General features: G+C 32.4%; 12 protein-coding genes and 1 long non-coding RNA gene across 25 annotated transcripts; 8 read left to right on the top strand and 5 right to left on the bottom strand.

Annotated features, from left to right (window-relative positions):
* Window positions 1-9022: 9022 nt before the first annotated feature.
* Window positions 9023-10659, bottom strand: LOC133692860 (E3 ubiquitin-protein ligase PUB22-like). Its single transcript, XM_062114022.1, has one exon. The coding sequence runs from the start codon at window positions 10429-10431 to the stop codon at window positions 9166-9168; it is 1266 nt and encodes a 421-aa protein (XP_061970006.1). The 5' UTR covers window positions 10432-10659; the 3' UTR covers window positions 9023-9165.
* A 6877-nt stretch (window positions 10660-17536) lies between these two features.
* LOC133691440 (uncharacterized) lies at window positions 17537-21156 on the top strand. Its single transcript, XM_062111947.1, has 3 exons — window positions 17537-17789; window positions 19471-19619; window positions 20682-21156. The coding sequence occupies exons 1-3, from the start codon at window positions 17604-17606 to the stop codon at window positions 20818-20820; spliced, it is 474 nt and encodes a 157-aa protein (XP_061967931.1). The 5' UTR covers window positions 17537-17603; the 3' UTR covers window positions 20821-21156.
* A 13378-nt stretch (window positions 21157-34534) lies between these two features.
* On the bottom strand, window positions 34535-36845 carry LOC133693017 (dof zinc finger protein DOF3.7-like). 5 transcript variants are annotated; one of them, XM_062114208.1, is made up of 3 exons: window positions 36422-36845; window positions 35374-35791; window positions 34535-35277 (listed from the first exon to the last, which is right to left on the bottom strand). In XM_062114208.1, the coding sequence occupies exons 1-3, from the start codon at window positions 36443-36445 to the stop codon at window positions 34970-34972; spliced, it is 750 nt and encodes a 249-aa protein (XP_061970192.1). In that variant the 5' UTR covers window positions 36446-36845; the 3' UTR covers window positions 34535-34969. The 5 variants fall into 5 exon arrangements, with proteins under 5 accessions (XP_061970192.1, XP_061970194.1, XP_061970193.1 ...); XM_062114210.1 differs by having other exon boundaries at window positions 35374-35879; window positions 36422-36843; XM_062114209.1 differs by having other exon boundaries at window positions 35374-35782; window positions 36422-36843.
* A 13372-nt stretch (window positions 36846-50217) lies between these two features.
* On the top strand, window positions 50218-55229 carry LOC133692641 (uncharacterized). Of its 5 annotated transcripts, none has more exons than XM_062113730.1 (8): window positions 50218-50446; window positions 50850-52051; window positions 52133-52223; window positions 52368-52525; window positions 52604-52655; window positions 53440-53519; window positions 53623-53716; window positions 53819-55229. In XM_062113730.1, exons 2-8 carry the CDS (start codon window positions 50915-50917, stop codon window positions 54415-54417), a joined length of 2211 nt encoding a protein of 736 aa, XP_061969714.1. In that variant the 5' UTR covers window positions 50218-50446; window positions 50850-50914; the 3' UTR covers window positions 54418-55229. The 5 variants fall into 5 exon arrangements, 3 of the variants coding, with proteins under 3 accessions (XP_061969714.1, XP_061969713.1, XP_061969712.1); XR_009841966.1 differs by lacking the exon at window positions 50218-50446 and having other exon boundaries at window positions 50474-52051; window positions 53819-54625; window positions 54729-55229; XR_009841967.1 differs by lacking the exon at window positions 50218-50446 and having other exon boundaries at window positions 50474-52051; window positions 53819-54625; window positions 54726-55229.
* A 5757-nt stretch (window positions 55230-60986) lies between these two features.
* Window positions 60987-62876, top strand: LOC133693011 (myb-related protein 308-like). Its single transcript, XM_062114199.1, has 2 exons — window positions 60987-61247; window positions 61862-62876. The coding sequence occupies exons 1-2, from the start codon at window positions 61115-61117 to the stop codon at window positions 62584-62586; spliced, it is 858 nt and encodes a 285-aa protein (XP_061970183.1). The 5' UTR covers window positions 60987-61114; the 3' UTR covers window positions 62587-62876.
* An 11752-nt stretch (window positions 62877-74628) lies between these two features.
* LOC133692829 (pyridoxine/pyridoxamine 5'-phosphate oxidase 2) lies at window positions 74629-77013 on the top strand. The gene is made up of 7 exons (XM_062113977.1): window positions 74629-74781; window positions 74861-74910; window positions 75035-75092; window positions 75193-75225; window positions 75382-75477; window positions 76431-76598; window positions 76680-77013. The coding sequence occupies exons 1-7, from the start codon at window positions 74689-74691 to the stop codon at window positions 76779-76781; spliced, it is 600 nt and encodes a 199-aa protein (XP_061969961.1). The 5' UTR covers window positions 74629-74688; the 3' UTR covers window positions 76782-77013.
* A 400-nt stretch (window positions 77014-77413) lies between these two features.
* On the bottom strand, window positions 77414-79779 carry LOC133692831 (uncharacterized). The gene is made up of 2 exons (XR_009841996.1): window positions 77727-79779; window positions 77414-77638 (listed from the first exon to the last, which is right to left on the bottom strand). It is a non-coding gene; the product is annotated as an uncharacterized LOC133692831 (long non-coding RNA).
* A 5838-nt stretch (window positions 79780-85617) lies between these two features.
* Window positions 85618-89771, bottom strand: LOC133690850 (probable alkaline/neutral invertase F). The gene is made up of 4 exons (XM_062111117.1): window positions 88899-89771; window positions 87076-87513; window positions 86070-86628; window positions 85618-85916 (listed from the first exon to the last, which is right to left on the bottom strand). Exons 1-4 carry the CDS (start codon window positions 89769-89771, stop codon window positions 85618-85620), a joined length of 2169 nt encoding a protein of 722 aa, XP_061967101.1.
* An 8565-nt stretch (window positions 89772-98336) lies between these two features.
* LOC133691258 (protein KINESIN LIGHT CHAIN-RELATED 1-like) lies at window positions 98337-104534 on the top strand. Of its 3 annotated transcripts, XR_009841625.1 has the most exons (4): window positions 98337-99348; window positions 102521-103441; window positions 103688-103943; window positions 104048-104188. XR_009841625.1 is itself a non-coding variant. In XM_062111687.1 (3 exons), the coding sequence occupies exons 1-3, from the start codon at window positions 98732-98734 to the stop codon at window positions 104226-104228; spliced, it is 1719 nt and encodes a 572-aa protein (XP_061967671.1). In that variant the 5' UTR covers window positions 98343-98731; the 3' UTR covers window positions 104229-104534. The 3 variants fall into 3 exon arrangements, 2 of the variants coding, with proteins under 2 accessions (XP_061967673.1, XP_061967671.1); XM_062111687.1 differs by lacking the exon at window positions 103688-103943 and having other exon boundaries at window positions 98343-99348; window positions 104048-104534; XM_062111689.1 differs by lacking the exons at window positions 103688-103943; window positions 104048-104188 and having other exon boundaries at window positions 98340-99348; window positions 102533-103445.
* Window positions 104535-105989: 1455 nt separating this feature from the next.
* On the top strand, window positions 105990-121887 carry LOC133691257 (uncharacterized). Of its 2 annotated transcripts, none has more exons than XM_062111685.1 (16): window positions 105990-106477; window positions 106915-109620; window positions 109848-110286; window positions 110857-111085; window positions 111876-112040; window positions 112482-112754; window positions 112883-113128; window positions 114616-115008; window positions 115122-116528; window positions 116672-116728; window positions 117690-118118; window positions 119326-119549; window positions 119936-120069; window positions 120450-120701; window positions 120791-120969; window positions 121078-121887. In XM_062111685.1, the coding sequence occupies exons 1-16, from the start codon at window positions 106090-106092 to the stop codon at window positions 121195-121197; spliced, it is 7641 nt and encodes a 2546-aa protein (XP_061967669.1). In that variant the 5' UTR covers window positions 105990-106089; the 3' UTR covers window positions 121198-121887. The 2 variants fall into 2 exon arrangements, with proteins under 2 accessions (XP_061967669.1, XP_061967670.1); XM_062111686.1 differs by having other exon boundaries at window positions 106307-106477; window positions 106935-109620.
* An 8875-nt stretch (window positions 121888-130762) lies between these two features.
* On the top strand, window positions 130763-134291 carry LOC133692404 (uncharacterized). 2 transcript variants are annotated; one of them, XM_062113308.1, is made up of 4 exons: window positions 130763-130923; window positions 131465-131607; window positions 131764-132781; window positions 133577-134291. In XM_062113308.1, exons 3-4 carry the CDS (start codon window positions 131973-131975, stop codon window positions 134055-134057), a joined length of 1290 nt encoding a protein of 429 aa, XP_061969292.1. In that variant the 5' UTR covers window positions 130763-130923; window positions 131465-131607; window positions 131764-131972; the 3' UTR covers window positions 134058-134291. The 2 variants fall into 2 exon arrangements, with proteins under 2 accessions (XP_061969292.1, XP_061969291.1); XM_062113307.1 differs by having other exon boundaries at window positions 131465-131661.
* Window positions 134292-135318: 1027 nt separating this feature from the next.
* On the top strand, window positions 135319-138437 carry LOC133691110 (uncharacterized). Its single transcript, XM_062111449.1, has 3 exons — window positions 135319-135530; window positions 136010-136098; window positions 138063-138437. Exons 1-3 carry the CDS (start codon window positions 135452-135454, stop codon window positions 138096-138098), a joined length of 204 nt encoding a protein of 67 aa, XP_061967433.1. The 5' UTR covers window positions 135319-135451; the 3' UTR covers window positions 138099-138437.
* Window positions 138438-139139: 702 nt separating this feature from the next.
* On the bottom strand, window positions 139140-140798 carry LOC133691109 (uncharacterized protein At4g00950). The gene is made up of 2 exons (XM_062111448.1): window positions 139874-140798; window positions 139140-139347 (listed from the first exon to the last, which is right to left on the bottom strand). Exons 1-2 carry the CDS (start codon window positions 140528-140530, stop codon window positions 139267-139269), a joined length of 738 nt encoding a protein of 245 aa, XP_061967432.1. The 5' UTR covers window positions 140531-140798; the 3' UTR covers window positions 139140-139266.
* Between the last annotated feature and the right edge of the window lie 2371 nt (window positions 140799-143169).

Here is a 143169-nt window from a genome sequence, read left to right as displayed (position 1 = left end):
GGCCCATATGCAAAACATGTTTTGTGAATTTGTATATGCATGATGCAATTTTTGATTTTGATCCAAGAGATTGTGAAGTAACAAAATAAACAAATAAATTTATACTAGAAGATAGTTACTAAAATAAAAGATGATAATACATTGAAGATGGAGCCACCTCTATATTGGTATGTGATGAAGTCGTGAAAAGGATTGGGTTTCCTATGGTTGGTCCTTAGGCTGATGGAGTGAATGGGCTTAAAAACTGGTTGATGAAGTGACAAGATGACTTCCATGAGATCTCTTACAAAAACAAGTTCTTTATCGGAATAAAAGACCCTTTGATACTCAAGTTAATAAATATATGAGGAAATAGGTATGTTGAAAAAAAAAATACTATGTGGAGCAAAAGAAAAATACGTTGAAATGGGAGCAGGAGTAGGGGAAAACAATGTGGCTTTATAGCCTTGTATGGTATGCTCAACTATTCATAATGGATTTCTATATTGTTGAATGAACTTGTCATGTTTTTCATTTACTTGGTGACTAAAGTGTTTATAAACATGTCCTTACCTTGGAGAGAGTGGTCTAATAATGAAGAATTATTTCTTTTCCTCGCTAATGTGTTGGTTGTTATGTTTTGTTATGTCATTGGTAAAAAGATCAGCGCTCATGAGTGATTGGCAAGAGAGATAGGTGCTCCTTGAGAGACATGTTGGTAAAAAGTAGAAAAACAAGTCTTTTTTTCCTGCATTTTGGTTTTGTATATTTTTATAGAAGGTAGTTTGTTCAATATGTTTGCTTCTTGCCTTCCATTGTGAGACTCTTTTTTTTATTTTCACTTTGACAAACTTGTTTATCTTTGCGCGTCTCGGTAAGGCTTATCTTCAAACAAAACTAAAAACAGAATAGACTCCTAAGAAAACAAAGACCTAGAATGGATTCGTCGAAAGCTCTCTTATCATTATCCCTCTCAGGAAATTATCTATATTCATATTATCCTATTGAAAATCAGTCAATAAAAGTAGAAAATGTAATAAAAATGCGTGTGTTAACTAATAAAAGTGTGGCATTGTATTGACTTTCTTGGAACTTGTTGCTTTACATTGTGGCAGGGTTTCAAGAAACCCCACCACCCCTTTCTCCCTTCCTCCTGTCGCACCCTCGCGAGCGGAGGGCAGCGTCGTGGCGATCCTTGATTGATTTCGGGGTCTTTTGTTTTATTGTGAACAAGGGAGTCACCACTTAGTATTATGGTCACTTGGAAACCAAACTGGTTTTTTAGAGATTCTAAGGTAAGGTATTGGTTACGTAAAGGGAAGGTGTTAGCACCCCTAGACGCCCTACCTAAGGGAAGCTTCTTGGTGTTTGGTTTGTCTTATAATTGCTATGGTATTGGTGTTTTCTAATCCCATCAATTTTTCTCGGTTTAATGCTAACTAAATTTATTAAGATAGAAATCCAAGGAGATTCCATGTGCTTTACAAGCTCATCTTTCCCTTGGTATTTCAAGAGTTTGCAGCTTGTAAATCGCAAGGAGGAGGGACAAAAAATTTAGAAATCTAGGGTGCTTTAAAAAACCTATTTTTTTGTCTTAGTGTTTTATACTCTCACGGCTCATAAACCGTGGAGTAAAAAATTGAAATGTCATCGATTATAATCAAGGCTTCTTTCAAGGATGTGTGCAGATTTATTATTCCTAGAAAATTATTTTGGATATTTACCACTCCAGGTTTCTTTATCCAAATATTAACAGTGAATAATAACAAATTATTCCCAATAATATTTTGGATATTCGTCCTTTAAGGATTTCTTTATCCAAACATTAGCGGTGAATAATAGATGAACTCCCCCCAAAATAAGATTTTTATATTTTTTGGAATATTAGCCAATACCCTTTGGAGTTTAACAAACATGTTGTAAAATCCAGAAATGCAAGAAAATAATTTTTGTGTTTAAGAAATCCATACGAAAACACATTTTCAAAACTTCAAGTATTTTTTTTTAAAAGGAAATTCAAAAGGATGTTAAGGTATTGGCCGTATGCAACACACAAGAAAACAAATTTTGATATATATGTATATTTGCCGCAGTTGCGTCGAAAACCGGGTATTCTAAATACAAGATTGGTATATATTGTTTTTACAAAATAAAAAAAATTCAGACTTTAAAATAAATATTCCAAAAAATAAATCTCTTTCTCTTTCTTTTATTTTATTTTAAAAAAAAAGAATTAGGTTCGGCCGGGTCACTTGCCTCAACAGGGACCCGGCAGGACACAAAATTTAGACAAACTGTTCAAGTGAATTATAATTCACTTGAACAGTAACCACAAAAGATTGCACAATAACATATAATTAAAATGCAAAGCAAAGAGAATGCATGGACTTACCTGGCGCTGAAACAGGTGAAGGAGATGGCACTACAGTTGCAGCACCTGGTCGCTGGCTACTGGTTCTGGCGAAAAAAAAAACAATGGCCACGCTGGTTTTGGCCTCTTTTCCTTGCTTCTTCCTGTTTTCTTCTCTTCTCTTTCCCTTCTTCTCTGTTCTGCTTTCTTTTTCCTTTTTTCTCTTTTCACAATAACGAACAGAAACTCTTGTTCTCTGCGTTTTATCTGCACGTCTTTGGCTGTTTTTTTTTCTGTTCTTTTCTCTCTGTTTTTATCTTCTGTTTATGCTCTTTTGTTCTGCGTTTTTCCACCTTTTTCCTCCTCTCTTTTTGCCTCTGTCTCCTCTTTTTTTCTTTCTCTCCTCCTCCTCTTTTTTAGGTCAGCAGAGGCAGTGTATATATAGTTTATACATAGCCCTTATTAGGAAAGATTCAATGCAATAATCTAGAATGCAAATCCTAGCTGATTTGCAGTCAAATAATTAAAATGAGGAAACTACAATATTGTCATTGATTATGTGCTGATTCTAGTGATTTCTTTCCAACATTAACACATCATCCCAGCCATCTATGTTAGGGATAAAATCCCAGCCATTAGATGATGGTGAGGTTCTTCTCTTTATGGCATTTTCCAGCTGTCAAAAGCTACTGTTTCTTATGAATTATAGCTGCACAAAAACGTGATTTTCCTTACTCGGTGTGGCAGAAATCCTGTCATTTATGATGATCTAACCCCCCTCTCCAGCTTTCAATATCCTTCTTCAATTCAATCCCTTATTTTAGCACCTTTCGATTCAGTCCTTTGTCCAAAAAAAAAACCCTTCGAATCAGTACCGCGAACTTGGGCAAAAAATCCTTCTTGCGGCAGGAATCCTTGCTTTCACACTAGATATTCAAATGAGAATATCTTGAGCTTCTAATATCGAAATCAAGTGATTCAAAAGCCCAAATTTATCTAGGCGTCTAGAACTACAACTTTGATGAAGGAGTCGAAGTGAGATAAAATCTTTTTACAGAATAGAAACTGGCAGTAATCTAGTTGGTCAAAAGGGATCTCCGGGTCTAACTCAAAAACTGATGAATACTGAGAATCCTGATATGTCTGAGAGTATGAACTAAGAACAAAAATCACAAAAACTAGGCCAAAAATAGAGTTTTTTTAGTGCAGACTCGGGTCAATATCCTTCTCGCGGCAGAATTCTCTACCTTTACGTTAGATATTCAAACAGGACTATCTTAAGCTTCTGATATCGAAATCGAGCGATTCAAAATCCCAAAATCATCTACGCGTCTAGGACTACAACTTTGATGGAGGAGTCAAAGTGAGATAAAATCATTTTAGAGAACAGAATCTGGCAGTAATCTAGCTGGTTAAAAAGGTTATTCATCTGACAATGCTGAGCATCCAAATCTGACTGAGAAGCTGCTCTAAGAACAATGATCCCTAGGACTTAATAAAGGTGTATGTCAATTTTTCAACATGTCATGAGTGACAAAATATACCTAGGATGGTCAGATATCGTACAAAACCGAGTCAGAATCAGAGCCTAAGCTGGAACAAAAAATTGCGACAACAGCAGAACCATTTTTTTAGTGCAAATTCTGAGGGGTTTATTCAACCTTAAAGGCTAGATAAAAAGGAACGAATTTAGCATTATAAAGACTCCTGATCAACCTAAGAAAACCTGATGATTTTGGTAGCAAAGGGGAAGGATAAAAAAGAGCAGAAAACAGCTCAAACAGGGTTAATATATATATATTTCCTCTGCTTTTGTCAATCTTCTGGCGAACATGAGCTAAACTCCTACACTCCTGTTCAAAATGGGTATACACCATCTCCAACACGTAGGATCCAAAATTGAGTAACAACACCTCATACCCTTTCCAACCAAATAACTTTATTTTTAGGCCATTTACCTATAGTTACCTAACATGTTGATTTCCCACTTTCAAGTTTTTCTAGTTTAACTACCAACTTTTTATACATAATTTGTTTCTTTTTTCTCTGCACTTTTTTGTTTACTCCTATTTACTTTTTGTTTTTCTAGCTTCTTTTATCTTTTCACTTTTAACATGTTTATTTTTCCTAGCCTTGTTATCCCTTTCCCCTTCCCCTTTCTTTTAATTAACTTTTTTTTTCTAGTTTTGCAATTTGTTTTTTCATGCTTACATTTAGTTTAATGTTTTTTTCTTGCCAAGAATTGGATATTTTTTTTCTGGTGCAAGCATGTCTAGTACGCACAATTGTAATATTTGCTCTTTAATATTTTATGTCCTAAAATTATTGTTTATTAATCTAATAATATTTGTCAAACTACTCATTCCTTTTAGACACTAAATTGTTCTCTTCTATGAATTCTAAACTATTGTATTTACAAACTTTAAAGTTGTATTTTACTATTAGGCTGATGTAGGGTTAGGTTTGGAGTTAGTTAAAAAAAAAAAATTGGCATGCTTTTAGTGTTTGATCAGTTTATTTTTATTGTCAATTTATAAACTAATTGTATAAACTTGATGCTTTCTTTCTATGTTATTTCTGATATCTCTTCTTATCTTCCCATGTCTTTGTTATTTGTTCATGATTGAAGCATGCTCTCTCTTTTTTGTACGTTTTCATTTAAAGAATGGCTAATTTTTGGCATGTCTTCTCCAATCACTACATATTTTTTATGCTTTAAGGATTGGCTATTTGAAACTTTTTTGTACTTTTATTTATGTGTTTTCATTTTTCCATCTTACAATTGTTTTTAGGAAAGTGTGTTGTCTTTCTTTATTTCATGATTTCTTCCTCTTCAACCATTAAGCTAGATTAATCAATTTTTGGTATCTGTTTTTTCCACTTACTTTTCCATCTTATTAGTTGTCTATTCAGATGTATTCTTTTTCTATTTTTTGCTCTTTTATTTTTACCAATTTATGTTGAGAATGCTCTTTGCTCAATCATTACTAACGATTGTTGTTCTATGGCCTTCATGTTAGGATTTAATTGTAGTTGCTTATGTTTTATTGTTTCCTTTTTATTTTTTTTTTCTCTATCGTCCTTTTGTTTATAACTACATTTATTGTTATTGCTTTGAATGTATTTTTTAATCTTTTTTTATTGTGCTCTTTATTATGTTCTTCTTTCATCAAGGTTGTCAATATTTTTTTGTATGATTTTAGAGGAAAAGAAATATAAATAGTTGCCAAAAAAATTATATAACAATAGGATGAGTGTTTCAAGTTCTTAAAATTTTATATTTAAATGTTCTCACAGTAGTATAAAGAGTTAATGAGTATGATATTTTTATCGACCTGATTTTCTAAGTAGTTACATACAAGTAAGTGGTTGTATCTAGCATGATGTCATGATGCTTTTGGATCATTTAAAATGGGCTAATGGTTTATGATGGGAATTGACTAAAAGTTAAACTAAAGAGATTTTTAGTTCCATTTATAAAAAGATGTAATGTAATTGACATGTATTGTAAGATTTATAAGACATGCTAAGTGGAGCCACCTAAAAGATTTTCTTACAAGTATTCTCTTCCCAATTTTTGCTACTTCTTTTCTTAACTTTGTTTTCCTATTTTTACTTAGAACACCCTTTGTTTAGTGTTTACAGCCAGGTTTTTATCTTTAGTTCTCTAGCCTAGAAGTTCACTATCACAACTTGTTTTTGTTATTGTTATCCATTTCCTTTATTTTCTTTTCCTTTTGTTTTCAACGAGCATTATTATTACTATTTGGTATTTTTTATGGCTCTTTTATAGTTGTTTTTGCATTCCTTTAATTTGGTCATTGATCTTTATTTATTTTTTAATTTGATACTCAAATTTATAATTTTTTGGTCCTATATTTTCCCATTCCCTTCGAGTTGTATGATATCATGTGTAGGGGTGTCATGAATTGTTTCAAAGGTTAAATGAAATGTCAATTTTATATTTAAGAATTTATAGTGGTTGTAGAAAATCAAGATGAAGGAAAAAATTGATATTAAAAAAATAACAACCTTTTTTTCATTTTAAAAGGCACATAAATCTAGACTTTAATCCTTTTATTTATTTATTTTACATTTGATTCTTTTATTTTTAGATTTTTTGTTTAGGTCTCAAACTTTCTTTATTTTATGTTCTAGTCATTAGATCTTGAGAGAAAAGAGAAAATGTTGTTAGAAAATCTTAAACAGAGATAAAGCTCTCGGGTGGCCTGATTTTGATCCTCCATAACTCATTAAAGGTGATGTTAGAAAAGGTAATTTAAGGCTCATGAAGTTTTTTTAATTTGATTTTGAGTTTTCAAACCGATTAAAATGTGTTTTGTTGTAAGAAATGAGGTTATAGAGGTTTATGAGATTTTTTTCATGTTTTTAGATGAAAAAAGTGTTGGGATCTAGGTTTTGGGGTCTAAAAACTTGGAATTCAATATTTTGATCACTAGAGCAACCTTCAATTACCATTTATGGTAGATGGATGACTCCTTGTCCACCTAATAACAAAAAGAGTTAGAGCAAACTCACGTCGTCCTTCCTCTAAGGTAAAAAATAAAAAGGCTCAAACACTCTTAGGTTTTTATATGGACTAGGCGCATTGATCCAACTCATGCGTGCTTGGCCTTTTTTATTTTTTTTTAAATATCTTTTCATATATATTTTATAAGTAGATTATTTTTATATTTATTTAAATGGTGTTTATGTAGTAGATTATTTTTAAATGAATTTATTTGAATGATGTTTAATAATTATCTAATTATGTCATTATTTTTCAAATAATATTTTCATTTCTTATGGTAATATTATTAATTGCTTTTTAAATAATTATATATGAACCTGATATGCATACTTTTCTAAATGCATATTTGCATTTGTTTTATTCTTTTTTTTTATTAAAACTTGCCTTTAAGATTGTGTTAAGTTTATGTTTAAAAAACATAACTTATGGTAAAAAAACATTTAAGTAAAAAAAAAATAAGGAATGTAATAATAAGAGAAAGAGATTTTAATTAAAGAGATATATTTTTTATATTTATTTCAAATAGTTAAAAGTTTTTTGGATATTGGTTTTAATTGCTTACAATTTCTTTGTAATAAACAACATAGCTAAAAAAAGATATATTTTTTGTATTAAAAAAAATATTGATAACAAAAGAAGAATTTATGCTAACAATTATATTTATTCTACATAATTTAAATTATTACATTTGTGATGAAAATCCTTTTTTTTTTTACCATATAATTGAATATAAAAAATTCAAAGAGCACAACGTACTTTCATGTGCATCTATCTTTTAGCTTCCCGTTTTAATTTTTGGTTAACATTGACATTTTTTTAAGATTTATTTGTTTATATAATTTTCACTTAAATATTTTATTAAATATATGCTTCAACTTTCTAATTCTCAATTAAAATATTTTCATGGTGTTAGAAAATACGTTCACATTATCTACTCCTTCTTTTTAATTTTATGTTAAAATTTAACTTGGAATCGTACTTAATTGACCAAGCCAAATATCATAATCTTCCTGCAAACATCGATTCATCAAGGATCGAACCGATAGGTGCAAGCCCAAGTTTTATATGTCGAGGGTGGACGAAATGGTTAATTTGAATGTGCCTGCTAAAATTGACTGCAGATCATGAATCAAATTGAGGTTCCTTTTAAGAAAATAAAACTAAAGAAAAAGGTTGGCACTCCTTTTAGACGTATGCATATTGATTTACTTGCAGATATATACCTGCTAGCATCCTGCTCTGTTATGTATTCGTTATGCATGGCAGCAAAGCAAGGACCCTTTCAGTGACAGCAGCATGCATATGTCAATTACGGGCCGCTAATTGATATCCAAATTAATTCATGTCTCGTACTTAGCTACGTCAGAAAACGTCTTACAGCTGCTATTATCGTCAGATGTTTGGCGTTTCCAAATCCAAAAGAGAGCAGTTGATACAATTTATCAAAAAAGATTTGTTCGCATGATTGCGTTCGTCTGCAATATGGGTTATTAGTCTGGATATACTACTCTATATATGTTGACAGGCTTGCAGAAAGAATTATTCATGTGTGCCTCCCATGTCTTAAGAATTATTGGTTGCATTTCTCAGCATCCCTTTCCTTAATTGGTAATTAAGTCTTCGTAATTTATATAAAAAGAAGGATTTCAGTTTAAAATTTTAAGTTATTAAATAAAATTTTAGAATATAATTTATATTATTCTTTAACACATCCCCATAAATATTAAAAGTTTTTTGGACTTAAAACACATACAATACAAGTTCATACTATATATACTTAATTTTTATCGGATAAATAAAAATAATAAAATTCAAATTCATGATCACTTCGTCATTAAGATTTTAATACCATATCAAAAACCAATTCAATTCAAAAACTTAAGTTGTTAGATAAAATTTTAAGATATAATTTATATTATTCTCTAATATTTTATAATTATAAATTAACCCTAGGATCAAATTATCCCAAATTAACGAAGATATTTCAAGCTTTTAAAGTACCAAAATCCGGAATATGATGAAGCAAAAAGTTGTTTCAATATCCATGTATATGTGTGGCAGAATCAATTTTCATGTAATCAAGTACAGTAGCAGCATAAATATTAGAGTATAGGAGATCTCCGACAGAAAACAAAAGAACATATATTGTATTGTAACAGGAATTGAAAGAAAGAAAGAAATATTCCATTTTCTTTAAAATTACCAGGACAAAAAACAATACACTTAAGCATAGGTTATGCAAGAAATGATTCTCAAAAAAAAAAAAAAAAAAAAAGAGGTCTGTACTGTGGATTAAAGTAATTAATCAAGCTTTAAATAAAGAGGGGAAACAAGGAGTCTTGTTCCATGTTTTAAGATGAAACCCTAAGATTTCCCTGGCTTTTTCCTTGGTCTTTAAATTGCATCCACTTTCTATCACCAAGCAAATCTTTGTCACTCCACCCACCTCCATAAATTCTTGTGCAACCTCACCTCTACATCTTAAAACGGATGACAACAAACTTATTGATTTATCATCTCCAACATAGGAAACCTTCAAAATCTTCGATGATACAACTGCTATGCCTGCTGGATGTGCCAGAAAGGCAGCCCGCCCTTCTGCTTTCTGGCACAGTTTTTCTAGCACGGCCAACATCATCTCGCACACATGCCTCTCATTGTCCTCAGCTAGCAATTCTATCAGGATCGGAATGAGTCCTCCCTCAATAGCTTTCTCTTTATTCTTCCCATATGACAAAACCTCCATCAAAATAGCCAACACTGTCAGGCTTCCATGTTTTGAAATTTGGTCCTTCAATATCTCCGTGATGCTCTCAAAGAACTCAACTCTAAGACCTTCCTTGTAAATTCCATCAACCACTTCAAATATGGACTTCAGAAGAAGAGCAGCTTGAATTCTAATCTGTAGATTGCTCAAATACTGTGTTATAATTAAACAAAGTGATTCGATTAACAGGCCATTTTCATTTTGTGAAACCATCTTTAATGTCTCATCGGATGGCCTTAAAAGACACAGAGAAGACACAGCTTCATTGATAATTTCTGGCGTGTCATTACCAGTAATCTGTGGAACCCCTGGTAACTCAGTTTTGACTACCAGAGATACTACTAGAGAAAATAAGCTATCATCTCTAATGCAAGTAATCCTGCTACTATCACCACGATTCTCCTGGATTAATGACTTGATCTTTCTAAGAGATTTTACCTGCAAATGGGGTTGCTTAATCTCTTCAACAAGGACTTTCATCAAGGCATCATGATTATTAGGCTCCGGCTCCACAAACTTTGTTGTTGATGATGATGCGTGCTGCAAGTGCCATGATTGGATCAAGCGAAGAAGATTAGAATTTGGAGTGAGACGGAAATCAGAAAGGGGTTGTTTTGTAACAGGACAAATGACTTTCTTATAAGAGAAAAGCCATTTCTGAATGCTCTCTCGGTCAAAGGTCATGCCTGTGGATATAGTAACGGGATCTTTCATGACCTGAAGAGATATTGGGCAGATAAAAAATGATGGCGCTTGATGCTCAAAACCATCCATTCTTTGAATTTCTTGTTCCTCTCTTTGCATACTAAGCTAGCTAAGATCAAGATTGAAGAACAAGGAGAGTATGTGCCACAAATGATAGTAAATAGCGAGGAAGAGAGAGGGAGAGATGATTGATCAGTAAGTGGTCTGTTCACATCGTTGACATTTGAACAGTCAAAAGAAGGCGCTGCATACAGGTAGAGTGGAAAACATAAATTAAGGAAAAGGAGGACTGAGAGATTCCACAGAGACAAGATCACACAGCTCTCGTGTGCGTTCAATGGATCTCTATTGATCACAGGATCTATATCCCTTTTGATCATGAGGAGCATTGACTATCTTCATATACCATATAAGCTCGGGCTTCATTCTTGTCGTTGACTTTTGATTTTTTAAGCAAAATGCTTTTAATTACATGCATATAACTTGCAGAATTACTTAACCCAAATGGAGACTATTGAATTCGTCTCCACATAAATGTTATCTTAACACAAGATGATGTCGACCAACACTAGGATTATTTAAATTATTTTTTTATTTAAGAAACATTTGCGAAATTCATTATTTTCTTGAAAACAGTTGATGTTTCTTTTTATTATTTCTTAACATTTAAAAAATAATATTTGATACTTATCTTCCAATCTAGTCTAATTGGATTTAGTTGACTAAAATACAAAAGTCCCTATAAGGGTTCTAGGGGATTTTTTTTAATCAAAATAAAATATTTTTAATTGCTTCGCCACTTTTGGATCTAAAAACGGGGTGTTTCACGGCAAACGCTAATAAATGGAGCCTCAAACTTGGTTATCAAATCCATAGAATATTTCAAATTCATGGTAAATTTGCGAAGCAATTAATATTCTAAGAAAATAATTAATTTTTTTTAATCTTGAACTCTAAACTATAAATAATCTATACATTTCTTCTTCTTCTTTTTTACCAAGCCAAAGAATTGTAAAAGTTTTTTATTATTTTGCTTTCAAGATTGGAACAATAAAAAGAGCACGCCATTCCATATAAATATAGGTGTCTTGTAAGTGATCAATATGACCTCTCTCGTTAAGAAATTAATAAATTCAAAAACATATATAGAAAACATCTCTTGTCACGTGTCGGTATGATTTGTCATGATATAATCTAGCTAGCAAAGGACGTGTTCGCAGTCCATTTATGATCTATTCAGGAAAGACTGACAATGTTTTACATTTATTTTACTATTGTATATTGATTTATTTTATTTTAATTTCTATATATTGGATGCATATAATCCTTTTAATTATATGTGTTTTGGGTGCTCTTTTGTGACCATTAAATCTACTTTGTATTTATTTTTTATTGATGAAATTCTCCTTCCATGCTACCTAGGGAATAAAGGATGCTCATGTGTATATTCTTGGCAAGCCTCTTTTTAGTCTCTCAACCATATATAATTTCTCACCACAATCAGATTCATTTATTAAAATAATTTAAAACAATGTTAAACATTACACCCGCTAGCCTGATAAACATAAAAAAGGATTATATTTAAATATTTAATATTTGAAATTTAGAATAACACCGTTTAAAAATAACAATCGTTAAATTTTTTTAATGAAATTGAAAGGATACTTTTTGTATCACGTTATCATATATAATTGTTAAATACTAGTGCAATACTCAATCAAAAAAAATTGTATAAATTTTATAAATTCTTTCAATGTGATTTAATATTTTTGAATTTTGATATATATTATTAAAAAATAGTCTAGAGAATACTATATTTTTTTAGGTTGCACGTGCAATGTCCACCGAACCTCTAGAGATGCCCTTTCTTTATGTAGCTGGAATAGCCTAAGAGGGGGGGCTTTTTCAACGGTGGCACATGTTAGTAATGAAGCTCTGGTTTGGCTTCGACAAACCATTCATTTTTTTTATTTGTCATTATTTTTTTCTTTCATCCATTTACACACCTAACATTTCTAAAATACCAAAGTGAGATATTAAATGCGGTCTTGATTCCTGTGGTTAATATTTTTAGCAATAATTTTTTTAAAAAAATTACTTTTTATTATTGGATTGATGAAAAATAAGCTTCATATTTTTATTTTTATTGCATTCTATAGAATAATTTTGATCTTATTATTTGGATTACGAATTTAGATAATTTATCCAGGTTGACTTGAGGTTTTTTAAAATTATTTTTTTTTTAATTTTATCCTTTAAATATTGGGTTAGTTAAGAATTGAGATTCTTATTTATTTTTATTTTCTTTGTATATGGTTATTCTAGTCTTATGACCGATTGTGGATTTGACAAATTAACTCAAGTTGACTCAGGTTTTTTTTGTTGATTTTTTTAATTGATATTTTTCTATTTCATCCTCCTGTATTTTGTTGGATTTGGGCTCTGTAATTTTTTTCTAGTTTCTACGAGGTATCTCATTCTCATAATTTTATGTTGTGGGTTTGATGAGTTAACTTGGGTTAAATCAAGCTTTTTTTTGTTTTTTTAAATTGATTTTTTTTCATCCTTTAATATTGAGTTAGTTATGAATTAAGTTTCATAATTTTTTTTAATTCGTTTTTTATGGGGGTTATTCCGTTCTCATGATCAATGTTGCAAGTTCTATATGTTTAACTAGGTTGACTTGAGTTATTTTTTTAAATTGATATTTTTTTAATTTTGTCATTTTAATATTCTTTTAAAAAATATATTATCCAATATTTCATTATCTTAATATTTTTTAAAAAATATATCATCTGATGTGCATTATATTTTTAATTTATAATTAAATTGTTTTTTTATGCTGGAAAAAATTGTTAACAATGCCTTTTTAAAAAAAAATCATCTGATTTTATGGTACATGCGGGCCAAGAACATCATATTTCTAAAATTGAAGAAAATAACACCTTTGGCCTTTTAGACAAAGTCGTTTAAAAAAAAAAATTAACACCATCAGTGTTTTACTATAAGGCTAAACTAACTGTGATGTAGCAAGACTCATTACTCCATGAGTTGTTACAACACAGTGATGTCTTTGTCCGTTTATTTTTTAATAAAATGATCTTTTCTATGGAATTTATTTGTCATTATAAAATAAATTGAGGTTATAATAATATGTTAATATTTTTTTGCACAGGTAAATGACATAAATACTTTTAAAAAGCCAAGAAAAGTAAAAGGTTAAAAGGGCTTTTGTGTTATTTTCTTTTAAAAAATAGTAAAGACACTTCATTGCTCTTCAAGTTAAAAAATTTAAAGGAGGCGTCAAGAGATGTTTTAGCCATTTCATAATGGTTTTTTTATTATTATTTAAATTAGAAGCAAATCAATATTTTAATAAATAAATATAAAAAAAAACCCAACCAATAATAAAATCATTTTGTTGTCCTTCAAACAGCGTATGTGACCGCCAAAATGCCCCAACTCCCATGTTGTTTGAAGCATCCAGTGGAGAGGCAGCTAATGGGGCGACAAGTGTAGTAAAATTCATGGCAGTTCGATAATGATGGAGTTTTTTTTTCCTGTCCTTTTTTTTCCCTTCTTTCCTTGAAATCCATTATTAGTCAGGCAAAATTTAGATTTGTCTTGCCATTTATTTTTATTTTTTTTCAATTATGGTTCAACTTTTTTTTATTGGTCTTTATTTGTTTTGAATTTTTTTTTTATTTTATCCCTTTCTATTTGATTGTATTTAATTTTTATATTAAACATAGTATTCATTCTTTTGATTGTTGTTTTTTATCATTTCTTGATTTGTTTTCTTTTCAATTTTATCTTTCAACATTTTATTTCATTTATTTTTTATTCAATTTTTTCACTTATTCTTTTAATTGCTCTTTTTTATCATTTTCTTATTTTGTTTTTTCAATTTCATCCCTTAATATTTTATTTCATTTATTTTTTTCAATTTTGGTCATCATTCTTTTAATTACTCTTTTTTATTATTTTATTTTATTTTTCAATTTAGTTCATCATTATTTTCTTTCATTAGTTTTTATAGCATATTTGGTCCTCATTTTTTTATTGTTATTTTTTAATAATACAAATCATTCACTCATAATATAAAAATAAAAAAACTATAAGGAATTTTATTTGAAATATTATTTGGAATGATTTGATAGCTAAAAATTCAAAGTCTATCTTTAAAAAAGCTTTAATGATAATTGAGGACATTTCATCATTCTAAATCAAGTCCTTAACCTAGAAAACTATGGTTTGTTCATTATAGCAAACACACCATAGTAGACTAATAGAAACATCATCAGATCATAACAAACAAAGAGAAAAAAAAAACAATGCATCTTACATCAGGTAAGACGTGCTGGGGGTGTTAATATATTTCCTTTACGCAACCAATTTCTTGCCTAAAATCTTTAATAGACTAATTAGAGTTCCTAGTAACTATAAAATAAGGTGGTGACTCTATTATCAAACCAAAGACCATCCATATAACATCGTTTGAGAAGTGTTATCGCGGCGTCGCACCCTCACGAGGAGGGTACAACACTAATACTTTATAAATTTTATAAGAAAATACAAATAACTAAATTACATGCTTCATTAATTCTAATTTTTATTTACATGCTAGTATTAATCCCAAAATTATATTACAAAAATAAGTTAACACTTCATTGTTATATCATTGACATTCCCTAAACCAAAGATATATTAAACTAGCTATTGCTACATGTAAGGTTGTGATGTACCTGAAATTAGTAAAATATATAATATAAATGAAACTATAAAATTTAATCATGCAATTCAAATAAATAAATCATTTTTTATTCAATAATCAACTTTAAGTAATTTAACACAAATTTATATTTTTTTTTCTATTAAAACCTTTTTTTTCCTTTCTAAACTCTATCAAAAGGTTCATCAATAGGTTATCAAATTAATTTCACTCATGCCACAAAAGCCATCAAAGTAATTGATCAAATCATATATCTCGACCATTAGTCCCACTAATGCTACTAGCACAATCTAGGGTAACTAGTTATTAAAAACTCGGTCGTTAGACAAATTAACATCACTAGTCCACTCAGAATAACTAGTCAAATACTTTCTTGATTAACAAATAAATTGACGCCACTAACCCATCTAGAATGACTAGTCAAATACGTTTTATGATTGTTAAATAAACTAATGTCACTATCACCTTTATGTAATCTAATCATTTTCACAACTTTTACAATGCTTATATCATAATTAATATTTTCATGAAAAACACATTTTAAAAAAATTACAGTTATATATCATTAGGAATTTGTATATAACAAATGGTAAAGGTGGATGGATCCATTTCCTTTCTTATATCAACATGAGCATCTCATTTTATATATATGATTCAATTCATGTGGGAATCTCATTTGAAATTTTCATTTTAAATTCAAATCTCAATTCAGTGGTAGGAAAAATCTCAAGTTTTCCATACATAAATATTTTTCTGTTCATTAATTTTCCCATCTATTTACTTTTTCACTTCATGAATGGGGCATTACACATTTTCTATACAATTCAAATCCTTTCTTCTCCATTTATAAAAATTAGTCAAACTTTCCTTGTTAAAAAAACATGCATTCTCTTTCTAATGAGATACCTTGCCCTTATCTAAACTCATCAATTTGCATATTTTAACAAGGTTTTCATATCAATTTAGTCAATCTAAAACATCTTTTTCTTTAACCTATTTTTGGCTAGAAAGATCCATCCAAGGAAACACATTTTCATTAGTTAATTTCATTTCAATTCATCAATCCATAAAATCTATATCTCACAAATCAATTATATAACCATAATCATGTATCTCATTATCTCACTAGATTCAAATTCAAAGTTCATTGGAAATTTAATCACAATTAAGTAGAATAATTAAATCCATTTTAAATCATCATAAGCTACTCAATACATACTAAACATTCATAAATAAGCAAACATTTGCTTTGGTTCCACCAAATTCCCTTTTTTTTTTTTCCTATGCTTCACATAGACACAATTCAATAGAATTATTATGGTATTTGAGTCGACCAATTTATTAAAACTTTGTTCAAACACGAGAGAGTAGTGTATTTTACCTCTTAATAACACTAATTCAAGGTAAACTTTCCAAGGAAAAACTCATTTTCTCTTCACTCTTCACTCTCTCTCCCTAGCTCCAAAACTCTACTGAAACTTGGAACCCTTTGTTTTAATCCTCCTAAACCTTCTTTGGTACCCATAATCCTAACTTTTTAATTGTTTTTTGACGAGGATTTTAGGTGACAATAGAAGAAAAGAAAAATCCTCCCCCTCTCTTTGCTTAATGGCCGGCCAACATTGCAAAACACTTTTATATCTCCATGTTAAACTTATTTACAGCATTACCCTTGTGTTTAGTTCAAATATTTTCTGTTTAAATTGAGTGCCCTATCTCCGCTTGCTTTTAAATTATCGATTTTTTTTTCTTTTAATTATTTGTCACTATACCATTTTATTTTTTTATATATTTTATTTATTTACTTATTTATTATTATTATTATTATTGAACCGGTATATCTTATGTTTTGGGTGATATGTTAATAAAATAACTCAAGGTTTTTTCTTCAATATGTTTTTAAATTAATTTTCTTTTAATTTTATATTTTAAAATTAAATTATTAATCCATGAATTTTCTAAGTTTTTTCCGCTTTTCATTCCACGGATATCCCGATCTGGAGCATGAAAATCTAGTTTTCTACTATAAGCAGTCGTGAAACGACATCGAATAATGATCGGCGGCATCGGTATTATCAGTTAAAGAATACTATATTTTTTATAAATCAAAATAATAGTAGAAGCGAATTAATTTTCTGGTTGATGATTAACCAAGCAGCCAAGAACGGGAGAGGATTCCTTTTGTTTTTCTTGTGATTCTTAAAAATTATCACTGCCATCCATCCCTATTTACATGCTTCTCTGCCACAATCTAATAACCATAACCATCAAAAACATTTTTTTATTATTATTAATCAAATAAAAATATTTTTGTATTTTAAAAAAAATCATTTTTATTTTAAATTAATTCATTTTAGTATTTATAAATTATTGTTGTGCTATTATTAAAATAAAATTTAAAAAATAAAAAATATTATTTTTAATATATTAAAAAATAATTTAAAATACAATCACTGTGTTGCCAAACTGGTTGTAAATCATAAAAGTACTTGATATAGAAACGAAAAGAAAAGACATTGAAAGAGACAGCGAGAGCGAAATGGCGAATTTGTATGTGACGGCGGTGCCAACGGCGGATCTGAACAGGAACACGGAGTGGTTCATGTATCCAGGGGTTTGGACTACTTACATATTAATATTGTTCTTTTTTTGGCTCATTGTTCTTTCTATCTTTGGTTGCTCTCCTGGCATGGCCTGGACCATCGTCAATCTCTCTCACTTCGCTGTAAGTTTTCTTCACTTTTTTCTATAAAAAAAAAATTGATCGGGTAGGTTGGAATTTCTTGATTAGGGTTTGAAGAAAGAAAGCCTGCTGTTATTCTTATTTTAGGAGTTTCAAGGATTGCATGCATGTTTGGTTTTGGGGTTTAGTTTAGCTTGCTCAATTTATCAAATTTCCTTAGCTGCATCGTAGCTTGATTAAGTGAAATTATTAGATTATGTTTATCATCAAATGACTAGCCTTAGAATTAGTGTTTTCGGTTTCAAATGCTAAAGTGGGCACCTTTTTTCTTCACTTTTTTGTTACAAGCAGATACCTGGGCGAACTTGGTCTCTCTGTTTCGTTCCTTACAATGAACAGAAGAGTTTCACTGCCAATACACTCACTGATTTGGTTGAAAGTTTGGAATGGATAACTTTGTATGAAGTTTTCATGGAGTTGTTTTTTGAAGGATTTTGGTCTTAAAAGATGACCACAAGCTAACATCATGAAAGAATGCTAAAAACCTAAATAAATAAGTTGTCCAGGTAAATAGAGGATTGATCGGAGTGTCTCACTAAACTTGGAAGGATATGGTAGAATGGCTGTGGACTCTTCACAGACATTTTACCCTCCTCCTCCCTTGAACCTGCATCCACCCTGCGTACAAGTAGAATTTGGTTCTAGGTCCTTTAGTACGAGTAGTATGAATCAATTACAAAGTGACCTCAAGAAACTTCATCAGCTATGCTAACAAGACATGAGCATTAGGGTACGTGGAATAATCAGACATTCTTAAAACCTGTGAGGCTATATGTTTTGAACTGTTAGCCTTTTCTGGTTTTCTTCTAAGCTGAGTTACTAAATGATGTAGGAAACACACGTGTTAATTATGACATTAATAGGTTGTGGATATGCAATGGATTTACCACCTATGATGGGCTTTTTACCTTGGTGTAACCACAAGAGAACAGCTTCATTTTTTCCTTCAGAACCAGTTTCTCACGATGATTATATATTAAATGGAAAGTCTGCAAACAAGTAGTATAAGTTTTTAGATTATTTTTCTTGATTCCTTGCATTTCACATCAAGGTACAGGAGAAGATTATGATCTATTGAACTAAGTTTGTGAGCTCTGTCATGTGGGGATTAGATTGATTTGTAACTATGCTGATATTTTGATCCTCTGCACGCTATCTGTTGAATCCTTATCATATGACCCTGTTTAGTTGTTAGGTAACTTGTGTTAATATTTAATGCTGCCTCATTTAGAAGGAAATTTTTGTATATCCTTTTTTTTTGTGGAGTGTTACTATTTTCCCTCATTACGAACTGTTTGGTATAGGGTGTGTTCACTGCAGATTTGAAAATAAAAAAAAAATGTCATTGGGGTATGCGTGTATTGTTTGAATAGAAACAGTAGGTTAATAGTGTATAACTGAGTTGAATGAATGCTTTTGTGGCTGTTAGCAATAGCAGAGGAGGAACTTTTTAACGAGTATCATTTTTCTTTTTCTTTGGATTACAAATGGCTTAACGCTGGCCTGTTTTCTACCACCTGTACAACTGTTGCATGAATCATCATTCACTATTATGACAAGTTCTATGTTCATTTCAGTGCTCAATCTGTCTTCATTTCCAGTCGCAGCTTAGTTGCTCCATTTTTTGTTGAACAATTATTGATTAGAATGCTTCGCTCTTCAGATCACTTATCACTTTTTCCACTGGAAGAAAGGAACCCCATTTGCTGAAGACCAGGGGATCTATAATCGGCTGACCTGGTGGGAACAGATAGATAAAGGGAAGCAGCTTACACGCAACAGAAAGTTTCTAACTGTTGTACCTGTGGTGCTGTAAGTTTTCTGAAAGAAATTTTGTATTTATAAGTATGCATGTGTGCACGCATACTGACATGCTCCCTATTTCCTCACCTAAAAAAATTTGTTGGTTGATTGGTTCATAGCTATATGCATGTTAAGCAAAATTTTCTTGCTTGCTTTATGCTCCTCGTCAATCTTGTTGTTTATAATATTTGCACAGAATGATTGAATTGTATATATATATGTGGAACTCATTGTCATGAAGCTTGGAAACCTCTCTCATTTGTGTTTGGATGCGGTGTTCGTAGCTGTCCTTTTCTGGGCCTTCTGCTTCTTCTTTTTTTGGATTACAGTGAATACTTTTGCCCCTGTTTTTCACTGTCCATGAGATGTAATTATGTTTTTGGGAAGACATGAGCAAATTAAGCTCGCATTAATTACCTTTCCATGATAGACTATGCACTTTGAATCCTGTCAAAGCTTGAACTTTTTGATGCCTAATGTTGATAGCAGTGGAGTACAATTTGAGTTAAGTTGGAAGCAATCACTGAATGCGAATAATCTAATATTGTAAGAATTCATTGTGCTCTTTAGTGAGATGCCGGTCTTTCCTGGGTTACATACTTAAATTGATTTGGAGAAGCATGATGCATCTCACATGGGTTAGCATATTGGTTACTGGAGTTGCGCAGCTTCCATGGGCCAATTAAAATCTGCTTGAATTGGTGGGCTCCTAGGTTCAGGCTAGATTTTTATAATTCTAGTTCCATAGAGAAATGCGATGTTTCTGTCTTCAAGTTGCCTAAATGATGGGAAAAATTCTAGTTGTGTGTGTCTAAACCAGAGCACCAGGTAGCTGTTTAACCTTTCCATGCACATTAGCTGTGTTCTAGACAGTAGTGACTCAGCACTAAGTTTTCCCTTGCATGTATTTGTAATAGAACACACTTGCGTTGGCAAGCCCTTTGTGTTTCATTTCATGCATTGGTTGGCCATTCAAGCTACGCATTCTTTTACACTCATCTTAAATTTACTTTGATGTTGTTTTCCCATGCTTGAAATTGAGATTATACTTCCATTTGCTGTCTCTGGCAGGTACTTGATAGCCTCACACACCACTGACTATCAACATCCAATGCTCATTTTCAACACTCTTGCTGTGATGGTGCTTGTTGTTGCCAAGTTCCCGAATATGCACAAGGTTCGGATCTTTGGAATAAATGCAGACAAGTAAGTTGGGCATGTGTTAAAAGAGTGGTCGTTTTTCGTGTTTAAAAGCCTCCAATCCTTCTGCAGTTCTGCATAAAGGTTATCATATCTTTTGTATAGAAGTCGGAACTTGAAGGATATTTGAATATGTGTAACGTTCTTGCACTGACTACTGTTTACAACCTGTTCCTCAAGTGAAGGATAAAGGAATCGAGTTAGAAAAGGATGTCTGTCGAGCTAATCTCTGTACAGTTGAGAAATGTCGTGTATCTTTGGTGTATCACACAGCTGTTATCAGCGTATGGCGCATTCACAGCACTGTAACTTTGGTTAAATTAAATTAAATTACTTTTACTTCTAATTTTTAACCTGAATTATTATTATTATTATTATTATTATTTAACACAAACTTAACGTTGTGCGTGTTTAGTATGCAAAAAAACTTTGTGCAAAATGAAACTGAATCTCCAGTCACTGCCATTTCAAATTCGTGACTTTTTTCACACAGGAAGACTAAAAAACAGTTGTCTGAAAGTTTCAAATTCATACCCACAACGGAGAGTGGTCAACGAAACTAGTTAAAAAAACTAAATCTTTTGGGTGTTTCGCTATAGCTATAGCTATGTGCATACTTAAACATTTCATTATTGATTTTAATAGTGGATTATTGTTTTGTTTTGGTTACTGAACTTTTGTTTATTCGATTGCATCCTTACATTTCTGTTTGTGGTGTTTTGGGGATGATTTTTGTAGTATAAAGAAGATTAAGAGAAAAAAAGACCTGTGAACTAGAAAAAAAAAAATAACGACGTTTATTTTAAATGTGTGAAAAAATAACGACCTTTGATTCAAAATTTTATTTTATTCACGTTTTAATTTTTAAGTTAAAATAAAAACAAAGTTGTTGGAAAATAAAAAAAAAAAGAAAATAGTCAATTAGTTACATTTTGATAAAAATAAATAAATAAATCTTGATGTAGTGTTGTTGAAATATATTTTATAATTCATATAGTCAGAAGAAAAAGTATGTCAAAACATTCAATTTTTTAATTAATTTGGGTTATTTTTGTGTTTTTTTTTCTACAAATTAAAAGATGGTTTAAGATTAGAAATTGATTTCTTAAGTTTTTCTATGGTGTTTCTTAATTGTTTTCATGTTAAAAAAGGGGTAAAAATAGATTTGTTGGGTCAAACAAGTCGGAACTTAACTTTTCGACTACGTTAAGTGGCAGGAATATGCATTGGCAAACAATGCATCATTTGCTTTACTTGCAGACCATGCAGGCTTGATTTGCAAGCCCGGCGCGTGCCTCATCTTTTTTTCTTTTTTTTTTTTTGCCACTCATGCTGGCCCTCCAAGTTACAGGCGATTAAGCATTTTTTAAACGACCTTTTTATTTTTTTCTTAATTTTTAACAAAGTAATTAAAATTATATTTAGGATGTTATTTCATTAAATACCATTTAATTCTAATTGTTTTTTTCTTCAAATAAGGTTATAGCATTTGTTTTTCACTTTTTTTGTCATCCTTCATGGTTATTCTTTTTCCTTAAAGTTAGTCAAAACTCATTAAAAAAAAATATTATATTTCGGATTTTATTCCATTAAATACTATTAAATTTGATTTTTTTTTCATATGAGATTATAATAATTTTTTTTAATATATTAGCAATTATTTTATTGATTGTTATATATGAACCTATTGTCACACCCGACATCGCGGCGGCCCACAAAATAAACTCAGATATGGAAAAAGAACAGATTTCTGGCATCTTGTTCTTTTAGGGGAAAAATGTTTTCTTTGAGGAGTCGCCACCTAGTACTATGGTCACTAGGAACCCTAACTGGTCAACAGAGATTCTATGGTTCGGGATTGGTTACATAAAATGGAAGATATTATCACCTCTTAAACGTTCTGCCTAAGGCAAACTGCATTGCTATTTTTTTGTCTTAAAATGCTAAATTTTTTATTGGTTTACGTTCTGATGATTTATTCACAATATTCCTGACTCTGGCGTTAATGAATATTCGACTACGGATAATTCTAACTCTGACGTTAGTAACTATTACGTAGCCATAAAAATACATTTAGATTAATATTTTTTTATTCCTGACTCTAACGCTAGTGAATAAACAAATAAACTAAATTCATTTTATTATGCATTCACATATTTTTCTATTTCTTATGTAAATGAAAAAAAAATTAAATCAGTGTTTTTTATTCATGACTCAGGCGTCAGTTAATAAATAAATAAATTTATTTTTCATACATGCACATATATTTTTTTCTTGCTAAATAAAATAAAATATAACGAATAAAAATAATATAAACTTAAACCAGTATTTTACTCCCAACTCTGGCGTTGGTGAATAAATCGGTAAATTTATATTATTTTTATTCATTCTTAAACATATTTTTTTCTATTTTTCTATTTCTCTTTTTTTAATTTTTTTAATTTTTTAATTTTTTTATTATTTTTGGGGTTGGGCCCAGCTCAGCCCATATGGGCTGGACTAAGCCCAGCCGGCCCAGCCCCGTCACTGGCCCAAGCCAGTGACCCGGCTGGGCCACAACATGCATGAACTAGCTTCATGTGTGCATGGCGTTGTGCCAAGGTAATTAATTACCTTGGCACGGTGCCTAATGCACTGAACTTCCAAAAAGAAAAAAAACGATGAAAACAGAGGAAGCCTACCTTATTGCAGGTTGCTTCGCCGGAGTGCTAGCGTGTCTGGCGACGATCGGTGGTGGCGTCCGTCAATAATAAGCTAGAATTCCTCCTTCAACCTCTGCCTTCTTGCCCTCTGTTTCCTCTGCCTTCGTATGAAAAATTATCCCCGTGCTCTGTTTTTCAAGTTCTCCCAACTCTCTTTCGGTTTGTTTTCGTTTTCGTAGTTTTAGGCCGGTGTTGGTGAGGGGAAGCTCGTTTTCGGTATGGGGTCCTAAAAATACTAAAAAATGCAGCTGGTGTCTTTGTGTTTCGGGTTTCTTTTTTTCTCCCCCTCTCTCTCTCCCTCTAACCCGCCTCCTCTTCGATGCTACTTGGTTTGTATAGGGCTCGACGAGTTGATAACGGGCGATAGGCTAACGGTCGGCCACCATTAAGGTGCTCATAACTGAAGCCAACGGACGACGATTACTGCTGCAACGTTCCTCCCTCCATTACTGCAGAAACGGTCATTGGCTTAAAGGAGAAGAAGATGAACAGCGTCCCTTTCAAAACGACGCTGTTTGGAGATAAAAGTTGGTCATTATACGTTTTGACCCCTACTGTTTCAAAAGTCTTGTAATTAAGCCCCTATTTTAAACAGTAATTTTCCTTGCATTTCAGCGCGTTTTACAAGTTAGTCCTTGGACTTTAATCTGCTGTAATCGTGTCCCCAATTAACCCCAAACTTTGTTATTTCTTCAATTAAGTCTCTGATTTCATTAATTTAATTAAATTCAAAGTCCAATTAAGTCTAAAACTTATCAATTCTCCAATTAAGCCCCTGATTGGATTAATTAAATTAATTCCAAGCTTAATTAAGTCTCAAAACTTATCCATTCTCCAATTAAACCTTTGATTGGATGAATTAAATTAATTTCAAGCTTAATTAAGTCTAAAAATTTATCAATTCTCCAATTAAACCCTTAATTGGATTAATTAAATTAATTCAAAGCTTAATTAGATTAATTTCAAAGTTTAATTAAACCCCAAAACTTCCAATCATTTTGCCCTTTAACCCAAATTTTAATTCATTCTTCATTTATTTCATTTTACCTGTTTTTCCATCATTATTTTTTTCATCATCATTTTTTTTTATTCTTTTCAGTAAATAAAATAATAATAATAATTAAAATAAAATGGTTAAAAATTGGGTTATGACACCTACCATACATGTTTTTTTAAGTTTGTGATCATGAATACTCAATGAAATGAAGTTTATATATTTTTATTATAAATTCTTAAAATAATTTTCTCAAATTAATCATTTTTTCCCTTGATTATATACAAAATAGTGAGACATATTTTTTTTATTAAAATTTTTTTAATATCATTCCAAGTTTTTTTATTTAAAAAATGATAAAAAAATATTTTCATTAAAACAATACATATATATTTTATTTTATTTTATTAAATCCATGTATCAACTTTTCAATTCACAATTAGATTTTTATATGATGCTAAAAAATGTGTTATCAACACCTGGCTTGTTACTACCTTGAGTGCTTATATTTTGATTTTTGGAGCTTAAATGTTTACAAACTTGTTATAAGAAGCTCTAAAACTCTTGGTGCTTTTACTATAGTAATCAATAATTATTTTTTTACAATTTAGTTCTTGAACTTTATCTCTTCAGTTGCATCCTTTTTATGCTCAAATCATGACTAATTTATCAAGAATTGTTAAGGAGGGATAAAATTGAAAGAAAAAAAACAAGACCACAGTGTAAAAAAATGAGAAAAGGGTGGCATTTTAAAAAATAGAGGGAAAACTCATTTTAGTCCACTTTTTAAATTATAAATTTTTGGTCCCTTATTATTAATTTCAAATTTTCAATTGTGAAACATTATTTTATTTTTCTTATTTTTCAATCTATAGCTTGAGAGATAAAAGAGAAAATCACTAGATTCTGGTGTAAAGAGTTTCGATTGACATCAATTTAGTTCATGAAAAAGGTCAATATTGCTATCAATGAGTTCCATTTGTGTTGGAAAAAAATAACCTGACCAACGATGAAGTGAGTTTAATAGACATGTTAATATTTTTTTCATTTATTTGCACAAATGTTTCTTGATTTATTTAATTAAATGACTGTATAAGCTTTTCAATTTATGATTAGGATTTGTTTTTTTATTTTTATCAAAAAAACATGTTGGAAAAGCCTTCATATTCATTATTGTTTTTTGCAAAAAAAAGGTTATTCGACTTGTGGAGAAACGCTAGTCAAATAGCTAGTTGCTAACTATATTATGTTAATAAGGTAGATTTGGGTTATTGTCCTATGACAATAAAGAAGAATACAATGGAAATAGAAACGAGCTCGTTTGAAAATATAGAAACATAAAAATAAATATGTCTCTAGACAATATTGGAGTAAATTTTTATATTTTCAAAACAGGAGACATAGAGGGGTCATGTTTCAAGAGACAATATCTATTATTTTCTATTCCTAAGATATCCTTGTTAAAAAATATTAATACCAAAATTGTTGAACTAAGACATGTAAGGATAAATGTAGTTATTATCATAGTTTAAAAACTCAACTGAAAGCAAGACCTGAGTCATGGGTAGAGAGAGTCAATTTGGGTTGATCTGAGTCAACTCAAGTTGACTCAATATATATATATATATGATAAAAAAAATATTGTTTTAACCCAAAATATTTTTTAAAAAAAATTCAATTGGTTTTTTATCTGGGTTTACCACAGGTCAACCGAATCATGGGTTGATCCAGGTTTTTTTATCATATCATGCTAAATTAAATCTTTTTTTTATTTTTTCTTAAACCCGAATCGGTGAAAGCCTTTGACGCTAGTCTTGGTTTTATATCTAAAGTTATTGTATAATTATTAATTTTAACATTTGATATAAATTAAAGTTAAAAAATTAAATATATAAGTTTAAAGTAATTAAAAATAAAATAATTTTTTATATATTTTTTTTTATGTTTTATTTACTATCAATTAAATTAGATATAAAACTAATTACTATATCTTCAACACCACGAACAAATACATTTATGTCATCATCTTGTATAATGTCTTGTATCGTTTAACCTCACCGTTTCTCTATATCATGTATTTGAGGAAAGTAAACAAATGTTACCTCAGAGAACTCTTATGTTAAGTTAGGGTTCTACATGCAGATTAGATCATTGAAACAAATTAATGAGAGTGCTGTTGGCCATTATCTGTCCGCATCCTATGGTGCAGCTAGGAAAGTGCTTCGTTTGGTGGTTCCTTGAGCTTTTCTATTCGGTATATGTGATGTGGGGCTTGGTTTCCAGACCTTTCACTCCCACATGCGCATCCTCTCCAAAGTATATGATAATTAGATGAGAAAGCTGGCTGCCTAACTTTGTGGTCGCTTTAGCAGTCGCGGGGAATCTTTAAATATGTAAATTGAGGGCGACTGGAAACAAAGCTAGATTGGCCCCTCTAAATTTCTTGGGTTTCTTTTTCCATGAATCAATTCATTAGCCAATATACTGTAACATTGGCGTCAATCGTTTTCCCTTTGCTGGAACTACCCAGCCCAGGTCCTCTAGCAACCGATTTCCATTCCTTTTCACAGCCCAAACGACGACAAATCAAATCGTTTTCGAAACGTAGCTGAGGGACCAACAGACGTGGTTGACGGGGACATAAGGCAGTTCGATGGCTTTCGCAAGTCACAACTGTGGTCAGAACCGAGTGCTGTGCTCTTGTTACGTGATCCATTAATTGTAGACGCTACTGGCTGCTTATAGTGGTAGCATACATAAAGGTTGAAGTGGATGGCTAAGACGTTAGGGAGGCATGTTTCTTTCTTGAGCCTCCAAATTTTATGTAGGAGAGGCTATGGAATGGAAGGATTTCTGTTGTATTGGTGATTATAAAGAGACTGGAAATTAGGCTAGTTTGTCTCTCTCTGTGCTTTTACGGCCTTCGGCCCTTTTTTGTTACCTTAGAAAGCAAAAAAAAAAAAAAAAAAAAGGCGGATCTCAGCTTTTCTGCAAGGCCTAAAAAAGCTAGAGCCCTCGTGATGATTTTGGCGTTTGCCGAGCCCTGCATCATTTCAGGGGTCTAGTTCGACACCAATGTAGTGTATTGCATTTACAAAAAAGAAAACGAGATATAAAAATATCATGGGTTTCCACTAGGGGTGTGCAAAAAAACTAGAAAACCGAATAAACCGAGAAAACCGAGAAAAAATTAACCGAAAAAACCGAACCGAAAAAAAAACCGATTAAACCGATTAGAATAGTTAGAAAAAATCCCGGTTCGGTTCGGTTTTCGGTTTTGTAATGCAGGAACCGGTTAACCCGGACCGAACCGAACCGGTTCAAATAGAAATAAAAAAGCCGGTACTATAAATACCTTCCTAACCCATTTCAGTCTCTTCTTCTAACCTAGTCGCCGCCCGCCCCCCTCTGACTCTCTCTTTGATTAAATCTTCATCTCTTCTCTATTCTCTCCCATCAACACTTCTACTTCTACATTTCAGTCTCTTCTTCTAACCTAGCCGCCGCCCCCCCTCACTCCCTCTTGATCAAATCTTCATCTCTATTCTCTCCCATCTACAGATCTGCTTTGTAGTTTCTTCTTCTAACCCTAGCAAATCTAGCCGCCGCACCCCTCCCTCTTATTCAATCTCTCGATCAAATCTTCATCTCTCCCATATACAGATCTACTTGTTAGTTTCTTCTTCCAACCCTAGCAAACTCAGCCGTCGCCCCCCCTCCCTCTTGTTCAATCTCTCAATCAAATCTTCATCTCTCAATCTTTTTGTCTCTAAATCAAAACTAACAGTCGCTCCTTCAAGTTCTTTGTCTCTCCAAGTTGGATCTGTCTATTCTCTTTTCTATATTGTTTTTTCTTTTTCTTTTTTTTTTAATTTTTATCAATTTATATTAACCTATTTTGTTAAACTTTTCAGGTGAACTATTCAAGAGAACCAAATGAACTTTTAATGTTCATGCTTGCGCGCCTCAATAGTTGGTTTTTTTCTTTGCAGTTTCTTCTCACTTGGTTTATGAGAAAATACAAGCAATAAAATGTTGAAGGCATATGGTTTACTTAACAATAATATTAAAATAGCAGCATCTTTCCTTTTGTTTTGTTTTTATGAGTGCTGGGAGAGAGACTGTTGATGCGTTTTATTTCAATTTCAAGGACTCCTGCAGATTGTATTTCTTTAGTTTTATCAGATGCATTATTTTCTTGATTTAAGTGTTATTTGTTGTATAATTTTATTTTGCATTTTGATTAGAGTTGATTGGTTTGAGAAAACTAGGGTGTAAATTAAAAGATATTTCTCTTGTAATTTGAGATAAATTCTGGTAAAGAAAAGTTAAACAATGAATATAGGTTTTTTTATATCGATTACAAATTTTCAAGCCTTTTAAATGACCCCATCAAAAGTCATAAAAAAGCCAAAAAAAAAATAAACTGGTTTTTCCGGTTTTTCTCTTCAATTAACCGAACCAAACCGAACCGAAACTGGTCGGTTTGAACCGGTTTTGGTTCGGTTTCGGTTTTTTTTTTTAAAAAAAAAAACCGGTTTAGTTATTTTTTTAGATGAAAATCGGACCGAACCGAAAATGCTCACCCCTAGTTTCCACATGTTGCAGCTGGTGTGCGTCCCAATATATACTATTCGTTGACGCAGGAGATTCCTTTCATGGGCGGGAAGACAAGAGGAAGCGAACTGCAAATTTAGTACTAACGGTGGATTGATTTTTTATTCAAGTATCCAACCTGCAATTCATCTATTTGAGTTGAGTTGCTTGTTTTTATTTTTTATTATTTTTTTTTCTCATCTGTCTTCGTAACCTGTTTGGCAACATGTTGCACTACAGGTGAAACATGTGTTTCAGATATATATATATATATATATATATATAAAACATAAAAGAGTAAAAATATTTTTTTATGCAAAATACAGGTTACATATAGAGCAGGTGTACTACGTACAGGGCCTAAGTTACATAGCAAACAAATGTGGATTCATATTGAAAAATGTGAAAATGAATGTAATCAAGAAAAAAATAGATTAATATCTTAACTACATTTAACCTTTTTACAGAAAAGGTAAATTCAATGTATCATCATCAAGAAGAAGAAGCCAAGTCGTCTTCCCTAATCTCATTTTATTATCATTTGTGTATATTAATTAAATCTCATATTTTTGGATGAACATAATTATCTTCTTTTCTAGGGCTTTAGAGGTTTTTTTTTTTTTTAATTCTAGTGCTTCCACGTAGTATAGTATTTTATTTTTTTTATTTGATATTTTTATTTTATTAGAATTCTTAACTATTTTGAGACAATTATTGAGTTTTTAAAATGATTTAATTTGGTGCCACCACATATGATGATGGCATGTCATTTTTAATTCTTATTATGTATTTTGTGGTCTTTTTTTTTCTCTAATTTATATATAGGATTAATTTCTATTGAAATCTTTAAGAATTATAATACATCATGATGAGTAATCATCGGATAGTTGTTTTAACACGTCTCAACATCATGGATGAACATTTTAGAGCACCACCAACATGAATTAAACACCATTACCGTGGTTGTGAGTTTCAATCGGTGTTGATTTGGCTTTTAAAGGGGTACTAAAATGGTCTTTTATATCCAATGTAAATTCTTATGTTACCAACATTTTATTTTGTTTTCAATTTTTTTTTACAATGTTAATTAAATACTCATTTTCTCATATATTTTTTTCAATCTCAACTCCCATGTCATCACTTTTCTAACGTCAGGCATGAAGAATACTGCATTGAAAAATAAAAGTTGAGGTACTCAAATAAATAAAAGATTGGGTACTAAATAATTCGTTTTCTCTTTTTCCAATTCATGTCAATATTTTTGGCATGGAAAGAGATAATGGCCATGTCACCAATGTATTCGATCGTGGAACTAACTAACCATGGGTATAACATTAGGAAAATTAAAGTGAGCAACTTGAATAGGTTGATTGGAGATTAGGTACTTAAAATAGAACATTAATCAAAGATAGTATACCAAATTTGCATCAAAGTAGATTAATTGATGTGTAATAGAATTAGGGTGCATGTTTCTGTTTTTAATTTGAATGTGTTTATGTCATCAATGAAGCAAGAGTACCAAAGAGCGATATTGACCGATAGAAAAAAATATGGTGGAACAAATTTCACAATTAGAAAATTAGAAAATATTTAATGTTTTTTACCGATGAAAATGACATAAAAAATTTTAAAAAAAACTAAAATATAAATAGAAAATATTTGTTTACCAATGAAAATCATCAACATTGCTTACATATCTAAGTATATTATATAATTACCAATGAAAATTTCATTGATGATTTTAAAATTCGACAGTTTCTCTCCTCTTCCTATTTATTCTTTATTTTATCTTAGGGATCTTTATTTTTTGATATCCCCTCCTTGTAAAGTTGGTGCTGACAAAACCTTTCATCTTCCCATCTCTGATTTGATTTCTTGTTCAATAACCTTAGGTTTGATTTTAGTAGTATCAGTTTATGTAAATGTTAATTTTACGGGATTTCAGTTTCTGAAAAAAATTGTACCTTATTCTTTATTTCTTAACAATTATGAATTTGGGTTTGGTCCTACTGTTTAATTCATGCATCATGTCTTTATATTGAAGTGAATTCAGTGGTGGTCAAAGGTTACTTGACCCCCTCTATAGGACTCCATGAACGAGACCCAACTACCTCCCATGTCTTTTTCTAATTTGTGCGCTATTTTTGTCTTCTATAATGGGGGAGCAAAGCATATAAAAGAGATAAATAACCATTATCGGTTTTTTAAAGGTGATAGTTCTTCTCATTGACAAATATTTTAGGAATTTAGGGCTATTGTTTTTTCAAGAAGAATATCAACATGGTTTATGGTTCCAGAAGAAATGCTTGGTTTTGTTAATTAGTCTTGCCGACAAAACTTTATAGTAATAAGCTAATGTTGGGTCATCTTGTATAAATTATAATTTGTGTTAAAGCAAGAATTTGCATGATTTCTCTATGCTTTATAATTTGGTTTATCTTTGAATTGTGTTTATTGTTTTCTTTTAGGTACCATGTATACAAGAAGAAACAAGTCCAAGTCTAACAAAAACATTACCGCTTCATCAAGTAGTAGTGTCAGTAATTGTGTCGTAAATCTTGGTGATGATAATGAAGAGATCTAATGTAAAAGTTACAAACCAATGCTCAACCATTAAGAACAATAGAGCATGCATCCTTTTTTTGATAGAACCCATTTCAAGCGAAAATATAGTAGCATGAAATGGCGACTTGTTTATATAATTAATGTTTTGTGTCATTATATTATTTATTTGTTTTGAGTTATTTTAAGTTTTATAATAACACGAAAATGACTTGTTTAAATTGATTTTCATATGTACCAATATTAAAGTTACTCATTCCATAACATCTATAATGAAGTGGTCATTTAAAGAACCATTGTTTCAATGGAGTTAACTTCATCACCATCCTAAATGAATATATATGATAGATACTTGGTGAAGAAAGTTTAAGGTTGGATAAATAATCTCTAATTCGAGTTACTAGTCTTTTAAAATTTTAAAAACTAATTAATGTATGAAATCAATTAAGAAAATATTTTGATAGGACGAGAGCAACGAGGCTCTTCTCAGGAGAGGGTAAGAAATTCACCATGCAACTAAGTAAATTTAAATCAATTAATGTGATTTTTGATAAAAATGCCCACAAACAAGCATTTAGAAGGGTTGACTCAAATGACATAGAGAAATGCAAAAGCTATAAACCAAGGTGTTGTCATAAAGAGTAATTGGGAAATGTATCAAAAATTTATGGCTTCATAAAGTTTTACAAACACTCACGATCCTGTACATAAAATAAAAATAAAAAAACACATGGTTCGATGACTAAGCACACCGAATAAGTGATTCCGTTTGTCAACCATGTAAAGCTCCTAGTAAGAGCTTGTTGTTATATGCTCTTCTTTTTTTTCTTTGAAGTTCTAATTATGTGTTTATTTATGATACTTTTAAAAACTATTTAATTTGCAAGAAAAACAACTTGGGTGAGAATAGACTATAATGAAGTTATATGAGGAAACTTATATAAAGAAGGGGGATGTCGATATAAGAGCGGAAGTAGTGTTCATTGTAAGTTTTTCTTATATAATTACTATTGGTTTAATATTATTTATTTGCATCATTAATCTAAAATATCCTTACCTAATATAGGAATTTGGCTTTTTTTTTTTAAGTTTTGTATAAGACATATAACACTAACATGGTTGTGAAATTTAGCGAAGATACTTTCACCCATTCTCCTTATAATCCTCGAGTGTGGTTAGAGGCTGCTGCAAGTGATGAACCCTATAAAAATTAAATTTATGGTTTGTCTATGGTATTAGCCCGAGAACTTAGGACGGACGACACTATTTTAACTATAATCACACCATATTCCAACCCAAGTTATACATTGGAGGACTTTGATGAGACTGTTCATAAAAGGACTGAGGAACAACTCTCTATTAAGATGTTGAATATGAGAGCAAAAATGAGAGCTAAACTCCAACAAGAAAATAGAATTTTTAGGCTTGAATAAATGTAGTTATGGGTATACATTTTCCCTCTTTGTCCTAGATCTTATGGTTCATGATCTTTTTCTTCACTTTCATCTCTAACTTTTTAAGAATTTGAATGTTGTTTATATCTGTTTAAAAATATTTGTGTATGGATGAAATTTTGTTTATCTCATTGTTGTGCTCTATTTAAATGAATTATGAAATTTATATATATAATTTTTCAGAGACGTGTTTTTGTTATGATTATGGTTTAATTATTATAAACTATCTAATTGTTGTAGTTAGGGATCATAAGGAAAAAAAACATTATCAAAAATGCTGATGGAATTGTATTGGAGTTTTTGTTGGTATTTTCATATAAAATTTCATACACATTCTGAAATTTTTTACAAACCTTTACATAATGGATAGCAATTTACTGGCAGAATAACAGATAAAAAAATTTATTAGGAATATAAACGGTGATGAAATTGCCAACATATTCTATCAGTAATTTTGTTGAAATTGAAAAAAGAGGATTGAATGGCCGATAGAATTGAAAGCCCGATGAGATACTTTTCGACAATGGTGTTCCGTTATCGATTCCTTCAACATTTCTCAATGCTGACAAAATTTTCACTATACAAGGATGAAATACTCTGTCATATTTTTAAATTTTGTGGTAGTGATTACTTAGGATAATCCTATTTATGGTCCTAGTACTAAGCAGTCAGTACTCTAATCAATGGAGGAGTATGATTAGGCACTTCGATAAAAGAGAGGCGTCTAGCTAGCACCTAGCATGGGGTCTGTGATCGGGAAGAAACAGACCGGTAAGACTTTATTTCCTCCAAAATGACATTCAAGTGATATGCACAACAGCATAAAAAAAGAGCAAAATGGAGAAGAAACTTGGATGGATGGATTCACTAGCTAGGTGGAGGGGATTATTTCTTAGCACGCTTGCCCAGAGGAATGTTTTGAGGGTCCCTCTCAAGACCAAATTGAGAGGTGAGCTTGTTATATTTTCCAAGTCTGTGAATATTAAAACAACAAATAACATGCAGTAATGATCGTTTAATGGATTTGGGGCCAGCCGCTATATCGAGTGGGTGACTGAAAATTATATTAGGTAAGCTTTTAGTTGGGGCAGGTAAATTAATTTGTTTCAAAGTACAATTTGTTTAGATGCCATGTTTAATTTATTACGATTGCACTTTCAAAAGAGATTTAGACAGTAAGAAGCTAATCCTAAAGGTGGGGACATGTCAAGTAGTTCTTTGGCTTCTGTGTTAGCTAGCTTGTTCCATGAAGTGCATTTCATGGTTGGAAGAATCCCGTCGACTCCAATGGATAACAAGTCAGACCTGACATACAAGACTGGTTTTGACATAGAAAGAGATGGGAAAAAGTTGGAGACAGTTGGGGTCACACAGAAGCACTAACCAGCCTAGCTCGCAACCAAGTTGATATGTATCTGATAGAATATTTTTTTCCTTGAAACTTCTTCCAAATCTCAGTCTCATTGCATACATTGAAAGCTTAACTGAACCAACTCTGGACACTCAATACAATAATACTGCAGGTGCAAATCCTGATAGAAGACTTTATGAATACAAGTCTTACTGCCATGAGAAAACCCAGACTCATATTCAAATCTTCTTCTATCTTGAAAACATTATACGAGTAAGAACCCTTTTTGAAGCCAAAAACCAAATGAGCTTCAAAATTTTTACACTGCTCAAAAGAGTGAAGAGCAGAATACAAAGCAAAGCAAAAAAAGAAACCATATGTGTCCTATATATGTTAGTCATGAACAGCTTTCAACATGTGACCCAATACCATGTGAAAAGGAGTGAAAAGAAAGAATGATATAGTTGTTTCTTGGGCTCCTTGTCTCTTTCTTCTCTCTTTTACCATGATCCTCCACCAAACATTCCGTTCCAGTATCCAGTACTTGAAGTCCCTTGTCCCTTGTTTTGATCAACTTCATTTGTGCTTGAAAGCTGTTTCAGTTCACCAAAAGGAAATAAAAGCCTTCCATTATGTTCTTGAACTCCATATCTACTTCCAAGCCCATCAAGAGAAAAACTCAGAGTTGGTTTCAATTCTTGCAAAGGGAATCCACCCGAAGAATAAAGTGTATTTGAATCCGGCATCGGTGTTGGGATAAAAGAATTCAAACCCCTAGAAGCAATTCCACTCCTTAGTAGCTCCAGAGCTGAAATAGGAGATGAAGAATAGGGAGAATAATAAGAGTTATGTTGATTGTGGTTGTTGTTTTCAGTTTTGGCCACTTCAGTATAATGAGATATACCTTGACTATCCTGCATAGCTGGGAATGCCAGATTAAGGTCTTGACCTTCATGGGCACTCTTAGGATTCTGAGAAGAGAAGTGTGAGAGGTTTGGTGGGTTGAGATCGGGGAGCTTTGACGGAGCTGCAGATGCTGCTGATGATGATGATGTAGATCTCTTGTTCTTTCTTGAACCTCCTCCAACAGGAACGTTTCTAAGAGATCCTCCTTCAGTCCAGTACCTTCTGCAAGTCTTGCAAAAATATCTTGGTTGTGTGAGACTGTAGTTGTTATAGTAACAAAACTTGGTATTGGTTGAGTTACATCTTGGACAGTTCAACTGCTCTTGAGGCCTTGCTTTTCTCTCTAACACAGGCCTTCCGCATGTATTTGATGTCATCTCTTCCATGGGTCTTGCCAGTTTAATATCCTGCAAACCCTAGAGTACTGAGATGATGAAGGAGATCCATAGCGATATTGAACGAAGTAATCAAACCATGCAATCTTGAAACCTTATTAAGAGATGGCTGAAGGGATAACAATTAGTAGATCAAACAAAATAAAAACGCATAAGGTTTCTTTGTCTGAAGAATTACATGAAAGAGGAAATTAATTAACTCCATGAAGGAAAAGCAGAAATGAAATTAATTAACTCCATGAAGGAAAAGCAGAAATGAAATTAAAGAGGGGAAAAAAAACCCTAAAAGAACAAATGATAATAGCAAATCATGCCTTTTCCCTTTCCTTTATAAGTTATCACATGAGCAAAAAAGTGAAGAAAGAAAAAGTTGAATGCTTTCATGCATGGTTCAAAGAAGAAATTAAACTTTACCTTTCCATAAAGAAAATTCAAATAGAAGGGACCTGCACTGTGCATGAAGATGATCTCAAGGACAAACAAAAAGAGAAAACAGACAAACAACAAATAATATTCGATCTTTCAAAACAAACTACTGGAACATGGTCGATCATATATAACCTTAAAATCCCTAAACCAGAGAAACTCATAATTGTACAAAGAAGATTTTATATAATACTTGGCAAAACAAATATATATCTATATACCCACCCGTGGCCATGAAGCAGCATCCATAAATTCAGAAGAAAAGGGGAAAGAAAAGCAACTGATGACTTCAGAGAGAGAGGGGGGGAAAGGGAAAGAAGGATCGTGTTCACCTCCTTTGTCTGCAGCTGTTCTTAGTGCAAGAAAGAATGTTTTAGATTGTTTGTATGCTGGCTTTATGTGCGAGTTCACTTTATGAAGATGGAAAGAGGGTGAAAAAAAACACAAAGCAAGAGAGAGGGGCGTTAATTTGTTTTGACTACACCACACGCATAACAGGAAGGGGAAGGGAGTAGTATTAATCGCATTTTTTAGGTTGGCAGCGCTGGTTCAATCTTATGTGAGAATTCTTTGTCAGATCTTCGTTCAACAGTGGATTGTCCATTTGTTTATTCATCGTGGGTGGAATTATGAGTGTATGTACTGTGGGTGGGTTCAACTTTTTGACCTTATAATGTACAAGTCCTTTGATTCTTATTCAATCTCTTGTTACCCTCCCCTGTTGTTTTCCTTTTAGTGCATGTTTTCTTTTGGACCACTCATGAACAAAGGTTGGGTTCTGTTTGGTTTATCAAAAAGATAGGATTGTCGATTACTTTAACATCCTCTCCTGCATTTTGTCAAAAGATCCTTTCTCACAGATTGGCAACTTTTTCATGCTTTCGGAGGCAACTTCCTATTCACCCTATATAGATATATATATTCTTTGCTTGCAGATTAATTAAGCTAAGCTCACACCAGTCCATCTGGTATATGTTGCAAACTTATTTTCTAAATTTTCATTTTTATTTATTTATTTTCAACCTCCATAAAGCAATATAATGAACCGGCCTTAGTTGTGGCACAATTCGTCCCATCTTCACATCCATTATTGATCAGAACTCAATCTTCATTTACATTAAGCTCCTTTTAAATAGGTATAATAACGGCACAGCAGTCCCAGTATTAATGTTGATTAATCTTGTTGCGAGCGCTTAAGCTCAATCCTTTCAGAAACAGAACCCATTAAAATCAGATTGGATTCAAGCCTGTTTTGAACAGAATGTGGAGGTTCGTCATGTGGTCTCAATTTGAAAATTGACAGTACAATTTCTGAGAGAAGATATTTTAAGACGGCTCAGGTATTACGCGTCGCGGAGTCAAAATCTTCAAACCTTGTACTGAATTAAGGATCTATTGTTTACTTACCAGCTTCGCCTGTATTTCTTTGTTAGTGTAATAAATTAGTTTATATTAAGGGGCCGGATTGTAAGGAAAGCTCTACATTCAGAAATGAAAATGGAAGGTTCATGGAGAGAGAGGGGAGCCGACAAAAGCAAGATGGTGGGGGCCCAAATAATGCGCGGTAGAATGGAAGGGAAATTCCTTTGTTGGATGTCTTTATAGGGATGCTGACAGCTATGGCTTCGAATTCTTCGAAGTAGCCAAGGAACCGAATCTTACTCGCAGTTTCAGTTGGATTATTGATTGCTTTGTTCTCCTACGCTGCTGCCTTCTCTGATTTAAGAAGCTGCGTGCATAGCCTGATTGATATCACCATACCATGATATTAATATATTTTCCACCAAACACAAAATGGTGGCGAAAGATGCTTAATGTTACCATAAAATGCGTTGATCAATGAACGTCATCATCATCATATCTAAGATTTGGCAAAATTACATGCAGTGTGAGACCTCTCCAAATTTTGCGAACATCGATCTTATGCTTGTTCGATCATCTGTTGGGCTGGAGTTCGTGGGCTATGGACCCAAAACGCACTTGTGGCCCACTGTAGATGGCACGGCGGAGCCTAATTTCAAGCTAATTTTGGAATCCCTGATCGTGTCTGGAGGTTGAGTTTAGAAGCTCTTACTATAGAAAAAAAATTGATTGCGGGAACGGTAGGGTTCCCCCCCCCCCCCCAGGTGTTGCACGGGAGAGAGAAATGTAGAAAAAACTAATTGCCAAAGAAGAATTACTGTACATCCTACTATGAACAGGAACAATAGTTATTTTTCATCGGTGTTGCTCACAAATTAATGGAGAGAAAGAAAAGGGAGATAACGAAAAAATGGCAGCCGGAGCCAAGTCATTGACTCACTGATAACACGCGCTGTACTAGGAGAGAAAACTTGTTATAATAATTCTAAAATCATCCAAGAAAACCTTGAATAGAACTCAGTGAAGCCCCATGCGGTTAGGCTATCTCATATGCTGGCGTATGCAATGATAAATTCTTTGATAATTTCTTTATTATAGTCCAGATTCTTTTGATAATTCTTCAAATTATTGCTGAAAATCTTATCTCTATGAGTCCAACAAAAGCCTAATTAGATAGAAAAGAACGGAAAAATAAGTAAGTGAGATTATCCTACCTTATCATACCATGTTAGTTCATTTTGGTTATACCATTACCGCAAATAATTATCATTTAACAAGTTAACTGGGTTAATTAAGATTAATCTAATATTTTATTGTTTTTTTATTTTAATTCCTAAATTTTATTATTATTATTATTCTTTAGTGTTTCATCTGATCATATTAGCCAAGGTTTGAAACAACAGCACTAGATTTATTCAGGGAACTAAAAGAGGTTTCCGAACGGACAGCCAGGCACGTTTGCCGTGACCCCTAAAACTTCCGGCAACACATGTATAATAAATATATATATATATATATATATATATATATATATATATATATATTGAACTTCAAGGTTGGTCTCAATGTCCCTGTTAAACAGGAAAAAGACTCCTTTGTTTTGGACAAAAACGTCTCATCGCGTATTAATCCTACTTAGGTGTTACAAGGTCTATAATACTCTCGTGCAAACACCATTCAGCTCATGCCACCTTGGATCCAATTTAAGTCAAATTTAACGTTTATGTGCGTTGAAATTGCTTTACTTTTCACTTTCAGTAGTGTCCTTTGTTTTCAATAGATTTTGGGACGTAGTGATGAGCGAAAGTTCTTCACATGTTCCTTCCTAATCCCGATTCTTTTGAAAAGAAGTATATATTTTCTTTGACAGTTTATTAAAGCACAATTTAACATCATCATTTTACATGAATAAAAGGGAGAATCGAGAGGGGTAATTAATGCCTATATATATAAATCTCAAAACGACGGCACTGCATCAATGAAGCATGAATCATATATGATGGTCAACATCTCTTTCTCTTCTTTTTTTCAAAAATGAAATGATTGCTACAGCGGAACTTGTTATGGACAAGAATGACCGAAGCAAATCATGTGCTAGATCCCATTCTTGCTTTGCTTTAACAGGAACCAAATCATGAAAATCCGATTTTAGCCCATCACAAATTGACTTGCCGCAAGGCACACGAAGGACTTCTTGTTCGACGACAAAAGACCAAGACCTCTTCTGATAACGGGAAAAACTTGGGGCTGGTGGATTACTCGTCAATTTCCTCCCGCTTGGTGCAAGCAAGCCTGCATCTTGTTCTTCTTCTGTTGCAATCACACCCGCAGACTTACCAATAAAGGACAAAAATGATGAGGTGATCGGGTAGAAAGTGCGGCAGGGTTCATCGGTCTCGGAATCCGGCCCGGTTCTCATTAGGCAGGCCTGGGTGAGAGATTCCAGCCCACTAAATCAAATGCTAACTTCACATGTTTATGGGCCAGCATTTGATGTATATCCCCAGTTCATGCCAGTGGCCCAACGAACGAAAGGTTGCTTCCTCTTGCAAGGCCCGAAAATAGCCCAATAAAAAAACCTCCTTTTCTAAGAGCTGGATCGAATTGAAACCTATGCTAGGTGGATAGAGTAGATAAGGGTTTATGGGATTGACATTTAACTTTCTTGCATATTATTTATTTATTATATTTAAATTTAATATTAGTTAAAGCATTATGAGTCTCATCATTATAAATATTTTTCTATACATCTATAAAACATGTTTATACTTTATACTTCAACCATTCTTTTATATCCTTATCCTTAATCACTTAACACTTCATCTATTAACATTTAACCTTTATTTTCTAATTCAGAAGGAAATATCTTCGTCTTCTTTTAAAAAATATTTTCTGTTAAAACTGTTCACTTCGTATCCAGATAAATACCAACCTTAATTACTATAAATATGAGAGTTAAAAGAGAATTAATAGTTCTAATTACATTTAAATATGAATATTAACTTTATCTCACTCAAATAAATAGATATTTTTATAGTAATTACATTATCTAATGAGTAATGAATAGGGTATAGATATTGTTAAACCCGACTTAAAACTCGCTTGAATTTAACTTTAAAATATATATTTATATTTTATAAATATATTTATAGAACATTTAGATTTTTTTAATGTAATTAATATGATATATACATATTTTAATTTTAACCTAAAACACACAAAAATATATATATATATATATATATATATATATATATATATATATATATATATATATACTGTTTTGTTTTTTATTGAATAATAGATAATAATTAGATAATGAATACCCACATGAATATTTATAAATATTTAAATTTTTTATCTAATAAGTAAGTAATGGATAGGGTTTGAATATTACTAAATGAATTTTTTTTTTATTGACACACTTATAAAAAGGTTTTAGATGAAAGACGTAATTTAAATATTTTTTTTTAGAAAAATAGCATAGTTTAACCTGACCACCATTCGAAATCGTGTTTTTAAAAACTGCTATTCTGAATGAAGGTTTTAATATAACTCCTCATTTGCGCCGAGAATTATCAGCTGCAGATACTTTACGATCTGGTGCAAATGGCCATGGCTCCTCTTCTGTCCAAAATATAGGCCAACCTTATTATAGTTATATATGCTGCTGCTCTAGGTGCCTCCTTGTCTAGGAGCACTAGTACTCCTGATCCTCAACACGTTGCCAGGGCCCTTAGTCCATGTCCTACAGTACCCATTGGACAAGGGAGAGTTAGCACATCTGAAAAGAGAGGCACTGCTAGTTCAAACTCATTCATTGGTGTCTCATCTGATACTATCAGGGAGCCCTCAGAGTTGGTACGTAGCTGCGTTTTCTGGCATGAACTTGGCAGCAAATGGCGGAGCAGAAGAAGAAAGCCATTTTCCATCACAGGCTGAACAGGATGTTGACAGCCATCAGAATTATCTCTTTGGTCTCCAAGGCGGTCGGAATCATCTGAAGCAAAAGACATACATGAAGAACTCTGAATCTGGGCATTTCATGTCTTCTGTTCCTCCATCTGCGATTTTATCAGTTAAGGGAAAATATACTATTTTTCCAATATTTTTCTATCATATGTTTTATACTCAAATCTCTCGTCAAAATGTGCTTGTATAGTAATAATAATAATAAAAAAAAAAGCTTAAGAAAACTGATACACGTGTAACCATAATCATCCCCAGCAACATTCTGTTGATTTTTTTAAAAAAAGAAATGAGAAAATCGAGACGCTTTTAATTTAGTAAACTGAAGGTGTAAGTTCCATAGCCGACATCAGACGGTAGATTAGGATTCTTTGGAGGTTATTTAGGCCCTACTAATAGAAGATAGCTTTAAATCTTAACCCACTTTCTGCAACATAATAATGCTTATCAAAGCGAGTGACTTCGATATCATCACATGATGGTCTTTTAATTATCATGGACCAAATACTTTAGATTTTTTTTAATCCATTGTCAACATCCCAATCATCACAGCCCATCTCGGAGGGCACGAGTTTCTGCTTAGGCTCGCCTTTATTTATTTAAATATCTGATTTACTTAAATACGATCCCAAAGCTTGTATCCTCCAATCTAATCTAATCTAATCTAATCTAATGAATCTCCATGTCTAAATTTATATATAAATAATTAATCTTTTTATATCTACACTTTTTACTATATATCTTAAGAGATAATAGGATTAGCTTGATTAGGTTTATTTGAGAAATATTCTATTTTTTCATGATTTACGTTACTAGGATTAGCTTGATTATCTCTAATTTGAATGGAGAAGGATATATTTAGAGGTTAGAGGGTCTTTATAAAAATATATAAAACTGAAGGAAACATCCTCATTTTCATCCCTAAAACATAAGTGACCAATCACAAGTCATGGATATCATATTGCAGTCTCTATTTCCTAGCTCAGATATATAATAATTGGAGCGGTCCACTTATTAAAATACCAAGTTATTTGCTTATTATTGTTCCAATAGAACTTGAAATCAAACTTAAAGGTTGCCGTACTCGATTTTTTTGGAAAAAAATTAGCATCTTGGTTAAAATATTTAATTTTTAGAAAAATATCACAATTGATTAAGATTGTACATGTCTCATATGCGTAACCAAATTCGAAAACCACACTTGAGAAGTACGTTCTTTTTGTCACAAGTAAGTCTTTCAAACTACAAGACAAGAAAAAACTTTTTTCAACAAACTGCACTTCTTTGCGTGTTTCCATGAACTACGTTATTCTTACAAATAAGTTAGAACTGGGAGGAAGGGCGATTAAGGAAGAGGAGGAAGGCTCACCGGAAGAGGAGGAAAAAAAACAGGGAGGAAGGGGTTGGAAAAAAAAATAGAGAGAGAGAGAGAGAGAGAGAGGTACAAGTGTGTGTATTAATGTTGTCTACAATATAAAAGATCATTATAAACTGGCAATTATAATAGAACAATAATATGCATACTAGGAGAATACTAAATCATGCATAAGAGATTAAAATTAACTCGGCATACATACTAAAGCATATATTGAAATATATTTAAACTTAAAGCATATAAACTACTTGTTAAAGCTTTTAGAAAAATTATCAAACTGAAAGTTTTGTTGTTGTCAAGGATAAACATTTTATTTTTAAGGCATAATAATTTATTTCAATAAGTCTCTCAAAATTCTAATTACGCATTCTTATCTAGAAGCTTTATTTAGGTGCACTGCTAAACAAAGTTCAATGAGCTTAAAAGAATTATTACTCAGTAATCTCTCTACAAGGACTGAACTAATATTCTAGATTAGGAGGAAAGGAGAGAGCAAAATCAAAGCTAAAAACTGAAAGTAATATAATAAAAAAATAGGGTAAAAAAAAGTCACAAATTCTTATGATAGTGAGATTAGTTTCTCTCTCTTGTCTTGGAGTTTCTTTAGCCATGAAAAGAATATTTTGTGGAAGGTGTGAATTAGGAATTAATTAGCTTTTCGTTCAATGCTACGTAAATAAGGCTACTAATGAAGTCGTGAAAAAACTTTACACATAAATTAGGTTTCTCATGGGCTATGATCTAGAGCCTAGGCTTGAAATATAGGTTTTGTACCTAAAAATTGGACTTGGATGGCAGCTAGAAGATCTCTTAAAAAAACAAGCCCTCTTGAAACAAGGGACCATTTAATGTTTAAGTCAATAAATATATGAGTGAAAAAAATATATATATATATACATATGTAAGAGTGAATTATTGTAGAATATAAAAGTGTTGAGTCTAAGAACCTCTCTCATTTACCTAATAACCTAAGGTATTCATAGATTTTCATCATGTTAACTCACTCCAGGATGTGGTGAGTTACACGATAATTAATTGGTGAAAATGTTATGCCTATCATTAATGGTAGTGTCTGTCCTTTGGTGGATAGGCTGGTAATTATCAGTGACATGTTGACTGAAAATAATCATTAGCATGAAAGAAGACGATTGTTTTGCATAAAATATGGTGCATGTTTGTGCTATGATAATTGTTGAAAATAGGTGCCAACCTTACATAAAAATGTGTACTTGTATAGAATTTGTTGGCAGAGCATAAAAAACTTCGTGTGCATGGACGATGCATGATGTTATATTCTAACTTCTCAAAACTTGAAAATATATTAAGATGTGTGCCAAGGTATGGTTTGTATAGGCCATGTAACAAATAAGAGAGAGAAAAAAATATGAGAAGATGAGAGAGAGTTTGAGTCAAATCTAACTGTTTGGGCCTAAGTTCAAATGGCTAAAAACAATTGTAAAAAAAACATGCATCTTGGTGTGTCTTACTACTATTACCTTCCTACTCTAAAATTATAAAAGAAACTAAATCATGCATAAGAGATTAAAGGAGCATAAAAAAATCAAATTTTGTTTTTGTTAAAAATTATTTTTTTGTATGTTTTGAATCGTTTTGATGCGCTGATCTCAAAAATAATTTTTAAAAATGAAAAATATTATTTTTATGCATTTTGGTATGAAAAACACTTTGAAAAGCGACTACAACCATACTCCCAAATACCCTAAAACTATTACCTTACTACTCTAAAAAACTAGGAGGACAACCACCTCCTTCATTGTTTATATGGATAGTGAAGAAGATGGCCTTTTTCTTTTTTTTCATTTTCTTTTTTTTTTTTTTTGTTCTTCTTCTTTCAATTTTATCCTCCAATATTTACTTGATTTTAAGTTTGTCTTCATAAATTGTTTTGGTTTATCTTTCTATGAAGTTATCACAATATCCAACAAACATCTTGACATTTATCTTGTGCTTGATTTTACAAACGTGTATTTTTGTTATTGTATAATTAAATAAAAAATAATTTTTAAAAACAAAATTTCTAAACCCAATAGAGTTCATCACCAGATCATCGTGGATTTAGTTGAATCTTTGTTTAAATTCAAATAATTGTGCAGCGCAACCGTATGAACTGGTTTATCACTAAACTGATATCTCATTACAAATAGTTAAGACAATCTAATCCAAGTTAATTAGTTAAGGCAAAGGATTATGTATAATCTAGCGAATGTGAATAATATTCAAGGTAAGTGAGCGGAGCATGTGACCAAAAAGGGTTGAGAACATAGCATGCAACTGCTTGTCTGTGCATTTGCCATCTAGAGAGTAGAACAACTGTATGGCGGCGGAATCTAACAATCCGAATCGAAGGCATCTTGCACCTTTTAGCACGCATAATCTTAATTCTCGAAGCGAAGACTTTTATTTTTTTATTGACCGCCTCTCTCTCAATGAAAGTTTCCAACCTCGTGGATTTACGTTGACCATAGGAACTCTCTTTTTTTTCTTTTTTCTTTTTCCTTTCACGTGACAATGGAAACTTGATTCCTGTTTTGTTTTTTCTTTTGTATATTTCCAAACATTTGCTTTCATTGAATTGAGATTTTAAACTGAAATTACCTTTTTTAGAGTGTGACATTATACAATAAACCTAAAAAAATGTTTTTGTTTTTTTTCTGAGAAAGAATATGATTTTTCTATTTATTATTATGCTCTCTCTAATATTATTGTGGATAACACTGTTTACTGAATTGTGTTTTTTTTCCATTAAAATTTGTTTTTTTCATGTGATGTTATGTATTAATATCTTCTTCTCTTTGCATATTTTTACGTTACAAGAAAATAATTTTCTACTATTCTTGCTCAAAGTGTTTGATGAAATTTCATGATTGAATTTGAGGCCAATTTAATATAATAAAATTTAAATTTGATGTGTAAAAATAATTTTTTAAAAAAAGAACCAAAATAAATAAAAATCACCGAGCTTGTTCCAAATTCATGCAAGAGAGTTCATTTTTGTCCAAAATTTCTCCATGCACTAATTTTTCTATCCTTATAATTTTATATTTACATCATAAAATTTATTTATTTTTATGTTTCACTCCATAAGCTTTGAAAGAGATAAGAAAAAGTTGTTCCAGACAAGAAAAAAAAGAAAAAGTGATCAATCCATTGGCAATTCTAGCTATTAAAAAAAATAAATCATGGTGTCTGGGGTTTTTTTTTAATAAAAAAAATATCATTGATGTATTTTTGAACTTTTATCTTTTCAAAAAAATAAATTGAAGCTCGAGAAATTTTTTTTTTTCTAATAAACTCAGAAAAAGCACAGAGCCCACATGTGTATAAAGATATTTTTCTCTGATAAAGTCAAACATATTTTTTTCTCTTATAAGTTGGATAATTCGAACATTGAAAACCAAGATATCAACCAAAAATTCAACACCTAAATTTATTTTTAAACAACTTGAATTTTTTGAGACATACTGAGACCTCTAAATTAACAGCTCATAAATGCTTGAGAATAAACCTCAGTAAACTTGTCACTAGATCATGTAAGAATACAATATCAATCAGTTAACAAAGCTATCAATCTCATCAAAATGAGGTATTTCTTTTATGTTATATTGTGAGTAAAATCATTTAGAGGCTATAATTAATCCTTTATTTTTTAATTTTTTACTACTTTGCTTTAAAGCAAGACAATTAAGAATGTAAAAAAAAAGTTGGATGAAGATTTTAAAATTATCAACTTAATTTCTAAAAGTGAAAAATAATTTTTATAGAAGAATATTAAAAATATATTAGTTAATTTTTAGTTAAGAAAAAAAGCATGGAAAGTAATGATCAATTTGAATTAGCTACATTGATAACTTTCCAAACCTCTAGAAGACTATGAAAATTATTATTATTATTATTTTAATTAATGTGAATGTTCAAGTTAACTTGTACACATATTAATTAATTTTACAGGCTCTAAAGTTAACGATCTTATAACTTTTTAGTAGATTTGAAATTTATAAGACTCAACTAGTAATTTTTTAAAAATAAATTTAATATCTGAGGAGTTTATATATACCTAAAAGTTGATGAATATTATTTTCTTAGATTGCAGCAGCTACTGGTTCGTTTAATTCAAGATTTTATATGACTTTTCCAGTTAAATTCATTCTCCATATAGGACAATTGGTGGCTATTAAAGCCAGTTCTCTGCTGTTGCAAACCACTACCCAGACCAATTCATGCAACTATTTGTTAATAAGCCAAGTGTTTGATTTTTATGAGGGGTATAACAGTATAGTAATAATTATTTTTTAAAATATATTTTTTTAAAATATTAAAATAATATATTTTTTATTTTAAAAAAATTAATTTTAATATTACCATATCAAAATAATACAAAAATAAAATAAAATAAAATTTACCCAACCCCCCTTACCGAACAGGGGCTAGTACCATAGAAGTACAACAACCAAAAAGAATACCTAAGTACAATTCTGTTACCTTTGATTGCCAACCACATCAATATTAATTGCAAATCAGTCACGTATAGCTTACAATTAGATGCCATGACCGCGTGATGTTGCGAGCTGATAGCATGCTTATACATTATTATAAGTTTATAAAAAAAATAAAAAAAGTTATATACAAAAAATAAATTACAATCCACAGTATTTTTTTAAAAAAAACCACAAAATTAAATTTTTAACCAGATTAATATTTAAAAAATTAAATGAACAAAATTTTTTTAAAAAAAAAATCATAACAAAAAAAACCAAAAGGTAAAAAAAAACATGTAGGGAAACATTGTAGCAATCTATAGTGATTCATGAGGAAATCTACTGTTGTAATTCTCAACCAGCTCAATATTAAAAATAATAAATCGATAAAGATAATTTTTTAAAAAAATCATAACAAGGGAACACTATAGAAATCCACAATGTTTTAAAGAAAAAACTATGAAACTAAATTCTCAACCAGCTCAATATAAAAAAAATAAAATCAACAAAGATAATTCTGAGAAAAAAAATCATAAAAAAATCATGTGGGGAAATACTGTAGCAATCCATAGTGTTTAAAAAAAAAACTACAAAGCTAAATTTTCAACTAGTTTCATATTAAAAAAATAAAATCAACAAAAATAATTATGAAAAAAACACAAAAAAAGATAGTTTTGGAAAAAAAAAAAAACAAAACAAAAATGAAAACAAATGGAAAAAAAACACGTGGTGAAAGTTAAAGTTGAATTCTCAACCAGTTTAATATTAAAAAAAAATCAATAAAGATAATTTTTAAAAAACATATGGGAAACACTATAACAAAGCAAAAATAATGTGGGAAAACATTGTAATAATTCACAGTATTTTAAAGAAAAAAACTACGAAGCAAAATCGACAAAGATCATTTTGAAAAAAAAAAACAAAATTCATAAAAAAAAAACCATATAGAAAAATATTGTAGTAATCCATAATGTTTTAAAGAAAAAAACTACATAACTAAATTTTTAACCAATTCAATATTAAAAAAATCAACAAAGATAATTTAAAAAAAAACATAAAAAAAAAGACAATCTTGGAAAAAAAAATTAAAGCTCAAAAAAAAGAAAAAAAACAAAAACAATGTGGGAAAAAAAAGAGAAAGACAACAAAAAATGAACAAAAAAAAACATGTGGCTTGGAAAACCTGCAGTATTTTCCTACATCTTTTAAAATATTGTTAATATTTTTGTGTTTTAAAAATTAAAAACAATTCATTTAACTTAGTTTTTGAAAAAAATATTTATTTTATGTTATGAACAGTTCAAACATCACAATCATAGATTACCAAACATTTAAGTGATTTTACTTATATCATAACATAACAGTCATTAATTCACAACACAAAAAATAATTTAATTTTTAATTTAAATAAATTATTCAAATCCATCAGCGTAAGTAATTTATTTAGTTTCTCGAAGAAAATAATTATTTCAAAAAATATATCTTTAACGATAATTTTTAAGTCAAACAATACAAAAATAAATTATCAAACAGTCACTCCAGCAAAAGTAAAAGAAAATTAAATCCCCTAGAATTTCTCTGTAAAAAAATCAAGTAAGAATTTTCTCAATAAATTATAATATCTTATAGACAAATCAAAACAGGAAAACAAAGGAAAAGGAAAGAAGAAGGAACAGGAATTTCCATTTGATTCTCAATTTATGAGCCAACCAAACACGACTCAGAAGGAATCTGTTACCCGAGAAAATCTAACCCAAATTGAATTATACAAAATCTAACCAGAATTTCATTTAACTGAGAGCAAATATTGCTATCTAACCAAAGCAGGGCAGGGCACAGGATATTAGGTTAGAAATAGTCAAATTAGAAACCAAAAATCTAAGAGGGAAAAAAGTTTAAATTTATTAATTTTAGAGCTGGAATTTACATTTGTATAAGATAAAAACAAAATCATAATATATTTTTACCAGCCATCCTACCTCCACCCTTAACCCTAGGTATTACAATGTAAATGTCATACTAGGTTGGGAATATAGTGTAAACCATGTTCCAATAAAATTAAAAAAAAAATTATTAAAAATTATTTTTTATATATGTTTTGAATCATTTTAATGCGCTGATCTTAAAAATAATTTTTAAAAAATAAAAAAATATCATTTTAATGCATTTCAGCACAAAAAACACTTTAAAAAACAACCACAACTACACTCCCAACATGTCTAGCTTGCAATTAAAGTTCAAGAATAAAATAAGAAAAGAATTTTTCTATCAAATTCCTGTGAGTACTATATTTAATTTTTAAGAATAAAAACTTTGAATTTTTTTATTTTAAATTAATTTTTTTATATTTTTAAATCGTTTTGATATACTGATGCTGAAAATATTTTTTTTAAAAAAATAATAATATTATTTTAATATATTTTGTAAATAAAAAACAACAACTATTAGTATAAACACCTCATGAAATTGTAAAAAACAACAGAAGTTTCTAACATGATTGGGGGGGAAAAAAAGACAATCTATTTTACCCCTTTTAAAGTACTTACAACAAATCAAAAGAAGGGAAAGGAAGTAAAACTTGATTCGCAATCTATGAGCCAAGCGAAAGAATCTAAGATCCTATAAGCTAGAGAATCTAGCTGAACTTGAACTTGTCATCACCCATTAACCACATAAAGCAACGAAATGGTTGCATGGAAAAACAAAACAAAACAAAACAAATAGTTACTGCTACTGAATAGTGAATACCGACGCTGCCACGCGCAGGTAATAATACCCTACCTTTCACAGAACTTGTAGCAATCGAAACAGTATACAAAACAAAAACAACAACTGATGATGAATCAAAGAAAGTGAAGGCAACGGTAGTGCATAGTTATCATACAGATTTTTTCTACAAAAAAAAAAAAAAAAAGAAAGAAAGAAGAAGAAGCAGCCACCTCTAGGAGAGATCTCGAATTATTTTTCTTTCATTTGATTTGTTTGGTGTTTTCTTGTTGGGTTTGACAGGCTCGAAAAAGATATGGGAGAAGAAGCAAGTGAAATGAGGTGCGCGCCCCCTCCAAAAAAAGTCTAAACCCCACACCACTAAATCACTCTTTTGTTTGTTTCCTTTTCGTTTATCCTCTTCCTTGTGTTTTTATAATATTCTACACCTCTCTTATTTATCTCTTCATTTCCACCCCCGTCTTTGTTTCCTCTTCCTTTGTTAATTTTTCTTTATGCTGTTTTCAGCGCAACAGTACCTGCTCCATTGCTTGCTATATCTTTGTGTGTGTCGTTGGGTTTTGTTCTGAGATTTGGGGTTTGCTTACTAATTTTATTTTATGTCTTAATGTTTTCACTTGTTGGGTGCTATAATTGGGATCTGTGCTTTTGGATGATGAACTAATAATGGTTTTTTTTTTTTTGGGTTTTCAATATCTTGACATGTTCCTTGGATGGGATTTAGGATGTTGCCAGAAGGTTTTTGAGAGATGGTAACTGTTTGGTTTTGAGTTAAGCTGTGGTGTTAAAATGGAGATTTTGAGTGAAGAAGAGGATCAATTCTTCGACACTCGTGAGGATTGTCCCTCTGTAACTGATCCAGGCTCTGATTCCCCTGACAATTTGGATTCTGATTTTGGGGTTATTGGTTCCTTGCCTGGTAGTATTGGTTATGAGGTTTGGATCAAGAATCCAGGCTGTGTTCGTGAAAGGCGCAATAAATTTTTAAAATGGATGGGTTTGGATGTGGATCAAGCGGGGAAGGGTGATCCCGGCAATACGTCTTCCAATGAAGTGGAAGTTGAGACGGATAGGATTATGGAGCACAGCGATGCAGTTCTAAGATCATACAGTTTAGATGATGGACTCTCATCGAGTCAGTCTTCCATGTCGAGTTGGTCCAATGATGCCCAAGAGTTGTTAGATGGGGCAATGGAGGAGAATTTTGTGTGTAGGATTAGGAATTTGGATAACGGGACACAGTTTTTTCTGGATGAACTTCGGCAGGATGGCATGTCAGGGAGAATTCGTGAAGTTGGTTCAAATCGGTTACTTACTGTTGCTGAGTTTGAGAGGAGTCTTGGGTTTTCCCATTTGGTTCAGCAAGTGATGCGAAGAGAAGTTGAAGATTTGCCCAATTTGGGGCTGCCAAGAAAGCAGGTAAAGATGGGATGGTTGAGGAGATTAGGTGCTGTCTCTTGCATCGTTGACAGGCAAGTGGAAGCTGGTGGTAATGGTCCTTATCCTGTTGCAGGGGCTAGGAATCAGATAGTTAGGGTTAAATCTTATAAGAAGCGGTCCAAGGAATTCTCTGCCCTTTACATGAGACAAGATATTCCAGCTCACGAGGGTTCAATATTGACTATGAAGTTCAGTCCTGATGGTCAGTACCTTGCGAGTGCAGGTGAAGATGGAGTTGTGCGTGTATGGCAGGTGATGGAAAAGGAGAGATCAGATGAGTTTGGCATCCTTGATACGGTTAATGATCTTTCTGTAGCTCCCCTTAAGGTGGATAGAGAGAAAAAGGGTAAATTCAAGAGTATGCTAACATCAGACTCGGCTTGTGTCATTTTTCCTCAGAAAGTATTTCAAATATCGGACAAACCAATCCATGAGTTTTTTGGGCACTGTGGAGAGGTTTTGGACCTCTCATGGTCAAAGGACAAGGTAAGTAGTTACTCGACAGCAGTTTAATTTTTCTTGTTTGACAAATAAATTATGTTTCTAATTGTCCCATTACCTTTGCAGTATCTCCTTTCATCCTCAGTTGATAAAACTGTTCGCTTGTGGAAAGTGGGAAGCAACAAATGCCTACAAGTTTTCTTCCATAATGATTATGGTGTGCTCTTCTGCATGCTGGTCATTCTCCAATAAATTTTTTGTCTTGATAATTGTTATGAGTAGTTAATGTTGGTGGATCAGTTCAGGCACTTTTGATTTGTTTATATTCTAATTGCTTGTCTCTGTGCTACATGTAATACAGTTACCTGCGTCCAGTTTAATCCTGTGGATGAGAATTACTTCATCAGTGGTTCCATAGATGGGAAAGTACGCATCTGGGCAATTCCTGGTTGTCAAGTTGTTGACTGGACTGATATAACTGAAATTGTCACGGCTGTGTGTTATTGTCCTGATGGAAAGGTTTGTGGATGACCTCCTTTTCTGCTCCCAAATGTGATTAACATGTGAAATTCTTAGAGCACTCTCTGTTTTGTGCAGGGTGGAATCGTTGGCTCCATGAATGGCAATTGCCGGTTTTATGATGCAGCAGGTTATTTTTTCTTATTCCAAAATATGTTATACAGAAAAGAATTGGAATATATTGCAGTCATTGTCGTAGTGCAGGAGTACTGTGCTGTGGTTTGCTTCTCCTGCATGTGTGAGTCATGAAATAAGTTTTCTGTTTCTACACTGATAAAGAATCTTGTTAAAAATATCCTGCTCATTTTTTTGGTTGGGCAATTGGTTTGCCTTTCACTTTCGGGAAAGAGAGAAGAATTTAATTGAATGCATGAATTTAACATCCGTGGCTTTGCATTATGAACTTTTCACACTGTCATGCTTGATGCACCTCCTGAGTTCAGAACAAAGACTTTTACTTTGAATAGATTGTAGGTATTTCCTTGTATTTTCATTCTGTCTTGCATATTAGGACGCCATCATGCTTCACCACTACTGCTTTCCTCCACTTGCTTTTGGTCTGATATGGATGTCCTTTGCAAGAGACAATGCTTGTTAATCAATTGATACTCATTGGATTAGCAAAGGAATATTGGAGCAATTATTTTGGTAGGATCGTTTTGTTTACCTCTCTCTATATATATACATGTACCTGATCAGTAATCAGATAGCTTTGTGTTTTCTTCCCTCACAACAAATGCTGGAGTTTGTGGCACTTAACCTAGGGGTGAAAATTAGTTCCATTGTAGACTTCCATACCCCAGTTAATGTCTATGAAACCCATCATAGATTCACGTTTCAAAATTGATTTTTATGCCATACTATGATGCAGGATGGTTGCTTTGGTGCTAACTAGTGTGTTTTGCATGGATCAGATAATCGTCTGCAGCAGTATGCACAAATATGCTTGCAGGGCAAGAAGAAGTCACCATTCAAGAGGATAACTGGCTTTCAGGTGATGATTTTTATATCTGCTAATTTTCCTTTTCCATCTTATTGTATGTCGTTTGGCTTCATTCTTAAGCTAAATGTATAATGTTAGCTTTTCTTATCCGCAGTTTTCTCCAAGTGACCCGACCAGGTTAATGGCCACTTCTGCTGATTCCCAAGTTCGAATACTCCATGGAGTTGATGTGATATGCAAATATCGAGGTGTGCACATCTTAGTTTTATGGTGCTGGTAATTATGGCAACAATACATTCAGTTTTCAGAAATAGCTATTTCTTCCCTCAAATCTAGTGTCTTGTGTGCAGGCCTCCGTAATGCAGGAAGCCAAATATCTGCATCATTCACGTCAGATGGGATGCATATTGTTTCAGCAAGTGAGGATTCTTATGTCTATATCTGGAATTATATTAGCCAGGATGGGCATGTGGCTCAGGAGAAGAAGAGCAAATGGTCTTGCGAGCGTTTCTTCTCAAACAATGTGTCTGTGGCTATACCCTGGTGTGGGATGACTTCTATGAATTGTAGCTCCTCAACTGTCACTGGAAAATCCCCATCCTCCATTAACTCAGGGCCGTGTAGTGAAAAAAGTGTGTTGCTGCAATCTGAGTTGGTTGAGAGTTCACAATGGAAATTGCCATTCTCTTCCCCTGAAAATTTATCACTCAGCCACGGATTTTTCTCTCACTCTTTGCCCAAGGGTTCTGCAACATGGCCAGAGGAAAATCTTCCTGCAAGCTCACTGTTTGTATCATCTGCAAAGTACAAATCGCAGAACAAGTTCTTGAAGATGTCATGCCAGGGCATGCATGGCTCCCCTCATGCATGGGGTTTAGTGATTGTAACAGCTGGATGGGATGGACGAATCAGATCATTCCAGAATTATGGATTACCAGTTCACCTTTAAATAGAGAGAGGTTCAGCACATTATCGTCCAAAAAACAGTGGTTGAATTTGCATGTGATTGCACGCAGCCTTGACACCTGAGGTATTGAGGGAGCAGAACTTGACATGCATCGATAGCCGCCCGGAGATGTCTACTTTACAGGCACCAGTGATGGTTAAGAAGTGATAGCAACCTCGGTTGTCTGGTCGGATAGCCAAGATTCCTCGGTGTATGACAATTGAATCTAATCTCAACATTTTTGTGCTGTACAGGATTTGCTTTCCAGGGTATAATATATCATTCATTAATTTATTTATTTATTTATTTAGCAGCCCAGGTGCCGCTTACGCGATCAGAACAGTAGAGCTTATAAGATGGGTTAAGAATTAAGAAAGGCTCTGTTGGGAGTTCCCTTTTTCCGAAGAAAGGTGGCATTATTGGCTGGGAGATAGATGCCTCTGATTCTTGCCTTTTTATGATGATTTGTTAGGTGTTTGAGTACACCTGGCTTCTTTGCCGGTGCATTAACCGTTTTTGGACCTTTCTGGTGGGCCCCAGACATTCTGTAGGGGATTGATGTCACCTCGAGTGCGTTCATTGGTCTCTTTCCATGGTAGCGCCATGTTTGGATATCTGATAGACCAAAGCAAGAAGCCGCCTTTGCTTTGGGAGGATTCCTTGATCGGGAGCTGCTGGAAAATAGCCTTTAAGCCCTAGCAGTGATGATGGTAGGCCCTAATTGCATATATGTCTTCATGTTAATGGGAGATTCTTCCTAATGACTTGAAAGAAATCGAAATGCTTGAGATTATGACATGAGGGAATTTATCAAATTGTAAGATGTTGCAGAAGTGCCTCATGAAAATTGACAGTGACAAACACCAATTGTACGCAGGGGTACTGCTTTTCCCCTCCCAACAACTGCATGATGCTCCATCGTAAGCAAGGGCAAAAACTCAACATATAATTTATTATTAAAAAATTTATTTATTTATTTAAAATAAAATAATATTATTTTATTTTATATATAAACACTAAATAATAAAATAGTCTAAAATATTTTGCAGGGGCCAGATCCTTGCTTGCCTGCCTCCCCTAGCTCCGCCCCTGATCGTTACCAATAATCTTGGCAATGATCAGGCTTTAAAACCAAAGAAGTGAGTACAGTATTTTTATGGACCGTCTCCTTGACGTGACGTAGTTCCTCTGGTAGCCATGCTGAAATCTTTTATGCTCCCTTGTATGAAAATGGGGATATTATTGCTTGCTCAACTACAGACTGTTGCCTAGAGCACAAATTGCTTCTGATAGTGGCTGGATTGGACCGACCCTAGGCACAACTCTATGGACCTTTTCGATTAATATCTCATCACAGGCCAGGAAACTACTACGAGCTTGATCCAAGCCACCAACAGTTGCGTCCAATCCAACTGAGCATTCGGTCCTTCCCATAAATCTCGCTATCAACTTTTATATTTTCTATGAGCCTCCACATTCTGCCCCGGTTCACCGGAAAATAAATTACCGTGTGTATTGCTCAGAAGCATATTTATTAAGAAATGACAAGATTAAAAATATGAGATTAAGATGAAACAAGCGGTAAAAAGAGATGTTTTTCTAAATTTGAGATTAAATATATACTTTATTCTTCTAACTTTTCAAATTATAGCTTTTTATAGTCCCTAACAATTTATGAAATTCAATTTTTACCACAAACTTTATTTTATTTATTTTTTTATCCTTGATTTAAGAGATGAAAGAGAAAGTGATCGGCATCCAATGATAGATATAAAGGAGACTGATTTCAACCACAAAAATAGATGATTTTTGTGTAAATTAGTTCCTTTTGATGAGGAAAGTTTATACAAGGTTTTTTTTTCACTTAAACTTGCATGAAATAGTAGATCTGAATCCAAAAAGAATTTTTATTTCTAGTTAATTGTGAGTTTTTAAGCCAATTTCTAGGTTAGAGATTATGAATATGTTTTAGAAGGTGTTTATGATGTTTTCTTCTTTTTTTTCGCGTCGAAATATGGTTGAAAAAAAATTTCTTTAGTCTAAAATAGACAACTCGATTTTCCAATGACCGAAGGTCATCAGAATCTGAGTAGTACAAATGAGATAGATAACGCGTAGTCTACTATTTTTTTTAAAGCATTAAGAAAATGGGGGAAAAAAAACCCCAATGGGTAGGATGCTCTAGGCCAACGTGCCTAGGCATTTTGGGTTTTTTTCCTGGAGGTCCAAGAACTCTTGGCCTTCCTAGTCTAAGAAACTATGTTTTTTTAGTTTTTTTTTTATCTATATTTTTATTTATATTTATTAATTTTAAGGGGAAAAAAAGGCAGGGGAGAGAAAAACTAACAGAATAATTAAAAAAACCCAACAGCCTAGGTGAATGCACAGGAAAAACAAGGAAACATTTTGTAAAGCACAAATATAATTAATACGAGAGATTGGCTATAACAAAATACGTGGAACCTGTCGCAACAATCAGAATTGTTGTCATGTGAAGAAGCACTTGCAAGTGTTTCTTTTTTTTGGTTAAAGTCATAATAATAATAATAATAATAATAATAATAATAATAATAATAATAATAATAAAATCATATTGAAAACCAACACAACCACATATTACATGCCCCATTCAAACGAAAGACATGGACATGAGCAGTGTACACCCATGCAGAGAAAAAAAGAAGAAGATAATTATCACAAAGCATAAATATAAATGAAAGTTATTAAAAATATATATAAAAAATAGCATAAACAATTATTTTAAGAAAGCCTTGTTGAAAACCAAGATAGCCCACCTGTTATGGTTTCCTTTTAACCCGTACGGCCATACGGCCCCGTTGCCTTGAAGAACCAAAGCCACTTCAATAAGAGAACGGCGCGCCTAGAAGCCGGCTTGCAAGCAGGAAAAATGGTCATAAAACCCGAGCCACGCTGATCCCGTGGGTTCAGCAAAGATGAAGAAAAAGCGCGTGAAAATATAGGACGAGAGAAATTCACCCCAAGCCAGCATCTCTGGTTCTCTTTTTAATATGTACTTGTGAACTCACTCACTAAAGCAATTTAATGTTTTTTATATATATTTTTAGATTATTTTAATAGGTAATGTTAAAAATAACTTTTAAAAATAAAAAATATGATTTTAATATATTTTAAAATAAAAAATATTTTAAAAATAACCACTATCATATTTCTAAATAGAATTTTAATATATAATTGAAACTCACTCACATGCTAAAGCAACTTTAAAGAAATATATATATATATATATATATATATATATATATATATATATATATATATATATATATCAGCTAATTTTTAACTAAAAAAGTAAGGATGTAATGCTCTTACAACCCCTGAAACTCTTGATTTTTCATTGAAACTGCGAAAAAAGTACTTTTTTCTTTTTTCCAACAGGTCGATGTCTGGCTAATCTCAATCACTTAATTTGGTTCCTCATGAGCAGCCAGCAACGGCAGTACTTCAGAGAAAAGCAGGAAAACAAAATCTAATCAGAAAGAAGGTCTGACTAATCCCGATCAATTTGGTTGAGCAGCCAGCACTGGCAGTACTTTAGAAAAAAGAAGAACAAATTAAATCTAATCAGAAAGAAATCGACAGAGAAAGACAGGTGATGCGATTAAACGTCAAGACAAGAATCTAATCACAAGTAGTTTCGTTGTGTCTGTTCGTGCCCAGTTCGTGTTTGAGATTAGATGAAGCGCAGCCCCAGTCTCCGAGAAAATATTTAGTGGCCATGCTTGCATGGGAAAGAATTTCACCAGAGCCACTGGACATTTTTACAAGAAACAACTAAATTAATTGAACCACTAACTACAAATCTTAAGCTCAAGCTCCCAAAATTCAACTACCCCACGTTCATCCACTCGGGACGAAGCATGAGGCAGCTGGTGGAGCCAAGGCCCTAGGAATAAACTTAAAAATCCTTTCAACTGGGTGTACTTAATTCCAAGAATTTTCAGTAAATTAATTGTACATAATAATTCTCTTAAAATAATGAGTTACGCACTTGCCCTTCAACATCAAATTATCTCATCTACGACAAAAAAGGAAAAAAAAACATATTTATAGAATTTTGCCTATGTATATATTACTACTATAAGCCCAGATTAAAGGGGAGGCTTCGACCATCCTTGCCATTTGCCTTGTGGAGTAGAATTTTGCAAGAGAAATGAGAATAGAAAATTATTAAAGTTTTATTACAAGGCCTGTTGAGAGAAATTAATGTTCTTAAATGCGGGATATTGTTGAATTTGTGAAATTAACTGCTACATGTTCTTCTTGTACGAAGAACATGAAATCTAGAAACATAGTTTACTTATAGAGTAAATGGTTGTTTAATCCTTAATTGTGTTTTTAGTAAAATAATTAATTAATCTTATTTGTATGAAAAACTTTATATTAAATCTTTTTATTTTTATATTAGTCTATATATAACTTAGTGTTATAATTTTATCAGATTTTTAATGATACTTTTATTACTCTACTCATTTTTAGTCAAGATTTTAAATTTCATCAATTACCAATAAAAAAAATGAATTTAATTTAAAAAAATATTTAAGAGAGAGTTGACTGTACTCAACTTTGATCAAAGAATTAATTTATGATTTCCGAAACCCAAAAACCAACTAACGACTTCATAAAAGCACAAAGACTAAAGTATAATTCGCTGTTATTTAAAATACTGGATTCCAGCACCGATGAGAATGTGCGTCATCATACATTATTTTTTTATTATTACCTTTTTCTTTTTGTCCACAAACTCACAATGATTTATTTATGATACTTCGATTTAACGTTTGCATCAACATTAGCATGTTTGTTACTTTAATATGTTTTTTATTAAAATATTTTTTATTTAAAATATATTAAAATAATATTTTATATTAGCACAAAACAATCCAAAAATAATAAAAAAATTTAAAAAAAAATAAATTGAAAAAAATTCAAACTTTGTGAAAAGTGTGGTTAATTGGACTACGAAGACAAGCAGTCTCTTAGAAGTCAACTAGATAATTGTCCCGTGCGCTAGGCCGCGGGTTAAATTAATTTTTTTAAAATATAAAAAAATGTTTGATTAACATTTTTTTAGTAGAAAAAAATTTATATCATATGGAGGTTAACCCGAATTGATCCGTTTCAACTTGATAGGTTTAAAGACAATCTGAACAATTGACTAAAAAATATTAAAGACAATATCTTTTTTTACAGGTATTAAGACGAAAACATATTGAATTGATTGAGTCAACCCAGGTCATGAGACCATGGGAATAACACAGATTGAAACAAATCTTGAATCTCAATTTTCAATTAACCAAATATTGAAAAATAAAATTAAAAAAAACAAAAAATAACCGAAGTCAACTCAATTAACTTGTGAAATCCACAATCCAAACCATAAGACCAAGATAGCTTTATAGAAAGTAAATTGAAACAAATCATAAAGCATAATTCCTAATCAATTCAATGTTAGAGGATGAAATTGGAAAAATATCAATTAAAAAAATATAGAAAAGAAATGGCAAGAGTTAACCCGGGTTAACTTGTCAAACTCATGACCCGAGTCATGAATCGAGAAAATCTCATAGAAAACATACCAAAAAAACAATCCGAGTCAGTTTGGATTAACTTGTCAAACTTGCGATTTAATTTATGAGGTTGAGATAACCCATATAAAATAAATCGAAACAAATTATGAAGTCCAATTCTCAATCAACATATTGATAAAGGATGAAATTTGAAAAAAAAAAGATTCAATATAAAAAAAAATGACACTATAAAAATGACCCCACAAAACTCGTGACTCAGGTCATAAGACTCATATAACCTCATAGAAAACAAATTGAAATAAATCATGAAGTTTAATCCCTAATCAACCCAATATTGAATTATGAAATTGAAAAAAAAAAGAGTTTAGATCAATAGATTAACTCGTCAAATCTGCAACATAGATCATGAAATTAAAATAACTCCTTATAAAGCAACCCGCAATAAATTATGAAATTTAATCTTCAATCAATTTAATATTTAATTATAAAATAAAAAAAATAAAAATTTCAAATAAATTAGATTAACTCGTCAAACATGTAACATGAATCATGAAATTGAAATAACTTTTTATAAAACAATTCGTAATAAATTATGAAATCAAATCTCTAATAAATTAAATATTAAAGCATAAAAAAATATAGATTTAAAAAAATATATCTCAAGATCAACAAAAAAAAGAAGTTATTTTTAATTAATAGTATGGTGTGAGGTGGTGATAATATTATATTTTTGTTAATAATAATAAATGTAGCTTCTAACACAATGAACGGTCCTCATTGATGATGATTTGCGCGTAAGTGATCAGGGCCAATATTGGAAGGAGAAGGGCAGATAGGAAGAAGGGCCGTTGAGCTACGTGCATATTAATTACAAATCTATAAGTCCACATTTTTTTTGCTTCTAGAAATTACTTGGTTTTAGAAGCCAAGGAGAATTATAGCTCTCGTTGTCCTTTAATTGAATTGCCAATGGTTTAAAAGGGGCAACAAATCTGTAGATTTTTGTGCTCATGACTTGAGCCCGAGTCCCTTCCCAGCTTTGCTCTCTCTCTCTCTCTCTCTCTCTCTCTCTGTTTTTCTCTTTCATATTTAATATTTGAGAGAGGGAAAAAATATATATAAGCAAGGACATGGGAAGGGCTCCTTGTTGCTCTAAGGTGGGGTTGCGTAGAGGACCATGGACTCCCAAAGAAGATGCATTGCTTACCGAGTATATCCAGGCTCACGGCGAGGGCCATTGGAGGTCTTTGCCTAAAAAATCTGGTAATTATACACCACTATCTAATTAGTGGAAAGTGATTGTACATGCTTCGCTCTTCTTCTTTCATTTTCCTTTGCTTTCGATATTTGCTCGAGCACTTGAAAATGTTGCTGTTCCAGAACAGAGATAAAATTGTGGACTTTGGAGAGAGCTTTCTTGACGAGTTTCTTTGCTTCTTCTTCTTTTCCCTTGACAAAATTTCCAGAAATATTCAAATCTAGTCTAATCATTCGATCGTTTCCTTGGCTTTCCCCTCTCTTTTCAAACAAATTATCAGGTTTGAGCTCTGAATAACAACTATGAAAAGGAAAGAAATGACTTGCATTGTCGTGTATTTGGTGGTGTGTAGCTTCAACCTGCCATAAAACTGAAAACACACTGCTAGTCTTAAATTAACTTTTAAAAAAGTGTTCAATTCTCGTCTTGACTCTCTATTAATCAAGTTATAGACCATTATATTTGTGATCATGATGTCTCGTCATGTGCTGCACCTTTTCTCTCTCTCTCTTCGTGCATATATTTTCTTGAGTACATACTACTTATAACAAGAAGAAATTAAAACGAGACTAATCATCTGACCTTTCTCTCACCCTTGTATTTCCAAAACTAAATGAAGGTCTCCTCAGATGTGGAAAAAGTTGTAGGCTAAGATGGATGAATTATTTACGACCAGACATCAAGAGAGGGAATATAACTCCTGACGAGGATGATCTCATTATTAGAATGCACTCCCTACTCGGTAACCGGTGGTCTCTCATTGCTGGAAGACTTCCAGGTCGAACCGATAACGAGATCAAGAATCATTGGAACACCCATCTCAGCAAGAGACTTAGAAGCCAAGGAACCGACCCCAACACCCACAAAAAGTTAGCAGAACCAGTAAAACGTGAAGTAAGAAGAAGGACAAGTAACAACGACAAAAACACCAGCAACAAGAAACAGAGCAAAAGCAGGGCTAAACCAGTGCCAGCTGAAAAGCATAAGGTCCACCTCCCTAAGGCTGTTAGGTTTGCTTCTTTATCCTTGCCGAGAAATGACAGTTTTGGAAGCAGTACAACTACTAGCCTGTCTCCAAGCCAAGGAAGGGATCAAGGGTACTGTTTCGGTACGGAACTTGCAGTGGATGTTTCTTGGAGTAATTTTAAGGATTGTGATAATGGGGTTGCCTTTTTTGTTGGAGATGTTGATCTTGATAATGGTTCAGATCTCGAATGCCAATCTCTTCTGCCTACGACAGACACCTTAGAGAAGCTATATGAGGAGTATCTTCAGGTCCTGAACACAAATGATCATCAAGATCAAGTAGAATTGAACTCCTTCGCCGAGTCACTGCTGGTATGACAATTAAATTAAAGAGAGTAATAAATTGTGCAGGAATGAGCTGTAATATATTTTCAAGTTTCGTGGAAGATGAGCTCGATTGGCCGGTAGTTAATTTTCACGTGTTTACCTTCTCTAGCTTCGCTAGCAATAAACCGATCGATCGAGATGGAGTTCGAGGGTCCAAATTCTATGATTAGATGATAATTATATGTATGACAGCGTATGCGAGGGAATTAATCTTGTGTTCTGTAATATTACCCTCAATGCCATATATATAATTAATAAATGAACTCCGTAATTAATAATAAGTATAATGATATGGGATTTAGTTACGCTCAAATAAGTTCAATCTGCACCATACATCATGTTGAAACTATATTTCAACAATATCCAAACTATAATCTGTAATAAAAGTGATTATATACTTTTATCTCCATTAAAAAATAAAATTATTGGCCCATAAATATCAAAATAAAGTTAATTTCTTACTTTACATGATTTTCTCGTGAAAATTAAATTTAATGTTTTTTTTGCTAACAATATATTCTTCATTAACTTGAGGAGGAGGTTTAGTTTAAGGAAGACTCATCATCATGTTCTTTCTCTAACCTCATCTAAATACATGAATGAGTAATATTTCAAAAATACAAAGGTGACACTCAGACTTGCCATCATGCTAACTTTATCAATTAAGCCTATTTTATCATCTTCAATTCTACATGCTCCATTTTTAATATAAACTCCATAACATTTTTCTTGAAGTTAACCAATGCTAAGTAAATTTATTTTTAATTCTGAAATAAAAGGAATATTAAAAATGATATGGATAATAATATCGAAGATGATATGGATAATATTATTCTTAATTTTAACTGTTACCATTCATTTTCTCTTATTAAACCCTTCATAAAATCTTGATAAGATTCATCAAAATCAGAGAAAAGTGACTTATCTCTACTCATGTAACTACAACACCTAATGTTTATGTACCATAAATTTTGGTGATTTTTCTCATTCATGTAACTAGCCATCAATAAAGATGATTGATATTCCTTTTTTACAAAATTATATTTTCTACCACCATTCCTATTCAAATTAGTTTGACATTCAAAATTGTAATGTCCATACATGTGACATCTAAAGCATTCAACGTCGATTGATTTGTCCACTAACTTTGACTTGTAAAAAGTTGAATGATTATTATCATATCATTTTCCTTTTATTATTTTTTTTAAGAGTAGGAAAAAAATTTATCTATAAATTTTGGATGTCAAAAGCTACCATTATTGTTGCTTGTGCTCCTTCCTTTTTCTTGACCACCTCTTTGTAAAGTAGAAACTCGTAAAGCTTACTCTTACTTGTTTTGTCAACTTAATCTTTTCTCATGAATTAGCAAGGAATTTTTCAATTCATCATTGAAGATTTCATTAATATTCTTAGATTATTATATTGAACACATAATAAAATTGAATTTTGGTGCCAACAATTGAAGAATTTTCTCAATGATGGTGATATCCTCCATTTTATCATCATGGATTCAAATCTTGTTAAAAATTACTATCATTCATGAAAAATAGTTTATGATTGACTCTATCATATTCATCATAAGCAATTCAAATTCCATTCGAAGTGCTTAAAGTTGTTGTCTCTTTGCTCCAGTTGTTTCTTTGTATTCTTTTTCATTGAATCCTAAATATCCTTGGATGATTTGTTACAAAGAATGGTTTTCAGGATTGGTTCGTTAATCGATTGGAAAAGATAACTTCTTTGCCTTGAAATATTATAATCATTACCCTTTTATCTCTTGTTTCTTCACATCTATTATTGTTAATCTAGGTGGTGTTTCAATTATTTCTTGAGAAATGGTTTGTCAATACTCTTTAGACCTTAAAACAAAATGCTCCTTATACCTTAAAACAAATTTCTATTAACATGCTCTACTAATCATAATGACTATCAAAGTGAGATATGGTGGGTCAAACAAAGTTATCGGAAATCATGATTTATTTTTATGTGTTGAAATTGTTACTTTTGTATGGATATATTGTTGAAATTTTATTGCTACAAAAGAACTATTTTTTTGCTATTGTGTAAAGTTTTTTCTTACTTCCTTGGTCTTTTAATCATCATAAGCAATTCAAATTCCATTCGAAGTGCTTGAAGTTGTTGTCTCTTTGCTCTAGTTGTTTCTTTGTATTTTTTTCATTGAATCATAAATATCCTTAGATGATTTGTTACAAAAAATGGTTTTCAAGATTTGTTCATTAATCGATTGGAAAAGATAACTTTTTTGCCTTGAAATCTTGTAATCATTGCCCTTCTATCTCTTGTTTTTTCACATCTATTATTGTTAATTTAGGTGGTGTTTCAATTATTTCTTGAAAAACGGTTTGCCAATACTTCTTAGACCTTAAAATAATTTTTTATTAACATGCTCTACTTATCATAATGACCATCAAAGTGAGATATGGTGGGTCAAACAAAGTTTTTTCTTACTTCTTTGATCTTTTAATTAATCTAGCTTTGATATTAATTATTTAAAAGTTCTAATACCAGTTGTTGAAAACTAAACATATAAATATTTAAACCTTCTAAGCTCTTATTAATTAATACACTCTCAAAATTATAAATACATTGACAGAGATTATAAATTCCAACTATCATCATATTAATCTAATAAGAATTCTAATTAACTAACTAGTTAACTAATAATTCTATACATCAAACCTATTTTTATTGATAATTCCCAATTGGATTAGAATTTCAACTAATATCTAACATTCTCTCTTCTTCTTTTCACTTTATTTTTTCTTTTATCATTATCATTTCTATTAATTTTAAGGAATAACTTATTTTACTTTCAATCTCGTTGTTTGAATCTAGAGATTTTAAACCAAAAAAAAAAGAAGAAAAAGAAGGCTTTTGCGAAGATGAGATGGGTCAAATCCAATTCATACACTTACTTCTGCTAGTTTATTTTTTATATATATTATTTGACTTAAGGCTTGAATTTGTTCTTTTTCAAGGGTATTTAATTTCTTTTTTTCTTAGTTTTCTCATTTGGGTTTGATTTTTCTGAAGAGTTTGGGGATTCTAGTTTTGTAAATTAATAGGGACAAAGGAATACTGTAATTTTATACTTTCCAATTCATCCAATTTGGTATAAAATAAGATTAAAATTCCAAGAAATCGGTTCTGTTTTGAGCTAGATTGTAATTAGTGTTGGTCTTTATCATGGTGAAAAATTTTAATTCGATTAAAGAAGACACAGTATTTGGAAGAATAGAAGAGAATAATAAGGATAATTGGATTTTCTCATATATATTTGTAGCTTATCATGAATTCCAGGTTAATTTTCAATACAAGAGCATATGACATCATTGTTTTCTCAAATCATAATTCTTTTTAATTAACGAATATAAGGATCATGTCTATGCATAATAAAATAAATTGAGAAATATTACAAATAGATTTTTTATTGAAATGTGAAATTAAAAATAAAAATTAATTTAATAAAAAAGCCCAAAAATAAAGATTAAATCAAGAAAAAAAATCATATATCCCAAATTGAGATTAAAAAATAAAATTGAGAACAAATCAAAGTTTTATAAAGGATCAAAAACAAAAATTAAAAATCAAAAGAATAAGTGTCAAAGTGAAAATCCACATAAATTAGAGGCCAATGAAATTTTACATGGCTTGAGCAAATTTTCAGTAAATGAGAGAGAAAAGAAGAGAAAAAAAAGCATTACATGCAACAAATCATGCCACCAACACGATGAAAGGATAATTTTGTCTACTGGATGGAGTTGCAAAAACCACTTGAAAGGCATGGTATCTTTCCACGCGCTGGTGCCTGCACGCAGCACGCGCCTTCAACTTTATATATAATATAGTCAAAGATCAAATTGCCCTAAATTGATATTATAAAAAAAAGTTATGAAATATTTTAGAAATTGGTATAAATACAAGAGAGGAGAAAGTGGGAGATAAATTCTTATGAAAATCATAAATTAGAAAATTTTTCATTGATATTAAAAAGAAAAGGAAAAGATTTCTACAGCATGATCAATTGAAGCCAACTTAACGTGATGCTTTATATAAATATAAAATAATAAGGACTTTAGTGTCATCAAAGGAATACCCAAGAGCATAAAAAAACAAAAAAAGTTTTACAAAGAAAAATTGAAATTAATACTACGTCGTATTTTGACCTTTGCAATTCACCAATAGCTATGTTATTTTAACATCTTCTAATTGCTATTCTTTCAACCATTAGGTTTGAGATATTTTCTTTGAAGATATTTTCTTTGAGAGCATGAATTTATATAAAGGGCACACGAACCTCACAAGGAACAAAGAAAACCTCGTAAGAAGTAAGGAAATAAATAAGATATTAAATTATAGAATAAAACTAGGATATATTACAACTAAAATACTATATATATATTTGAGATTAAAAAAATAATAAATAAATAATGTTTTCATTGGTGGAAAAAACACCAGAAACCACTAACGAAAATAATTAAATTCTAAGAGACAGGTTTTATATAAATATGCCACCCAAAGGTGACAGCTTAAAAAAGAAAGAAAATAATTAAAATAAATACAAGAACCCCGAGAGAGAGAGAGATTTCCCTCTCGCCGGCCAAAACCCGGGAACAAGTCACCACGCGCCGCTCTCCCTCGTGATTTCCTCCTCCCTCCTCATCCACTCCACCCAAAACCACATGATCTCCCTCACCCCATGCATACAGCAGCCACCATCTTCCAAACCCATCTCCACAACAACAACCAAACATCCCTCACAACTCCGACAATCTCCATGATTTTTTTCTGATCAAAGCTCTACATCACAATCACACTCAGACAAACCTAGCAACACAACAGCCCCGTAACCATCTCTTTCCACCACAGCATCGAAATTACGGGTCCGCCATCAACAGAAATCAGGCTAAAAACTCCAGCCCCAGTCCAACCGAAGTCATTTTCAACTTCTTTTTTGCAAATTCATTACCAGCATGTGAATCACACGTGTCACCATCCCTACACACAACGTGCCACCTCTGATCTGGCCAGATTCTGGCCGTAAGCAAGGGTAAAAAAGCATATTCCCCTTGGTTTTACATTTATTTTAAATATCCATGCGTATTTAACGTGTTTGGGCCCACAACGTGGCAACCAGGGTTTTAAAACCGTTAGGGATTATTCTGTTTTTGCATTTTAAAAAGTGGTTTTTAAAAAAATTAAAATTTTTATTTATTTTAAATTTTAAAAAATAATTTTTTCAAATTATTTTGATATATTAATATTAAAAATTTACTATATTTTTAAATAAAAAATACTTTAAAAACAATAATAATTACGTTATTAAACCTACTAAGATGAAATAAGGATGAAAATCAATATTGGAGTTGAGAGGGGAAGGATGATTTCAGTTTATTAAAGGCATAATGATTTGGCTTTGATGTTAAATTTTTACGTGTGATTCGTTGTGATGCCAAAATAAAGATTTATAATTAAATTTAACAAATGATAGCTTTTTTAAACATTTTTTTTATTTGTTTCGTTGCGTGTTAATCAAATCTATTACACGCAAATTAATAATTAAATCCAGGATAGTAACATCCCTCATCGTATTAATCAGGCAGAAAAACCCACCCCTAATTCATCTGAAATCACACCTGAAATGTCCGGCCGAGATCAAGCAAAAAAAAAAAACACCTAAAACGAAGCAAAAATCTTAGCCACTCAAATGGAACCGAACCGTCCTTGTTGACTTGAGGTGTTGAGCATCGATTGTAAAAACGAGCTGAAGGGTTTTGAAAGTCCAAGCTTGGTTTTCCAACAACTTCTTACAAAATCAATACCACGAAGCACATGCGCCACCATAATCATTACCACGTGAATCACATGCCCCACCATCCTTACGCAGCCTCACGTGCCAGTGTATATATGTACTATCTTGTTGGATTGCGGGGGGTTAAAAATGTGCTGATTTTTATTTTTTAAAATGTTTTTTATTTAAAAATATATTAAAATAATATTTTTTTTATTTTTTAAAAATAATTTTTGATATTAGTACACTAAAAAGATTGAAAAATAACAAAAAGTAATTTGACACAAATAAAATAATAAAATTTTTTAAATAAGATCCTAGCAGCCAATAAAAATAAAAACATATATTCACCTCTTACATTTATTTTAAATATTCATACATGCACGAAGTGTTGGGTTCATATTATTGTATGGAGACCAAGGGGTTATGAAGTTATTAGGGATTTATTTTACAAGGTTAAATAAGGATTAAAATTAATACCCTATAATGGGTTTAAAGTATCAAAATGATAGGTTTATCCACGTAATTTTATTTGGCCTTGATGTTGAAATTTCATATGTGGATGTGTATGTTTGAAATTTATGTCAAAATAAATATTTTCAATTAAATGTAACAAATAATAGGTTGTTTTTTTATTAAAAAAAAGAAAATGTTTTTGTTTGCTTAGTTTAAGTATTTAATTGTGTGTGTGTATGGATAAAAAAAAATCCCCAATTATGATAGATAAAACAGACATTTAAATACATTTTTTTTTGTTAATTATTTTGTTTCGTAGATAGTAAAATTATTTATTGGCCTAATATCCTAATTAAATGTTGCCTAATGGATTATAGAAATAGTTAACACGTGACCATGTCTTTTGTTATGTGCAATTGTCTTTTGTTTATCCTAATTAACCTGGAAATTGTAAGACTTTTAATTAAATCCTATTCCTTGGATGTCGCATATTCAAGTTAATTAATACATGACACCAATTTCTATATAGAAAAGCTTTATTTTTATTCATGTTGTGTGTGAACTGTAACATGTTGGTTCAAAAAAGCCGTAATGATAATATTTTTTTGAGCTATTATTGTGACTATTTAATTAATTAATTGTTGTTTACGTAACGGGTAATGGGATTATCTATGATGACAATATTATTTTTAAAATTAATTATGAAAGTAAATATTTATAAGACATTAATATTAGTTTTTAATTGTAAATATTATTTTTAAATATTTATTTGTTGATTAAATTTAATTTTTTGTCCATATTAATGTGTGTGACTTTATTTTTGTGTTTTTTGCTTTTGGGACTAGTTATATCCTTTCTTTACGTGAGTGAATTTGAATCTGCAGGTCAGTGTGAGTCCATACAGAATTATTGATGATGAGTGGTGGTCTTTGAGTTTAATTTGAATATTATCAAAGGAAAGATGCCAAAACCCAATTAATCATTCACCATCATCATGGGTGTAATGCCCTTAATTTTAAAGTATTTTAGATAATTAAACACAAATAATATAAGCATAATTGATATATTTATTATTAAAAATAAACACGAGCTATGTCCGCTCGTGACAAAGGCTAAACAATTATAATCCTCATTAATTAATTGCCTCTGTCCTTAGATTTCAGAGTGTATATTAATTGACTATATATAATATATATTCTGTTTGATGAGAATAGAATTCGAAGGCAAACTTCTTTTAGGTTTGTCACGAGACAGCAGTGGAAAAGGAAGGTTCTCCCTCTTGCCTGGTCAAGAGGAGGATGCATTTATCGAGAGAGGCTACTGATTAAATCCATGGTATTCAACTCTTTGTTTAATTTTATAATCAGATGGCATCTTCACGTTTGTCATGCTGATTTTACATGGCAGAAATTCCAAGACTGAAAATAAAACTTGCAAACAAACGACAAGGGAAACGTCGCCTTGTGGTGCATTAAATGCTTCCCTCGTTTTATTGGTGTATTTATTTTTGGGTTTAAAAGGAGTTTTTTTAAAAAAAAAATAAATTAAATTTTGAATCATTTTGATATATGATATTAAGAATAAATTTTAAAAAATAAAAAAAATATTTTTTTATGTATTTCCAATAAAAAAACGTTATATATATATATATATATATATTGCCCTCAACAATGCTAAAATCTGGAGCTAGTTTTTTTTTCCCCGCAGAGCATTTACTGGAAAAACTTATGTATATAACTGCCAAATAATTTCTATCTTTTATACTTTATCGCATTTTAAATTTTAGTTTTGTAAAAGTTTAATTTAATTTTTTATTTATAAATATTTACTTTTCATTTATTTTGTGTATGAAAATTCATTTCATAATTTTAACTAAATATATTTTTTAAAAAAATTATATTTTTAAAACTATAATAAAAAAATTAACTTTTTTAAAACCAAAAACTATGACAAACAAAAACCACCCTTGTCTCAACCTTAAGGAAGAAGTAAAGAGCATTTACATTCCTGACATTCCACTACACAAATATTCATCATCGCCCCAAAGAATATACTCAGATAGTCGGATGAATTATTGATTCTGTGCTGTCATTCATACACAAAATTTCAATGATAATCTATAGAGCCTTGTTATTCATTCACACCTTTCCATGAAATTATTCACCAAAAATGTGGAAATTAGGGCAACACCAACATAAATTATCAAACATAATGGCTAATATTTATTTCACGTGTGCGTGATGAATCGCCAGTCAAATATTTTTTTTTTATAATAGATTTATGTTTCTTTGTTTTCTTTGTTTTTTGGCAAAGCATTAACTTAAAAAAAATTAGCTAACACATGATAAAAAATAATATATACTTGAAGGAAAATCATTTACCAGCAGCTGGTTATTAGGCATTCCGAATATATGGTTTTTAAAATTAAGTTTTGAATTTAGACGTATATTACAGGGATGAATTATGATTGATTAGCGCGCGTAGTTTCATTTCAAGTTGATTTCTGCACCTGTCCAGCAGTCCTGGACCCTTGGCTAGAGGTTCGATGAGCTCGTGATCAACTTCCGTTCCCAGGTTGGTGGGTGAGAGTGAGACTTTCTAAAATGGACATTTGTGTGCGCTGGCGAGGCAGGCAATGGATGCTATCAGTGTTTTTATCTTTAACTACACATTTACTGTCAGCAGAATCGATTAGGACACCGAACGGGCGACGATGCAGATACTCTGTTGTAGTAATGATTATAATTGACCAGAATAAAAGGCTAAAAAGAGGAAGAGACTGAGAAAAAGTCGAGCGATGCATGTTGCTAGAATGCAGGTAACGAGGAATGATTGATTGGCGCTTGAACATTTCTCCAGTCGCCAGCAATCTGCCGTCGGCTAAGATCATCACGTCTTTCAATTTCTGATAATCTATCCATGATTGCTAGTAATCATTGAAAAAAGACAGAAGATTGGCCTAACTCCAAGCCCAGCAGTCCACGTGGGAGTTGGGAGCAAATTTGATTTCTATCTCGCTTAAAGGACTTTTCAAATCAAATCATCTATCTATTAGACATGTTATTCTAAGTTACAGCCTGTTTTTTGTGTTTAATTGGGTTTGTTTTTAAAAGATATTATATTAATATTCTTTTAATAATTTCTAAAGATTTTTGATAAATTATTCTCAAAAATTAAAAAACAATATTCTAATATATTTTTAAGTGAGAATTATTTTTTAAAAATACAATGCATCATAATATATATATATATATATTATTTTTTTTGTTATTTAAAAAAAGATATAAGTTTAACAACAATATATGTTAAGGGTAAAATAGATTTTTTTATATTTTATTATGTCTTGTCCACCATAATCAAACATGATACAAAAATAATCATTTTGTTTTATACATTACTATCAAACACAATTAAAATAAAAAACTAAAAGAGAATGAGAAAACATTATTCACCTAGACACAATTTCCTATAAACGGGAACAATATTTTCTCCTTCTTGGTTTTAAACAAAACTCTTAGCCAAATTTTTAAGGATAAAATAGTCTTTGAATTAGGAAAATTTTGGTTCTCTAAAATTCATAAGGGACAGGAAGGGTATTTTGTGTTTTAATTGTACAGTAATATTACATCATTACCCTTAAAAGAAATAAATCTTTTAGCTTCTACTTAGGGTTATTTTTGTATTTTCATAAAAAAACAGAGCACAGTAAAATAACGTATCTATCCTTGGAATAAAAAAAACTGACAATGAGGGGTCTTTCTGTAATTTTTATTTATGTTGCACAGTAAAAAGGCCTTTGTGCCCTTGATGTCAAATAATTCAACCCTTAAGTTAAAGAGTTTTTGTGTCATTTTGTTGTTATTTTTTTTAATTAATGAATTAGGGTGGGTTTATTTATGTATTTTAATAAACAAAAAGTAATTTAGAAAAAACATTGACACATGTTATTGATCAAGGAAGCTAAAATTGTCATTTCATGTTGCTTTCGATGCCTCTTGATGTGTTCTCTATGAAAAAAATAGGGATTGCAAGTTTTGAAAATCAACCTAGCTCTAGGGGGTTTGCTCAAGATTTATTTGTTTTAATTAATATTTTTTAATATTTATTTAATTAGATATTGGGCTCGAGTTTTTTCCAACTTTTGTATCTTTTTTTTATTGGGTTCTCCCATATCTTTTTATTTATTATTTTTTATTAAGTTTATAGATAAATCTAATTCTTGTGTTCAATAGAAGTGATTGGTTGAATAGAGACGAATGATCATTGTGTTTCTTTTTTTTTTCGGCGTTGTTATAACAACCTATAGGACTTCTTTTAATGTCTCTATGCACTCTTTTGCAGTGGGGTTTTGGCCATTTTAGCAAGGTCTTTTGGTGGTGAGCATTGTCCACAATTAAATGACGATGAGTCTCCATCAATCGTTTCTTTCTTTTCCTTGTCGTTATGATATTTCTAGCTTATTTATTTTAGTTAATTATTATCAAATATTTTTTGTACTTTTTGTCTGCTATCGTTGCCTATGATTTAAATCAAATTATTATATTACTTGATTTTATTGGGTTAAATCAAGTTAATAGTCCAATCAGACTATTGCATCGGTTTTTTCTTACTTCTTTACAAATATTATTATTGTCTAAATTGGCTTTAGACCCGCAACGTAGCGCGAGTAAGAAGTTTAGTTTTGTCTCCATCTAAAAAGATCTATTATAGATATGATCAAACCATAGAAATGGCGTTGTCTCTTGTAAATGTAATATGGAAGAAGAAAGAAAAGAATTGCTATTGGTATTAAATATTAATATCAAATCTGAAGATTTTTACAAGGGATATATCCTTCATTCAAGGAAATTAATCTTGATGGTGTAGGCGAAGGATGAAAAGTAAGAAAGCCAGACTGTGCGGATTGATTGGTTAATTAAGACTTGAATTAGAATATTGAAGGGCTTCTTTTATAGGTTTTACCTGATTTACTATATTAATTAAGATCACACTTGCTATTAATGTTTTTCTTTTAATAGATTTCATATTTGAAAATATGTATATTTATACACTAATCTGATTCCTCGTGCTATGTTTAGGATGAAGTTTTTTTTTCTCAGTGCAAAAAAAGAATTCTAGCATTGTCAAAAAAATGTTTTTTAATTATAAAAAAATTAATTGTAAACTGAAAAATTTTACTTGCATTTAATAAAATAAATTAAGAATTATATATGTTAATAAATAAATAATAAATTTGTTGATTTTTATCAAATATTGAGTTTAAAAGCGGAAATAAAAATATTATTTCTTTAAAAAAAATTAAATATTTTTTTTTAATTTGAAACTGTATCCCAACATCCAACATTATTTTATATGAACAATGTTCCCACCAAACTTTTTTAATGTTTTTATAACATATATAGTTTTTTCTTTTTTAAAGATGGCAATTCCCTATCCATGTTGCTTATTATCGTGATTGTTTGTTTGGGCTCAAGGCCCTTCATTTCTAGAGAGAGAGAGAGAGAGAGAGAGAGAGAGAGAACGACGAAGCAATTCTTGCTCTAGCATAGTGAAAACCTGCCCCTGCTCCTTCCCAAATTCTCTTCCAGGTTTCAGGCCGCTAAACACCCAAAATCAAGCCAGTTGAAATTATTGAAATAAGAAAAGGCCCATGACATCATATGCTGTGTATAGACTTGGCCCAAAATATGGCCCATGAAATACCATTTCAAAGTACTGTAGTACTTGGCAAAGAAAGCCCAAAACGCCTTTCCTATTTATTATAAATTTCTCTCCCTCAAAAACAGAGCGAGGACTAGAAAGCAGAAGCAACGAGCGAGCATGAAATGGGAACAGTAACCCCATCTCCATGGAAGCAGCTTCTTCTGAGCGCAATAGAGTCAAACTCTCACCTCAAACACTCTTATTTCGTTCAATGTGTATGTATGTCTCTCTCTCTACTCGTAATTAAGTAACGCTAATTTATTAGTTATTAATTGCGATGTTTTCTTCTTTCAGGCAACAATTGGATCTAATGGCAGACCTTCCAATCGCTCTGTCGTTTTCAGGTCCTTCCTCTTAATTTTCAATGTCTATCTTCTTTTTTTGTATTATAAATTGGAAGTTTGTTTGTGTTTTACGAATTTTTAAGGAAGATGTCTGCTTGTTTATTGCTGGGTTTTCTACTTACAGAGGATTTGAAGAAAATAGCGATAGAATCCAAATCAACACTGATTTCCGTACACGCAAGGTTTTCTTGCTACTTCGCCCCTTTTTTTCCCCTTTAATATGATTATTAATTATTGTGCTATTTGAATTTTTTTCCTTAAAAAAAAAACCTCGATATGCAGATTGAAGAGCTTAATCATTGTCCATTTGCTGAGGTAATAATAAATATATGACTCGTTTGTATTTCAGAATTTTTTTACTTTTCAATTTTCGATAGGAATGCTACTTGGATGTAACTTGGCTTGTTGTCAGAATTTGTCATTCTTCAATTTTCGATAGGAATTACTTGGATGTAACTTGACTTGATGTAGATATGTTCGTATTTTACCGACTCTTGGGAGCAATTCCGGATCAATGGAAGAGTTGATGTTATTGATGGGTCCAATCCCAATCCGGCAAAGCTTCAGGTTCTATCCCTTTATCCCTTACATTAAATCACATTTTATTACAAGATGTCTTTCCACATATATCATTGGTGTTAAATAAAGAAGTCAAACGGTAATGTGCCATTCTTGGGTTTAAGAAAAAGACTTCTGATGCTGAATGTTAAGTCATGGCTTGTTATATATATTCCACAAATTAGAATTTTATGAGCCTTTTAATAGTGTGCAATGTATGAGAGAGAATATGTTAGAAAGTTACAAACAGGGTAATGAGTGATGACATCTATTTAAGAAGAGAGCCCGGCATGAGAGGGTATGTGTTAATTGGTTTTGTCACTTGGAAGAGTTAAACATAGTGCAAAACATTTTTTTCAGAGTGGCTTGTCCTACTTAGTTTTGCACTATGACATTACTCAAGTAAACAACCTTGTTAAGTTATGACAATCACGAAAAAGTTTGCTTTGGATTTGAAAACAACCCCCCCCCCCCCCCCCCCCCCCTCTTTACCTTTTGTTAGTTCTTTATGCCTTAGACTGAATCCTGCCAATGGGTTGCTTTGGCTGTTTGAAAGTAAAAAGGGAGGATTCCCAGCTTGATGTACCTCATTGTCTGCAAGTTGCAAACGTTACCCTTCCAGCAAAGAAAAAAGGACCATTTGTCAGTTTCTTACTTTACTCTAAATCTTTAATGAAACACAAGATTATCTTCATTAACATGGTGTTTTAGTTTCACCACTACAGGTAACCCATGAATCATAAAACAGAATTAGTTGAAAATGTCCACAAGACATCTCCTGTTAGAAATGGCAAAACAAGTTTTGTATGGGATGGTGCTTGTAGTCTTATGCTGAAATAAGGCTTTTTTTTAATTCAAGATAATGACTTCTAATGTGTTATGCAATTGAATTTTCCATCTTTTAGCATTCAATTTCCTGGATTTGCTTAGAGTTTGCTCATATCTTTAAATTCATGATGCAGCAAAGAGAGAAATTGTGGTTTGCTAGTTCTATAAAATCAAGGCTGCAGTACTTGGGACCTAGTCCTGGTCTTCCTTGTCTAAGTGAGCAATCTCCAGATGAATTTTTTCTTGACCCCTCTTCAGGCCCAGTCGCCACATTTTGTCTGCTGGTTTTAGAGCCAGATCAGGTTCTACCTTATACAATCTTGAATTGATTGATGATACTTTTAATTTTCTTTTAGTCTTTGTAAAATCCATCCTATTCACAGGTTGATTACTTGAATTTGAAGAGTAACCAGAGAGTAGTGTCCACCTTGTCACGGAGTGCCAATGGAGAAATGTGTTGGAATTCAGAGATGATCAATCCATAAATCTACATGAGAAAGAGTCGTTAATTTGAAACCTTTAAGTGTATCTATAGAAGATATAAAGAAGGAACTTACTGATGTTTGCTTGAATGAGTTTTATATAATCTTTTGTTTTACCTTCTACAAAAGAACCAATATGTATTAGCTATAAAAATCTTCAATTTCATCTGAATGTGAAAGAACCTGGATCAGGCCCTTGGATTCGTAACTGTTATCAGAACTCAACTTTTATATCCATGCAAGAGTTAATTGCTACTTTGATGTTAAATTGCTGATGCAGATGCTTTTAGTCTTTGCCAGCCTCCCATTTATAACATCTTGCCTAAATGTGTATCCCATTCCCTCAGTTGAAAGATTGGAAGAGCAGATCGGAATCGATAATTCAATAATTTTTTTATTTGGTTTTATTTTAGGTTTTAGTCCAAGTAAAATATGTTTTATGGTTAAATTGGGGGTGTTAAAAGTCCATTTGATATTTTCTTTGATTTTTTTTTGTTAAAAAAGGTTAAAATTTAGGTTCTCAAGTAAAAAAGCTCGATCCTCAATTTTTTTTTTTTATCATCAGAGCCACTGGCTCCAAAACTCAAATTACAACGAATATAAAAAATTACTTGCTACTGCTCTCGAAGACAAAATTTGCAACAAAACCCCTGTAACTTACATCTTTGTAAGAAACAAACCGTATATACGGCTACAGATGAAGGATTATTTAATAGCTGAGGGACAAAGGTGATGAAACTTTTTTCCATTTGTTCTTAGCTTATCTAATTTGTTACAGGGCAACAGAGACAGCCATGGGCAAAGCATGTCTAGCTTTTTCACTTAGAAGACGAGGCAAAGTTCAGGTTCCAAGCAAGAGCCTGAAAGGGAAGAGAGGAAGACTATATATTATCATGCGCTGTGTGTTGATGCTGGTTTGCTGGAGGGACCAGGGAGATAAGTGATTACCTTTCCATAGCTTTATCAGACTACCCATTTGTGTTTGATATCTAGAGCTGCACACTGCAAACAATTCAACTCTGGCCGCCCATGCAGTATAAATAAGTTTTCATCAATACGCTGTTTAACCATGCTGCAACTTTTTCTTTCATTTTTTTCCTTATCTGGATGACCATTCCCTAGCAAATGCATATAATTACACATAGCATTCTCATTCACAAAATAAATGATCCGGTGCCACCATAGTAGTCTTGCTGGCTTGATACCAACAATCCCATCACTCCACAATCGGATATATTTTTTGTATGCTGATTCTGTTGACTGGTATAAGGAACCCAGTACTTGGTGTTTGACCAGGTATCCAACGAATATCGACGGGAAACAATGATTAATGACCAAAGATGAATTTATAGCTTTTGTTGTTTACTGTAAGATGTATCTATTATAAAATCCTCTGAATGGTTAGCTAAACTGCATTGTTCTTCGTTTATCGGCTCAAAAGTTTGTAATAGCAGGAAATATAAGATTCCAAACAAGGAAAAATTAGTGTTTGATCTCTTCAGCCCAGTCCAAAAACACCATCCCTGCATTAGACAAATAGCATCGCTTACTTTTAGTATAAAGCTCAGGTCATGATTCAACGTTGACAACTCTAAAAAGAAAGCACTAGCTATTTGCAGAGAAAAATGTCCATATTTAATACTATCTAAAACCTCAATCATTAAGTTTGGAAAAGCATGGCCTCAGAATGCATGAAATAATTTGGCAAACAATAATCTGTGGTGATCAAGAACAAAAACTCCCTTCCGATCAATAGCACAATTCATTATTATTCTGCATCCCAGTCAATGCCAACATGACAGTATAAAAACAGAGATATCACAGGATCATAGAACGAAAAGTCCCCAGTAGCGGTATAGATGTTTCAAAAGTTAAAAGCAGTCACATAATTTAGACTGCTGAAGATACGAGGATTAGATTCCTCGAAAGATCCACCTTTACTATATTCACCTACACTCAGTAATAACCTGCATGAAAGTAAAAGGAAGACCAACTACCTACCGAGAGAAAGCAACAAGCACCAGAAATCTAAAGTCTAAACCCGTCCTTAAAGGTGGTTCCTTTAAACGATTCGTTCGAATTAAGAGAATCTCCAACTGCAATCATTTACAATTACAAGCTACGAATAACCTTTTTAGACAATGAATAATGACGATCATAACGAATAAAGAACAGGGTTCGAGAGTTCTAGCTGAGAGAATATCATAAAAACCACACCGCAATCAGTAAAAATAAAGGTCAATTTTGCAATAACACACAAATTACAATAAAGAACACCTTAATCATAGCAAGATTAACAAAAGAAAAAGGAAACATCTTGCTTGATTGATAGAACATCAAAATACAACACTAAACACACAAGAAAAGAACAGCAAGAGTAACGGGTATTCTTATTATTATTATTATTATTATTATTATTATATAGAACTATTTTGTCCAAGTGCTACAGAAATGAAACAAACCCTAAAAAAGATGGGTAATTATCATCTTGATCATCATGATGATCAGACGGAGAGCTTAGGGGCATCGCTATTGATGGTGGGCTGGGCATCGAGGTGGTGATCGTGGGCCGAAGGCTTGGTGAGCATGAGAGGACGGTCCCTGGCTTCTTCATCGTCTTCAAGATCGGTGGTGTTAAGGTTGATGCAAGAGCATCTTTCAAGAGAAGCAAAGAAAGCAGACGCCACGTTGACCCCAACCCAACTGGCGACCCGATCCAGCTTTTCACATGACATGAAATTGCAATTGTTGTTATTAGGATTTGTGGTGGTGGTGGTGGTGGTGGTGTTGCTGTCCATTTCTGATTTATTTATCTCTTTCTTTCTATTGAGTTGTTGTTGATGACGACGACGACTGGTTCTAGAGATTGCGCGAATTTAAGAGAGGAAAAAGGAAAAAGGAGAGACGTGGAGAGGGATTAAACGGTATGGCTCTTTGCTTTCGGCTGCTTTTTTATTAAGGCCGTTGTTATTTGTCCTTCAATTTGTTTTTAGCGGTGATTCCTAAGGCCCAGCTGCGCTTTAGCTTACCGGTTATTACTAAGGTGATTTTACGTAGAAATATATAATTGTAAATTTTGTTAAATTGTTTTTACTGTAAAAAAAATTATATTTTTTGGTTTTTTTAGAAAACAAGTTTTTTTATATTTGATATTTTTATTATTTTACACTTCATTTATTTATCATTATTTTTTTGTAATATTGTTTTTAGATTATTCTTTTTTTTCTTTATATTTTTTTTGGAAAATAAATATTATTTTTTATTTTTTACAATTTAAATATTTATCACTCTACACTTAGTCTATTTATACCATTTTTTTTGTTCTTATCTCTATTCTTTTTTAATTTATTTTTTTTTCCTTGCACTTTGTTTTTTGAGAAATTATTATACAAAAACTAATGAAATAATGTTCTACTGTAGTAATTGCAATATTATTCCATTCTTCTGCTATGTTAAAAATTAGTTTAAGATTTTACATGTTATTATTAACACATATGATATTTACTATATTTATTATATTTTAGCATCGATTTTTTAACTCTCGATTATATTTTTTACTAAATGTTAAAAAACACGTTAATAGCACCTACACATTAGTTCTTTTGCATTATAAAAAAGATTATTCGACTTGTAATGAGACGAATTGAATAAACGCGTTAACACTTTATTTTTTGAATTTATTGACATAGATGGTTCTTGACGTATTTAAAATGCATGCATAGACTATTTTTAAATAATTTTGTTTCTTTTTTAGTCCCTTGGTTTGAAGGGGGAAGAGAGAAACTGAAAAACAATAAAGGAGAGAAAATGCCATTGATTTGTCATATTACGACAACAAAAAAGGTTAATCTTAGAGTCAATAGATTTCATTCTATATAAGGAGTTCTGTTAAGGTGTTTTTAGACATTCATATTGTCTAAAAAAATGGATCAACGTGAAGAGAATTTTTTTTGTTTTATTTTATGTTTTTAGATCAATTTAGAAGTATTTTGAGTAGTCGTATTTAACTAAGAATGTTTATTAGGTGTTTCTGAACTAAAATGGGCTAAGAAATGGGTTTTTAAAGCTAAAATTCTTCTAGTTTAATTTTTTAGCCACCTCTCCAATGACTGGAAAGTAGACAAGAAAACAACACATCATCTACTTTTAAAAAAATAAAAAGGGACGATCATTTACTTTTAAAAAAGTTAGTTGTGCGGGCTTGGCCTCGCAAGCCCACCCATTTATGGTTCTCTATTGGTGTACCCTTACCCTCCATCTATTGGTCAAGTGCTTAATATTTTATTTTTTATTTTTTGGATTTAGATTTAAATGTATTATAAAAAAATTATATTATATTTTAATTGTTATTGAATTTTATCATGTTTTTCATATGATATTATAGGTTTTTATGAGAATATTGACATTTTGTTTCTAATTTTTATATGCCTAATATTAGAAGAAAAACTATAAAAAGATCCCATGAATATTCAATTAACATAGAAGTTATGTTTTTTAATATTTTTTTATATAATTTTATCACATTAATCAAAGAAATCTTATCTTCAATCATATACAAAATGCTAAGATGTTATTTTAATATTTTTCAATTTTCTTTTTAGACATAATAGATTTTTGTTTATAAAACAGTTTTAGTTAAAACAATCCAGAAAAGCATCAATAAGAAAATAGAATTTAAATTAGAGAAATATTTTTTCTTTTTATTTCAAATAGCTGAGATTTTGTATAAAGAGAGTATAAATTATTGTTTTTTTTTAAATACTATTGGCATTTAATTGTTAAAAATTAAATATATGCATGTGGCACAGGATCACAAATGTTAATCCGCATATAATTACTGATTTATTTTATTAAAGACACATTAAATTTTCATTTTATACTTCAAATATTTTGATGTTAAAAAAAAAAAAATTAGCATCACCTGCATATTCGTTTTGCATTACAAATTAACTTTTGATCCATCTTAATATGAAATGCAGGTAAGATCACCATAAGTATCTTATAATAGCTTTGTTTTGACTTTAAGCCATCAAAACTCCATAAATTATTATTAAAAATCCAAACATGATTAAACTACATAAAAAATTATTAAATTATTATCTCTATTTATCTCATTTAGGATACTTATAAAACTTGTCCAGGGTTCACTAACTTTATTATTTCTCTTGACAAACCATATTGATATTGAAAATTGCTTTAATTCATGTCTATATCATTAAATATTACAATGATATATATATATATATATATATATATATATATATATATATTAATCTTTTTACATGATGCATTAACATCTTTTTTACAATAAAATCATATAATTACCTTCAAAATAAAAATAAAAATTATAAACTTGGCGGGAAGGGGTAAATAAGTCTTTTTGTTTGTTAAATACAATGAATTAACAGTATGCCCTTAGGGTGAGAAAATTTAAACCATAGAGTAAGGCAACTTTAGGTCTTTTTACGTTGGTTTTTTGGTAAATATTAGGGTAATCAATGGCATATATGTTTTTTTGTATTAGTTAAATAGTATTTATGTGTGGGAGGTATCTGAACACTTTAGACGATGCGTGTAGCACCTCTAATGGCATAAAATGTCCTCCTATCATGTCGTTGGATGTGTCAATATGTCCTCTTCCTCCTAATATGGCAAATATCGATGAATGTTATGAGGTTTCTTACTGGTCATCTTTTTTTTTTCTTTTCTCTTTTCTACCTGAAAAATACAGACTGGTCCATTTTGTTCTTGACATTTCAGCTTTAGTTCTTATTATTTTGATTTTTGATTTTGTCATTGACCCTTTTATTGAAGTTTTATTTATTTTCAATTTAATCATCAATCCTAATTTGTCACATATAATATTTTTCAATATGATCCTTCTTTTAATTTCTAATTTTTTCCATGGACCTTTTGTCAAATTTTTGGTGGTTTTCAATTTCATCCTTCAATCCAAGTGTAGTTTTATTTTTTCTAGTTCGATCCTCATTTTTTTGATTTTCTGTTTGTCCTTTTGTTAATTTCTTTTTTGTTTTCAATTTAACCCTCATTCAAAGAATTATTCTTCCCTTCTAATTTGTTTTTAATTTTTAATTTCATCTTTATTCTTTTAATTGCTATTTTTTTATTTGAGATCTTTTCATGTAATTGATTTTTTTTCCTGATTTCATCATTCAACATTTGATTTGTTAAAGATTGGACTTCACGGTTTTTTCATGTATTGTATTTCTAGTCTAATAACCTCTGTCACGGGTTTTAAAAGTTATCTATCACATGGTTTTTAAACCCAACTCAGGGATCGACTCAGGGCAGTCTCAAGTCATGAGTCAACCCAATTTTTTTATTTTATGAAAATGTAAAGAGGACATTATTGTGAAAAAAAAAATTGAAAAAGAAAAAGAAAAAGGTCAATGGGTTTTTATTGGGTTTTCCTAAAACTAATTGGGTTGCGAGTCAACCTAGTTTTTTTTATCAAATCATATCGGGTCAATTCTCTCCTTATTTTGTTGAAACATGGCACGACCCAGGCCTCGAATCACCTGGGTCATAGGTCAAACTGCTGGGTGGGTCGGGTTTTAAAATAGTGATATTTCAGGTTATCTGATTTCATTACCTGGATCACAGGTTTTGCATGTTAATCTACTATAACTCGTCTTTTATTATCCAACTTACATGTTTATCAAGCAACCTGGGGTTTACTCGAGCTGGGTTATTTGGATCTTTTTCATCTAATTACATACTTTCAAAGGATTTTTTCTTAGGTTATCTTGTCATTTAAAAAAATTATTTATTTACAATTGTTACTGATTTTTTTTACTATCTTCTTAAAACAAAATAAAATTATTTAATCCGGTTGAGATTATAACTCAAATCATTTTATTTATTATTTCTTTTAAATCCACGGGCGACCCCGCAGCGGTTCACAGGATTATAAACCTAGTTAACATGCAAAATGTTAATGGTGCTCTCAATCAAAATGTAATTCGCACTTTATTTATTAAGCATACTTAAAAATAGATTTTACGTGATAAAAGGAATCTTTAATTAAAACACATACAAGCGTGAGAATAATTTTTTTTTTATTATGCTGGGTGACTAACTAGTTATATTTATTTTATAAAAAAATAAATAATAGAAAAATAAGAGAGAGAAAATAAAAAAAATGTATATATTTTTTAAGCTTCATTAGTGTGATAAGGAAGAAGCACATCTGCCGTGGGCCTGACTCATTTCATAAAAAATAATGCTAGGGTGTTACAAACAAGTGTCGAAGAAGAAAAATTTGTTATTCAAGTTATAAATATGAAATAAGTTAGTTTTATTTTATTTAAATGATAAAAAAATAGATAATAATAATAATATATAGACCAAATTACAAAAAAAAAGTGAATGTGATAACATAGAGAATTTGTTTTTTCAAAAGAGATCAATTATGTAACTTAATTCTTAACTCGTTTAATACAGAAAGACAAAACTGTATAAAAAAATACTTAAGAAAATTGGTCTGAGTCAACCTGAGTTAGCAAGGCAAACCTATAACCCCGACAATCAGGATCAAGTCAACTCGTGTTATCTTGCCAAACCTGCAGTCCGAATCATGAGATCAAGATAACCCAATAGAATAAACAAAGAAAATCACAAAGCCTGTTTTTTTTTTAAAAAACAAACATCAACCCGCATTAACTTTTCAAATATGTAGCCCTAGTCATTAGACTGGAAGCACTCTATCTAGAAAACCATGAAATCCGGTTCCAAAAAGAATTTTAATTATAGAAAAGAGTTAAAAAATAGCAATTAAAAAAATCAAAATCAAAATTGAAACATAAATTAAATTTTATCTTTGATTGAATGGTGAAATTAAACAGAAAAATCAATTTATCAAAAGAATAAAAAAAATCAAAAGAATGACTATTAAAATTGAAATAAGAAATTCAAACAATTTTTTAACTGAATAGTAAAACTAAAAAGAAAAAATAATTTAATAAAATATTAAAAATCAAAAAATAAAAATTGAAGTTAAAATATCAACAATAAAAATAACTAACTACTAAGCAGTAATTCATTGAGATGAAGGGAGAGAAAAAAAAAATCTCACTGACAATAAATCACTTCACCATTTTCTACACGTATTGCAACAACATAAAGAAGCCGTGACAACATTTTCAATAACAGAGCAGAAGGGGGGGTTTTGATAATTAGGAGACGCTGCGCACAACTTTTTGTTTTTTGTTTTTTTAATTTCTATATTTAACAGCAAGTGTTAAGATTTTTTGAATAAATAATAAAATCATCATTATATTATTTTAGTGAATAGTATTTTCACGCAAACAATGTTTTTCCAAGCTCTATTAGTTTGTGTTAGTAGTGCCCTCCCACGGTACTGACCAGGGTTCGGACACAACCCGAGCTACTTATCCATGTACGATATGCAAGACAAGATCAATTCAAACTTCTTGGTCGGGACTGCCTGCTCAGTCCAACCTTTACTTGAAGCAAGATACAACATTGAACATGAGACTTTTGAGTCATTGCTGTGCCATCTAAAACAGGTCTAAGTTTACGACCATCCAATTCCACGGAGATCTTGCGTTGCATAAAGCAAATATACAAACAGTGACCATTGAGTTCAAGTCACTGCAGTCTTTATATTTCTATAATAGATGTAAATTGATTATCATCCAAATCTACAAAGATTCAAGTCCTAAGCGATTCAACAAGACTGAAAATAATAGGATGGAGGCATCATATCTCACAGGATTGTAGCAATCAATCAGCAAAAGTGCCACCGCAAAAGAATAGGATTTTTTTGCCATCATTCTAAAGAATTCGAGGTATCTATCTAAAAGGAAGTTGAGTTAGAGCGGGTGAGCCTTGACTTAGCACTCTTCTTGTCCTCTTCAAGAGATATCATTAGAAGATTGGAAGGATTTTCTACCATCATTTTAGCAACCAAATAGCCAGCAATACTCCAGGTCTGATATTTCCTTGCTTGCTTCCCAACATATCTGCCGGTCTTACCATCATAATACTCAGGCCACCCATCTTTGGACAGCCGCTGCTCCGCCAGCTCTATTGCTCGTTTCGCAATTTGTGGCCTTCCAACCTTAATACACGCTGCTGAAAGTAACCATAGAAGCACTACGAAGAGCACAGTTCAGCAAGTCACAAGCATGATTTAAACATTGTTACTGGCGAAAAAAATAAATAATCAAGAACAAGTATTTGTTTTTGTTCACGTTGAAGTTCCCGTGCATAACATGCCTTGACATGCATGGAGTCGATGAAACTCACTTGGCCATGATCCACCGTTGTGGTAACTCCACCTTGTGTTTTTAGGATCAAATCCAGTGACTAGCCTCCATTCATGTCCCTCCAGTGCTGGATATGTGATCTTCAAAGGCATCTCTCCAATCAAGTCTTCCCACCGCTCCTCGACCAAATCCATAATGGCTGTCGCCTGTGCAGGTGTAACCAGGGAGCTCAAAATGGCAACGCAGTTCCCAACTAAGAACCAACGAAAATCCATGCGAGCTGGGCTGACATTGCCTATCAGGTAACCTCCTCGCAAAGGCATGAAATCAAACACCCAATCAGGAATGGACTCTGGGATGACATTAAATTTATTGACAGCAGTGTGGGAGTACTCCTCCGTTTTGTAGCGGTATATGTTATTTAGCTGGGTGAAATCCAGCCAATAGTATGTCTGAATGTGGTAGCTGAGAGCTGTGATGCGCTTCTCAATTCGCTCAATAAATTCCTTGCCATCGAGCTCTGGTTTTAACATCTGCTTCGCACACCTTAGTGCGAAATAGAAAAGTGCCTGTATTTCAATTGGATACCCGTATATTCCCTGTTCCAAAAACAAATAGAAGTTAAACTGCAAATTCCATTCCATAAAGAAATTACTATTTAATTTTCCAGACAATCTGTCAACCAAGATTAGAAGGCACACATATACCAACTTTAATAGTCTCAATTCCGAATCTCTTCACTGATGCTAGTTGCCAATCAGAAAATCCATTACAATCATAGTCGTGCTCTCCAATAAAATAAAAAAGAAAATGAACTGAATGGGCTTTTATTTTAAATTCAATTGATAAGCTCTCTGCATTTGATTTCACTGAGAGGAAGAAGTATAAAATACATGGGGAAACCTAAATTTACTTTGGGTTAAAGTGAATGACTCAATGAACAGACCAGTACTCTAAAGTCCGGTTTAGAATTATCAAGTTGGATTGATATGTATAGTTTCCCATATTCTATCAAGATTGTGGATGATGATGAAGAGAAAACTCACCATCCTCCGGTCAATCATGCTACACCCATCTGCACATAGAAGAGTTGGGAAAGTGTCGAATCCATCCGAAAGGCAAAGTTTAAGTATCAGCTTCATTCCATTCTGCACCTCCGGGCGATCTAATAGTGCATAATCACGAGTGCGTTTGATATAGGACCTAAGAAGAATTATCCACCAGAAACCTGAATCAACAGGTGCCACTCTTCCGATTGCACTGGCACCAAAATCCACAAGCAAGGTTTCTTTTTCCAGATCAGAGTCATAGAGGACCTTAAAACTTGCAGGCAAGACACCTTCTCCAAGAGTGAAGTTATCAACCCTTTTTTCTAAACCCTGGAGGTGGAGGGTCTTCAACAGAAAATTCCTCACGATCTCAGGTTCTGGAGGCTCCTTCATTAGACATGCTAAGCCGGTAGGAACAAAATCTCTCACAAAAACCTGCAAGTAAAAGGGAGGGAAATAAGACTAAAAGTCACCGAAAAGAAAGAAGCAGCTGGGGGCAGTCTGGAATAAGTGAAGTTACATAATATAAGCATGAAAGCATTTGCACTATGATCTGAAACAATCCAAAATCATGATATGAAAGTTCCTATTAGATTAGAAAACTGAACAAGGCACATTGCAAGCACCGAGTTCCATATCGAAGGAAATGAAAGCAGCTTTCAAAAGTGCAGAGTGGGTGGCTCATCAAATATGTGATCAGATGAGAAGTAATTTCAAACGTATTTGGAATGCCGCAATATCAACAACTTGCTTTTATCCAAGTCATGTGCACTATGATCAAAGGGCCATCTATCTAGACAGCATGAAAGATGGATTTGAACCTGAGGAGTCTTCAGGGAATCCAATTGATACATTTAGTACACAATACACAGATCGAACTTTCTATCCTTCTGGAACTTCAATAACTCTGCTAAGTATTCTAAATAAGCAGACGCCAAACTAGCAAAAATCTTTCTGGAAATTTCAGATCAGATTCTGCTGCTAAGTATGTCACAAGTTAAAACACCCTTTCATTTAACATTTCTGAAATACTAAGACATCTTAGATCAGCAACCGGAGAATACAAGTATAATGGGGAACCATTGCACCTAGATCATTATGAGAGACACGCTAAGCCACCAAAGATGATTTTTGCAAAATGTGTTGTCAATTTCTATAACTAAATATAAAAATCTATGGAGGAATCTCATAAAATTAAAGACTAATTCCACATAGTTAGACCAATATTCTGACAGAGAAATTTCAATTGCAGTCAGGAGCAACGTAACTAAGTCATTACATTCTTACATTTGCAAAAGGACTACGTACATTGAACATCAGAGTTCATCTTATTTGCAAGCTAACCCCCTGATACCTAGTACGCCGTTCATATTAAATTTAAGAAATGTCAAAGTGCACAAGTACAGCCATAGAGCTAGGCATTAAAACTCTGAGATGAAGAAAATCTTGAATTATTTTCTCTATACAAAATAGCAACATGCGAACCAAATGAGCAAATATTACCTTAGACACACACATAGCTGAAGTGAAGATCACACCGTGCAATTGCCAAAAGAATTCAGGAGAGAACCAAATAGAATAGTGTTCACGCATCAAGCAATTTGCATCACAAAATTATATATAGAAAATGGAATCAAGAAATTGAATTCATGAGAACCAATGCTTTAAAATCACCCACTGTAATATGAAGTACTCTGAAAATAGAAAAAGCATTTCATTCAATCTTGTCTCAAATAACAGAAACAATCTGAAATGGATACAGAAAAAAAATGAAAACACCCTACCAGTACTTCAAAATCACAAGAAATTGAATTAGATACCTGGTTGTAATTCAACGCATCAGCACTAGTATCCATTGCAGCTAGAGTCCCAACAGGCTTTCCTTTAAGGTACACATAAGACTTGTTGAGCCTCTCCCATGCTTCATCCACCATCGTGCAACTTTCTGGACTCATCAGAAGCCCTCCACCATTCAATATTTGAGATATGTTCAAATCCAAGACGTCCAGCTTCACACCCACACTAGGACACTGTTTTAACGCTGTTGACTTGGCATTATCAGATACACACACATTGCTCTGCACCGTCACCGTCGCTTCATCCTTCTCCGGAATCCGACCTCCCACAACTTCAAGCGAAGTAATTAGCGTCGATTCCTCTGACACAGTTGCCTCTCCTTTCGCTTCGCATTTCTCAACTGACTTAGCAATTACTTTTTCCAAAGAAGCTGAAGGCTCCTTAGTCGAATCAGTTAGAGTTACAGACTCGATTTTTAAATCTGAAGAAACCTCGCTTAATTGTTTACATTTTAGATCACTAGAGAATGGAGATTTCTCCGCCGTTTTAAGAACTTCCTTCACTGAAGAATACGAAGGTTCGCTCTCTTCAAAAGATTTATCAACAATCGTTGCAGGTTCAAGAGTTATAAACTCCGATGATTTCTTCAATTCTTCTTTGTCAAGATTCTCGTTCAGTTTAAGATCCAGTAAAGAAGCTGCAGGCGCAGTGACTTTCTTCAAGTTTTCTGGTGACTGTTCTTCCTCGGACGAGAAAAGCGGCGAAGTATTTGTTGAATCTTCTTCATCAGAAATATCTCCGGAAACAGAATAACGGGTTGACGGGCCTGGAAATGGAGGCGGAGAAGCCTCGTTTTCCCTCTCGGCGACCAGAAGATCTCTCAATGTGGTGGACATTCTATAAAAAATGTAATTACAGGATCACAAGAAATCAGATAGAATTAATTTGTCGTATAGAGAGAGAAAGCACAAGAAAGAGAAGAGAGAGATTACCTTCCTTCACAGTGCTTTGGTGATTGCTAGCTAGAGAGAGAGGAAATGTGGAAAAGTCGATTACGCAACCGGGAGGAGAGAGGCAGGGCAGGGTGAGTATATAGAGATTAGAGAGAGTTTTTGGATGGCATGTGAGAGTTGTGATCTCAGGTGAACGGGAAGGCTTGTACTGTTTTGTTTTTGGCGGTTAGATAGAGAATTCAAGAAGTGGAATGGTCTTCTTCAAAGGGACTATTCCAAGGCTTGTTTTTTGTATATTTTACAACCATGCCATTGAAGATTTTGCATGGATTGAGCAGTCAATATGGAGGAGGATTGGTTAGATATTAAGATATTTAATTAGGGGTATTTTAGGAATAATAATGTTTTGATTTCGAGGCGGGAGATGTGGAGTGCATGTTGATATTGGTGAGCTTCAGTCAGTTGGGCTATGGCTTCGAATTTCCCTACGGTTTGTACCTTACGAATTGGACTGAAAGAACCACTTATTTCACTTTCGCGTTTATTCTTCTTATATGTGAAGCTTACCAAAAATATTATTAAATTAAAAGAAATTAAAAGGGTGGCTGTTTTCCTGTTAAATTTTTACTGTAGCAATAAATTCCACGGTGGCCGTTTTACCGTTCAATTTTTACTGTAGTTATAAATTCACTGTCACTGTGAAATAGTAAAATAACTATTTTGTCAAAGTTAATACACCACAAATGTCTTTTGAAAGGGGGGTATAATAGTATTTTCATTATTTATTGAACAGTAAAATAATTAATATATCATTCTAGGATAATAAAAAAAAGTACCGAGGGTTAGTTTTGAATTTTTTTATTTTATTTTCACAGTATATTTACCACAAGGCTCTTAAATGAGAATTGTCTTTGTCTTGGGTAGTGTTTTTATCTTTTTATTTGGTTTTTTTATATATAGTTATCAAGCATGGCCATGAATAGTTTAGTATATTTATATAAATAAAATATTGTTTGAACTGAAAAAATAAAAAGAGGCTATTGTAGGGTTGTCTCAGGTGTGCATAAGTTCTCCCATGATTTTTGGACGGCACGTACGATGCTATCCAATAACCAAACTATGGCTTTCTAATGGAGTTTTAATCTTCATGATATTGCCTCCTTTCCTGGACAGCGCATGTGACAAAGATATGTCGTGTTTTACATTAGTAGCCATTTATTTTTTTTCTTTCTTCTTTTCTTTTTTTTTCCTCGGTTTCAGAGCCAACCCCTGCATATTTTTAAACCAGCCATTCAATTTATTTTGCTTTCAGATTTAGTCATTGTTCTTTTTTTTTTATTTTTTTATTTTAGATTATCCATAAAATTGCCTTTCCATTTAATTCTTCTTTGGTTTTTTCATATTTGGTCTCTATTCTTTTAATTTTAATTTTTTTAATTATTATCTTAATTGAATTATCTTTTCAATTCCATCCTTCAATGTTTTATATCATTCTCTTAATTGGATTTTTTTTCCAATTGCATCCTTCAATATTTTAGTCCATTTTATTTTATGTCAGATTTAGTCATTATTTTTTTTTGTTTTAGTTTTTTTTTATTGGATTTTTTTTCTAGTTTCATCTCTTAACATTTTATTGATAGAGATTTTGTTAACTTTTCAAGTCACGAGTTTGAAAAGATTGGACCAGGTTAGTTTAGATCTCTTTTTTTTCAGGTCTTTTTTAACAATTGATTTTTGATGGTATCATCTTTTTGTAATGTTATCTCAATCTCATGTGTTAGGTCACGGGTTTCACATGTTAATTCAGCTTTGTCCGAGGCAATAATTTTTTTAAAAATTATTTGTTGTTGTTGTTGCCTTATTTTTTATCATATTATAAATTAATCAAGGTTTAATCTAATTATCAATTTTTCATATTTCTTTAAAAACATAATCGTCTCTTGAACCTTTTTTTAGGGTTGAAAAAAAGTTTGGTCTACCCCATTGCCTCGCACAGGCCACCAATCTCTTAGAAAAAACTAGTTGCTATTGAAAAATCATTGTACATCCTTTCATATACTATTATGAGCTGTTAATTGTTATAAAAGAATCTTTGTATACCTTTCACATACAACTGTGGACAAGAACACTAGTTTTTTTTTTTTTGAATGTCACGTGCAAATCAAGGGAGAAAGAGAAAATAAAGAAAAAAAGAACAATTTGAGCCATGTCATCAACTCACTGATATCATGCGCCATCCTGAGAGAGAGAACTTGCTGTAATGATTCTAGCGCTATCCAAGAAAGTCGTGAACAAAGCTCGGACAAAGCCTCACATGCTGCTTAAATGCGGGAAAACTACTTACATGTGCTAAGCTTTTTTTCAATTTGGTCTCTAATCAGCCTATTTTTTTTTTAATTTGTTCCCTAATTATTTGATAAATATTTTATTATTTAATTTTTAGCCCCTGATTCTTAGATGACTCTTTAAATTAATCCCGAATTTCATCTCACACAAACCTAATAAAGGCCAAATCAAGGAAAAAGAATGAGAAAGAAATGAATGTGATGGGTTTCCATATCGAGTTAGCTCATTTTGGTCATGTCATCACTCGAGTTTCAAATTTAACAAGTTAATCTGGGTTAACTAAGGTCAATTCAATATGGTGTCATCTCTTCGTTTCAATCTATAAACTTGTTTTTCTATTTTATCCTTCGGTATTTTATTGTTTCAAAGTTGAACCTGATTAGATTTGGCAATTGTTAAAACAACGAGTTTTTTTAAGACCTACACTGGGTCTTGAACGGGGCGACCAAGTTGTTTTTGGTCTATCATTGTCGAACAAGCCATGCCGAGATAACTCTAACATAGGTAGAGTTGGAACATTGACCATGTAAGGGATCACAACATGGTGCAAAGCTAGATAAATAAAAAGCACACGATTTGTGCTAACATATTAATTTTTACGTTCAGTTTTTATTTTTCTTTTTTTAAAAAAAATATTGACACAATATTAAGCAAATATGTTAAATAGCATGACGTGTTGCCAGATTTGTTTTAAGTCTTTTTTTATCCTTAATGATTCTTTTATTTATTTATTAATTTATATGATAATTTATTTATTTTATTGAATATAATAATCAAGATTTGAATATACATTTGTGATTTTCCATCACCAAGAAAAATAACTGCCACATGTTTTTAAAAAGCTTTAGTTGACTTGATACAGCCCGCATCGTAGAATAGGTACTGGAACTAGTATGAATCTTAATTATCAAGAAAAGTCCAAAAATTAAATTAATTTTTGCTTTGTAAAATAACAAATAGCAAACCATAAATCCTAAGAATTACTTATCATTGTTTAGGAAAGTATGTATCTAATTATTGCTGAAAACTTGAAAATTATGTTTTTTCAAAGGTTATTATAAGTTATAGGACTAATAGGGTGAACTTAAACAATTGAAATACCAGCAAAGCAAATCCATTAAGAATTTTGGGGATCTTTGATATATCAATTGGTTAAGGTTAGAGATAAGAGCTTTTGTGATGTTATGTATGTTTGTGTTATGTTATGGAGATTATTCATGTTTTAGTAAGAAGAAAAGAATGGTTTCTTTTCATCTAAAAAAAAAAGATATCTTATCTTAGAGTTTAAAATTATTTATATAGCATTGAATTCATGTAGGTGTGTCTATGTAAGGGTGAAATGGTCAATATACTTTCCATATATGGTTTTGGAGTATTTAAGAATAAAAACATTCAGTGATAATAGGTCACCACAAAAACTATCAGAGTTTTGAGTTTTGTAAGTTGTATATAATTTATAATGATAACCTAACCATTTTTTAAAGGGTATACGGTCACTATATATGCCCTCATTTAATGCTTGTGTATTTTTTCCTCATAGTTGTATATTTTTTTCTCATAGTTGTTAACGAGTAGACTATGTTTGATTAGGAGATAATGCATTCAAATGTAACAACTAATTTCAAGTGTATTAGTCACATCTGAGGTTCAGACTGTCCATAGAATCTGAGTAAGCTTTTTATTTAAGAGTGTTGTCATGTTGGACACCATGAGTCCAATTTGATGGTAAGTGTTTTGGAATTATTAAGTTATCGAGCCTCCTATTAACCTAAATCGATGACCCACATTTTAGGAGAACATTAGGCTAAGTGATACAGCAGCTTCCAAATAAAAAAAATAGATAGATGTGAGCTTTATTTAGATTTTGGATACCCGTGCTTTGTGTCACATCATGACTTTGCGATCATATATCTTTAGCTAACTTAATTTTAAATACTTGGACCTTCCAAACCCTAGACCCATCAACTTTTTTTCTTAATTTGTTTAGTTCAAATCTTATAACCCTCAATTAGAAGAATTTATAAATTCATATGAATGCATTGATCAATTTAGAGAGTTTGGTTTTAAGATAATTAAGAGAGAAGATTTAATTTAAGTTAGCATGGAAGCTTACTTAAAAATACCCTTTACCATGAAATATAAAAATTAATCCTAATAAATATTTTTAATTTAAAAAAATATATTTAAACTACCATTGAATTATCATAAATGAAATGTTAATTAATCTTTTATATATTGTTTTTTATTTTTTTTATATAAAACATTAAAAATATCCTAATTAATTTTTTAAATTTTATTTTTTACAAAGAAATATTTAAACTATATTTGAAGTATCATAAACAGATATGCTAATTAATTTTTTTATAAATTTTTTTTATTTTTTATAAAACAAAAATATTTAAATTATTCTTGAGGTATCCTAAAAAGAAATCCTAATTAAGTTTTTTAATTTTTTTATTAAAATAATATTTAAACTACCCTTAAAGTATCATAAATAGAAATGTTAATTAATTTTTTTTCTATTTTTTTTATTTTTTCTATAAAAAAACATTAAAAGTATCCTTAATGTATCCTAAAAAGAAATTCTAATTATTTTTTAATTTTTTTATTTAAAAAAATTTTAAACTACCCTTGAAATATCATAAAAAAAAATCTTAATTAAGTTTTTTATAATTGTTTCTATAAAAAACATTAAAATTATCATTGAAGTATCCTAATTAATTTTTTTAATTTTTTAATTTTAAAAAAATATTTAAACTACCCTTAAAGTATCCTAAACAAAAATACTAATTAATTTTATTTTACAAATTGTTTTTATTTTTTCTAAAAAATATATTTAAACTATCATTGAGGTGTCCTAAACAGAAATCCTAATTAATTTGTTTTCTAATTATTTTTTTGTAAAAAAAACATTTAAACTACCTTTAAAGTATCATAAATAATGTTTTTATACTTTTTTCTATTTTTTATAAATAAAAAAAAATTAAAGGATCCTTAAAATATACTAAACATAAATCCTAATTTATTTTTTTTATAATTGTAAAAAAATATTTAAATTATCATTTAAGTATCCTAAATAGAAATATTAATTAATTAATTAATTAATTATAAGCTCTTAGGTCTGATGGCCAAGCAAGACCCAAGAGCCTTGGATTTGATAATCATGATAGACCTAATGCTTGACATATTTTTTTTTTTGGAACTGGAATCATGTTTGACCTGTGTTTTTTTGCAATAGGCAACATGATTTTCTATGAGGAGAGAGGGCAGAGAAGGAGGGAGGGAAAACCCAACTCTCGAAGCTTCTCTGTAAGCCTCCTCACCACATGCACCTTGTCACTATTCTTTGGGGTGGCGAGGCGCATTAAAAAACGCCTCATAAGGTGGCTCTCAATTCTGTTCTGGAATCATACACCCACTCGAATGACGCAGGCGGCACCCACCCGCTAGCGTGTGCCCAACACGCTTCGGCCATTACCCTGCTTCAACACATATTTGAATTGTTTTAAAGAAAATAAAAAGACGGAGAAGCTCTAACTGCATGCTTAACAAGTTTCTTTAGTAAAAACAATTACGTCATTACACCTTTCCAATTCACATTAACCTATGTCTATGTGAATAGAAAAAGGATGAACAGTAAAATCACGATAAGTTTTAGTTTTTTTAGTAGCTAGTAAATTACTCGTGTTATGTTATGGGTAGTATCTCATTTTTCTTTTAATGAAACAAAAAAACGTATTGGTATTGTGAATTGTTTTTCTTGTATTACAAAAATTTTAATTGAAAAATTAAAAGTTAACAATCACATTTAATAAAATAATACAATGAAAATTAAATAAACTAATAAACCATAAAAATATTTTTCATGCTAGCTGAAAGCTAAAGTAGAAAGTTCAAATATAAATGCATATGAGATATTAAATTTTGTGATATGGGGTGCTCCAATTTTTTTTCTTTTATTTATTTATACAACAATAAAAATAGTTTTTTTTTTATCATAAATGTAATAATTTATTTTTTTTAGAAAAAAAATTAAATGTTTGTATTAATTTTCTGTTTTTAGCTAGTGTTTGTGTTTTTTTAAAAAATATATATATTTCTTTAGCTATGTTATATTATGCATTGCATAAATACTATGAGAAATTAAAATTAATAAAAAAATTCAATGATTTTAAATAAGTCTAAAAGAAATATCCCTTTAATCAAAACCTGTTTACGCTTTTCTTTTACAAAACATTTTTTTATTACAACTTTTATTTTTTAAAACAAAAACTTATCATAAACTTAAATGCAAGTTTTAATAAAATAAAATGATGAATAATGAATTGATAATTTTAATGTGAATGTATTACAAAAAATATAACAAAACTATATTGAGAAAACTATGTAAAATATTTTTAATAAAAACTTTTAAAATAAAATTCTAATAGGCATTTAGAAAATGTTCATATATATATATATATATTCAAAAATCAATTGCTAATATTATTATGGAAGATGCTGATATTATTTTTAAATAATGGTGTAATTAGATAATTATTTAAATATGTTTTAAATAATTAGATAAAATAATACTAAAAAAGAAAAAAAACCTTGAAGGGTTTGCGTTTGACATGCTTGCCTAGCTAAATATGAAAACCCAGATGTGCTCAATTTTTTTCTTTTCAAATTTGTTGGATGACATGTCACCGTCTAGATAAATAACTCATCGATCATCATCTTTCCTTTTTAAATCATCAAAGGTGGTTGTAGCAACTGAAAAATTGAGGTTTCAAAACCTATATTTCAACCAATCTTTCACTTAAAAACATTTAAAAAAAACATCCCTTGAACCACTATAATGGTGTCTTTAATTTAACAATAAAATATATTTTATTCGACCTAAAAATACAAAATCAAATTAAATAAAAAAAACTTTTTGAACTTTTATATATTTTTTCTAGTATTATTAAAGATGAAAACCACCTTTATTAAGCTCTATTCTTGAAGACGTATCCATGGATGCTACAATCAAAGTTATTATTAGCTAGAATCCTGTAATCCAAAAGTTTTCTCTCTTTTAAAAAACTTTAATGGCTTTCTTTCTCATCTTTTAAGTTTAAGTTTTAGGAATTGAAACGTAAAATAAATGAACTTTGTGGTCTAAATGAACATTACAAAACCATAAGGGATTGAACTTAAAAAAATTAAAATTAAGGGGTAAACTGTACATTCACGTGTCTTGTAACAATAAACATTGGAAAAGGTTTTTTTTTGCCAAATATCAATCTCGGTCCTTGTTCTTTTAATCTTGTTTTTCTTAATAATTCAAAATTCTCCCATGCAAAATCAACATAACCTTCAATAACAAAACAATAAGAAACACCCATAAAACATGATAAAAGGCTATCCAAAGAGAATGAAAAAATCAAGAACAAAAATAAAAGAAATTTTGAGGACCAAATTGTAAGAAATCAAAGTTATATAACTGAACCAAATCAAAATAAAAAAAAATAGATGGACCGGGGACGAAGACTTGTAGAATGAACAACGCTAGAAATAGTGTTTTATAAGAAAATGAACAAGGTTTTACACAGTAAGAACCTGTAATCTTATAATTTCTTTTAAAATTAAAATTACCTCAAAAATCACCCGTGGATAGATGCGCAAGCTAGAATCAAATGAAGAAACGCAACAGGGGAGAAGGGTTTATCGGTTTAACAAAGCAAGGGGGACAAACAAAAAGTTTTAGCAACTTCGAAATCTTTTAAATTGAATTTAATTTAACCCTGTTTGGAAGTACAATTTAAATAAAAATACGTGAAAAATAATTTTTTTATTTAAAATAATTTTTTATATTTTTAAATTATTTTAATTTTGCTAATATTAAATATATATTTAAAAAAATAAAAAATATTATTTTAATATATTTACGGACAAAATATACTTTAAAAAATAAATAAAAGCAACTACATTTTAAAATACTATTTTAATGAAATTTTATATTTAATTTTTTTTAAAATATTAAGAATTAAATTTTAAATAAAATTTTATTTCTAAATGTACGACAAAAATAAAATCTCTCTCTCGTATTTACTATTCCATAAAAAATTAATATTAAAATTACTTTACTTTTTACTAACAAGCAGACACCGCCTCTGATTACGGTACTACCCTGAAGCAGGGATCGCTGAAGAATGAAGCAAGGCATCCTGTGCTTGTAGAACGTAAAAAGAAAGGAAGGGAAATCAGCAAGAGAACAGCACAGTAAAACTTTACAGTGGTAGTGTAGATGGTTTCTGGGTCTCTGTTTCTCCCTTTTTTCGTTGTAAAGCTTGTTGTCAAAAGAAAACACCTGAACTGCTTCATCATAAGAAGTATCTTCCAAGCCACCATCAACCACCACCACCACCACCGTTAATAATCAAGCTCTTTGTGTCAGAAAAGAAAAACCCATTAATTTTGCTACTCAATTTATCCAAAAGCATGCAACGTGAATCAAAACGTGGCCACTTTCAGCTCTCCATTGAACCGTAGAAACTAAACTGTATTGTGGATTGTTGCTTTATATTGTAACTATGTTGAGCCCAGTCTCTGCAAAAACCACACCCAATGCCACCCCATTGCACAATTCCTTCCCTCAGAACGACAATCACATCCATAAAAACGGAAATAAAACCCCATCTCCGCTTCTAAAGCGAACCCCATCACCCTCCTTCTCCAAACCAAAAATCAAACCTTCCAAAAAGACACTGCAAGAACTACGCATCGATGAGTCGTCTCTTGATAACCCGGATCTGGGCCCCTTTTTATTAAAGCTTGCCATAGACACCATTGCTTCCGGTGATAACCAGAATAAGGCCTTAGATTATGCGACCCGAGCGTCAATATCGTTTGAGATATCCTCTGGTCCGGGTCTGGACCTGGCTATGAGCTTGCAAGTGGAAGCTGCAATCTATTGCAGCAGGGGCCGATTGGAGAACGCAATTCCGGTTTTAGAACGGTCTATTGAGGTTTTGGATCATAAAAGCGGGTCGGATCATGCGATGGCGAAGTTTTCCGGGCTCATGCAGCTCGGTGACACGTATTCTATGCTAGGCCGGGTGGACCGATCCATATCGTCTTATGAGTCCGGTTTAAAGGTCCAAATTGAGACTCTCGGGGATTTGGATCCAAGAGTTGCTGAGTCTTGCAGGTAATTTGTGAATGAGTGGAACGAGTTGGAAATTATGTTTTTTTAAATTTTGATTTTTTTTGTTAAAAATTATTTTTATATATATTTTAATTATTTTAATGTAGTTAAAAATAATTTTTAAGAAATAAAAAAAAATATTATTTTAATATATTTTTAAATAAAAAATTATTTTGAATGTAACCACCGTAATCTTAAATTATTTTTTTTTCAGCTTTTGATTTATTTTAGTCTTTTGCCTTGTGGTTTGCTAACCTGCGTTAACCATTCATATGAGTGTACGTTAGTATGCCAATACTCTAACCAAATGGGTCCCATTTTAAACAAAATCACTTATGAAATGTACCTAACTAATTCAATTAAAATTCTGCCGTGCAATTTCAATTACCTTCTCAGTTAAAATAAATTTGTTACTTGGAGTAATTATTAATTATTATTTTTTGTCCTGCTTTTCAAAATTATTAAATAAAAATTCTAAAGAATTTCAATGATTTAAGTTATATATAAAAAGTGTATTTATTTAGTTAAAACTAGATTTATGGTCTGTACATTGTTCCAGGCTGGTCAACTTTTTAATGTAAAATAAAACACTAAAGAAAAAAATCAAGACCCAAGCATATTAGTTCAATTGATAATTTAAATAAAAAAACAACAATAATAAAAAAATTGATAAAAAAATTAATGATGAAAAAAGGTAAAAAAAACTCAATTTGCACCCATTCAAAGTATAAAAAAATTTAATGTTGAAAGGTGAAACTGAAAAAATAAAAAGAGTAACAAAAAACCTCAGTTAAACCAAGTTAACTCGTAAACTTTGTAACCATGAATATAAGATTGAGATAACTTTATAAAAAGAAAAACATAAAAAGAAAATTCAAAAACCAATTCTTGATAAATCAAATGAGAATATGATAACTTCATAGAAAACAAAATGAAAAGAAAAAACTAAAGCTCATTCTCTAGCAAATAAAATATTGTGAGATGAAAACCAAGAAAAAATATAATTAAGAAAAAGGTTGGAAAAAATCTATTCAAACCCACACGGGTTAAGATGTAAAATCTTTGACCCGGTTGTGATACCAGGGTGATCGTTTTTAAAAGCAAACTGAATAAAATCGTAAAACTCAATTATTGAACAGCCTAATATTGAAAGATAAAAATTTTAAAAAAAGTAATGTAAAAAAATATGAGTTAACTCGGGTTAATCTGTTAAACTCGCAATCATGGACACATGATCGAGATAACTTAATAGAAAAAAGGAAAAAAAATATGAAAATCAATTTTCAATAAATAAAATATTAAATGATGAAATTAAAATAAATCAATTTAAAAAAAAGAACAAAAAAAGTCAATCCTCGTTAAGTTTTGAAACTGGTGTCTCTAGTCATGAACTTGTGACTAAGTTCATAGAAGGCAAATCATGAAAAATAACAAAGCAAAAACTTAAAAAAAAGATATAGAAAATAAAAAAACATAAACTTAAAAAAACAAAACAAAGCAAATCTAGACGATTCTTCTAAATCCGGTCTAATATCTATAACTTGCAACCCATAAAATCCTAGATCCGGGTTCAATCAAAAAGCTTAACTCCTAACTAATTTAATTTTCAAGGATAAAAATCATAAAAAAAAAATCAATCTAAAAAACTTGTCAATGCTAAAAAGATAGCAATAAAAAGAAAGATGATTAAATTTGATAAAAAAAATCCAAGAATGATGAAATTATATATATAAAAAACAAATCTAAATAATGATCCAAAACAAAGCAAATAATAATAAAAAGAACGTGGATCAAATTTCAAAGACTAAAAAAATATAGGAGGTGAAATTGAAAAACATTTGTAATTCAATACATTATTCAAAATTTTAAAAAATAGTAGTAAAAAGAACAACGACTAAACGTGGAGGAAAAATAAATTTCAGGGGTTTACGCTGAATTCAAACGAGAGAGAGAGAGAGAAAAAAGAAAAAAAATAAATGTCAACATCAAACTAGAGTTGCATTGTTACACTTGCCATCTTAGTATGGAAGGGGTATTGAGACCTTTCAAATGTTGTTGCGGAAGGCGGCGTTTAGCGGTCGGATGACCTCGTACGCATCGCTCAAATGGTGTAGGGCCCGTCCACTAGCTGACCAATATGAGCCCGTGCTTTCATGTTTTTTAATTAATATTTAATATATGGTCAATTATAATATTACCTTTGATTATCCTTCAAATTAACAATAAAATCAATGTAAAATAATAATAAAAAAGCTCTTGTTAAAGAATTATGTTGATTTTTTTTTCAAGGGTAACAAAGTAATTTAATTATTTCAAAAAAATAACAAGACCATAAAGCCCCTAATCGAAAGGCATTATTTTTTTTATTTTAGAGGTAAATCAGTAAATTTACTATGAAAAAATGAATCACTAACTTAACCTAGCACAAATTGTCAAAGATAATTGTATTATGATGAAAAACTTACCTTATTCCTAATATCTAATGTAAAGATTTTTTGATTTAGGATAATTTTTTCAAATCATTATTCCACTTAATAATGATTTATTTCTAGAGTTACTCTAACTTCTCTTTCTCCTTTTTTTTTGTAATTTTATCTTTTTATTTATACTTTTTTTTTAGTTATTTAACATAACCATGACTTTTTCAATACAATGATTTTTCAGTTTAAACTTAAAACAAGAATTGAAATAATTTAATTACGAGGAAAAAAGCTATTTTTATTGGAAAATCTTATGCTTTTTATTTTTCATAAGCTTGTTTGTTCATATAAAAATTTATTATGATTTGAAAAGTAATTTTTAACTTTGAAATAAAAAAACATCTCAATTATTTTAATATTATTATAAAATTATAAAATTTTATTTGAATCTATGTCATGAGGATATTAAATATCATTTTAGCAATTTTATTTAAAATATGTTTTTTTTTTAAAACAAAAAGTTAAGGGGTTAGGGGTATGCTGCCAGGCGCGCGCAGGTTGGAAGAGTATTTTTTGTTTTAAAAAATTGATCTACGGCATGTCGTCTTCCCGGACTAAAGTTGTTAAAAATCTTTGTTCCCCTGACGTCCACAGGGTGGAGTTTAGGGAACTGTGAAACACCATTTTCATTTAATATCTCTTATAATGATAATGATAATATTATAAGATGCTTGCTGTTAAACTTGTTTTAATAGTGAAAATGGCAGGTATTTAGCCGAGGCTTATGTTCAAGCAATGCAGTTTGACGAGGCAGAAAAACTATGCCAAAAGAGCCTTGAAATTCACAGGGAGCAGAACGTACCAGCATCAATTGAAGAGGCAGGTGATCGCCGGCTTATGGCTCTTATTTATGAAGCGAAGGGGGAGTATGAATGTGCTCTTGAGGAACTTGTACTTGCTAGTATGGTGATGACTGCTGCCGGTCAGGAAAATGAAGTAGCTGCTATTGATGTTAGCATTGGCAATATCTATGTGTTCCTCTGTCGCTTTGATGAAGCCATTTTTTCATACCAAAAAGCCTTAACAGTCTTTAAATCTACAAGGGGAGATGAATACTCTCCTGTTGCGTCGGTCTATAATCGCTTGGCAGAAGTGTATTATAAAACAGGCAAGCTAAGAGAGTCCAAATCATACTGTGAGAATGCGCTGAGAATATTTTCAAAGCCAGTGACTGGGATTGCAACCGAGGAGATTGCTGGTGGTTTGGCTGAAATCTCAGCCATCTATGAAGCTTTAAATGAACATGGGGAGGCGTTGAAGCTCTTGTACATGGCCATGAAGTTACTGAAGGACACGCAAGGGCAACGCAGCATGATTGCAGGAATTGAAGCACAAATGGGACTGATGTTTTACAAGGTTGGAAAGTATGGGGAGGCTCGAAGTTCCTTTGAAAATGCTGTAGCACAGCTCCGGGCCAGTGGGGATGCTAGATCAGTCTTCTTTGGGATTTTGTTGAACCAGCTGGGACTGGCCAGTGTGCAACTGTACAGGATACATGAGGCAGTTGAATTATTCGAAGAAGCAAGAGAGATTTTAGAGCAGGAATGTGGCTCATGTCACTCGGATACCCTTGGAGTGTATAGCAATCTTGCAGCAACTTATGATGCTTTGGGAAGGTGAGAATTCTTTTGTATTCAGCCCCATGATCTTTCTTACCTCATCACCTGTTATAAACATGCAGCTTCTTGTTGATATGTATTGCAGTCACTTGTTTGGTTTTATCATAGTGTTATTTTATCAGAACCAGACAAAACTCTTTATTTTCTACATACCATGGTAATCATTTTGGGTATGATAGTTTTGACGAATGACATGTATATTCTCTAAAATGGGTAACACTCACCCTTACTATTGATTCACAGAAGGTGTCTACCAGGAATAACAATCACCCTTTTCACATTATCTACTCCAGATGTTCATGGTTTGTCATGAAGTCCTTGTTTTCTGCTTGGAAAAATCTTCAGCCCGCCTATTTGGGACCTATTTATGATTATGATATTTTGCTATGACATGTTTTGGTTTGGACCATCTACTCCCCCATCTTACGTGCTGGATGATCTTTGAAGCCATAGTGTATTTACTCAAATATTATGTGGCATAATGTTTGCAAAAAGTCCAGTAAGTCCCTCATGCAAGTTTCAGTGGGTTGGCTAATTGGAGAAACCTTTGTGCACTTGTTGGTCACATTTAAGCATTCAATTCAATCGTGGTAAACTTTACAGGGTCGAAGATGCAGCTGTGATATTGGAGTACATACTCAAGTTAAGAGAAGAAAAACTTGGAACAGCAAATCCAGAAGTTGCTGATGAGAAGAAAAGGCTAGCCGTGCTCTTGAAGGAAGCAGGGAGGGCTAGGATCAGGAAAGGCAACTCCCTTGTAAATCTCCTGGATTCCAGCTCCTAGAGGATGGAGGAGGAGGCTTCAAAGAGATGGTCTGGATTTGGTCTTAGAACTTGACTTGAAATCTCACCCACACTTTTTTCCAAGAGACTCGACTGTTTGTGATATAGAAAGATCATGACATATTGTACATATTTAAAGGAGTCTTCGTTTTTCTTGGGATTCCTCTAACAATTCATTTCCTTGGTAATTTTCCTACTTGTTTCAATATTTTGTCCTTCTTTAAAAGCCAGCAATAAAATGAAACAGATCTCTGTCGATTCCAGGATATGCATGTCATTCAAAATTAGATTGAACTTTACTCTGTTATGCTGTAGGTGCTCGTTAATTGTCAATAAGCTACTCTGGTATCATCCTTTTCTGTGATGTTGCAATTCATAGCACAAGAGGGTTTTGTTTTTCTTTTTGTTCTGTGGTAGCACTAGTGCTCTCCATTCCATTCGTAGTGTAGAAATACTTGATCATGGTGTTTAGTTTGCCCCTTGAGCGTTTCTTTCCTCTCCTTGCATCCCTTACGTCTTTCCACGCAGCAAAACGACCGACAACCACCTTTCTCTTGCTTTCACTTTCGGTGCCCAAATGGCAATCTCCGTTGAGGTTCCTCATCATCAGACACTTCGAATATAATTTTGTTCAAATTTCGGGTGGGAGAATATTCTATGTTTTCTATTCGTGGGCGTTTGTCGAAAATAAAAATAAAGAAAGAAATTCATGAGCAACTGAGTTTCACGAGGCCAAAACTCGAGTGCAATTTTCTTTTAAATTCTATCTATTACAATCAGTCTTCAAACTATTTTACGGTTTCAATTGAGTCCTGAAGTACACAATTAAGGGTTTTTTTTATTTGTTTTTTTATAAATATCCCACATTGATTAATGTTATCCCTTGATGTTTTCCGTCACGAAGTTAATAGAAACTATATCTTCGTTTTTCAAAAAAAAAAGAAAAAAGGAGCGATGAGAGAGAGAGAGAGAGAGAGAGAGAGAGAGAGAGAGAGAGATTATATCTATTTCTTTTTAAAAAAAAAGTGAAGGAAAAGAGAGAAACTATCTAGATTTATGATTGAATTTGTTGCAAATTTTTAGTTGATTTATAAGTATAATGATTGTACATATATTCGAACAAATTCACAATTTAAGCTTGATTTTATAGAATGAATTGTATTATTGTAAGAATAAGCTAAAGCTTGACTCATTATTCTTAATAAATAAAGTTTAAGCAACTTGCTAATTACTTAAAATTTTATTTGTTTTTATATTTTAAAAGTGTTTTTTAAAAAATTAAATTTTATCTTTATTTTTTTATTTTAAATTAATAATTTTAATATTTTTAAATCATTTTGATGTGTTGATATCAAAAATAATTTTTTAAAAATAAAAAAAATATTATTTTAATATATTTCTAAGTTAATAATCTCTCGTCATCTTATTTAAATGTTATTAATTGATATTATATGAGCGGTTATTTTAAAAGTATTTTTTATTTAAAAATTATTAAAATTATATATATTTTTTAAAATTTATTTTTAACATTAATATATTAAAGCAATGTAAAAATATTAATTTAAAATAATATTTTTCAAATATAATACTGCTACCATTAAAAAGATCACTAAATTAAAATTAAAATGTGCGCGATATTTGATTGACCTGATACATTTTTTTAAGGGTGACATCGTTTTAAATTTATACTTTGAAAAATAAATTATTAAAACTACCAACTAATACAGTATAAGGACTCGCTTATACTTTATAATTCTTCCTTCTCGAAGACAAACGGTTACCATCGAACCCGCGATTATATACACAGATCCGTCACGTCGGTCTCTCACTAACTCTCTCCTCGCATCACAGGCGAAACCAAAATGCCCGAAACAAGCACTGCCTCTCCTACTCGAGCCTCAATTAACCCCACCGACCACCTCCCACTCTCTCTCTTCAGATCCGACATCATTCCACCCGCCCCGACCCGCTCTGCTTCCACCATCGACTGGTTACCTGACTTTTCCGGTTACTCATGGGTTGCGTATGGAGCCTCCTCTCTATTAGTGATCTCTCACTTACCCTCTCCACTCTCTCCCGAAGAAGCCGCTATCGGTCCCATTCTTCAGCAAGTCTTCGAGCTCTCCGGCGACGATTCTTCCCCTGTCAAATCCGTTTCCTGGTCTCCGGTGACCCCGTCTATTGGTGAGCTTGCGGCCGCGTCAGATAACTGTATCTCCGTGTTCTCGCATGATTCAGCGAGCTCCAAAGGTAAGTTGCGAAGTTGAAATTTGATATTCCTTGTGGTTGCTGAGAAAATGGAGCAAAAGGAATGAAATGAACTGTAATCGGAAGTTTGAATTGTGTGCATTTTGCGCAATGTAGACAGAAAAGTTTCGATTATAATTTGATTAGACGATACTTCCGATCGATATGATTGGAGAACTTGAGATAAATGCTGGCAGATGAATTTTAGAGGTTTAATTAAACTGATTTGTTGTCTTTTCTGAGAGAAAGATGGGAAAAATGATTTGATTGCGTAATCAATATGGTTTTTAATTTTACTAATATCATTGAACTCTGTCATTGCTTTCAGAGAATGGATTGTGTCTGCAACTTTTAATTACTTGATGTGGTAAATATGAATTAAAATCTTTTGCCCATACCGATGTTGTAAATATGAATTAAAATCTCTTACTCATATTCAGGTTCTTTTTGTTGGAGTCAGAATGCAATGCTTGTACAATCTACAAAGGTGGGAGCAATCACATGGACAGGTTCGGGGGATGGGATAGTTTCCGGTGGAACTGATGTGGTTTTGTGGAGGAGGAGGAACATGTCTTGGGAAAGAGCTTGGAAGTTTAAAAGAGACCAGCCTCAAAATCTGGTTTCCGCCACTTGGTCAATTGAGGGACCTTCAGCTACTGCAGCTTATCCGAGTAAAGTAGATGTTAAAGGATCTGACCAGACTAGCAATTGTGTGCTAGTATGTTATGGTAATGGAACATCTGATTATGTGAAAACTGAGTTGCATCACCCTCAGCCTGTCTCAAAGATTCAGTGGAGGCCATCAACAGGACGACAAGCACAGCGAGATAAGAAACATTTGCGTAGACATGTGCTACTAACATGCTGCTTAGATGGAACACTAAGGCTATGGACTGAGGTAGACAGTGGAAAGGTAAGAAAGTTAGGCAAGGACAATCATGATCACAAAACAATGAGAAAGTCTTTTTGCATTGCTGCTGTAATTGAGATAAACCAGGTCTTGAAGGGAACTCTGGGTATGGATGTATTTTTTAGTTGGACATCTGAAATTGGGGGTATATATAGAATTGGAGAAGGTATTAGCCAGACATTTTCAGTAGAAGGCAATGGGCATGACAGAGTTGGCAGATGTGAGTGGTTAATTGGGTTTGGTCCAGGCAGAGGAATTACTTTTTGGGCCATCCACTGTCTTGATGATATCTCACCCATAAGGTTTCCTCGTGTTACACTATGGAAGACACAGGAACTAGAGGACCTTGAAGCAGGACATCTTCATGGTGCTGGTTTTGCAAATTTCAATGCCTGGTTACTTCTGGATAAGGTTGTTGTCTTGAGGAACTGCTTGTCTGGCCCGCCAAATATATGCAGTTTGATGCATCTTTCACCTTGTAATTTCTTGGTCAGGTCTTTGTTGTATTCCCAAATACCTAGTGATATAGAGGATGCATCTTTTAATAAATCCAAGATAGATAAATACTCATCATGTTCATCTGGTGGTGTTTTAAATGGAGGTCATACAGGAAAAATACTACAGGTTGCAATGCACCCTCATATTTATGAAGTGGAACTGGCTGTTTCTTTGGATTCTGATGGACTGCTTCTATTTTGGATAGTTTCTACCATTTCAAACTGCAGTTTGGGTCCCGCAAAACTGATACCTGGATGGAAACTTTCTGGAAAACTTGCAACTTACGACTCTTGTTCTAAATATACAAGCTTGAGGTGGGCACCTTCAACATTGGGCGAAGACCATGTTCTTCTAGTGGGACATGCTGGTGGAATCGATTGCTTTATAGTTAAGATTTCTCAAATTTGCAAAGAAGGCATAATATGCCACTACATAGGCACTATACCTCTAACTGGTCATGGTCCATTTGAGGATGGTCCCACTAATATCTTTGCAGTTCCCTTACCCTCTTCTTGCAACAAGACATTCAGATACAATAGATTTTTGCTCTTGGCGATATGGTTGAAGGGTTTTCAACCAATTTCATGGGAAGTTACTTTACATTCTTTTGACTTATCAGGAGGTTGTTGTGACTGTAAGTTTGACGATAAAAATACTCCTGTACTGAATTTTGAAAATACTTTTGCTGATAGAAGATATTGTGTTGGTGTCGATCCATGCTCATCACATTTACCAGAGCCATACTGTGACGACCAGATTACAAGTTTTTCTGTTGTGTGCCCAGGAGATTTCATTTCCATGCCAGAAAGCTTAGGTTCCAATAAAGATCTATGCTCTGGTGTTCCTGCATATGTCATGGCAACAGGCTGCTCTGATGGTAGTTTGAAACTGTGGAGAAGTAACGCTTCTAAACAGTCAACTCCTCAAATACTGTGGGAGCTTGTGGGTAAGTTTGTTGCACATCAAGGCCCAGTAAGTGCTATATGCTTGACTGCTTGTGGTCGGAAGATTGCAACCATTTCTGCAGGTAGTCATTTAGATGATACCAGCATTCTTCATGTATGGGAAGCTGTACACGTTATAGGGGCTGGGAGTTTTATATTAGAAGATAGGATAGCTGTTGGAAGAGATGTCATTTCTTTAAATTGGTTAACATTAGGCAATGGTCAGTTATTTCTTGGGATTTGCATGCATAATGAGATGCAGGTATATGCACAAAAGCATCATGGTGGACAGACTTTGTTGAGCCCTCAATCTTTGAATGTCAACAACTGGTCTTGCATTGCAGTTTCTCATACTTTCCCTGCTATCCGTGACTTCCTTTGGGGGCCCAATGCGACAGCGATTATTGTCCATGATAGCTACATTAGTCTACTAAGTCAATGGTTATTTCTTGAAGGTGATAAGCAATGGGGCAAATATCCTCCAAATGTTATAAGGGAAGGTTATAAAGGTGGAAAAGACAAGGAAATCCTTTCTTGCATATTCACAGATGGTGAAATTGATCTCAAAGAAACATTAATTGAAGGTATTAGTGGAGGATTCAAACCCCCAATTCATGACAAACTTGATGCAAAAAATGATTGCTCTTCAAGCAGTTTGTTTGTAGCCATGGCTCAACTCAAACATCATTCAAATGCTGTGCGAGGGTTTTGGAGTCTGGTAGAACTAGCAGAGAAGTTAACGGGAACTTTAGCTATTTATCACCCTGAGGCACTTATTATGAACATATATTCAGGTACTTAAGGATAGTGATTTAAATCATCACAATCCATTTTGAATTCTTATAATTCAGAAATTTGAATGAGCCACTGAGGTATTGCATGAATTATTCAAATTGCAGTGATGATCACCTTTTTAATTAAATTGTTTTTGGAAAGCTGTGCGAGACTCTAAGCTGGCTTCTTTTACTTCATTTAGGCTGATGACCTGCCAGTTAATACAAGTAATCTCTGATGTGTTTAGGAAACTGGAAACGTGCATATGTATCTGTGAGGCATCTTGTTGAATATCTTTCTTCTGGTTGTGCGGCTGAGAAGATATACAACTCCGCAGATCATAGCAAAATTGTTCCACAGATCCTTTTGTCAAATTATTTTGAGGGATTTCTCCTGAAAGATTCTGGTTCAACTAATAAGGGATTTCAGTGGAGTGCTGATGCAAGATTGCCAACTTCATCCTCACAGTTTTTTGCCTATAATTTCACCTCTGATGCTTCTAATAATATGTTTGCTGCATCTTCAACGAAATCTGAACTTAGTGCTTTTTCTGAAACTCTAGAGAAGTATGATTTTGAGTCTCTAACCAATTTAGAGAAGTCAGAAATGCTTGCAATTATAGATCTTGTCAGCGATGTTCAGCACCCTGCTTGTGCCTATGCAAATCTTGATGAACCTGGGCGAAGGTATTTCTGAGTTTTGTTGATTGTCTAGTTTATACAATATTTCCTCTGAGATATATGTATCTAATGATTGTTTATCATGCCCAGTTTAGTAAAGGTATGGTTGCTCCACATCTTGGTTTGAATCTTGTCTAGCAAGATTTGTATTAATGTTTGAATATCATGAAGGGATATAGCATAATGGTGGTTGATCCATTAGGGAAGGAAATGCTTTGGAATAATGCATTTGAACTTTTGTATGAACAGTAAGATAGCAATGCTTGGAATGTAAGAGAATAAAAATTTTGGTCAGAAATTTTATATATCTGGCCAGATCAGGATACATGGTTGGTGTGAAACACTACTGATAGTGTACTGTTTACTGTATAATTGAAATTACTTGGAATAACATATGGAACCTGATCAGCAAAAAATAGATGAAGATGGTATGTTTATGACAGAATAAAATTTCTGAGATTGATCTTTCACTTATGGTGCCTGTTCCATGTTTGTTTTTATTAGTGCAATACTGAATCATCCGATTCTCTCTTGAGTGCCTGTAGGCACTGATTTTATTCGCTTGTTGCTTTCTAGGTTCTGGGTGTCGTTAAAGTTTCAGCAGTTACATTTTTTTCGAAGCTTTGGTAGATCTCCTTCCGTGGAAGAGTTGGTTGGTGACTCTAGGCTGATGAGCTGGGCCTTCCATTCTGACTGTCAAGAAAATTTATTGAGTTCTTTTCTTCCTAATGAACCTTCATGGAAAGAAATGCAAACTCTTGGGGTTGGATTCTGGTTCACCAATGTTGCACAACTGCGTGCAAGGGTAATGCTTTTGGATATTGTTTCTTTACTCTCTATATTATGAAAGAAGCTTCTGTTGCCTTTCAACTGTAACTCTGTAAGAGAAAGTTCCGCCCCATATTTTTATGCAACATAGTTTGGGCCATAGTATTGATTATACCAATTGGCATTAGTTGTACTTGAGCATGTGTGCCATTGAAATTTCATGTCAATTAGTGAAACTGTTAGCAGTTGAGTAACAAGTAGCTGAAACACCAGAAATGCTGACTTTTTACGGAGGGACCAGCTTCCTGACATGAGGAATGGTAGTTCCTATGAAGGCTGTCCAGACCAAGATTTGCAAGGTGTACGATTGACTTTGATGCAAATTTGAAATCAGTCTGCTTGCAATAGGATTTCTAATTAAGAAAGCATTTGCAGTAGATCTATTTGCACTGTTGATGATTAATTCACTGTGGTTGATGTTTTTTCTTTCATGCAATTTGTCAATCTGTGTAGCAACTGCTGTTGTGTCAGGGATTTCATGTGTTGATGAGCCACATATTCTTCAAAAGTACATTTGAGGACTATGCTGATGAACAGATATTGTTGCAATTGATGATTGTATTGATAGCAAATAATCAACAACTCCTAATACATTTTAATCATTGTATTCAAACTGAATTTTTTCCAGCTCTGTTATGTGGTTTTCTAATAATTACATTATTAAATTCGTTTTTCCAACCTCATCTCTGGCTATGTGCTCGTGTCTATGTCTGCACACCTCTTTTTGTATACGTTTCTTGTTACCAATTCTGGTTATTTTACTGCAGATGGAGAAATTAGCAAGATCACAATATCTGAGAAAGAAAGATCCCAAAGATTCCGCCCTTTTGTACATTGTGTTGAATAGACTTCCAGTATTGTCTGGTCTTTTTAAAATCAGCAAAGATGAAAAGGATAAACCCTTGGTTGCATTTCTCTCTCGCAATTTTCAGGTATGTGCCAAATCATGGATTCCTCAATTTGTGACTTAGTTGCTGAGATAGTCCAGAAGAGATTGTGAGGCCAGAGGTTCTCTCCAGTTCAACATAAAGAAAAAAAAAAGATTGTGAAAAGCCAGAGAAAATATCTCAAAGAGGCTCTCATTTATGCCACTAGCATGCAATATCTTCTTTCTTGCCATTGCTTGACCATTTAGATGGACATTCAGTTACATTTCCCCAATAAACATGTTGTATAGATGCATAATTACTCCACATAAATGCTCATATATATTCTGTCAGCTAAAGTTTTATTCTTTTTGTTTAGGAAGTTTCATGTTTTTACTCTTTTTTTTTAGCTGCCATAAACTTGTATTATTGGAATGCAACATGCCTACGTGAAAAGAGGGGAAATAATATCAGCTGTCTTTTTATGCCCTTTTATCATTGTTACAGGAGGAAAAAAATAAAGCAGCCGCTTTGAAAAATGCGTATGTCTTAATGGGAAGACATCAGCTGGAGTTGGCCATTGCTTTCTTTCTGCTAGGAGGTGACACTTATTCCGCTATCACCATATGCGCAAAGAATTTTGGAGATGAACAGCTTGCCTTGGTAATATGTCGGCTTATTGAGGGTCGTGGTGGACCATTGGAACATCATTTAATTACAAAGTTTATACTTCCATCTGCAAGTGAGAGAGGCGACTTCTGGCTTGCAAGCCTGCTAGAGGTCTCTGGATTGTGAATACCATCCTTGTCTTTTCCTTTTTTTTTATGACCTCTTTAGACTTTAGAGACTTCTATACAGCTGCAAGCATGGCATGTCCCCAGTTTTTTGATTTTGTAATTTGTTTGCAGTGGGAATTGGGCAATTTTTCTCAGTCTTTTCTGACCATGCTTGGTCTCCAAACAAGTTCCTTGACTGACAAGTCTGCTCTTTCGTCAAATAATGCTGCTTTCATGGATCCCCATATTGGTCTACATTGTCTTTCACTAGCATCCAAAAATAGCATGAGGAATGCTGTTGGGGAGCAAAATGCTGCAGTTCTTCGTAGGTGGGCTACGATTATGGCAGCTACTGCCTTCAACAGATGTGGACTTCCTGTAAGTTCACTTTTATGCCATATTTTATAGACTGCCGAGTCTTTCATGTATAAATATTTGATTTTTCTACAACTGCTAGTGTGTTTTGCCATTTTACTTTCAATGTAGGGCCCCTCCTATCACTTCCCATGCTTCCCATGCAGGCATGAAATAGTATTTTACTTGATGAATTCATGGTTTCTATTTTACCAGTTGTGTGAGTCTTTGGGATGCTGGGGCTTAGAATCATATTTTTTACATTTACTTCTTATTTTTTATAGTTGATAATAATTTAATTATGTCTGAGGTCCTATGTGAATTTCATAGTCTTAAGAGTGCTCTCTTTTGGTTTGTTGTATTAGGATATCAAATTCTAGTAGGACAAAAAGTCTATAGTCGCTACTAGTGCCTATTTGATCTTTTCTCTGTATCTGAAGGCAGGTGTCATTCTCTTCTATTTATCTTTTCATCTCTCCACGGATTCTTGCTCACAAACGTATTTTTCTTTCTACTTTTTTTTTTCTGTCCCATTTTGCAAGAACTGCTGTTTCTGTTCATAGAGCCCATGCAAGCATGCTAGTTCCAGTCTTTTCTTGTTATTCAACTTGAATTCTTACCCCATTACCTAACTGCTGCAAAACCCACCAAATTATTTTTCCTACCTGTTGATTATTCCAATCAAGTCCAACCATTGATAATTTGTTGCTGCCAGGAAATGTTAGTAACCCTGCTGTATTCTCATATTTCCAGCTATAATATGTTTTTACCCTTTAACCTCACTTATTCAAGTGTCCATTGAATATACAAATGCTAGAGCCTTTCTTCTTAAACTCTAAACCTTTAAGTCATCAACTTTGCAAATCCCAGCTAAAGGAAAACAAAAGGTTGTTAAAGGTGGAGTCACAATAAAAGCTTGATGGTAGAAGCAACTTTTTACTTTTAAATTAAGGATGCTTTTGTCATTCAATAATTTTAACCCCTCTAAACCTTAGACATTGAAGGTTAAGAATTTTTATGATCTAAAGGGTGTGAAACCCTCCAAAACTCTACCCTTCCCTCTATTAGAAGTGAGAGCCAAACAAGGGTTGGGAGTTTTAACCCCACCTTTTCATTCCTTCAAAACATAGTGTAGTAGATGCACCAAACAATCCTTAGCTTTTTGCAAGGGAATTTAGAACTAGGTAGTCCATTTAGACTGTCCCAAGCTACTCTACATTATTTGAAGTTGGTACAAGTTTAACAACATCAAACTACAGTCTGAACAATTCAGTACTTTGTTGTAGCTTGTTGCATGCATCCGTGTAGTGATGTGTTTGATTGATTTTACAATTTTTATTCCTGATTGTAAGATTGAAGCTTTGGAGAGCCTTTTGCCTGTTCCATGATGTTTTTGCATGTACTTGAATATTCTTTTGTTCGTCATGATTATTATTATTTGTGTGTGTGCACTTGTGAATTTATGTTCTTGTACTTCTAATGGTAATTTGACGAATATCATTTAATATCAGCTTGAAGCTTTGGAGTGCCTTCAATCTTCTTTGAACATTCTTGGGGGTATTGATCCAGGAAGCGTATCAGATGTTGATCAGTCTCAAATTTTACATGGCATTTTGAATCCATTTGCTAGTGAATCCTGTAACTGGCTGTCAGGTGATGTGGCTTTATGTCTGCAGTCCCATGGTAAATTAGATTTGGCTCTTCAGTATTTTTCAAAATTGATGAGTGAGCATCCTAGTTGGCTTAACACTATAGTAGGATCCATTCAACCTGGTACATCCTCCAAGGATTGTGAAATTCACCAACATGAGAAATTATTAGAAGAATTTCGAGAAAAATTATATACAGGACTTTTAATGTTTGAGCAGAAGTTTTTGGTGGTTCCTTCCTGCGTGATCAAAATGGTATGTAGTTTGCAGTTCTAATACTCGTACCTTATCATCAAGTCATTTGACTTATTCTCCCCTTGCCTTTTCTGTCCCATGGTGATTAATTTTGTTTTAACTCTGCTTTACAGATTTTAGTTTGGTCATGCAGTAATGGATTACCATTTATTGGGCATGATCTCATAGTTAACTACGCTTCTCGAAACCATACACAAGATAAGAGCGATGGTGTTGAAAGTTTCATCTTATATCCGCTTCTGCATAAGCCTTGTTTGAAATTTATAGAAGATGCTTCCCTGTTACTTTCAAGATTTATTACTTCGTGCAGCGTAACATGCTTTCAACCTAAACCGTTTTATATTGAAGGAACTATGTCTGTCAAAGTTAAATCCATCTGGTCAGACGTGCATGGATTTTATTTTCAGGGTATCATGCAGACATTGTGGAGTTTAAGAGCTGCTATGAGGATTTTTTCCAGCTCAGAAGATGTCTCAAGATCCCTTGTTATTCTTGATTTATTTGAGTATTATATATATTTTGCATCTGCATGGCTTCAGCGAAAATCAAAAGGTCTATTGTTGATGGTACAACCCCTCTTGATAACTTTGACTAGTGGGCACACTCCTTATGAAGTTGATATTGGGAATCTCAAGAGCATTCTCCACTACATTGCAGAGTTGCCATTCAGTTTGTCAATTGATGATGCAGGATCAGGACATGAGGTTGTTAAATGTTCATCACATGAACAAGATGGACAAACAATGCTCTCATTTTCAGAAGATGAAAAATGGCACGTCGTAGGGGCTTGTTTGTGGATGCACATGTCTAGATTCATGAAACACCAATTGCATTTGCTGTCCATTAAGCTTGAAGATGGTTGCTTTTCTGGGGTTTCACATGGCAATGTTTCTTCCTTGGCATCTAGTTTGACAATTTTTAGATCTGATAGCATCAGCAGAAAGGAAGAAATTGGGTTTTGCTCATTGATATTGGCTAAGTTACTAAGGACTATGCTTGTACATGTTTCATCTTATCATGTAAAACTACTTGGGTTATTCCTGCAGCAGGAAGTAGAGAATAGATTACAAATACCAACTCTAGTATGGATGAAAGAATCCAGTCTTTCTCAAGCCAAAGCTCTCTATCAGGATGTCAGTGCAGACATGATGAATAGCAAAGATGAATTATCATCTTTTGATGTATTGTGGGATGCCTGTGCTGACCCTCGCATGGTATCTGAAGGTTTTGTGCAAGAAGAAATAAATTTATCGCTGTTTTTCACTCATAAATCATATGAAGGATGGAGTGATGAATACATGAGCATAACTGGAGAGCTTGAAACTGAGGATACTTATGAACATGAATTAAAACTTGGCAATCGCCCTTCTGGCGATGAAATTGGATCGCCTTCTATTGGTCTGTTCAGGAATGGCCGTGCTTTTTTAAGTTCCTGGCAGAAGGATGCAGTTATGACGAAGGAGGTGTCTCATTTTCAAAATGCTAAAGTAGTACATAAGAGAGATGGAGAGCTTTTGGAGGTAATTTTTATTACATCTTTTATCCTAACCATAATCCAAGGCTCTGGCATTAATTCGGTGCCATTAGTCAGTTAGTTTGAAAAGTGAATAATATCTCTTGAGTTTCCATTATGTTTGATGGTTATCTATTCAATTCTGCACAGGCACTGTGTATCAACTCTGTTGATGAAAGGCAAGCTGCTCTGGCCAGCAACCGTAAGGTTAGTTTTTGCACACATATTACTTCTTTTGTTCTGAAGGATTAAATTTTATGGGTGTCCCCACCCCCTGGAAGAGAGAGTTTTAATATCTAAGAAGTATCTGAGGTTGTTTGACCACACTACTGATGCATGGTCACGTTTAGTCCCATCCCATGCACATGCCAAGCTATTGTCAAGGGGAATCACAATGGGTGGTCTCTAACATCTGTCATCTTCTGTGCCTGAAGGTTCTTAGAATAGCAACTAGGACTTCGAGATCAGTTTACATCCTCTAGTTTTGGCCATCAAGGACATTGCAAGTATGCAAATGATATATTTGCTTTGGATTTACACTGTCAAATGGTTGCATTAATTTTGTGTTGGATAACATTGTGATTACAAGATTTGATAATTTAGTTTGACTATTGAAGGATGTGTATGTTTTATATGTAGCTGTGATGTCTAAGTAAGACCAAAATTGTATGAACATGACATGTGTTATCTTAACCTCTCATGATACAGATGCCTCTCTTTAGGTTTTTTATCTTCCTTTTTTCACCCAACCGACTTCCTCATTTTTTAGTCTTTATTTAGTTAGTAAATACTTACTGAAATAATCATCTGATACAGAAAATAAGTGTCTATTGCTGAAATTCTCATGACAGTGTTGAAGATTCATGTGGAATATTGAAGAATCAGAGGTGAACTTTAAAAAAGATGTATGACAGTGACTAATTTTGTTTTGTTCCAAAAAAAAGTACAGAAACTAATTCTTCCAGGGAAAAAAATTGTCAAGTAGGTTCTTTCCATGAGCTTGATATAAGCAGCAATAAAGTGGAAAAGAAAATTTTATTGGGATCGCTGGCACAGTGCGTGTTGGAAGTTGCTTCTCTCCTTTTCCTTTTCTGTTTGTTTCATTCTTTTACATATTTATGTCTTCAATATACAGTCAATATCTAATGTTGAATTGTACCTATTTCAGGGAATAGTTTTTTTTTCTTGGGAAGATGGGATACCTTTTGGAGATCAATCAGAGTACATATGGTCAGATGCTGACTGGCCATCAAATGGCTGGGCAGGTGCTGAATCAACCCCAATTCCTACATGCGTCTCTCCTGGTGTTGGTCTTGGGAGCAAGAAAGGGGCACACCTTGGGTTGGGTGGGGCAACTATTGGTGTGGGTGCTTTAGCAAGACAAAGGAGAAATTTGACAGGCAATGGAGCATTTGGCGTTCCAGGTTATGCTGGTATTGGTGCCTCAGGCTTGGGTTGGGAGGTTCAAGAGGATTTTGAGGAGTTTGTTGATCCACTAGCTACTGTGGAAAATACAAGTACAAGAGCTTTCTCCAGTCACCCCTCAAGGCCTTTCTTTTTGGCTGGTTCCAGCAATACACATATTTACCTATGGGAGGTATGGAAATATGATCAAGAAATATGGATGTTACTTCTATCATGCCTCCCTGACAAAACCCAAGTTATGAAGAAAAGAACACAAGTAGAATCTTTGTGAAACAATTTTTTTAATTAATTAATTATAATATTAATAGCCTGTCTGGCATGGCTAATGATGGTGCTAAAAGGCACAAAACCAAATAGAAAACAGGAACACGAAGTGCTAATTAACAGTTGAAGACCTTGAACAACTAGGGTTAGTCATTAAATGGGTGAACCAACCATGATCGGAAATAGAAGTATGGAACAAGATTTCTAATAAGCTGCTGACTACTGAATAATAGAATTTCTACAAACTGCTGGATATCTTTAATAATCAATTGTTGATAAATCCTATGTTATCCATGCGTGTAACACTTCTAATGATAATTGCATCTGTTGCACTGTTCTTCCCTTTCAGGAATTTTCCTTTTAAATAAATCTTGCAAACAAAAAAACCATATGGAAAAACCTTACAAATAGAGATAGCATTTAATGCAATGATGTCATTATATGAAATCATACCACTTATGGCTAATAATAGCACCATAAATCACATCCCGCTTCATTTTATAAGATTTTTCTACACAATTTATTTTCATGTTAAGCTTTTTCCTCCTTTTGTTTCTACTTTCTTCAAATGTCGTCTTTTGTAAATTATGCAGGTCAGCATTTGTTTCCACCACATAGTATTATTACAGGGATTTTTGTGTTTTTTCTTGGCTTGCACTGATAAATGGTATTGTTGATATCAGCTATGCATCAAATACAATCAAAGACTAGGAAAAAAATGGAAGGGGATAAGACTTGCTATTGTCTCATGAGGCATTTCTGATCTTCTTGCTTATATCGTTAAGTTTCTCGCAAATTATGGACAAGTCTTTTTTTTTGAAAAAAAAGGGACTGTGATGATACAATTGAAATAAAAATCATATGGCGGAGCTGTTGTCTCTTATTTTCCCCAACTGCCACTGTTGTTTTTAAATGATCACTTAATTATACATCATGCACTACTTAAAGCACCGAATCAGTGCGGAGGAGAAAGTCACAAAAGGCTCTTCAGATGGAGAGTCATTGAAGATTTGATGTTTTTTCCCACTCAGAGAAGCTGTTGGTGAATTTTTTTTTGTCTTACATGTTGTCACTGTATGATACACATTGATAATGTGCAACACAATACTTTGCAGTTCGGTAAGGAAAAAGCTACTGCGACATATGGGGTGCTCCCTGCTGCAAATGTTCCCCCACCATATGCTCTTGCATCAATATCAGCTGTGCAGTTTGATCACTACGGACATAGATTTGCTACTGCTGCATTAGATGGAACTGTCTGCACTTGGCAGCTGGAGGTTGGAGGAAGGAGCAACATCCATCCGACAGAATCGTGTCTCTGCTTGAACGGCCATGCATCGTATGTATACCGTTCTTTCTACTTTGCAAGGCTACACTGATCCCATACTGGGTTTCTGGGAACTGTTGAAGTAGTCCAAGGAACAGATTCCAAATGTACTTGGTCAAAAAGATCCCTTAATTCTCCAAAACAATGAAAGAAACTCCCTCAAACTCTTGCAGGAAGTTTCCTCTTATGGGAATGTCCTTTTTTTTTTATTTCTTCTGTAGCAGTATAGGAAGACTGAAGAATGCCCACTAAGTGTTAACCTTTTAACCAATGTTTGTTTCCAGTGCATCTGTGGTTGGTTAAGATACTCGACCAATTTACATGATGAATCTTCTTTGATGCTAAAGAAGTTCTACCCATGTTTCAACATGGTTATTAATATAATATTACCTTTGCAGGGATGTCACATACATTACTTCCAGTGGATCAGTTATTGCTGCAACTGGATATAGCTCTAACGGTGCTAATGTGGTTATCTGGGATACATTGGCTCCACCCACAACCTCACGAGCTTCCATTGTTTGTCATGAAGGTTTTCTTATTCTAATTTTGTAACTGCTTAATGTTGATTGTATGCATGATTTTACCATGTCTTCTACATTCCATTGCATGATCATAGACAAAATAAGCAGCAGACCACTGTAAGCTAAGGTGGCTGGCCAATTACTTATCCTCACACTTAAGATACTTTGCCCGTGCTGACTTAACCAATTGGTAAGATTGACAAGGAATGCATGGTTTACAATGATCAAAGAATCCAAGTTGAAATTTAGTTTTCTGGTTCCCAAAAGAAATATAACTGATGAAACACAGAACATACTCATTATATCATCTCATGCACTGTGCATTTAGTTACCAGATATTCTTTCATCTACACTGGTACCAACCCTGTGTGTGCATGACTTTGTGAAGGTGGTGCCCGCTCCATTGCTGTTTTTGATAATGACATTGGAAGTGGTTCTATTTCTCCTCTTATTGTAACTGGTGGTAAAAATGGTGATGTTGGACTTCATGACTTCCGGTACATAGCAACTGGAAGGACTAAAAGGCACAACATGAACAGCAATCTCCCTTCTAATATTGACATGCAGACAGGAGTCGGTAGCCAATTGGGAGGGCAGAATCCAAACGGGATGCTGTGGTACATGCCAAAGGCTCATTTAGGTATGGAAGCTTCTTTTATAATGAAAAATAAGCTTACATATGGACTTTTGGTTTTTGAATCTAACTTTAAGTGTATAATCTGAGTGAAGGAAGTGTCACCAAGATATCCACAATCCCTCATACCAGTTTGTTCTTGACTGGAAGCAAGGATGGAGACATTAAACTTTGGGACGCCAAAGCAGCCAAGTTGGTTTGCCATTGGCCAAAATTGCATGAAAGACGCACCTTTTTGCAACCAAGCTCGCGGGGTTTTGGTGGAGTTGTCAGGGTAACTAGCTGCGATTGACCTTTGTATCAGAGGATTTGGTTTTGTTTAAAAGTAGAATTTACTTTGTCATTGTGCTTCTGCTAAATAGATCATATCTGGATTTTGCAGGCTGCAGTGACAGATATACAAGTTGTTTCTCATGGTTTTCTTTCCTGTGGTGGAGATGGCATTGTAAAGTTTATTCAGCTCAAAGATAAGCAATGTAGGACAGGATCAGTTACTGATTAGGAGCTGTTCTTGGCAAGATAAGAAATCCAGAGAACTTTGAAATTCATGGAACTGATTCTTGATGGCAGTTTGGTGTTGTTTCCCACCAGACTGCTATATGTTCATCCAACGTAAACACACACAAGTTAATTTGCATTGGAGAACAACGTTCTTGTCAATTGATCCTTGATGAACAATTTTTGTCGGTCTCATTAAAGTCAGTCTGGACTAACAGAATAGAAATGAAACCCAGAAAGCTAACTTGAAGCTACTCAACTCATTACAAAGTCCAGAAAGTCAGAAAGGGATCAATTAAACCAATCAGATTGGCCACTGGTATTGATGTTTGGATTGGTGTCAATCAATTAAACCAATCAGATTTTCGCTGGCGTTGACAAATGCTCTTGTAAGTTTTTTCTGAACCCTGCTGGGACGGCGTTTCTGAAATATCCAAATTATAATGAGTGTTTGGGGTATCGTGGTAAGACATTTTGATATCAACTTTATGCATGTGTAAATGTGTGTATGTATGAGAAAGGGAACAAATTTGTACATTCAGAGCTTCCTGTTGAACTTGTGGAAGCATAGTTGCTTCGTAGTTTCTTCTTCATCTTTTTTTTTTTTTTGTTTCTGATACAAATACAATGTATACTTGACATTGCAAGTAATGAAAGCCCTTCATGACAATTAGTCAACCGACATTTTCAGTCATCTCAGGATTTCATTTTTCATGTGTTTTCTGGTCCAAAATATGCATGAAATTTTTTTTAAGGTTGCAAGGGCAGGCTCCAATTATCGGAAAGAGGGAGACATGGATGTTATGTTGGAATTGGTTTATAAAACATATGTGAGGTCTATTTATATTTGGAGTTAATATTTTTGTAATTTAACATGTGTATTTTAACAATGAGATATTAGCGTGCTTTGAAAAGTGCATGAAAAATTATTCTAAGAATAACAAAAGTTTTAAATTCACAAATTGCCTTATGATTGAACAATAGTATGGGGACTCATGAGTCTTGGTTTAAGTTTAAATAATAAAAAAAATATTTGTTATTTAATCCTTATTTTATCAGTAGATTTTTTTAGTTCTTAAAATATATTATACGATGAGAATAAATATTATTATGAATAATTAATCAATTGTGAATATTCATTAAAAGTATGAATATTCATAATTCATGAACGAAGAACCTTCATTATAATTAACAAAACATTCATGAACTAGAAGTATTAATATTTTGATTTTCAAGTTTTGTAAACAGGTATTTTGGATAAGTAAAATAGAAGCTAATATTTTTCTTGAGTTATTCTCTCTTTATTGTTGGTGTTTATAAATACTTGTTTTTTATTCTTTTTCCTTATATTTTAAGTTCAGTTTTTATAAAGAAATATTGAGTGTAATTTTTTTGAATTCCGAACTTTGTTTAGAAATACATGTGAAACAAGATGGCGTTATTAAAGGCTTAAGAGACTTGGTAAAGTAAGTTTTTCGCTTCAAGTGAAGAATAATGAAAAATTAAAGATAAAAAATTGATTATCAACAGTAACAAAACTTGATCAATTTTAAAATGTTTCAATAATTAAAAACTCATTTTATTTTTAATTTAAACATATATATTTTATTTACTAGTATCCTTATTAGAACTTTAATTTAAAATTAATTGCGAGTTTGAATATATACCTTGGATGCATGCTTAGTTTTTACTAAATTTTTACTAAATTTGTCATGATATATATGTTCGCATATTTATAATCTAAACTTGAATGTTGTCTAATTTAATCTTGGGCATCTAATTTAATCAGTATGGTTTTTATTTTGTTAAACTAAACAATCTTTAGTCACTATATTTAATATTAGTTTTGGATTACATGTTACGTAGCCAGAAGGCTCATGGCAGTTGCAATGATGAACTAATGACTTTAGGATAAGACTATAGTGCAAATATTACTTGGATTTGAGCCACGTGCGGGCAGCTTGGTACGTACTTGTTCATATTTGATCAAGGGCATATCTATCTTAGGTCCTCTTTACTCTATGAACTTTTTTTATGAGGACGGTTCCTGGGTGTATTCACTATTCACTGTTACGGTCGAAACTTTTCTCACATGGCTCCTTTGAAAAGTGAATCCAGCTAGGAAATGTCACTTTAATGGTTGCCTTACTGATATCGCCTCTTAGATTAGATTTAAATAAATAAATAAAAAAAGGCACAGAAGCCATTTCTTTCTTCGTTCTCGCCAATGCGTCATAGACAACATGAATGAACTTGAAGTCCAAGAGCATGTTTGGCACTGTAGTAGTAGTTATTTTTTAAATAACTTTTCGTGCTGAAATACATGTCAATGATATTTTTTTATTTTTTAAAAATCATTTTTAACATCAGCACATCAAAACGATCCAAAAGGTACAAACCACACTCAATTTTAGCAAAAAAAAAATTTAAAATTTGGTCAAACACAGGTTCAACCACAGAGCCAAACAAGCTTTAAGACTTGTACCTGCTTTTGTTCAAGGAACTTTTTTTGTCTTTTCAATTATTATTATTATTATTTGCACATTAAATGGTGTAAATACTCTTTAGAAAAAAAATTAGCTTTTTAAAAAGAAGCTTTTTCATCTTTTTATTTTTGGCATGGTGAAATAACATAGTTACCTTTAAACTAAAAAATGACTAATGCTAGTGTTCAAGGGCATTTTCATTGTTTGGTAATTAATAAATATAAATATAATTAAAAAAAAAAAGTTGAAGACACGTTGTACATGTAAGCATTCATAAGGTCATCTGGTAACCAAACACAACCTTTCAAGGTGACATTGGAATAGTCACGGTGGCCCCTTCATGATTAGATGGTTCGCGTGACCAACAACTCGGTTTAGCGTATGTGGCTTTTTTCTTTCTTTCTTTTCTCTTGTCTCTTTGATTTTCACACATGACCCTTCAAAATTTCAAGGCATCCCTACAATTGTTTTCTCTTTCAAATTTAATTCATCTTCTTTTGATTACTATTTATTTTATATATAATAATTTATAAAATGAGATTTTTTTTCAATCTCATCCTCCTTTAATTTTTTTTTCATATGTCAGATTTGGTCTTAATTCTTTTTATTGTTATTTGTTTTATATAAGATAATTTTTAAAATGAATTGTTTTTTGCGATTTCATCCTCCTTCAGTTTTTTTCCTATCAGATTTGATCTTCATTATTTTGATTATTATTTTTTTTTCTTTGATAGATTTTTTAAAAGGATATTTTTCTTCATGTTCATCGTTCAAAATGAAATTGATAAAGAATTGAGCTTATTGGTTAAGCCCAAATCTAGAATTTTACAGGTTATGAATTTGAGAAATTAGCTCGGATTTAAGATTTTCATATGAGTTTAATTGTTTTTTAAAAAAAAAAACTTATATTTTGTCAGTTTCATCTTTCAACATTTATTTAATTAGAGATTAGACTTTTTTTTATTTCTTTCTATTGAATTATTTTTTATTAATTTTGAAAATGACATAGGTTATCATGCCTTTTAACATTAGGTTGTTTGGTAATCAAGCTTCTTAGTTTTATTCAATTTGTTTTTAATGGGATTAACCCAATATCACAACAAGGTTGCAAGTTTTGCATGCTAACTCAGGTGGACTTAAGTCATGTTTTTTTTTAGCCTTTTTAAATTATATTTTTTTTTAATTTTATCCTTCAATATTTTACTTACTAGAGATTGAGCTTCAAATTTTTTTCATTTTACTTTTATGAAATTATCATGTTCTCATTTAATTTTTTTCTTTCTTATCAGATAAAATCTTTCAACTATTTTTTTTAAATGACTTTTTATTTTAATTTCATCCATCATTATTTGATTGATTAAAAATTAATTTTCGTGTTTTTTATTTTTCAATTTCTTTTCTATAAAGTTTTCTCAACTTTATACTCATGATTATAGGGTTAGTAGATTAAACTGGTATAATTTGAGTTTTTTTTTAAAAAAAAAACTTATTTTAAGATTGCTCTTTGTTGCTTGCTAGCTTCTTGAAGTCAAATAAATAAAGAAAAAAATAAAATAATACTAGAAGGGGAGAGTAGGGAGCTTGCTGTGGGGATTGCTCGAGTGGAAGAATGTGATTCATGGCATCTCTCGCCTCGGCAGCATCATCTTTGTACTGCACGCATGACGATTGCCAAGTATCCAACCAACAAACAAACAACCATGAGAGCACAAAGGATATTGTAAATAATGCTGGTGGATTTCTCTCGAATCATCATAACTGCTCCAAATCTTTGGAGCTCCGTCTCCAGTATGCTTTTTGTTGCGTTTTCGTAGATTCTTTGCCTACCTTGAATCTTGGATTTCTCTCCTTTCTATCAATCACAAACTGACACATAAATTTCTAGTTGAAAATCTGCCCTCTGACGCCATTGTCAATCAAAGAAACCTTGAACCAAGCACGAAAACAATGTGCACTCGCTACCATAGATCTTCCTTGTCAAGCATCCGAGTAACCCACGGACTGCCTAGTGGCTACTGTTAAAAAAGTTGTTTTGAAACTGTGGTTAATTGGAATATTTAAGTATAAAAGTAAAATAAAAAATGAATCTGAAAAAACTCTATTGTTTTTTTGAAATTCAAAACTCTCTGTGCTGTATAATAAAAATACAAAATTATTTTGTAGTTGATATAATAGTAAATGGAAGGCTAAATACACTGATTTGACCGAAATAAGATCTCAGATTGACATTTTAATACACCGATTTACCATAATAATAAATAGAGTCAATGGCGACTCCGCCGTGGAAAGAGCCGCTTCTTTCTTGCTTGATAGGATGGGCTTCCATTCACCACCGCAGACTAAAAAATAACTAGACGACATTTGGCCTGGAGAAGCCGAAAGGGTGGATGGGGACCTGGGATTTGCGTGGCACTATCATTTCATGGTCCCCCAGCTAAAAGAAAGGAGGGAGGTCCTATCTTGAAAATAAGGGGTGGACCCAGAACCCTCGTCTATGCTATTGCCATCTTAATCGACTGACACGTGTAATATATAATTCCAATTTAATATGTATAATTTAAATTTAAAGATAAATTAATTTTAAGTTATGCCATCCAAATTTTAAACAGTATGAAAATATAATTTTAAAATTAAAACATTCAAGCGTAACTTTTATGTTTTAAATTTATCAGATCAATTTTTTAATATATAAAAAAACACTAAACGTAATTAATATTTTTCTAGTAGAAATTTTTTTTAATTATATGGGAGTTAACTTGATGTGATCTAATCAACCAGACGAGTCCTGAAAAACTTTGGTAACTGATAAAAATATAATTTAACTAAAAACAATTCAAAACAGTTTTTTTAAAAAAAATAATAAGACGATAATATATTGAATTGACTCGGATCAACCCAAGTAAACTTTCTAAATCTGCAACCTAGATCATAAGTATTATTCAAGGATTAAGGCAACTTAACATCTAGGAAGAGGGATGAATTATGTGTATCATTAATTTTACAAGTATAACAAATTATTTCAAGTAAATGCAATAACCAATAATATAATTAAAATAATTAAAGAAAAGAGTTATGGAAGAGAATTTGCAAACTCAATTTAACGTGGTTCGGCAAACCTACATGTACACCTTGAATACCAAACTATACTTGGGTATTACAATTTAAAGTTCTAATATTTCTATACTTCACTAAATAGCACTTATAAGATATAAAGGTGTTTAAGTATAGTGATAATGAGATTGAATACTATTTATACTAGAATATAAAGCTTTAATAGCATAAACTAGAGTATGATCAAGGATTTATAATTTTGATGTTGTTTTACTCTTATAATAGCTTGTATGTCATATATGTTCGGATTCTCTTTCTAATTTTGTAATTAGACAAGCTATATATATAAGAAAAATTAGTCATTTATAGTCGTTACAGTCCCACTAGCAACTAAAATGGTCTACTAGTTTAGATTAGTCAAGCCAATTGGTCAACCAGTTCCTCAAAAATTCTCAATTGTTCATCACTAAAAAATAAGCGATTGACTAGTTCATTTGATAATCTCAAATAATCGACAGGTTCATGCAAAATTTTAGATTTAACAGTTTAATCTAAATGAATTTTTAGAACCGTCTAACTTATATTTTATATGATTATTATCAATTCTTTAACGCATGCAGAGTGAAAATGTATAAATTCATTTTAATTGTGTCACCAAGTAAGATATAAAGATTAATATTTAATCACTAAAATGAACATTTATTATAAGTCTTCACTTTGCTCTCTTCTTGGATTTCGAGATTGAGTTCTTTACATAATCCATCATGTTTGTTGATATGTTCTTTGTATAAAACATGTTTAAAGCTTATTCTCAATCAGGCATATTATTAGTTTATTTTTTATTTTATTGTTATCATCAAAATATATAAAAATATGAATGTGTGATTCTAAAGGTCAACAATAAAACCATGATAATCCTATAAAGAGAAATTGAAACAAATTATAAAGTTCAATTCCTAATAAACTCATTTTTGAATGATGGAATCGAGAAAAACTTAATCTAAAAAAATAGCATAATAAAACAACCTAGGTCTATATGGGGTGACTCGCAAAACTCGTGATACAGGTCATAAAACTATGATAACTTCATAGAAAACAAACTGAAACAAATAACAAAGCATAATTCATAATCAATTAAATGTTGAAGTGTTGAATGATGAAACTGAAAAAAAAAATATCAATTAAAAAATAGACAAATTTTTTTTTAATCAATTAAGTTAACTCGCCAAACCTGTGATATGAGCCATAAGACTAAAATAACCATAAAGAAAGCAAACCACTACAAATTATGAAGTTCAATCTCCAATAAACCAAGTGTTGAAGGATGAAATTAAAAACAAAAATAAAAACATTGTTTTTTAAAAAAAAAACAACAAAAAAAAACATTATTCATGAAATGAAACGGATGGAATGGAACTGAAACATCTAGAATTTGAATGAAAAATCTAGAATGGATCGAGATTCAGAGCGAGATAAAATTTTTCTCAGGTTGTTTTATTTTTTGAAATGATACAAGATATATTGGTCATTCCGAGCGAAACAAAACAAAATTGACAACTTTGCATTTAAGTAGTCAAGGATGATAATTTAATCCAAACATGACTTGAATTCGTGGATAATTACCTTATTTGATGGGTAATATATAATATGAATATTATTAAACCCGACTCAAACCTAACTCTATATATATTACTATTTTTTAATATTAAATAATGGTGGAATAATAGATATCCACATAATACCCAAAACACGATGGATAAAATATGAATTTCTAATTTTTTTACAAGTAAATAATAATGAAAAGAGTGTGTGTGTGTGTGCGCGCGCGTGTGTGTGTCTATATATATTCATTTACATCCTTACAAGTGGCTAACAAGTGTCTCCCAGGCAAAAATTATTGGGCAAGGCCATGCTAGGTGTAAAAGGACGTATAGAGACGATGTCGTGTTAAATGACTTTAATAAAAATATAGCTGGTTGGTTGGTCCTTAGCAGCATAGTTATGAAACCTGACTCGGCCTGACCTCACAAGTTAACCTGGAACTTGGGTGACCCGGGTTCTTGGTCGATTTCAAATAGGCAAAACTTGGGCCTGTAGCTTGAGCAAACCTAACAATCCACTAGGTCAACTCGAAACTCGGGTGACCCAACGTAATTCAGGTAAGACCCAAGTTTTTTTAAAAACATTTTCTTAATAAACCCAAAAAACATTACTTAATTTATGAATACTCTGCCTCACAATTTTTTTATAACCTACATCCACATGGATTGTTTCTTAACTTTTCGATGTGGGGTAACTATACTACACTTCATATTTCTTTTTTATATCCTACATTCACATGACTTATTTTTTAACTTTTTAATATGTGATAACTATACTGCATTTCATGCCTTATATATTTTATATATATATATATATAACCTACATTCACATACATTGTTTCATATTTTTTTTTATGTGAGGTAACTATATGTGGCTATATCTAAATGAATTATTTCTTAAATTTTTTATGTGGGATTAGTATATTACACCTCACATATCTTTTTTATAGTTTACAGTCACATGGACTGTTTCTTAGCTTTTTATAAATTTTTGGTGTGGGATAGCTATATATAGTATATATCCACATAGATTGCTTCTTAACTTTTCAATGTGAGATAATTATATTGCACCTCACAATTGTTTTTTTTATAGTTTACATCCACATGAATTATTTCTTTACTTTTCAATGTAAGATAACTATACTACATTTTATCCCTTATATTTTTTTTACAGATTACATTTATATGCATTGTTTCAAATCTTTTTTCATGTGAGATATTAAAATTTCAAATATATTTTTTTAATTTTTCGGGTTGACCCGGGTTAACCTATGTTACTCGAGATCCAACCTCTTGGCCGAGTCAATCCCCGAGTCAAGTTTAATAACGATATTTAGTAGAAAGAAAAATGTATGTAGAGAATGGTAATAAAAAGAAAGCTCGACTAAAGTCTCTTGATCAAATTCTTAATATATTTTCTTGGTTAGTAGAAGCGTAAAGATTTTAGTTATTATTAATAATCATATCATTGAATCAAAAGCGTAAAGATTTTAGTTATTATATAATTATTATTAATAATTATATCATGATGGCTCGAGTTGATTTTGTTTATTTTTTTAATTGAGTTTCATAATTTTTTTATTTACTTTTTATGGGGTTATCTCGATCTCATGACCCGAGTTAGTGGTTAGCAAGTTGAATCGAGTTGACTCGGTTTGTTTTTTTTTGTCTTTTTTTAATTGAATTTTTTTCAATTTCACCCTTGAACAACTCAATCTTTTTTCATGTTTTTTTCAATTCATCCTTCAATATTAGATTTGGTAATAAAATTTCATAATTTTTTTTAATTTGCTTTTTGTGGAGTTATCTCAGTTTCATGGATTTAATTTTTTTTTTAAATTTCAACATTTAACATTAGATATGTTGGAAGTGAAGCTTTGTAATTTTCTTTTTATTTACTTTTTATAAAGTTATATTAGTCTCATGATTCAAGTTGTGGGTCTAAAAAGTTAGGTCGGGCTGACTTGAGTTTTTTTTTTGTTTTTTTAATTGATTTGTTTTTTACTTCATCCATCAATATTAAGTTGGTTGGAAATTCAGTTTTATAATTTTTTTTATTTGTTTTCTATGAGTTTATCTCAATCTTATCATTCAAATTGAGGGTTTGACAGATTAATTCTGATAGGTTTTTTTAATTAATCTTTTTTATTTTATTCTTCAATATTAAAAACTAGTTTTTATAATTTATTTCTGTATGTTTTTTATAAAGTTATTAGAATCTTATGATCCAAGTTAAAATAATATATTATCATCTCAATATTAAAAAAAAATATCGTTGAATGTATTGTTGTATTAATATTTTAAAAAATATATAATTTAATATTATAATTATTTTTTTTATTAAAAAACTATTAGCGATGCTTAAACGTTTTTTATGTTAAAAAAATTGATTTCACCCGGAGCTATAAAACGACTACTGCTGATAATACTATCTCACAATGAATTGAATTAAACTCAATCATATCTGCAATTCTGCGAATTAGGAATAATATTATATACCTCCCACTAGAGTCATCCTCCGCTTGCTCATATCCAATTTTTCTGACTGATTCAACCTCCACAAACACCCCCCCCCCTCTCTGCTTTGCTCTGGTTTGTAATCTTCTCGTTCTCCCTCTTTATTAATTTGTTTGCTTTAATCGGATATGTTTATTGCTTCTTGGATGCTAAAGCGAAGGCAGATTTATTAGTTTCTGTTTTACCGAGTTTTGTGTTTATGCTTCAATTTTATGGATTGTGCTTTTGCTATTTCTACATACACGATAAATCTCGTTTAAATCTACGCCGCGTTGTGTGTGTTGGCAGTGTAGGATTTTGCAAAAGAGACGCTGAGCGTGCGTGCGTGCTGTTTGGCTTTGGTGATTATGTGTGTGAGAGAGAGATGTCATTTTATTGGCATTTATGGAATTTGCTTGCATCCAGACATGCTTTTTGCAAGTCTGTTAGCACCTACCTAGCTTAATGCTTAGAACTCTTTCGGCTTTATTTGTTGCTCTCATTTGCTCTCCATGATCCACTACCGTCTTCATTGTTGTTTTAGCTCTATGCTCTGGTTTTAGTGCAAAAGCTCTTGTATAATCTTTGATTCTAGTTACCTATCTGGTATTTCTCAAGTTCTGCTGCTATTTTATAGGATGAAAACTTCCTCGACTACTTTGGAATCCTCTACAAGCTTCTTCTACTCACTTACATTGTCAAGGGATAAGTGTGGAGGTTTTCAAGCTCAATGTTTTCATTGGATAAGCATTGGTTACATGTACCAAAATCCTGGTTGCGGTATACCTGAGCATAACTTGCTTTAATTTTTTATTGAAGTTATCTAGTTCCAGGGTACTCTATATATACTCTCTTTTGTGTTTTAACTGTTACATCCCCTCCACTTTGGAGCCTCACTGGCTGTAGAGCTCATACAAAATTTGAACTCTGATGTAGGTGAAGTGTAATCAAAGTTTCTTACGCGTTGCTGATGTGTGAAATAAAAGAGAGTGATGGCAGCAGCAGAAGCCGGGGCTGTATGGCAAAGAACAGCTAATCGCTGTTTTGTTCAAGAAGATGCCAAAAGAGCTCCCAAGCTAGCTTGTTGCCAATCATCATCCTCATCATCTAAGTAATTGGATGGATAACCAACAAGTGCAGCAGATATGCCAGATCAATCTTCTGTAGGTTTCATGCCCCCAAAAACGAATCCCTCATATTACAGTCTACCCCCTGATACAAGTTGGTGGCTTCAACTGCAACCTAGCTATGGGTACCAAAAATGTTTAACACGTGAGCAGTTGAATGCTTTGGAAACTGAGCTGGAAAGCTTGAGAGCTAACATTGTAGACTCACCCTCTAAAAATGAGATTTGTAAACAAGATGACGAGGACAACATGTTTCTGGATGGTAGCAAGAATAGCGAGTCATCTCTTGATATATACTGTAGGATCTCTGCTGATTATATGAAGAAAGATTGTGATGTTAAGAAACAAGAGCTAAGGGCTTTATATGTCAAGGACTTTCAAGAATTTAATGAGCTTAAGGATGCAAGGAAGAACTCCAAGTTGATGGAGATGGATCTTACTGGATGGCCCGAATCACAAAAGGACAATGAGTATGGCTTTGATCCAGAATCATCTTGGATTGGGAGTGAAAAGAATATGCCATGGTGGCGCAAAACAGATAAAGATGATTTGGCCTCCCTGGTTGCACAGAAGTCACTTGATTATATTGGGAATTGTGACCTTCCCCCACCTCAAAAGGTTCACATCAGGAAATACCCATATGCTCATTCTGGATCTTTTCAGCATGATAATACACTGGCATCATCTTTGGATTGGAAGGCACAAATTGGCTGTATCTCCTCAGCAACTGGTCATGTGCAGGGCTGTCCCAAATCTGAAGGCATGCCTGGAAAACAAAGAGGTTCAACTGAAGGGCAATCACTAAGTGGTTCTGACAAGGCATGCAGGTATTTCTTAGATCATGTCTTCTGGTGGTATTTGTTCTCCATTAGTTCTGTACAATATATAAATGTGTCAATCTATTGTTCAAACACAACATGGTTTTGATCAGTCATCCAGGTTTTCTCTGAGCTTATATCTTGTGGTGATATTTATTGGATGAATATTGGAACACTTCTCCTATTATTTTGCTGCACTACCTCTGCTATTATTTTGTAAAAAAAAGAAGAATTTAATAGCCAAATATAGCTGTTTATCAACATGTAAATACTTCTATTTGCGTGTTTGCTACTCATCCATGGTGTTCAAATTTCTTACCTCCAAAAAAAATGAAAGAATTCTAATTCTAAAAGGTTGAGTAAATAAAAAATCCGATTGATTATTTAATATGCCATGCTTAGCGTGTGATTCGTTGGTTTTTCAAAGGTCAAGATAAAAAAAAAAAAATAAAGACCAATGCATACTATGAACTAATGAATTCTTAAGTATAAAGCGACAATGAACTCATTGCTTCACATTATGTGGATCTGGATTTAAAAAAGAAGAAGTCAAAGTCATGCTACTCATCCATGGTGTTCAAATTTCTTATATTTGTTCTTGAATAAGTTTGCCTGATATGTAAATGCATCAATTTATTGGCCAAATATCTCTACACTTGTCCTATTATTTTGCTGCACTACTTCTCTGCTATTATGTTGTAAAAAAAGGCTATTGTAGCAGTTTACTAACATACAATACTTCTATTTGCATGTATGCTACTCATCCATGATGGTCAAATTTCTTACCTGCAACCTGAAATGAAGTTATGCAGCAACTATTAAGGAAGCTGCAGAAATTGGACAAATTTCTGAGAATGATCCTTGCAAGGCTCAACTACTGGAAGCACTCCGTCATTCTCAGACACGTGCAAGGGAAGCTGAGCAGGTAGCAAAGCAAGCATGTGCTGAGAAGGAGCATATTGTCAAACTCTTCTTCAAACAAGCCTCTCAACTCTTTGCCTATAAGCAGTGGTTCCAACTGCTGCAGCTCGAAACCCTTTACTACCAGATGAAAAACAGCGACCAGCCAATTTCTAATCTCTTCCCTGTAGTTCTTCCATGGATTCCTCAAAAAGGTAGGAAACTGTGCAAGAGCTGGCAAAAGTCATCGAAGGGTAACCGAGGCAAGGAAAGTCATCCAAAGCATGATGTTGGCAAGTATGCTGTTGCTTTTGCATTAGGGTTGAGTCTTGTTGGTGCTGGGTTGCTTCTGGGATGGACAGTTGGTTGGGTGCTGCCTTTCTAGAGTATCAGCCAAATTCCCCCCTTGTGAAAATTGATTTACAAGGAAACATTTGTTTCCATGTATGTATTTTTTTTTTTTTTGTTCTTTGTCCGATGTCCTGATGTGTGGAGCTGTTCGTGTGTATATTTTGAGTTGATTGTGTTCTGGGTCCAGAAGATCTCATCAATCATATCTTTTGGTGATCATCTGTATATTTGATTGAACTTTAGTATCGATCTAGTATTCGTGTTGCTATCTCTCTCTCTCTCTCTCTCTCTCTCTCCCCATCCAATGTTGTGGTGGTCAGAAAATGTGTATGGGAGCCTTTTTGGTTGCGTTTTGAAAGTGTTTGCAGCTTGAAAAAATATCAAATTAATAGTTTTTTTAATATTTTATAAAAGATTTGACGCATAAATGTTAAAAATAATAAAAAAACAAATTAAAAAAAATATTTAAATATATTTTAAAATAAAAAAATATTTTTTAAAAATACGCGTTATTATAGAAGGTGGTATGGTGGGTTAAAAAGTGAGGCGGTGGTTTGGTGGAGAACTTAAAAACTAGAGCAGGAAGCCTCTTGTACAACAGCCAGGATTCATGTCCCGACTCTTCTGTTTATGGATTCATGAGTTGGTGGTTGTGTGCTTTAATGTTTTCTCAGTTTGAGAAAACTGAAAATTCTGGTTTTGGTGCCTGTCACGTGTGGTTATGGGAGTAGAAAGTAGAAAGTTTAGGGCTAAAAATTGCCTCTTTCTTCTTCTTCTTCTTCTTCTTCTTCTGTACCCGTCAATTTGTTTTTGGGTAGTTTTAAGGTGAAGCATAAAATAAAATTCATAATTGCATAAATGGCTGCATGAATACTATCTTTTTATGCAGTAGTCGTAATCTTCCGATAATAGCCCTTTGTTAATTTACGTCATTTCGGGTGCATGCTAAACTTCAATCCTAGGTTAGTTAGAAATCAATTCAATTTGGACCTACCAAATTCAAATAAAAGATTATAAATATTGTGGTTGGATTATTGAGTTATCACCTGAGCTTCAAATGTTTTTTTCATGGGTACCTGACCCCTCAGCTAAGAACTTCTGCAAATGCAATTTAATTAAGCCGCTTCACATTTATATCTACAATCCTTTTCCTATAGCTGTTCGGCATAATGTTTCTTAAAAATTTGAGAATTTTTTTGTTTAAAAATAATTTTTTAATATCGTTTTTAACGATCTAGGCTTAGAGGACAATGGCCCTTATATAAAAGTCCAACCAACTCAATTATCCGACCCACACTGGCCCGGCCTGAACACTCGAGGCTCCATCTGGCTTTAAAGAGAGGACCTGGATCCGTGCGAGTACCCATCGTCTTCAAAGTTCAAAGATCCTCCCAACTACATCAGAATTTTGGAGAGAGAGAAACAAAAATGCCGGTGATGGAAAAGTTGAGGATGTTCGTAGCGCAAGAGCCAGTGGTGGCTGCTTCTTGCCTGATTGCTGGTATCGGTAAGTTTTCTTCGTCAATTTGTTTTTCAATTCCGTCTTCAATTAATTTTTAATTAATGAGACTATGGTTCGTTAAGATTAGATAAGATTAACTAGTGAATAAAATGCTTAACAATCAATTTCATGTTGGTGGGATTTCCAATGTGAACTGTACCAAAACAGTATTAGGGACTTAGGGTTTCTCATTTCAATTTTCAATTCTTTTTTTCTAATATTTACTTTAATTGAATCGGTAAATGAATGTTTACGGTTCGCGTAGCAGATGATCACGTTCTGACTGAATATTCCTTGAGTTGCCAAATTCTAAATTTGCAGTAACTGTAAATATTCTACCGATCCATGTGGTGTTCTTGCTTATAAACTGGAGAGACCTTATGCAACGACAACATCCTACTTTATTGTACTCGATGGAGGCTTAATGTTTTTGGAAAATGGAAAAAAATCCCTAGTGCTTTCTTTAAACTTTTTCAAAATTTCAGGTCTCTTCCTTCCAGCTGTGGTGAGGCCCATTCTGGATTCCTTAGAAGGAAGCAAGCACGTCCCTGAAAAGCAGCCTTCCATTAGTGATGTGAGTATTTAGTTTTATAGCTCGTTATAATTGTTCCAATCCAAAAGATTGGAACAAATGTTTAGTCTCTGTACTACTTTTGGGTGGATTGTGTTTTGTACTAATATGCATAACTGAGCTCCTATTTTAGGTGTTAACCCCTCAATACCTGTGGATAATTTTAGCAATTAGCACTGCCCTAGGACCTGTGGATAGTTTTAGTAATTAGCACTGCACGGTCAAATTTTTCTTGATCATGGCATATTACTCATCCAGTAATGATCCTTGTTCTGAATAGATGAGCCTTGCTATAAGTATTGTTTTGTTGATACTCCGTGGTGTCTCAACTTGTTCGCCCACATTGATATAAATTCGAATATTTTGTCCAGACATGGCATTTTGATTAATTATATGAAAGGAAACAATTCTTGCTGGGTCTGATTGGGTTATGATGTGGATCTCTTGATCACGTGGTCAAGCAACCCCCAGTGACGTTGAAATACAACCCGGAAAGCTGAAAACCAGATTTGATAGAACTCTGACCTAAAGGTAACCATGTATCTAAGAACCAAAGGTATTATTAGAATAAACCTGAACCCAAAGATAACCATGTAACTAAGAACCCGAAGTATACGAATAACGTCACAAAGCCAGTAATCTTTGATAAGTCGGATGTACGATCTTTATCCCTGCAAGAAATGATGTTTTCCTGCAAACAATCAAAAGAAAGAAACTCTCATTTATTATCACCAAGCTACTGAAATTTGTAGCTCTAAAAACATTATATAGTCTCCTCTAAATAACTCTTATGTACCCTTTTTGGATTGCAAGCTAATAAAGTTAAACTAGGAATCAACTAACATAAGTCCAATAATGAAATAAATCCCTAAACAATGTCTAATGGGATAGAACAAATCCAAATTAAAAATAATTGTTTAATATCAAATAAATAAAATAGGATAATAAAAACAAAGTTTTCATGCTAGAATATCTCAATGTAGCCGAAATCTCCAAGCTCTTTTGAGTTGTGTTTTGGCTGAAATTTTTAGCTGGAATTCAACTAGGAAACTTTGTATTGATTGCTAGAATTTCTTTTCTTATATTGTATCCTCTTAGTCTCCTTGATATGCTAGGAATACCTGCAAAATAAGGAAAATAAACATAAGAGAAAGATCCTCTTAGATGCCGCCACATCAAGTCTATATGGGACATGGAATCCTTGCAAAGTATATATTCAATTCTTCAATGAATCCAAGCATTAGGAACCCTCTTAGCCCAAGTCTGTGCATAAGCTTAGAGCCTAAATAAGCCTCATTTAATTCCTTTTTCTGTCCAAAATTAACTCATTTCAGATCTGGATTGATTGGGCCGAAAAAAGCCAAGAAAGAATACTTTCTCGATGAATATATCAAAACAGTAACAACTTCAATCAATTTAAAAAATATGTTTCCAAACTCTGATTGACCTGAAATCTTACCACAATATAGCTCCATATATCTAGTATCTCGCTGTAAAATTTCAGCTCGACCCAATATATAGTTTGAGAGATATGCTCAATCTTGCAAAACTGGCCAGTAATCATTTTAAGGTAAAATTCAGACCTAGCTTGGTTTGTATCAGGTTACAGCTAATTGGTTGTTTGCATATTTTAACAAAATTTTGCATGGTTATGCATTTTCAATTTCCCTTCATTTGTTCTGTTTTTGTAAGTTTATGATTATATTTAGATGAAGAATGCATAAACCTGCTGAAACCACATGTCTAAATTATCAAAGCCTTGGAGGTTTGTTAGTACCTTGCAGGGACGTGTTGCATGCTTGATTTTGTTGTTTTAGGTGCTGTACTTAATTGGGCATCAAAGGGCTAAGCCAAGTTTGTGATAGTGAAAGGGCATTTAACATCCTTGAACCATCATCATGAGAATTTCCAACTATGCTATCGTTCCTTTATATGTTTTTGAGTATTGATGTCTCGCTTTTTTGCAGGTGCTTGCAGGTATGACAGGCAAAAGGCAGGGATGAATCATTTGTTGAAGCAAGTGGCAGAGTTTCAAACGTTCCCCCAGCCCTATTGTATTGTCACTCTTTTTTCCGAATCCTAACAGCGTGAAATAAGTCTTACCTTTTTACATGATGGAACCCTCATAAATATTGAATGTTGGGCATCAACCTGTTTTGTGTAAGCATATGAATGTTTTCTTGTCAAGTTGATTGCACTTTAAGCAAAGCTAGCTTCATTTTCCTCCAAAACTCATTTGTATTTTTATCAGCTGAATTTGAATCTCCTCATTACAGAGGCCGCAGGAGTGGATTCTTTAATATCTATATTAATATTAATATCATATGGGTATCATATTATTATGGGCTGCTAGCCACCGTAGCTTATGGTAATGATGAATAACTAAATTTTAAATTGTTTCTGTGATTCAACCGGTCAAATTACCAAGGAGAGACAATCAAAATGTTTCCAGCTATACAGATTGTAGCTGGCAAGCCCAGTTGAGGCAACCTGATCGACTGGTAATCTCTTCTATTTTCATATGCAAAATGTTGATGGTGGAGGGTGCGTGTACCAGCAGGATTTTAAGGGTAATGCTCTAAAATGTTTAACGCGGCTCACCGAAAGAAGATTCTAGTTGTTGGTCATGTACTGACTTCAATTCAATAGAAGTTTGGTTTGTAAACATCTGATAATTAAGAGATCGATAATGGGCAGGGGCTTGCGGTTTTAGGCAGTGCATGCAGAATATAAATGGCAGCGGTGATTTCATTCTTTATCTGAACACTTCTTGCATGTAGGACTGTTGCTCACTCTAAGCGAACCATCAAAAGTACATTTCAGTCTTCGCAAAAAGCTTTTACTGCTATTCATCAAAAAAGAAAAGAAAAGCTTGCACTCCTAATGCATTTGACAATACCATCAAATTGCTGCCATCTCCGACCACGTCACAAAAGGGTCCTGTAATTCTTTTGACTGATCAGATGAAGGTTGCAGGTGAAGGCCCTTCCAAAACCGGTGCAGATGACAGCATAGTAGGAGAACAAGCACGGGGCGGTGGGAAATGCCACAATAAAAACGTAATTTTCATTGAAAGAGAAATATCGAAGGTCGATAGAATATAGGACCATCCCTAGCGGTGTACAGATAATTAATTGGACTTTTTCTATCCTGTTGTGACCCCACGATATGTCAAATCAGAAGCCCGTGGTCTTTCTTCAGCTCCTTGCTCCTCCAAGGCACCACCTGCTTCAAGCCCTCGTAAACATTCGCCTGCAAAATGTCAACACAGTGGTTTCTTTATAGTAATCGAAGCTCGAATGGCTACTGTGCACACTGAAATTTATACTGACCACGCTCTTGGAGCCCACTCTAACAACCTACTCCAAGCAAAAGGCTAACATTATTGCACTTAGCAAGCTGCTTCGGCAGGTGAAATGGGACCTCTCCTGAATTATTTGTTCAAATTACCAGCAGAATTGAGGCTGTTCACTCATGGCCTTTTATGACTGTATAATTTTGTTGTTTTGTTATTTCACAAACTCATTTGTTAAACTTTAAAGAAGTGAAAAGCTAGTTTTAGAATGCGAAAAAAAAAAAATCTTTTGTGACTAATGAAGAGATTAGAAGAGGAAAATCGCTAGTTCCTGATATAAGAATCAGAATAGATTATTTTTTGCTCAAAGAGTACGGAAATTCTATTCTTTACTTGAGGAAAGGTAATTCCTAGTAATTCACTCAAGAATCGCACATAAGTAAGAATGATAGGAAATTTAGGAAGGTTAAGACGAGAACTAACCCAGAATTGAGACCTGGCATTAGAGACAGCAGAGAGACTCCCTGACCTAGTCATCTTGACGTTGTCGCTGCTACTGATCATCTCTTCCTCTTCATTGACGCAATGATCAGCAGGTTCCCTATCCACTGAAGATGGAAAGACATAACTACCCCCACCAGACTCTCTCTTACCCTTCAAACCCCTCCTTACCCAACTCCATGAACCCAGAAACCTGCCTTTCTCTTTGACTCTCCTCTTGCTAGGAACTACGGTGCCAAGCTGACCCTTCTCAGGACTACAACTGCGAAAGGACCCATAACATTCCCTTGATCTGATTATTCTGAACGAAGAAGACTGAAATCTTGATGACTTGCCCATGTAAGGACCCTCCAAGACTGTGGTGGGTGAAGATAGTTTGGTCATGTTGGTGTCTATTAACAGCCTCGGAGGTAACTCTAGGGACTTCTGTGGAAAGTTGATGGCCCTGGGGACCAGGGCGGTGCTCTCCCAGGGTTTGCCAGGCTCTTCCTCCCACCGAAATGGAACAGAGGCTGAAGTTTGGAGTGGTGGGGTTAGTGTCCCTGACCTCTCTGGTGACTGTAAATGTGCATGTGGTTTTGGCATCAGCAGTAGCCTTGGTGGTATGAAGATTGGCTCGTCTTCTGCCTCAGATGCCATGTCTCTTGTTTACACTCTCTCTCTCTCAAAATGCCTCTATATCTAGCAAGTCTGCACTATATGAAGAAGTTGTCTGTGCTTTAAGGGATCTGGCTTTTGTACTTGGGAGACAACAGGGAAAAGAAACAAGGTCCTTGTGATAAAAGGCCAGATTTCCTAGTTCCTAGTCATTACTCTCTTCATTGAACACAAAAGTTAGCACAGGAACATTTCTGAATTCACATTTGTTGTTTTATGTTTGCTTACCCCCCTCAGAATACTAATTAGGTTGGGTAAGTTTATGCTCAGCTTGTTTATATAGTATGGTTTGAGTTTTGTTATAATTATATATTTAAAAATATTTCTTAATTAATACACACCCATATTATGATATATGGTCCTTAAAATTATTATTTTTTTAAATTTTAGTTAAAAAAAAACCCATGATTTATAATTTTTTAAAAACCTATTTATAAATAAAAAATTTAATTGCAAAAGCGACTATAACTTTCGAAAAACATCATGAGTTATCCAGGCATTCATATGAGAGTACAGCAATTAAAGACACTAATAATTACCACCCAATTTTGATTGCTTTAAAATACATCTTATTAGGGTTGGCCCATCGTATTGGAGAAAAAGAAAAGCAAAGAAAAATAATTTGAAGGACATCCTCATGGTTAACTGCATGTGCATGAGCTGATGCTGTTCCTAAAACAAGGCCAGCCCTCTCATTTTAAATTGAAAAAAAGGAACAAAACAACGAGAGCGCTAAAGCAGAAAATGTTCTTCCCCTTTTATTGTAAGATTAAAACAGCCTGATTTGAGAGTGGCTTTGTGTCGCTTTACTAAAGTATTTCATGGTTTTACGAACTTCTTTTTTTTTCAAAATAAAGAAATGTTATTTCAAATATTTCAGCCAATCTCAGCTTTTTAGGAGTCAGGATCTCAGTGCATAAGAGCACACCTGATTTTGCTTTGATTAGGGCAGCATCAGATGCCATCGGGAGATTGAGAAACAATCTCTTGCAAAGGCTCTTGATCCATCAGTTCCCGGCCGGGCTAGGCAAGCCACTCTTGTTGCTCTGGAAAATTGGAAATTAACACCCTCATTAATTACCCTTCCTCGAGGCAATCAATATTGTTGGCGCCTAAGATTTTCGAGTGCTGAGAAAGCTTGTTAAAAAGAAAAGAAAAGAGAGGAAAAGAGAGGAATATGAGGATTTTATACTTGCGAAAATATAATTGTTAGTGGCTTGCTAAAGGCAGCGATCAGCATCGACAACGAAGATGCAGCATGTCGTTAAGATCCCTTGGGTAATAATTAAGCATTTCTTTTTATTATTATTATTATTATTAATATGAATGTGGATGCCTGGTCCAACTTGCACACACATTGACTAATTTTATTGGCTCTAAAGTTAATGATCATATAAATCTCTAATAACTTTGAGATTTATGAGATTTGAACTAATAATCTCTAAAAAAAATAAATCTAAAACTTAATCAGTTGAGTTACATCTTTTAAAATTATTTTCTTTTTATTTTTACCCTCGCGAGTCAGTGTGGATGATGGCCTAGATGACTCGTATCCTGCCAGGCCATGAAAAGATTATTGAAATGCAATATATAATTATTTTCATAAATCATTAATCACACAGAAATATGATTTATTTCTCTTAACTAACTCGCATTTTGATGCTGACAGTTCTTCTACTGCTTAGCCAACACTGTGCCATGTGGGCAATATCTACTTTGAGATCTACAACGATTGCGGAGTTTTTTCCCCCCGCATTAGCACAATATCAAAAATAAATAAAAAAAACATTTTTCATACTATCAAAGTTGAAAAAAGCAATTTTGTATGTATAATATGCGCGATCAGTATACATATCTATTGCATGCGCGGGTCAATAATCAGTGCATGTAATACACGCGCCACTACCTAAATTGAAAACTCAAAATCTTTTTTCCTTTTTTTTCTTTTCCCCTCCTCTTCTTTCCTAACATCATCCGCAACCTCACCCACTCACAGACATTGACTCTCTTTATTTCTCTCGCCACCGTTGGTTATCTCTCTATCTTTTCACACGTGACAATCTCTCTCTCATGGTTATTATCACTCTCACCACCGGCAAGAGCTCTGATTAATCAATTTCTGGTATCATTTATTTTCTCTCTCTATTAATTTGATTTTTATTAGGTTAATTTGTGAATTTTTTACTGTTAAGGTTTTAGAATTTAGTTTAGGGTTTGTGTTAGTTTTTTTTTAATTAACTATAATTGAATTTAATCGTATATAAAATAATTAGTCATTAAGTTTCTAAATTGCAATGTTTAGTAGGAAAATCGATGAATTTGGTCTATTAATAAATTAAGATTGTATTTTCTTGTATTTTTTACATAATATCTTATGCATGACATAGTAGACATTAAAAATGGACATACACAAAATAAAAGTAAGTTATACGATGAAAGATATCATAATATAAAAACATGTCAAAGTAGACAATATAAAATAGATATTTTTTTTCATTTCTTCATGTATTATCGTGTATTTTTATCCAATAATTATTATAGGGACCAAATATGATTGTGGGTAAAAATACAAGTATTTTTTTAACATTGTTCTTAAGGCGTCTTTTTACAGATTTCAACCT

This window comes from Populus nigra, chromosome 4 (genome assembly GCF_951802175.1).
Source record: "Populus nigra chromosome 4, ddPopNigr1.1, whole genome shotgun sequence".
Taxonomy (NCBI): Eukaryota; Viridiplantae; Streptophyta; class Magnoliopsida; order Malpighiales; family Salicaceae; genus Populus; species Populus nigra.
This window is presented reverse-complemented; position numbering and strand designations above follow the sequence as displayed.

Coding starts and splice junctions, on each gene's coding strand:
- LOC133692860 (XM_062114022.1), bottom strand. CDS start 10,431: ATGCAAAGAGAGGAACAAGAAATTCAAAGAATGGATGGTTTTGAGCAT.
- LOC133691440 (XM_062111947.1), top strand. CDS start 17,604: ATGGCGAATTTGTATGTGACGGCGGTGCCAACGGCGGATCTGAACAGG. Junction 17,790..19,470: donor TCAATCTCTCTCACTTCGCT/GTAAGTTTTCTT, acceptor TTCGCTCTTCAG/ATCACTTATCACTTTTTCCA. Junction 19,620..20,681: donor ACTGTTGTACCTGTGGTGCT/GTAAGTTTTCTG, acceptor TGTCTCTGGCAG/GTACTTGATAGCCTCACACA.
- LOC133693017 (XM_062114206.1), bottom strand. CDS start 36,229: ATGCACAGTGCAGGTCCCTTCTATTTGAATTTTCTTTATGGAAAG. Junction 35,792..36,184: donor TGAATTTTCTTTATGGAAAG/GTAAAGTTTAAT, acceptor TCAGTACTCTAG/GGTTTGCAGGATATTAAACT. Junction 35,278..35,373: donor AGCTATGCAGGATAGTCAAG/GTATATCTCATT, acceptor CTCCTATTTCAG/CTCTGGAGCTACTAAGGAGT.
- LOC133692641 (XM_062113730.1), top strand. CDS start 50,915: ATGGAGATTTTGAGTGAAGAAGAGGATCAATTCTTCGACACTCGTGAG. Junction 53,520..53,622: donor AGAGGATAACTGGCTTTCAG/GTGATGATTTTT, acceptor TCTTATCCGCAG/TTTTCTCCAAGTGACCCGAC. Junction 53,717..53,818: donor TGTGATATGCAAATATCGAG/GTGTGCACATCT, acceptor TCTTGTGTGCAG/GCCTCCGTAATGCAGGAAGC.
- LOC133693011 (XM_062114199.1), top strand. CDS start 61,115: ATGGGAAGGGCTCCTTGTTGCTCTAAGGTGGGGTTGCGTAGAGGACCA. Junction 61,248..61,861: donor GTCTTTGCCTAAAAAATCTG/GTAATTATACAC, acceptor AACTAAATGAAG/GTCTCCTCAGATGTGGAAAA.
- LOC133692829 (XM_062113977.1), top strand. CDS start 74,689: ATGGGAACAGTAACCCCATCTCCATGGAAGCAGCTTCTTCTGAGCGCA. Junction 75,093..75,192: donor CTGATTTCCGTACACGCAAG/GTTTTCTTGCTA, acceptor CTCGATATGCAG/ATTGAAGAGCTTAATCATTG. Junction 75,478..76,430: donor CCAATCCGGCAAAGCTTCAG/GTTCTATCCCTT, acceptor TTCATGATGCAG/CAAAGAGAGAAATTGTGGTT.
- LOC133690850 (XM_062111117.1), bottom strand. CDS start 89,771: ATGTCCACCACATTGAGAGATCTTCTGGTCGCCGAGAGGGAAAACGAG. Junction 87,514..88,898: donor ATGCGTTGAATTACAACCAG/GTATCTAATTCA, acceptor TTTTACTTGCAG/GTTTTTGTGAGAGATTTTGT. Junction 86,629..87,075: donor GCATGATTGACCGGAGGATG/GTGAGTTTTCTC, acceptor TTTTTGGAACAG/GGAATATACGGGTATCCAAT.
- LOC133691258 (XM_062111687.1), top strand. CDS start 98,732: ATGTTGAGCCCAGTCTCTGCAAAAACCACACCCAATGCCACCCCATTG. Junction 99,349..102,520: donor AGAGTTGCTGAGTCTTGCAG/GTAATTTGTGAA, acceptor TTGTTTTAATAG/TGAAAATGGCAGGTATTTAG. Junction 103,442..104,047: donor ACTTATGATGCTTTGGGAAG/GTGAGAATTCTT, acceptor TAAACTTTACAG/GGTCGAAGATGCAGCTGTGA.
- LOC133691257 (XM_062111685.1), top strand. CDS start 106,090: ATGCCCGAAACAAGCACTGCCTCTCCTACTCGAGCCTCAATTAACCCC. Junction 116,729..117,689: donor CTCTGGCCAGCAACCGTAAG/GTTAGTTTTTGC, acceptor TACCTATTTCAG/GGAATAGTTTTTTTTTCTTG. Junction 120,970..121,077: donor GTTTTGGTGGAGTTGTCAGG/GTAACTAGCTGC, acceptor TGGATTTTGCAG/GCTGCAGTGACAGATATACA.
- LOC133692404 (XM_062113308.1), top strand. CDS start 131,973: ATGCCAGATCAATCTTCTGTAGGTTTCATGCCCCCAAAAACGAATCCC. Junction 132,782..133,576: donor GGTTCTGACAAGGCATGCAG/GTATTTCTTAGA, acceptor CCTGAAATGAAG/TTATGCAGCAACTATTAAGG.
- LOC133691110 (XM_062111449.1), top strand. CDS start 135,452: ATGCCGGTGATGGAAAAGTTGAGGATGTTCGTAGCGCAAGAGCCAGTG. Junction 135,531..136,009: donor TTGCCTGATTGCTGGTATCG/GTAAGTTTTCTT, acceptor TCAAAATTTCAG/GTCTCTTCCTTCCAGCTGTG. Junction 136,099..138,062: donor AGCAGCCTTCCATTAGTGAT/GTGAGTATTTAG, acceptor GCTTTTTTGCAG/GTGCTTGCAGGTATGACAGG.
- LOC133691109 (XM_062111448.1), bottom strand. CDS start 140,530: ATGGCATCTGAGGCAGAAGACGAGCCAATCTTCATACCACCAAGGCTA. Junction 139,348..139,873: donor ATGCCAGGTCTCAATTCTGG/GTTAGTTCTCGT, acceptor GACATTTTGCAG/GCGAATGTTTACGAGGGCTT.